The 144,179-nt window shown below is 39.8% G+C and overlaps 2 protein-coding genes across 6 annotated transcripts; one reads left to right on the top strand and one right to left on the bottom strand.

Annotated features, from left to right (window-relative positions):
• Positions 1-53,925: 53,925 nt before the first annotated feature.
• SLC38A6 (solute carrier family 38 member 6) lies at positions 53,926-130,096 on the bottom strand. Of its 4 annotated transcripts, none has more exons than XM_055538249.1 (16): positions 129,851-130,077; positions 128,352-128,482; positions 126,422-126,495; positions 105,544-105,596; positions 101,218-101,257; positions 87,897-87,975; positions 76,523-76,605; positions 75,996-76,054; positions 66,380-66,445; positions 66,088-66,141; positions 63,882-63,961; positions 63,316-63,416; positions 57,196-57,320; positions 55,920-56,064; positions 55,719-55,813; positions 53,926-55,532 (listed from the first exon to the last, which is right to left on the bottom strand). In XM_055538249.1, exons 1-16 carry the CDS (start codon positions 129,953-129,955, stop codon positions 55,452-55,454), a joined length of 1,371 nt encoding a protein of 456 aa, XP_055394224.1. In that variant the 5' UTR covers positions 129,956-130,077; the 3' UTR covers positions 53,926-55,451. The 4 variants fall into 4 exon arrangements, with proteins under 4 accessions (XP_055394224.1, XP_055394227.1, XP_055394228.1 ...); XM_055538252.1 differs by lacking the exon at positions 129,851-130,077 and adding an exon at positions 128,590-129,389; XM_055538253.1 differs by lacking the exon at positions 129,851-130,077 and adding an exon at positions 128,600-128,686.
• Positions 130,049-140,655, top strand: TRMT5 (tRNA methyltransferase 5). 2 transcript variants are annotated; one of them, XM_055538247.1, is made up of 5 exons: positions 130,049-130,201; positions 131,366-132,018; positions 134,524-134,648; positions 138,818-139,472; positions 139,837-140,655. In XM_055538247.1, exons 1-5 carry the CDS (start codon positions 130,197-130,199, stop codon positions 139,887-139,889), a joined length of 1,491 nt encoding a protein of 496 aa, XP_055394222.1. In that variant the 5' UTR covers positions 130,049-130,196; the 3' UTR covers positions 139,890-140,655. The 2 variants fall into 2 exon arrangements, with proteins under 2 accessions (XP_055394222.1, XP_055394223.1); XM_055538248.1 differs by lacking the exon at positions 139,837-140,655 and adding an exon at positions 139,653-139,785.
• Positions 140,656-144,179: the final 3,524 nt, after the last annotated feature.

Genomic DNA, 144,179 nt, shown 5'->3' with positions numbered 1-144,179 from the left:
GGCTTGTTCTAGGGAACTGGAACCTGGAAATTCCAGGTCCAAATGGCCTCAGCCTTTGCGCTCTTCCCAGGTCTGACCTCCAAAGGGTAGCCCATGTGCACACTCCTGGCCCCAGGCAGTGGCCAAGTGGTGGTGTTTTGGTGGGATGGAGAGCCAGAGCTAGGGCTGGGGTGTCTATACAGTGTGTGTATGTGGAGGACCCTCATTGTGTGGACAGAGGTGGGTTTGCCAGAGAAGGACTCTCCATTTCTCCCCCATAAATGCCAGGAACAGACCTGGAGGTGACCTGTGAAGTTGTTTTCCTGTTTGTTTTTTTTAATGTGGATCATTTTTAAAGTCTTTATTGAATCTGTTACAATATTGTTCCTGTTTTAACTTTTGGATTTTTAGGCGTGAGGCATATAGGATCTTAGATCCCCAACCAGGGATCGAACCGGCACTCCCTGCAGTAGAAGGTGAAATCCTAAGAATTAGACCACTTGGGAAGGCCCCTGGGGTTGTTTCCTTACTGTTCTGAAATTTCTTCTCTGCACTTCCCAGGTGGCACTACAGGTGAAGAACCTACCTGCCAATACAGGAGATATGAGATGTGGTTTCGATTCCTGAGTTGGGAAGATCTCCTGGAGGAGGAATGGCAACCCACTCCCAGTATCCTTGCCTGGAGAGAGGAGCCTGGTGGGCTACAGCCCATAGTGTTGCAGAGAGTCAAACATGACTAAAGCAGCTTAACACGCACAACCCCACCTCTAAACAAAGAACAGTGAAGAGGGGATTGCATGAGTTTGTGCAACTCCTGTGTCTCCAGAGAGACAAAGACACACCTAGATGCCCAACAGGTGGCATAAAAGACAAAGAGAGGGTCCCTTCTCCTTCCAGCCTGTGATCCTAACCCAGGCTTCTCTGCAGAGTCTTTTTTTTGTTCGTTTCTTTCACAGAAACCAGTAGGTCCCTCCCAGCCCTCTGCTCCGATTACAGTCCTGCATCTTCTCCTGGGGAGCGGCCGTCTGGATGATCTTCTGTTTTTGGCCACTTCATCAACTCATTGTCTTTTTAATAATCACATGGGAAAGCATATTCTTTCATATTTGCCTCTTCATTTCTCCTTCCTCCAGCAATTTCTTCTCTCTCTCCTTCTGTCTCTGAAACCTTATTATTGGTGCTTTACAGAACACACTGAGCTATAGATTGCCTAAAGAGCATGCACTGGAAACACACATGGCCCTGTTTCTGAATCGTCCAGATCTGGTCCAGCTGTACAACATCACCTGTCCAGCTGTTTACTTGTGCACAGCCCAGCAGCTTCGTGATGTGGGACCCGGCTTCAAAGCTACTCTGTTAGCAGCCAGGAGCTCCGTGGGCACAGTTCACCTTAGATCACCGTGAAGAACCGGAGCAGCCCAGGTCTATGGCCCAGGCCCAGGCCCCTGGCAAGGCGAGCAGAGCCCTGCTGCAGCCTAAGGGAGGGGCAGGGGGTGACTTCAGGCCGTAGGGAGCTGCCTGACATCTGTGTCCCTAGGGTGTTTCATAAGCCCCGCCAGCTCCTCAGCATTGTTTCAGGGGAAGATGGGCTCCTGGCGCTTTATGACCCTATCACTTTCCCTGGAAACAACTCTTGCCCTGGTGGGAACCTTGTTCCACATGAAGGTGTGGAGATGATGCACTTATCAAAAAAAGTCTACTCTGGCCTAAAAGAAAATGGTGCATGGTCTGCCTTCCACAAGAGCCCTTTGCAGTTCCTTTTAATTAGCTGACGCTGTGCTCCCCTCAGGTGCGGAGAGCCTGGATCCCTCTGTCAACAGCTCTATCTATAGCGGCCCAGGGCCGAGCCCAGCCTTCACCCCAGGCCCCTCTGCCTGCACAGCGCTCACTGACCCCGGGGCTCAGCTGTGAGAATCAATCATCTCCTTCCAGAACTCATCATTCAGCAGCTGCAGGGCCTCAGCTATTTTTATCGCCCCGGGAAGCCGGCAGCCAAGGACGTGCCTAGCTACCTTTGCGGGAGGTGCTGCTGCAGAAAGGAGATGCGGGTTGTCAGGGCAGCTGAGCCTCTGCCTCAAGGTTAAATCCAAAGGACCTGACCTGGAACAGAAGAGCACTTGACCCTCCTCTGCTCTGCAACAGCAAGGTGGCGACGGGTCCGAGGACACTGTGGAAGGACTTGGGGCAGGAGGGGGACGAGGGTATGCCTGGGCTCAACAGGGGTATCAGAGATCACAGCATCTCTGGCAGCTGGCCTCCATCACCTGCATGGTCCTAGCCGACAATCAACATTTATGGGGCACTTTCTCTGTGTCAAGCCCTGTACTGAGCCTGGCAATTCAGGGTCTGCCCCCAGGGTTGTCCAGGGTCTAGAGAGGCTGAATCACACAGAGCAGCACAAAACCCAGTCTGCCCATTACCCCCATCCCTTTGCCAGCCTGAGTTTACAACTCTCTTCCTGCTTGGCTCCCAGCAGAGGAACCTGTACGGTGGGCGTTAAGAGAAGGGTGACGCAAAGCATTTTATATTTGTAAAGGTTCATCCGATACCCTAAACAAGTCCCTTCAGCACAGTCCTCTGAGGTAAGTCAGTATTTTTAGTCTGTTTAAAAATAGTCTGGACGGCCAGTGTCTCAGCTGCCTGTGTACACGTGTGCTCTGCTAAGTGGGAAAAGTGCAACTTAACCACTGTCCTAACCGTGAAGGGGGGAAGGGCTCAGATTCCCTGGATCTCTCTCACCTCCAGAAAGGAAAGAAAGGGGTGTGGGAAGGAAAGATGAGCTCCAAGGCTCTGTTTGTTGGCAGCCCTCTGACCTCAGGGGAAGGGAAAGCAGAGCCCTTGAAACTCTCTATGGGAAGGATGGGCAATGAGGGAGCTGATGCTCTTGATCATGTTCTAGTTCCAATGAGGGAGAAAGAAATGAGTTTGGTGGGTCTAGACTTTGTTCCCCACTGAGCCAGGGAGACAGTGGAGTGCCCAATGCCTTCCTTCTCTGTTCAGGAATGGCTGGGAGACCTGGCCAAGGGCAGCATACCCAAGGTGGACAAGAAGCTGCCCAGGAATGTTACCTCTCTAAGGGCAGGGGGCAGGGGCAAGGGCCTGCTTGGGTTACCCGAGGCAGTAGGTGTCCTTGCCTGGGTGAGGCAGTGGCACTAGAGGTCCTGAGAGGTTTGTGGACCCACGTCAGGGTCCTGGAGTCCAGCCAGGCCAAGAACTCCCTTCATGCCTCAGGCTCTCTGAGGCGCTGAGTGACCAGACACTTTGCTACCCTGAAATAGTCTTTAACACAGCCAGTGCCAAATTAGCAAATCATTTAAAGAATCATGTTACTTGACACTCTCCTTTATAGCTGGGGAGTATGCAAATTGACCTAACCTTTCTGGAGGACAATCTGGCAATTAGTATTAGACCTTAAGAATATTCACACCCCTTTGAGCTCATTACTTCTGCTTTATAAATTTCCCCAAAGCAAAGACTGCCCAACTATAGCAGACTAGTGAAATGAATGCAACTATTCAATGAAATACTGTGTCATTAAGGGTTTAGTGACAGAGAAAGTGCTAAAAATGTAATGGTCAATTTTAAAAGGCAGAATAAAGATGTATATAGAGTATGATCTCAAGATTTTTGTTATTCTAACAGTTACTGGAAGAAGAAAGGTCCTTGTTTAAGAAAATTCATTCACAAATCCCTTGTTTGAGGAAAGAGAACTTGAGGGTCTGGTGTTGAAAGGTGCAGACCAACAGGAGGTTTGGGGGGCTATGTTGGCTTGTGGGGGAGAAGGGGGTATGGAACCAAAGGTGGAGGAGAGAGCTGAAGATATGAGTCCCAGATCCCCAGAGTCAGACATTCCCCAAGGGGGGCAGGAGGGTGGTGTTGGGCTGCCTGCAGGGCACAAAGATGCCTGGCCCTCCATCTGTAGGCGCTACTATGGCTGCAAGCTAAACTCTAACTCTGCCCCACCTGCCATTTTCAGTAAAGTCAGTTTTAACAATAAACGCTTTGTGTGAGTGGACATTTGGGATGGAAATCCAAAGAAAGACTTAGTATTCGTCTAGGTTCATGAAATGCAGAACAACGCAATTAAAATGGCTGTAGAAACAGATGCTTGGAGACGGAGGTGATCCAGAGGACATGAGACTCCTGGAATTTCCAGAACACTAGGAAAGACTTCGGGCTTCTGGAGAACATGCGGCAGGCTTGAGCCTCGTCAGAAACAAGAAGGGCTGGGAAGTCCTTGTTGATGTCTGACTGCATGTAGATGTGCATATACACACACACACGCAGGACTGAAAGAAGCAGGACCAGCATGGCAACAGTGGTTCCTCTCGAGCACAGGGATTATGATATTTATTTTCTTTTTTCTATGGTTTAGAATTTTCCAACTCTGGTATAATAAATGTATATTTTGTAACTAAAGAAATGTAGATACAAAGCACTGCCACTGCATATGGCATGTGGAGTGTATTTCTCTGTGGGTGCTCTGCCCTTGGGCTGATGAGAAGCCAGGAGGACCCAGACCCAGATCCTGCCACAGACACCAACTCCCCCTGGAACTCCGTGAAGTGCTGGGGCGGGGGGCAGAGCCCACTAAAGCCCCCATGCTGGAGCTCTGGGATGCGCCGGACGTGTTCCAGTCTCGGCCACAGCTCGCATCATCAGGTCTGTGAAAGGGAACCTATTTCCCTGCAAATTGAGGCACAATTATCACTGTTGGAAGGATATAATCAACCATGTCTCCTGGTGTCTCTGCCTTCCTTTGATCTCTGTTTATATGTATCTTCTAAAAGCTTGCAAGTAAAATATTCCACACTGATTTTTGTCTTTGAATTTTTCTTCTCCTTATAATAGACGAGAAGCCTAAACTGCTGGATTAGTTCTCTTTTCTCTGTTCTTTTATTAAAGGGAAACTGCAGATAGTAAATGGAGATGAAAAGACAACAACCCATATGCTCACTGTACCTCTGGGTGGACAAGGCAACTATTTCTGTCTCAGATGATAACATGTTTACACCGTCACACTTAGAACTTCTCCATCATTTCCTGTGTGGGGATGCAGAAATGCTTCATTGTCCAACCATTAATTCTCAAACCACTCTGAGGAAAAAAGAGAGGAAGCTGGGGGAAATTAATTGCAGTGTCCTTTCTCTGGATGGCACCCTCAAACTTTTTTGACTATGGCCAACTTAGACCTGGCAGAAGTCCCCACAGCCCCTCTGCCTGTTCGCCCTTTTGAAAAGAAAAAATGCAAAGCTCAGTAACAATAAAAAAAAATTAGAGGAATAAACAATAATTTTTCATTCACTTTATAAAAACATTATAAACTTGAACACACGAGTTTATACTATATTTATTATATATAATACCTATTTCTCATGCATCTTTATTTTATAATTTAATATGTAAGTATTTCACATTGCATTATATTTTATACTATGAAGCAATGTAGTTCAGAAGCTTGCTGCTGCTGCTGCTGCTGCTGCTAAGTCTCTTCAGTTGTGTCCGACTCTGTGCAACCCCATAGACAGAAGCCCACCAGGCTCCCCAGTCCCTGGGATTCTCTAGGCAAGAACACTGGAGTGGGTTGCATTTCCTTCTCCAATGCATGAAAGTGAAAAGTGAAAGTGAAGTCACTCAGTCGTGTCTGACTCTTAGTGACCCCATGGACTGCAGCCTACCAGGCTCCTCCATCCATGGGATCTTCCAGGTAAGAGTACTGGAATGGGGTGCCGTCGCCTTCTCCGGTTCAGAAGCTTAGTGGTGCTTAATTGTTCTTAGTAGGCTTCAAGTAAATAATCTTTGGTAGTCTGCAGTAATGCAAGTTTGTAGAACTGGGCACCATTTGCATGAAAGCAATCACATTTTGGATTTCACAGTCTCTTCCTGGCTCTTCCCTCGAGAAGGCCTTGGACCATCTCTCCCTGAGTAATAGCAGTGTAGGCACTTTGTGCATAAACCATTTTTGTTGGAAAATGATGCCTAAGCATAGGGGTGCTCTCATTGGTAGAAAATAGACACTTATTTCTAACCACAATTTTTCTTTTCACTTCCTCTAAGGGCATGGCAACCCACTCCAGTATTCTTGCCTGGAGAATCCCATGGATAGAGAAACCTGGTGGGCTACAGTCCACAGGATTGCAAAGAGTTGGACACGACTGAGCAACTAATACTTAAGGCAATGATCTCTTTACCGACCCCAAAGTGCTTTTTCCCAACCAATGATCTTAGGGTAGTGGAGAGACCTGAGCACCGAAAAGACAGACTTATTTTGCCAACTTCTTCCTCCAAAGCCAAGACACAATCCCTCCCCCCAGGTGGGGGGAGTGCCTTCCAGTTAGGATCTAGAGCGAGGAGTCAGAAGAAAGGCGCAGAGAAACAGAGTTTGAAGAAAGACCAAACCATGTTCACCAGGTGGTCCTGGTGGTAAAGAACACGCCTACCAATGCAGGAGATGTAACAGACGTGGGTTCAATCTCCAGGTCAGGCAGATCCCCTGGAGGAGGGCATGGCAACTCAATCTAGTATTCTTGCCTAGGAAATCCCATGGACAGAGGAGCCTGGTGGGCTATGGTCCATAGGGTCACAAAGAGTCAGACACAACTGAAGTGACTTAGTATGAGGCACAGAGAGAAAAAGACAAGATGAATGAAGGCAACAGATGCAGGCTCAGAGGCCACCTCCCATCATAGTAGAAGCCAGCATCAGGGAACAATCAACCATCATAATCTTTCAATGAGTAAAGCTGATCCCCACAGTCCATCCACAGACACACAGAGCATAGCAAATAGAACTGCATTTAAGCGCTTCCATCCTGAGTGCCTGGCAAACTTCTACTTCCTTTCTGTTCTTTTCCTTCTAGAATTCATTTTGGATGCAGATACATTCTCTTAGATACAACAAAATCTCTAATAAAAAGTTTGGGAGGGCTCCCAACCCTGTTAACTTTAAAAGAAACATCAGTGGAAAGGAATTTGTTTCTTTTAAATTTTCTCTAAAATTGGGGGTCTTTGGAAGGAAAGTTATGACCAACCTAGATAGCATATTAAAAAGCAGAGATACTACTTTGCCAACAAAGGTCCGTCTAGTCAAGGCTAGATTCCAGAGACTGGATGCACTCCTCTGCAGGTGGATGCCCTGAGCTGGTAATCAAGCACAGCTCTTCTTGGGGACATGGAGAGGAGCGTGGGAAAGGTAGATGTGGAGGAGCTAGAGGAAGCATTGGGGTTGGGAGGGCCGTGAGCCACCATAAGGGAGTGTGTTCAAGCAGCATGTGAATGGCAGGCACCCTCGATGGCCCTGTCCCCATGCCAAGCCCTGGGGGAGGGTACCAAGAAGCCAGCAGAGGTGGGCCCTGCCCACATTAGTGAGGCCAGATGAATGAGGTCAGAGGGCACATGAAGGGCTGGATAGGGGAATCTCAGGACTCAGTCCTGCTGGAGGACACGTGACCTGGTGAGGAAACGCATGAGAACGAGGTTAACAGCAGGCACACTGGTCAGTACAGGTCATAGAGAATATGCTGCCATTCACTTAAACAACTTAGACATCCAGGGACCCTTTGCATCAAGGCTGGGCACAGATTTATTTCCTTGAGTGAAAAACATGACCTGCATGTTGACTTCAGGGGCTAGTTTTCTCTGTATTACCAAAGTATAAATATCAGAAAAATTTTAAGTGAGATCATTAAGACAAAGAGCCCGAACCTCTGGTACCACTCAACATGCAAGCATCTCAAGGCCAGGTCTCCTGGGCCTCGGTTGGTCCCTGAAACAGCTCAGTCAGTCTACACCTGGCCCCACCTCCCCCCACCCCCACCACTCCACCTTGGCCCCTGCCCCTTGCACACCCCCCAGGGTTCTCTTTGCTATATACAGTGCTGCCCATCAGCCTGCTCCCCTTCAGGGGATCCCATCATACATCCTCCAGAGGCCTGTCCTGGCTCCTCAGGAAGCACCCTGGCAGAGATCAAGGTATTTCCTAAGCTGGGCATCATTCTGGTTTTTGCTGTCTTCCATGGTAGCTAAACGTCTCTCTGTGTGAAATTAAAAGATTTGATGAATTCTCCCTCACCTTTTATATTCTACAAGGAGTGGGCAATGTCCCTGTGCTCTGGAGACCTCGGTGAACTTGGTCTGGTCTTGCCCACACACAAATGGAAGTGTCTAGATGGAACCAAGGCCAGTGGAAAGGGTTTGGCCAAGCCCCAAAGAAAATAAGACAATTCGACCCCAAGGAGGCAGACAGTCCTGATTCCGGGCACACGAGGTAAACGCCGAATGGAAATCCACTGCTGCAGAGAGTGATTGCTCAGATGGAGCAAATGTGCTGTGAAACCAGCCCTTGGAAAGTCATCTGGAGCTCATCTCGGTGAAATCCAAAAACAATAACTGACTCCCCAGCCGCCCCAGAGGGACCTTCAGGAGCTCCCCTCATCAGAAGCCCGGAAAGCCTCGGCAGGGGCGAAGCCCTGGGTCTCTGACTCTGCCCTTGTTTATTTACAAACCTGCTTTTCTTTCCCACCTCAGTTCAGCCCTCAGCTTTGCCCCCTGGGGAGCCCAGGGCATCTATCATACCTCTCACTGGGCAGGCGCAGATACACTCATTAAAGAGACAGTTAACTCCCTGGCTGCCTCCCCAGCCCCGGCAAAGAGATTCTCATGCGCACCCCTGAAGTATTCCTGCTCGTGATTGATAGAAGGTGGGCAGACCCAAGACCCTCCTGGGGCCACTGCAACAAAAGTCAGAGGGGAGGAGAACCTGAAGGGAGTTGCTCACATTTCCTAGAGAAGAGAACAACCCTTCAGGTTGGGCTTTGCCCATCAAATGCATACCCTAAAATATCAGAGAAGTGGCTCTGGTCCCTGATCCCCATTTCATCCTTGTAAAGTGGCCTGAACTCATCTACATTCCTAGAGGCACCAGGAGTCACCCCAGGAAAGTCTCCCACCTCACCAGCCAGGTCCCCACCAGCCACCCTGCCAGGAGGGCACAGCACAGTGACTGAGACTGCTCCTACAAATGAGGCAGAGCTCTGAGGAATTTAGGGGTTAGTTGCCTTGTGATGGACAGGGTTTTAATATTCACAAAAAACAGAGCAAAATGGGGGACTTTCCTGAGGACCAATAGCTCCTGCCCCCAAAGCTGGCATCTACCCCTGACACCCTCCTAGAGCTCAGAGCCAGTCCCCTCTGGGTCTGTGATCTCACTTGGAAAATTCAGACAGTTGGGCTGAAGCAAAGAAGTTGGAGGGAGTCATGGGAAGGAGCGGGAGAATGTTTGTAAGCTGCTTAGCAGATGAAAGTGACAATGTGTCAAAATTTCCAAGCTGGTTTCCAAACATTCTGTTAATGGGTCTTCCAGAAGCCCGTCTCCGAACAATCTGAAAGACATTTGGTTCCCAACTTTTTCTGCCACAACATACGAGATGATGACATTCATGTGGGCAATACACCCCCTGGACCAACCCAAGGTTGTGCCCAGTTCCCAGAACCTGGCCATCCCCCACCCTCCCCATCCACCCACAAAAACAAACTGGGATAACAATAAGTGTGAGGGGCATTATTATGGGGCAATCAAGAAGCCACTGTAGTTAAAAAGAAGTTAGTGAACAAATCACTTATACGCTTGATACTGCACCAGAAGGGGCAAATGACAGCTGTCCACATGCAGTCTCACCTGGACCATGACTGGAGAAGGGGACCTGGGACCAGCACCCAGTTTCTTGAGGGTTTGTGTTGGACCTTGAGCAGCAGGCCTGGCCACCCTGTTTTCAGGGCCTGGTGTGGGGGACTGGCCATCACTCCAAACCAGCACATCCAGCCTTTCAGAAGCAGTTCCTGGGGCTGGTGTGGCCTGATACATGAGCAACTTAGCTTTCTACAGCCCCACGCTGTGGCCTGAGAACTTCCACGTCTGGCAGAAGTTGGGGTGACTAAAGTCTATTTACACCATCACAATGATCATGCTTATGATCTCACGGCCCAAAAGAAGGCACAAGACCTGGCTCCTGGGTCATTTAAGAGAGTGGGTGAGGCTGAGGGAGATGAGGAAACAACACCCGTGAGAATTCCCAGCAAATGGGGTGGAAGGACTCTCTCAGCATCTAGGATCTGCTTCCTTTGTTCCACATCTTGGGCCTCCAACAAGCTGGTAACTTCTATCCCATTCTGTTCTGCTCCCAACAGAGAATGCAGCTGAAAGTACATGTTTCAGGGCTGTGAACTGAAGCACGAGTTGGTCATACAACACACCACCTGCCTTCACCATCACTCCCCACCAGACGCTGTTCTCAAACAACGGCCAGAGGTTCTGGTGAACTGTCATCTAGAAGGCAGCTGCCCACACCATCAGAAGCCACCACTGGCCTCCAGGCCAGGCCAGCACTCTCTCAAGGACAGAATTGCACATAAGTGCAATTGAAACTGGAATGGATGTTCCTCAGAAAGTCTAAATATGGGTCCTTCCCTCTCTTTTAAACATCTCCTCAGTTGTGACTGCAGCCATGAAATTAAAAGACACTTGCTCCGTGGAAGAAAAACTTTGACATACCTAGACAGCATACTAAAAAGCAGAGACGTCACTTTGCAGACAAAGCTATGGTTTTTTTCAGTAGTCATGTATGGATGTGAGAGTTGGACCATAAAGAAGGCTGAGAGTACAAGAATTGATGCTTTCAAATTGTGGTGCTGGAGAAGACTCTTAAGAATCCCTTGGACAACAAGGAGGTCAAACCAGGCAATCCTAATATTGAAGTCAGCCCTGAATATTCATTGGAAGAACTAATGCTGAAGCTGAGTACTCTGATCACCTGATGAAAAAGCCAACTCACTGGAAAAGACCCTGATGCTGGGAAAGATTGAAGGCAGGAGGAGAAGGGGACAACAGAGGATGAGATGGTTGGATGGCATCACTGAATCAATGGACATGAGTTTGAGCAAGCTCAGGAGATACTCAAGGACGGGGAAAACTGGCGTGCTACAGTCCATGGGGTCACAAAGAGTGGGACCTGCCTCAGCGACCGAACACAACAAGTTCTCTGAGCAGAAATCCTGGCATTTGTGCACTAAATAAAAACCTACATACCTCAGGCATTAACAAGGGCTTGTAAAGAGTCTCACTCCTTTTTGTGGTATAAGTCCCTTGTCGTTTCAGTTTGAGAGGAATTACTGAGTGGACAATAGTGATCCAAAGGCTCAGCCTGTCTGATTTGCAGCATCTGGTTCCTGGCCCTGTCATGCACTGACCTTGGGCAAGGGCATCATCATGGTCATCTTGGTTTAATTCTCATTTATGCCACATTAACCACATTCAGGTGTCCGTAACTCATGGAGCTGACCTTCTTTGAGCAGACGGAAAAGAAACAAATACAGAAACACTGAATGTTGGCTCCAGGACCCTAAGGAATTTTGTCAGTTTTGTCTCCCCAACTCCAGAAGGCAGCTTGGTACATAATATAGGCTCAGTAAATAGATATGTTGATAATCATGGAAAACTGTCAGGACTGTAAGTGTTATGTGTGTGTGTGCTTAATCGCTCAGTCGTGTCCGACTCATTGCAACCCCATGGACTGTAGCCTGCGAGGCTCCTCTGTCCATGGGAATTCTCCAGGCAAGAGTACTGGAATGGGTTGCCATGCCTTCTCCAGCGGTTCTTCCTGACCCAGGGATTGAACCCAGGTCTCCTGCATTGCAAGCAAATTCTACCCTCAGTCACCAGGGAAGCCCAGTTCAAGTGTGCTCAGATAGAGGGGCTGACATGCAAGGACTGTGATATTAATAACTTGTGGTTTGTGCACACAGGACTGCTCACAACAGATCAACACACGATTGCTCCATGGTGAGTGTCATCAGTTTGCTAGGGTTGCTGTAGCAAAGTCCTACAGACTGGGTGGCTTAGGCAGAAGTTGGTTATTTCACAGCTCTGGAGGCTGGAAGTCCAAGATCACAGCGTCGGCAGGGCTACTTCTGTCTGAGGACTCTGAGAGATCTGTCCCAGGCTTACTCCTTGGGTTGCAGACAGCCATGTGCTGCCTGAGTCTCTGCCCACCATCCACTCTCAATGCACGACTCTGTGTCCAAATTTCTCTGTCTTATAAGCACACCAGTCCTATTGGACTAGGGCCCACTTAAAAGACTTCGCTTTGGCTTTATTACCTTTGTAAAGATCCTGTCTCCACATAAACTCATGCTCTGAGGTGCTGCAAGTTAAAACTTTAACATATGAATTTGAGGGTGGGCACAATTCAATCCATAAGTATGTGTTTAATAAATATTAGCTGTTATTAATAATGACTGTAAAATCAACAATAGGAAAAAGTAGAAACCAAAACAAAATCATTAATAATAAAATCAAAACAAAGGGACTTCCCTGGTGGGCCAGGGGCTAAGACTCTGCACTCCCAATGCAGGGGCCCAGGTTCAATCCCTGGTCAGAGAACTAGATCCCACATGTTGCAGCTGAGAGTTCACATACCACAACTAAAGATCCTGCATACTGCAATTAAGACCTGGCACAGCCAAATAAATAATTTTTTTTAAGTCAAAATTGTTGACTCTTTAATTCATAATCTCGACCATGTGGAGATTCCTTAAAAAACTAAGAATAAAACCACCATCAGATCAGATCAGATCAGATCAGTCGCTCAGTCGTGTCCAACTCTTCGAGACCCCATGAATCACAGCACGCCAGGCCTCCCTGTCCATCACCAACTCCCAGAGTTCACTCAGACTCATGTCCATCTAGTCAGTGATGCCATCCAGCCATCTCATCCTCTGTCGTCCCCTTCTCCTTCTGCCCCCAATCCCTCCCAGCATCAGAGTCTTTTCCAATGAGTCAACTCTTCACATGAGGTGGCCAGAGTACTGGAGTTTCAGCTTTAGCATCATTCCTTCCAAAGAAATCCAAGGACTGATCTCCTTCAGAATGGACTGGTTGGATCTCCCTGCAGTCCAAGGGACTCTCAAGAGTCTTCTCCAACACCACAGTTCAAAAGCATCAATTCTTCGGCACTCAGCCTCCTTCACAGTCCAACTCTCACATCCATACATGACCACAGGAAAAACCATAGCCTTGACTAGACGAACCTTTGTTGGCAAAGTAATGTCTCTGCTTTTGAATATGCTATCTAGGTTGGTCATAACTTTCCTTCCAAGGAGTAAGCGTCTTTTAATTTCATGGCTGCAATCACCATCTGCAGTGATTTTGGAGCCCCCAAATATAAAGTCTGACACTGTTTCCACTGTTTCCCCATCTATTTGCCATGAAGCGATGGGACTGGATGCCATGATCTTTGTTTTCTGAATGTTGAGCTTTAAGCCAACTTTTTCACTCTCCACTTTCACTTTCATCAAGAGGCTTTTGAGTTCCTCTTCAATTTCTGCCATAAGGGTGGTGTCATCTGCATATCTGAGGTTCTTGATATTTCTCCCGGCAATCTTGATTCCAGCTTGTGTTTCTTCCAGTCCAGCGTTTCTCATGATGTACTCTGCATATAAGTTAAATAAACAGGGTGACAATATACAGCCTTGACGAAGTCCTTTTCCTATTTGGAACCAGTCTGTTGTTCCATATCCAGTTCTAACTGTTGCTTCCTGACCTGCATACAAATTTCTCAAGAGGCAGATCAGGTGGTCTGGTATTACCATCTCTTTCAGAATTTTCCACAGTTTATTGTGATCCACACAGTCAAAGGCTTTGGCATAGTCAATAAAGCAGAAATAGATGTTTTTCTGGAACTCTCTTGCTTTTTCCATGATCCAGCGGATGTCGGCAATTTGATCTCTGGTTCCTCTGCCTTTTCTAAAACCAGCTTGAACATCAGGAAGTTCACGGTTCACATATTGCTGAAGCCTGGCTTGGAGAATTTTGAGCATTACTTTACTAGCATGTGAGATGAGTGCAATTGTGCGGTAGTTTGAGCATTCTTTGGCATTGCCTTTCTTTGGGATTGGAATGAAAACTGACCTTTTCCAGCCCTGTGGCCACTGCTCAGTTTTCCATATTTGCTGGCATATTGAGTGCAGAACTTTCAAAGCATCATCTTTCAGGATTTAGAATAGCTCAACTGGAATTCTATCACCTCCACTAGCTTTGTTTGTAGTGATGCTTTCTAAGGCCCACTTGACTTCACATTCCAGGATGTCTGGCTCTAGGTCAGTGAAAACCACCATATGACCCAGCAATCCCACTATAGGCATACACCCTGAGGAAATCAAAATTGAAAAAGACGCATGTACCTCAGTGTTCACTGCAGCACTATTCACAATAGCTGCAACATGGAGGCAACCTAGATGTCCATCGACAGATGAACAGATAAAGACACTGTGACACAAATATACAATGGTGTATCGCTCAGCCATAAAAAGGACCACATTTGAGTCAGTTCTAATGAGGTGGATGAACCTAGAGCCTATTGTACAGAGTGAAGTAAGTCAGAAAGTGAAAAACAAATATTGCATATTAATGCATATATATGGAATCTAGAAAGACAGTACTGATGAACCTATTTGCAGGGCAGCAATGGAGACACAGACAGAGAGAACAGACTTATGGACACGGGTGGGCAGGGAGGAGAGGGTTGGATGTACGGGGAGAGTAACATGGAAACATACACATTATTATATGTAAAACAGCCAATGAGAATTCACTGTGTGACTCAGGGAACTTAAAATGGGGCTCTGTAACAACCTAAAGGGGTGGAATGGGAAGGAGGCAGGAAGGAGGTTCAGGAGGGAGGGGACATAGATATACTGATGGCTGATTCATGTTGATATTTGGCAGACACCAACACAATATTGTAGAGCAATTATCTTTCAGTTAAAAATAAATGAATTTAATGATAAATGAATTTAATGATAAAATGAATTTAATGATAAAATGATAAAATTTAATGGATTTAATGATAAAAATTTAATGGGCTCTTTATCGGTCTTGGACTTCCCATGCTAATGCTTTATCTGGTTTTCCAGCCTTCACTCCTTTCCAGGCAGTTTCCCCAACTTCCCCCAGGTTATTGGCACCTCAGCTCAGGCTGTGCTCCTCCTGGAAAGCCCTTTGTTCTCCTATTTACCCGACTTAAACTCGTCCTCAGACTCCCAGCTCTAGGCTCTGCTCAGAGGGTGTTCCCTAAGCTGGTTTGTCAGTCAGTGTCCCAGCGCACTGAAGGGAGCTCTGAAGAATAAAACTATTTTCAGAGGAGTGAGGAGGCTGATGGAAACCAAATAGGGACCACGGGGGCCCATGACAGCAGGAAGCCACACCATCCTGCACCTCCCAGAAGCTACGGCTTTAGAAGAACCAGCCAAACCAGAATCAAAGTCGACAAAACAGGGGTACAAGATGGGGAGGAAACAGGGAGACTAGATCCCAGACCTCACTTTCCTTCTGCCCCCGTCTCCTGTCTGTGGTTCCACCAGCCCAAGTAGAAGAGGAGGGCCAAGACCAGGTAATGCAGGCTCTGGCGGTCAGTCCCAAGCACCCAGTAGGGAAGAGAATGCCTGTGGGCATGAGTAGGGGCAGACAGAACTGCCAGCACACATGCTGGCCCTGTCTATCTTACCCTCCTCTGAACCCACATGGCAGTTTTTATCTGGACCACCTATGTGACCTATAGCCAAACAAAGCCACCCTGGCTGGCGATCTCACTTTCTGAGTGTGTGGCTGTTGCTACGGTTAGAGGACAAGCCCCAAAACAAAGAGCATGTCAGTTGCTTCCTCTGTTCGCTCCCTGCTCCCCGCTCCCTTCCTCACCCACCCTCAACCCACCATGCTGAGTACAGAGCTGGGTTGTAGTACGTGCTTAGTAAATCAAGAGCTGAATAAAAGCTGGGGTTTGGGAGACGAAGCGTGGGTGGGATCCATACAAATACATATTGAAAAATCACCGGCTCTGGAAGAACAATTGTCAGGCCCATTTCCTGCTGCAGATGGAGCCAGGAGACGCTCAGGGCTTGGCAACCTGACAGCTGAGGAGCAGCCAGGGAATTTAGCAGGAGACAGAGAAAATGAGCCCTGCGGGTCTGGCCCAGCCCCATCAAAAGCAGACTCAAGGCAGACTCTCTCTTCCCAGACTTGGGGGCCAAGGTGGGGTGGGAGCCGGCTCTGTTTACTCAGGTCTGCTGTTAGCTACAGCACGGGAGTCCGGGAGGCAGCGGCATTGGTTTGGAAGCTGATGGCTCAGCCTCAGGCCAAGCAGAGCTGGAGGGCATAGAAACTGCCACCTGAAGGGAGAGCCTGGATGTGTCAATTGTGCCCCCTGCCATGCCCCAACCCCTCACCCGGTTGAAACTGCCTGCCCTTGACATAGGCTGGTTTGGGGCTAGGAGTTAGCCATGGAATGAACCAGCAGTGGGCACCTTTCTCGATGACAAGCCCATCCATAGTCTAGTAACTGATGTGTGTCATAGACATTGTGGTTGTCGCCTCCACACATCTTTTCCAGCCCAGAGAACTTCCTGGTCATTTCATTTCCAAGGACTCAGCATGAACAATTTTAGCCAGTGAACTTCATAGGGAAGTCTTACGGGAATCTTGTAGGAAAAGAGAAAATGACAAAGGTAATTTCCCTTATTTCTCTGAACGTGGCGTCTCGACGTTATGCCGTGACACTGTTGCCATCTTGCTCTTACCACAAGGTTAAGCCAACACTGAAGCTGGAGGATAGACTGATGCAAAAAACTTCAATCTTTGATGAGACGATTGAGCCCTCAAAACAAACAATCTTCACACCTCACTATGCCAGTATCTCAGTTATGTAATAAACGTCCTTATCCTTTCAGTCAGCTTCAGTGCGGTTTCTATTACTCGCAGCCAAGAGCACCCTATTTGTTATAACCAGAGAGATGGTCAGCTAAGTCAGGTAGACTATTTTCCTCCAAGTCCTGAGCAGGGCAGGTAGTCCACCAGTGGTTCAGGGAAAGCCTTCATTGTTACGCAAACATTTACTGAGAGTTTCTTATTTGTTTTAATATCTACCCATTTAAACATATAAGTAGAATATCAAACCTATGACACAATTATTAAAATAAATTTCTCCATGTAAAAATGTGATTTATTTCAAAGGAGAACACTAGGTAAATAATAGTATGCATGTCACAAAGTAAAATATGAGACACAGAAAGCAATTCTGCAATATGGGCAAATCAGATCAGAGGCTAATGAAGAACTGGCCAGTAAGGAGTGGGAGGAGAAGAGGTGAATCACCATAAGTGAGACATCTTCAATCAGCTACTACTGATTAAGTCCCTGAAATTGCCAAGGGGACCAGGCACTGGGGACGCAGCAAAGAACAAGGCTGCCATCTGCCCAGCTGCCCGGGGGGCTTCCAGAGTAGCAAGGAGATGGATGTTGACTAGAAAACTTTGCCTCCCATTATTTAATTACATCTGGTAAATTCTATAAGGGAGAAGGAGTGTTAGGAGTATGCATACAAGAAAGACTCAACTTCACCCAGAGGGTCTGAAAAGTCCAGAGAAAGAAAGCGAGAAAGGGAAAACTCTCCAGAGCTGCTTGCACATGGGCCCAGCTCAGCTCAATATCCTTAAAACGAACTTTTATTCTAGGAGGCTGTTGTGGCCTGAACTGTGTCCTTTCAAAAACTCACACTGAAGTCCTAACCCCCAGTACCTCAGAATGTGACTGTATATGGAGATAGGGTCTTTAAGAGATAATTAAATTAAAATGAGGTCATTAGAATGAGCTCTCATCCAGTATGACCAGTGCTCTTATAGAGTTTCCCTGGTAAAGAATCTGTGTGCAGTGTAGGAGACTCAGGCTTGATCCCTGGGTCAGAAAGATCCCCTGGAGAAGGAAATGGTATCCCACTCCAGTATTCTTATCTGGAGAATCCCATGGACAGAGGAGCCTGGCAGGCTACAGTTCATGGGGTCTCAAAGAGTCGGACACAACTGAGTGACTGTAAGAAGGAGAAATTTGGACACAGAGACACACTTGAGAGGGAAGATGGTGTAAAGATATAGGAGAAACTTGTCATCTATTAGCCAGGAGCGAGACTGGAGCAGAATCTGCTCTCAGGGCCCTCAGAAGGAATCAGCATTCCTGCCACCTTGATTGTAGACTTCCAGACTCCTAAACTGTGAGACAATGAAGTTTTGTTGTTGAAGTCACCCTGTCTTTTTTAAGGGAGCCCTTGTAAACAGATACAGAGGCCAAAGTGAGTGCTTGTCCTTTACAAGTGAAAGAGCCCCCACTGCCCTTAGGAGCAAGGAGACTCAAATTCGGAAAGGGAAGATCCTGGTTGGGCTGGGGGACTTTGCAGGACAGCTCCCCCGTGCCCAGTAGGCCCCATGGTCCACCTCCATCCCTCCCACTGCCCCACGTGGGAAGGTGCAGCAGACGCCTGTCTTCCCTCCTGGATGGGGAGTGAGCTGGGAAGGAGAGCCCCACTCCTGCCAGGTTATGGGCTCCCTGATGTTCTGACCACAGATCAGTTATAAAAGTCCTCAGGGACAGCGGGTTTTACTGCCAGGAAGAGAGACCCCAGGAAGCCAGGCTGTCTGTCCTCAGGACAGTTGGGGTGGAGTGAGATTCTCCAGCCATGACTCACACAAGGTTTCATGGGGAAGGGAAGTTAAGAGAGTCATAATGACCATACTGAAAAGCAGTTAAGCCCATTTTCACGGCAGTATTACACAGAATTAAAAACTGCACTATTTGCAGCCACAGCCACCAAGAACTAAAGCACAAGCAAACTGGGCAGGGTGGGCTTGGTGCTCTGACAGTCTGGGCACACGTGGGCACGTGACCGGTATCCAGGGCAGGGAGCCTCTGAACTTGACAAGAAAAGGCCCTCACCCTTCTGTCCCACTGCTCTTCCTCGGACCCCTTGAAATCACCTGGGCGGCTGCCCCGGGGGGGGACACGGTTAGAGCCGGCCTGCTGGCCTGTGCAGTGGGAGCCAATGAGACTCCTGGTGAGAAGAAAACCCCCCAGGCTGCTGGGAAGGCAAAGACTTTGTAGTCATGCCTAGAGCTGACTCGTTTTTCCTTTCCCTGAGTTTCTGGGCCTGAGCGACACCTCCAGCAGCAGAAAGCCTTGGACAGACAGTGCTGAGGAAATCCCGGAGAAGTGGAGGGCCCAGCAGGTTTCGAGAAAAACAGGCTCTTTCATAGAGGACAGGAGATTGACAGGTGCTAAGTAGGGGGGTTGGGGCTTAGCCAGGGGCAGTGCCACACAGCAGCCAAGGCTCAGGGGGTAGGGCAGGTAGTCCTTCCAGGCCAGCTGGTGAGAGCAGTGATTCCGTCTTCTGCTAGCGTTCATTGAGTGCTGACTGTTTACGCTGAGCAACAGCAACAAGAGAAGAGAACTTTAAAAACACGAGCAGACTATATTCCCTGGCATCCCTGTCTTTGAACCTGGCCTGGATGACAGTGCATCTCATCCTCTCCTTCCCCTCTTCCAATGGAGTAAGCCAAAGGCCACCATGGTCATGGAAAAGGGATTTATGTGTCCCGCTGCTTCAGCTGTCCCCAAGTTCACTCAAGTCCTATTTGCGTTGTGCTAACCTGGTTTCCAGAGTCAACAAACCAGCATGTGCTGTGTGCACTGCCAGGGGGACATACAGAGCGGGCAAGGTTGGAGGACAGGCCTGCAACCATGTTTTCAACCTACCTGAAAGAGACATGTGCATTTGAATCGCCACTAAGAACCCAGGTGTTGTGGGTGGAGATGGTGAGGGCCCCGAACTTTAGAGAGCAAGAGGCAGCTGTTTGCTCACTTACTTCCTCAAGGCACCCTCAAGTGATCCCTGTCCTCGCCCATCCATCATGAAGAGGAGAAAACATTTAGAAGCCAGCACAAGGAAACAGACCATACTCTCCTAGCCCTCTCCCACTCCTTCCCCTTGTCGCAGGGTGGTCAGGAAATGCCAAAGGAGCTTTCTTTCCCACTCTAAATAATTCTTGATAATAATGACCCGAACTATTCACTAAGGGTCTGTTATCTGTCCAGCATTGCACAACTTTTTTTTTCAACCTTCACAATGATTCTGCCAAATAAATGGAACCTCCCCATTTTACAGATGTGAAAATACAGTGAAATATTTAAGTTCCTGCCCAAGGCCCACAGCTGAAACCAGGATTTAGTGCAGGAGAGTCTAACGACAAAGGTTTCCTCCCGTCCTGCCTCGAAATTGTTCCGTGTTCCCATAATCAGTGATTACAACTAATTCAATTTCAAGAATAATAAATTTGGAGTGCGTCTGAAAGGGAGTTGAGCAGCTATAAATAAATACTCATGTCTATTTCTCTTGCGCAAGATCCAGTAAATTATTAGGAGCCACAGTTCTACCTGGAATGCATTTTTCATTTAGGACACAAGTCAGCCGTGGGCGGATCTTTCTCCAGGCTTCACAACGCAAGAAGAGCGAGGCCATCAGCGCTGTTTCCTTGAATCCCGCTGTGCAGTGGCAATTTATTCTAGGAACCACGCTGCAGAACATGACCAAAAATAGAAAGGCAGGTTTTGCGTATTTCCATTCCCTAATGCTAGCATCTTGACCCTGTCCATAGCGGTCTGGCTTGGCTACTGGATAAATCAAACTTTATTGACACTTGATGTGTTCTAAGTGGGCTAGAAATGCCAAGTACCTCAAAGGTGACTGTTACCTTCAGAAAAGCACTTACATCAAAGTTATATTTTAAGCATGTCAACCTCACTTGATGTGAAGTTTCTAAACCTCAATAGACACATTGAGGAATAATGTATTCTTCATTAGGACTAATGTATTCTTCCTAATACATTAGGACAATAGGACTAATGTATTCTTCAAGGCTTGGGCCGTGATCAAGCACAGGTTTTTAAACAGTGAGCATGACTGACTGAAGAGATTTGAAATGGCAGGGACCAACAACAGCCACAGGTCCATTTAGGTCAATTCCTGACCCTGATGGTCTGGGCGTGTGTGCGACCTAAGTTGCTTCAGTTGTGTCTGACTCTTTGTGACCCCATGGACTATAGCCCACCAGGCTCCTCAGTCCAAGGGATTCTCCAGGCAAGACTACTGGAGTAGGTTTCCATGCCCTCCTCCAGGGGATCTTCCCAACCCAGGAATCAAACCCATGTCTCCTGCATTGCAGGTGGCACTAGAGCCACCTGGGAAGCCCTGATGGTCTGGGCAGTTGACCCCAAGGAACAAGGCTCAGTTCCCACAATAGTCAGGAGATGGAAGCAGATAAAGCTGAGCTCCTGAAGCAGATAGAAATCCAGTGGTGAAACAGAAGGCAGAGGGGCAGAGAAAACCATGAGGTTCTGTCTGTCCCTACTTAGCCCCTACTGGTGGCTGACTTCCCACCCTTAGGTATTCATCCCTTCTGGTCAATGCAGCCCTTCCCAAATGACCATCACAGGTCAGCAGCAAAATAAAGCTAGTGAACTTTCCTAAACCATTTCTATTTCTTGTAAAAGACTATCCTTTAATCTGAAATTCTACCCTTTCCACTATTTGTTGCTATTAAAAAAAAATGCTTTCTTTTAAGAAATACTGGTGATATTCTTGGGTGGGAATTTGTTTTCTTTTTAATGTTCCCACTTAGCAAAGTAAAAAGTTAGCTCTTTGTTGGGGGTTGCCAAAATTTTTGAAAATTTTACTGGCCAAGGAACCTCTGCATTAAAACATTATTCTCGGAAAGCTCGCCTTCAGGATGCAGACAGTGCGTGGTAAGCCCAGAAGAGGCCGTGAGAATGAGCTTGTGGGTTCCTTTTTCTTGTTCAGTGAATATCAGGCAGTGCTGAATGGGGACAAGACTTCAAACTGGGAAGGGGTCAGTCAAAAGGACATATTGTTCCTTTGATAATTTTGCCAAGGCTCTTGCTAACTGCCTTTCTGCCAAAACAAAAACAAAAACAAAATATGAGAATAAATCCCCCGAGGAAAAAGGAGAACTGAGCAGATTATGGTCTGGAAGGGAAGCTTTATTATGGGTGACTTACCGTCTTTCAGGAAAGACGGGTTATTGTTGGGGCATCTCTAATCAGTGTTCTCTATCTCTCAAAAGTCCTGAACAAAAGGAAATTGCCTCCAAATGAAGCAAGAACGCATCCAGTTAGTACTTGCTGTCACCCCAGACTGGAAAGCTCTTCTCCCACCTTCTCTCTCTTGAGGCTCCAATTCAACTTCTTCCTGATACCCATTCCCACTCCTCCAGGCAGGTCCCACCCTTCCTTTCTCCAGGTTCCCATGGTATTCTGTTCATACTTGTAGTATTACACTTCTCATTGGGTATTTTTAAACAGGCCATTTCCTTCTGATTATAAAAACATAGAAGTTAAAATGTTCAAACTTAAAAATAATAATAGCAAACTTAGGCAAAGCTCACTATGTACCTGGTCTTCTAAGCAGTTCACAGATATCAGTCCCTTTAGTCCTCTCAATAAGCCAATGGCTCAGCATCTCAAGTGTGGCCCTACTCTCACAGCTAGAACAAGGTCCCATCCATCTTCCTGCCTCTGGTGCCTGACATGGTGCTAGCCACAGTCAATGCTTAATAAAAGAACTCTGAAATTAGAAGAAAGACAATGTTTGATTTGCCTATTTCAAATGTTGCCTAATCTAGGAATACAGGGCTGGTCTAGATGATGCTTGAGAGCTTTTTCCAGCTGTTTAACTATGGGACCCTATCATTAATTTGCATACACTATGGTCATACCAAATGCATGAATATATCAATATACTCATAATTTATCAATTTATTGATCACTAACTGGCAGCTCTGGGTATGTAATTCTATCACGACCTTGGATGTTACAAAGTTATGTGAGTGTGTACAAAATTAGTTATATGTGTGTGTGTCCCAAAAGGATTAGCAAATTAGTACATTGTGCCTGTGTCAACACTTCTATTTTTAAACAAAATGATTTACTTACTTGACTAACTTTTGGCTTTACTGACAGCTATTAGTACAGCAGACTGGTATTTAATGAAGCAGAAAAATAATAAACCATGTTGATGTTATTCCTCCAAATAACTGCTTTTTAAAAACATCTCTTTGCTGGGAAGGCAAAATGGAACTGGAGAAGGTCCAGAGAAATGCAATAATATGGTCAAGAAAACGGAATGGTTCCTATAGAGCCAAAAAAACAAGCAGGTCTCTTTCTCCTGGAAAGAAGAGGGATGAAAGAAAATGCAATAAAACATTATAAAAATTGTGAAAGAAACAAAGAAGAAAAAACATAGAGTGTTAGTTCCATAGCCCAAAATTACAGAAGTATGTTTTCTTCCTATCTTGGAGATCAAGGTAAATTTAGGAATGTAAAAGAAAATATGATTGTCTCTGTGTTACGGAAGAGAAAAGTACTATTTGTTACACAGTGACAACTTGGAGCTGGTAAGTGGTTTAGAGGTGTATGGATTAAGGAATCATAACAAATTATTAACGGAGGTAGGATGTGGGGGGAGAGAGGGATTTCCTAAACTGACAGACCTGACACCGCCACCTGGAACCATGCCTGCTACCAATCATGCCTCAAACCAGACAGTGTGCTGAGCGGACCATGAATATAGCATTTGTTTGAATGTATATATCTACATTTCCTATTGTGTTTATGTATCAGTTAGATGATGAATTTGATTTTTCACTAGCATGGGTACCTGAGCAGTTTCACAGCATCACTTTTATATAACAATAATTATCTTCTAATAAGAGGTTTTATTTTCCCAACACATGACAGACCTTCCTAACAGAACTACCAGCAGGACACTAACACATGGGCTCTTTGGCTGGTCTGTTGAACGTTAGCCCAAGTTCTGCCCTCAGCCATAACATATCCCTCTCTCTGTTCTTCCAGTGATTTCAAATCACTGAACTGCTGTGTGTTCCAGATGCAACAGCCACGTAAATGATCCTTCTGTTCATAAACTTGCCTTGGCCTTGGGATGCTGAGTCCTGGCAGCCATGCCATGGAGGTGCCCACGGGGACATGTTCTAATACACGAGAGGGGATGGATGGAAAAGGGTCAGGACCCCTTCCGGGGTTTTGGTTCGACATGCTGTTGCCACTCCTCTGGCTTCTCCTGACAGAGCCTTCACTTAGCAGATAATCACATTTCACCCTTGAGAACATGTGATTTCTATTAACATTGCAGCGTTGCCTGGCAGGGCAGCCAGCTTTTCTGTGGCTGCTGGATGCGTGTGGTGCGTCCACAGAGCAGGGGCAGCGCCAGCCTGCTCAATTCCAAGTAAAATCTTGGAGATCTCTGCCTTAAATAGTAATTATTCTGGCAAAGGTCCTTTATACCTCGCTCTAAATGTTATCCCTCCAATAGCAGAAAATGACTTTGTGGGAAGTCTTTTCTGTTTCAAAAAGTTTTAGTAAAGGCATGGCAGTGTCAGAAAAGGAATATGTGTGTTTTTATAGGCCATTATGAAATGGACTTGCAGTAACTAACAATTATTTCACACACCCACTCACCTTTTCCAGAGACCTTCCAGGATTCAAGATCCCAAACCAAGCACAGCCTGCGTGTTCCTAAACTATTTTTTCTAAGTGCTAAAGAGAAATTCCCATGAAGCCTCATTCTTCCAGGATGGAGCACCCTATCCATGCCAAAGAAAAAATACCCATAAAACTGTTTCTCAGTATTAGGGTACATTATGGATATGATTAGTCCAAATCTCCCTGGTCATATAAAATATGTCACATAATTGTTTTTTTGGTCAGAAAGGAGTGTTACAAAATAAATATTTCCCCATTAGAGCACACTGGGAAATGTTTGCTGACACCTACATTCAAACCCAGCAGGTTTCCTTGGAAGAGTCTGGCAAAGAACAGCCCCCTCCTTAATGAGGTGCTGGACTGGGTTTAAAATTAAATATTAATTTACAAAAAATTTTTGCATCTTAAAAATCAAAACTATGGTGTGCCTCTGGACGTCTATGCCTGTTATGTTCCTCCAGCTTTTGGTCTGTGAAATGACTTGGGTCAACCAAGGATCACCATCTTTTATTGAATTGCATCATTCTTTCTCTTTCTAAAACAGTCTGTGGAAAACATCAAGACGTTTGGGTCTTTTGATTTTTTTTTTTTTCCTTTCCCAGAATTTTTTTCTTTCCCTATTTCCCCTACTGGAAAATTCTTTCTGAAACCATTGATGGATTGTTTCATTTGATTCCAGGAGGGTCACAGTTGTGAGGGCCACGGTAGAACAAATCAATAGGTGTGATAATTACTGGTTCCTCTTGGAGAATTTTTTTTCTCCACCACACCTTCTAGAGAGTTCGTGCCCTCCCCCCACCACCCCCCAGTCATGCCCAGTTGCTCTGAGGAGTCTTGTCTGCCCTGGCTCTGACTGCCAGGTTGAAGCATGATGACCACAGAGCTGCCGGTGGGGCTTTCACTGCCCCTGGCCACCAAGGGGTTTAGTGTCCTCATTTTCAGCTGCTTACGGCTTTCAGGTCCAGATCTAGGAATTTTCCCTCCAGCTCTCATGTTCTTAACAGAATTCCTCTCCTCCTTTCTACACATTCACACACTCAGTCACTCAATTCACACAAAATTTTGTACAGATATGTGGTCTTAATTTGTAAGTGGAGGGATGGTTGCAAATTATACTGATCCTTCCAAGGCAAACTGCATACATTTTAATCCCCTAAGGCTCTGAAAATATTTCTCTTACCTCTAATACTGGAATTTCAGGGCACCAGAGCAGATGAGTAGGATTTAGAGGCAGGCTGGCCTTTGAGGATTCTTCCAATCACAACACTGGCCCTGGCTGTGATCTTCAGATCTTGGGGGTGGGAGTTTCAACACTACCAAGAATGCAAATCAGTCTACATATTTTAACACCCTTTCCCTCTGAAAAGAATTGTTTTTTGGGGGAAAGATGGGAGATGAAGAACTTGACAAAATAATTCTAAAGTGTATTTAAGAGAATAAAGAAACCCTTTGAAAGGAATAAAGAGAGGGTACATGCTTGATTAGATATGAAAACATATGAGTTCCACTCCTACCTAGTATGTAGAAAGGTTGAAAAAGTACCTCTCCCATCCTCCAATCAGCAGAATCACTTTTCTTGAATCCATCGGAAAACTAAGGTCACACAGAATCAAAAAGCCCAAAGGCTATGTATGGACAGACAGCCTCTCCAAGAAGAGATGAAACTAAGCAAGGGCTTCCTTGTGGTTGAGTATAGGAAGAAGAGACATTGGGTACCGTACAAAACTAAGCTAAAATAAAAAGAACTCAGCTAAAAGTTGTAACAAACTGTGAAAGGACAAAAGTGGGCTAGCATGAGAGTACAGCACCCCTGGGAGCTGCAAAGACAAGAGGAATTCACACCCACTTGCAGGCCCTTCTCTGCAGACGTCCACTCATTCCTCCAGAAAGGACAGAAAGCAGGCAGGAGACCAAAGAAGACTCCCTTTCCCCAGTGAGTCTGGAGAAGGGGAGCAACATTGCTGAGGGAAAGCTACAAAGTTACACCTAGACTCCTCCCCTGAAGCCACAGGGCAGTAACTGTTCATTCAGGGCACAGGTGAAGACCCACCATAGCTGGGGGAAGGAAAAAAGACAAACAAAACTAAACAAAACCCAGAAAACCTCTCTATCCACGGGGAATGAGCAAGAAATAGCCCTGGACCAGGGTCCTGTAAGAGGTCTCCTATCAGAGGGAGATCGGCAGGACATTCTCTCTGGCACAAGACAGAAGACAGAGTTCAGCTGTTAGAGAGAGAGATGAGGGACAGAATTTCTGAGAAGCCCTACATCTGAAACCCACACGCACAGGACCTGCTCAAGCCTGGGATGGAACCAGCAGGAAACACATTTTGTGTTCCCCAGAGCCAAGTAACAAGCAACAGCAGCATACTCCACAGCCTAGAAGCAAGAACCTTTCTCAGACACAGATATAGAGTAAAGATTGCAATCTACAAGTAAAGAAATAACACTGAGAAAAACCCTCTGACATCCCAATCTTGACCATAAGGTAATGCTAAAGGAATTTGAATCAGGTAGTGCACTGAACGTCACTATAGCAACAACAAAACCCAAACCCAGCTCAAACCCCATTATAATTCACTCAATTTAGCAGAAGAAAATGAATGCCCATTTCCAGCACAAATACTATTTACCTCAGCCTTCTCTGTTGTATGTCAGACATACAACATCTGACATGCAATCAGAAGTTAGGAGAAAAACAAAAAAGCAAATAAAAAACAATCCACTGTTAAGAGATAAACTAATCAAAAGAACCAGACTCAGAGATGATACAGATAGAATTATCTAAATAGGGAATTTAAAATAATAATGATTAGAGTATTAATATCCTATTGGGAAAGGTGGACAACATGAACAGATCATGAATTTTATCAGAAAAATGAAAACCATAAGAAAAGATTAAGTGGAAGTGTTAGAAATTATAGTAGCAAAGATGAGGAATGCCTCTGATGAGCTCATAATAGATTTGACACAGCTGAGGGGGAAAAAATCAGTATACTTGAAGATACGTCAATAGAAATAACCAAACTGAAACACAGAGAGAAACAAACAATAACAACAACAAAAACAGAGAGTCCAAACATTTAATTGGAATGCTAGAAAGAGAAAAGAGAATGAGACAGAAGAAATATTTGAAGAGATAGTGGTCAAATTTTTCCAAAAAACAATAAAATACATCATGCCATAGACTCAAGAGTCTCAGAGAAACACAGGCAAGATAAATAGAGAATAAAAAAAGCAAGCATAAAGAGAGTAAAAAAGCAAGCATATTAAGACACTTTCAAACTGCTGAAGTCAAATTATACTTACAAACACCTGAAAAATTCAACAAGAAAGAAACAACCTTAAAAAAAAAAAGACCCATTTGATTCCACTGGAAAATTTATATCAAACACTTAAAAAAAAAAGTTGCCAATTATACACCATATATTCTAGAAAATAGAAGAGAAAGTAACATACTTTGATTTTATGAGGCCAGGATTACCCTAATATCAAAATCAGACAAAGGTAGTTTAAAAAACTTATCATTTTTACATATGTAGCTATCCCTTAAATATTAGCGATATACAAAAAGAATAATATGTGTATAAATACCAAGTAAATGATAAACAGATAATTAAAAATGCCTATGTTGATGTTGAAAAATTGACAGAAAAAAAATACATCATTAACAAATGGTGTTTATCCTGGGAAAACAAATTTGATTCAATTTTTTAAATCAATGTCTTCTACCATACCAACAGCCTAAAGAAGGAAAACCATATGATCATATCAATTGATGCAGAAAAAGCATTTATCAAAGGTCAACATCCACTCATGATTAAAACTCTCAGTGGAATAAGAGAAGGAAATTCCTCAAATTGATAAAGGACATCTACAAAATACCTACAGCTAACATCACGACTGATGGTGAAAGATGAATGCTTTCTCCTGGTATCCTCTTACGAGTCTGATTCAACATCTTACTGGAAGTCCTGGCCAGTGCAGTAAAGAATAAAGAGAAATAAAGAACATGGAGTCTGGAAATGAAATGAAGAGAAAGCGGAAAACTTTGTGGGCCTGGCTTGAGGCCCAACACTGTTAGAGTGCTCAGCATCTGACTCTAAGACTTGCACCTGTCTCTAAGTTGGTCATGGAACATGTTAGGTCAACATTAGGTCATGCAGCAACCTTAAGAAAATTTCCATAAACAAGGTACACTGTAAAATACCACAAAATCTCTGACCCAGTGGCACATCCCTCTTAGGTATTAATTTGGCTCCAAGAGACCCAAGGCTTAGCTAAAAAAAAATGGGATTCTCAAGTTTCAAAGAAGTGAGCATGCCATCTTCCAGCAAAACTTATTTCATAAAAGTCTAAGAACTAGTCCTGGAAGCTGTAAATGTCTACAAAAATGGCAAATCTGGCTAAGACAATCCAGAATCACAGTGACTATTATAGTATGGTGAATGTTCCAATCAGGTGGGATCATTCATTTAAGATGTACACATAGGAAGTAAGTGGTCCCAAACCAAACAAACAGAATGGGATCTGTTTTAACTGGAAATATGCAGAAGCCTCCGAGACGTCAAGATTACAAAATAGCTTCACTGAAAGATTCATTGCAAAGGTTGATGAAAAATTAGACACAAGAGGTAACTAAAATGAAAGACTATAAGACTAACATGACTCCTCCCACTCCCCTCTATCCTCCTTTACCTGAGGACTTGGTCTATGAATCCTCTATTGAACTGCCTTTCCACTCCGAAGGGACTACAAAACCATAAGTTGAAGACTACCAAGTTAGTTACCTTATAGCTGCAATAGCTGCAAATAAATAAACCAGAAACCTTAGAACCTCCAGAAACTTTAAATAAATAACACCTGAACCTTCCCTATTGCACCCAACATCAAAACACTGGCCCAGAAATCAATGTCTCATTTGCAGTCAACCAGGGCACTGGAAAAAATTATCCTTGAAGGTTTTGTCAAATCCTTGTATCCAACTTGAATGCTATCATATCTACCCTGGAAGGAGAACCCTCACATGACCACCACCACCCCTCCTCCCCAGGGTTGATGGCACTGTGAGGGACTGTCCAATTAACTGCTATCAGTTTATTCCCTTAAGCAGCCAATAAGTGTTCTAGAAATTGTATGAAATTCCTAGAAATCTGATATATCCTGGTGTAATGCTGTTATTTGGAGGAGGAAATGGCAAGCCACTCCAGTATTCTTGCCTGGAGAATCTAATGGAGGAAGAGCCTGTGGGATACAGTCCATAGGATCACAAAGAATCAGACACAACTGAGGTGACTTAGCACAGCCCAATGCTGCCATTATCTTAACACGTTGTATGTCAAGAAATAATCAAATTTCCTTGTCAATTCCATTATAATGCACTCTCATCAAAACTTTAACCATGAGAATTTATTTACAATTTTGTTACTTATAGACAAGTTATTGTTTTACTCTGATGCTTTTGCAAAAGTGAGATTCAAGAAAAGGACCCTACCAGGTATTCTTGACCCCTGACTCCACTGCCAGATTACAAGGTGCTAAACCTTCGGTGCATATTTCACAACGGAAGAAGGATCCATCTGACATCTGGTTATGTGCAAACACTGACAATGCAGTTGTCAGCTTCCCTGGAAGTATCAATTCATGTGCAGCATGTGGTTTTGGTCATAGTCAATCACACTGACTCAGAAGAGAAGACGCTGACATCAAGGTAGACTGCTTCCTCCTAAGACATCAGATCTACAATGCTTCTTTCTAATCTTTCTTGCCTGTCTTTTTCCTAGTTCTTATTCCATGAATGTCTTTATGATTCTTTTGTCTACCTTTTCCCTTGCTCTGGCCTGAAAAGGTAACGCATATCTGAGAATATGTCAAAGGAGGAAGTAATCCAACCTTGGAACAACAGTTGGAGTTGCCATAATGTTGGTGATCCTGTTGTTCTGCCTATCACAGATTTCTCCCTGATTTTCAATGCCTGTTTTTTTCTGGAATAAACTCAGCCCTGTCTCTGTCACACCAGGCTCTGTACAAAGAAAGGGACACAAGCCAAGTGTAAGTGTTACCAGAATAAAATTTCCCATGCAGTCTACAGACCGTTCAATTTTCCTGATTTTCATGGCTGTCACCTTTCCAGTCTTGAGCCACAGATTCAAATGGGATTTACCAGGAGAAATTCATGACACAGGGGTCTCTTCTGGCAGATCCCTACACCCCTGGCTAGAAGTAATTCCAAACGAAGTTATGATCAGAAACCTCTCCTTAACTCTCAAAGATATTTCAGAATCTGCTGCTAAAGCGATAGCTGCCCAATAAAAATCTCTAGACTCTCTGGCCAAAGTCGTTCTTGATAACAGGACAGCCCTTGATTATCTTTTAGCTGAGCAAGGAGATGTCTGTGCTATGGCCAAAACCACTTGCGGCATGAGAACTGACTCTACTAGGGAAGCTGAAACTCAACTGCACAGGATCAACTGAACAAGCCATTGGCTTAAGAAAGTGACTCTTTCAACAGGGTCTTTCTTTGACTTATTTGATTCTGCTTGGTCTGGGTCTTGGGGACCCTAGCACCAAAGTGCCCTCCAGACACTGGGAATTCCTCTGCTTGTAATAATCACGGCAGTCTCCCTGGTGCGCTGTAGTCTCTCAAAAGCTTTAAATACATGTTCACAGCTGCTAACCACCAACCAAATGATCTCCTTATGTACAGAACATCAGAAAAGGAACAAAGAGAATGGCCCACTAAAAAACTGTGAACACGACATCATGACCCATAAATACCACACAGAGATTCATCAAAACTGGAGGAAATCCAGAGTGGTCGCTGGGAGGAGCACTCAAGCCTTAAAATTTTCATTGTGTCTCTCAGACAGAAAGTCTAATCGATAGGTGAGAATTGTTAAAAACCAGACAACTCCAAATGGAGTCACACTAAGCCCCAAGTCACCAAACTGAGACTCGATTAGGTTTTGGCCTCGCCCAGAAATGGACTCTTAAACCAATCAATCGTGAAGCACGTGCTCAGCCCCAGTCAGGTCGTCTACCTGATAGATCCCCACCATCCTCTAAAGCAACCTCTGTGATCAATGCCTGATAATCTGAGGTGGAGCTGATATAATAGTAACAGAGACAAAGCACGTAATAAATGTAAAGTGCTTGAATCATCCTGAAACCATCTCCCCTGCCCGTCTCTGGAAAAACTGCCTTCCACCAAACCAGTCCCTGCTGCCACAAAGGTTGGGGATGGTCGCTGTAAAGGAAAGTGTCCTTGCAATAATCAGCCTGCTTTCTTGCCTGATACAACTTCCTTGTTCCTGCTTCCGCCTGCCTATAGCTCCTCAGAGTCCCTTTTTACCTGCTAGATTGGTTGTTGCCCAATTTATGAATCACTGAATAAAGCCAATAGGACCTTTAAAATTCACTCAGTTGAATTCTGGTTTCTTAACATGTATAACATAGGACCTCACAACAGGATATTGCCAAACCTGATCCAACATGTGTACTCTTATTATACATTTTATAATACTTTTACATTTCATACGCACATAATACACTGCTACTATTTTTTTTTTTACTCTTGACCATCATTTATCTTTTAGAACAATCAAAAATTTTAAGTGTATTTTACCTGCGTTTACTCAAATTCCAGGGCGCCTCCATCTTGCTTCACGTTCCTCCTGAAGAAATTCAACATTTCTTGTAGAGAGCATCTGCCAGCAATAGTCTGAGTCTTCCTTTTCTGAATTCTTACCCCTTCGTTAGGGTGGAGGGTTTTTGATTTTGCTTCCCTCAGTTTTGCCAGCGCTCTAAGGGAAACAGTGTTTTGCCCTTTCTCCAGCAGATAAGGGTTTTTTGCTCCAGAAAGGAGATGGGGGAGGGTCCAGCAGGGCTTTCCAACCCTCCTGCAGAGGATGTTTTCCCCTCCTCCAGACCCTATCGAGGGGATTCTCAGGACTTTGAGCAGTCTTTTCGGTGAGAGCTCCATGGAAAAAAGCCTGTGAGAAGACGCAAACCCCCTCTATATCCATAGTCCCTCGGGGCTCCGTGCTCCCTCTCCAGCCCATGCTCACTCTCCACCAGTTCTTTACCGACTCCAGGTGGATTCTATTGGTGGCATCTGCACCCCGGGTCAGCCCGGGCTCATGTCCCACGCTTCCCCACAGGCCCGCATGGATCCTTGATTTCAGGAGAGGTGATCCCCCCTGTGACCTCAGCTTTTGTGATGGATACCCAAAAAGTAGTAAACTTGCAGTTTGGAATTTTTAAAATAACAGCGGGGGTGACACCCCTTCTAGATTGCTACTTGGTGAGCTTTTTCATTCTCTTTTCACTTGGCTAAGGCGGTCCTGTCTCTCTGCAGGTAGCAGCCTTCCAGGGGTCAGCTCTATCTCCTGGAGAGCCAGGGATCCAGCCGAGTCCTGCCCCATGCTGGGAGGGAACAGTGGAGAGTCCAGCTTGCAGAGAAGGCAAGTGGGATGCCAGAGGCTACCTGGGGTCCTTGACTTTCCAGGCCCTGCCTCAGTGTCCACAGCCTGTCCTCCCCTCACTGAGACCATCTTGGAGGTGGGCACCTGCCCCCACTCTCACAGCATCCCCCCGTGTGATATCAGGATCTCCCTCTTCAGAGCTCTGGGGGGCAGTGAAGATTGTTTCAGCTTTTGCAGGTGAGGAGAACATGTTTGAGGGGCTTCCCTGGAGGTTCAGTGGTAAAGAATCTGCCTGCAATGCAGGAGACGCAGGTTTGATCCATGGGTTGGGAAGATCCCCTGAAGAAGGAAATGACAACCCACTCCAGTATTCTTGTCTGAAAAATCCTATGAACAGAAGCCTGGTGGGCTGCAGTCCATGGGGTTTCAAAGAGTTGGACATGAGTTAGTGACTGCATAACAACAATAACATGGTCAAGGTCCTCATTTACTGGAAAAAGCAAACAAGACTCTGAAGGCACTCTGCTCCTGGTCCACACTGCACACCTGTTGCGTTGTCTGAGCTGTTCTGGCCTCTGGCTGGTTCATTTGACTTCATTTCCTCCAAAGCGCAGGGACACGGTGAAGAGATGTGTGCATTGTGCCTGTTGTCCATATGGGGCCTGTATCCATGTGAAACTAAAGTTGATTTCTTTCTTTTTAATGAAGAGCTAATGGGAAACTGCTGAACATAGAGCAGAGCCTCCCACTAGACTACACTCAGGGCTGCCTTTCATAGCAGAATCCATCATTCTCTTGCCTTCAAAGATGGCAACACTCGTGCACATTCATCAGTGGCACTGCTTACAGACATACTGTGGAAGAGCACTGCGGTTCTTCGTAGGGTTCTTTCACATTTTCACCCAACGCTCACCTCAAAATACCCCTAGAGTGGGAGCTTTTGTCATCTGTTCTTTACAGATAGTAAAATTGAAGCTCTTAGGGAATGACTAACCTGAAGTCATTTAGCCCCAGAGCAGAGGAAATGTCTTGGAGTAGTACTGGTGTATCCCCAGGTGGGGAGAGTGGGGGACTTCTAAGTGGTAGCTGTGTTCAGTGGTACACTTTCTTGCCTTTGTCACTAAATCCTCCTGTTGGTCTAAGCTTGTGTGTCACTCAGTCCCAGCAAGAAACAGATGACACACTCAAAAGGAAACTTTAGTAAAGGGGACTCGTACAATGTAATAAGCAAAGCTCAAGGAAATCAGCAAGGGATAGTGAAGCACCCTCAGGGCTGCATACAGTGCATTAGTCTGCTAAGGCCGCTATAACAAAACAACACAGCCTGGGTGTCTTTAACAGAAATTTATTTGCTCACGGTTCTGGAGGCTAGAAGTCCAAGATCAAGGTGTTACAGGTTTGGTTTCTTCTGAGGTCTCTCTCTTTGGCTTGCAGGCTATCTTCTCACTGTGACCTTGCATAGTCTTTCCTCTGTACATGTACCTCCTTGGTGTCTCTTTGTGTGCCCACATTTTCTCATAAAGACAGCAGTCAGGTTGTATCAGGGCCCAGTCCAATGGTCCCATTTTAACTTAATCACCCTCTAAAGGCCCTACCTCCAAATACAGTTGCATTCTGAGGTCGTGGGGGTTAGGACTTCAACATGTGAATCTGATGGGACAAAATTCAGCCTGTGAGAGCTAGTAACAATGGAGGAGGCAGCTATTAGTGCCCTGTGACTGAAGGGGCAAGAGGGGAGGTTGACAGAACCCGGACGCTGGCACAGTTGGCTGTGTGGAGAGGCCCCCTGACAGGAGTTGTGTGTTTGGTAGGGAGGTGCAGCCAACAGTCGCCTGGCAGGGAGGGAGTGGCAGAGGGGATAAATACCCTGACGTCACTGTCTTCCCCTTTCTGAGCTCTCGCTGAATCCAATGGGAAGCCAGAGGCAAGGGAACCTACTGACACAGCCCCAGGGGGTCAGCCTCTGAGGCTTAGAGTGGGGTGGGAAAGAGACAGGGGCAGGCACAAGACACTCAGAACGACTCGCAAACTGCCCACTACATCCTGCTCTGAAGCCATGGTGATTTATGACAGGAGTGTTCAACTGCCTGAGTTTCTAGTTAACGTGGGTTATGTTCAAGAACCCTGAAAAACAACTGTAGGTCATTCTGAGGACACATTTCCTAAGAAAACAGTCTTCAGAGACGTCTTCCCTGGGGTCCAGGTTAGGAGGTCAGGAGAATCATTCGCATTGCTCAAGTGTCAGCAGAGAAGGGTCAGGTATGACTGGGTTTCCACCCCCAACTCCGAGCCCCTTCCAGTCAGAGTCCAGGTGTGTTCCTGGAAACACACTATCATGCTTCTAAGCCTTTGTGCATGCTGCCCCCTCTGCCTGGAGTTCCTTCACACTCCTTCACTCCTTTTCACTGTTCAGTCTCTCAGTCATGTCCAACTCCTTGGGACCGCATAGACTGCAGCATGCCAGGCTTGCCTGTCCTTCACTATCTTCCGGAGTTTGCCCAAACTCATGTCCACTGAGTCGATGATGCCATGCAACCATCTCATCCTCTGTCGCCCCCTTTTCCTCCTGCCCTCCCTCAATCTTTCCCAGCATTAGGGTCTTTTCTAATGAGTCCTTTTCACTGACTGACCCTTACTTACCCTTCAAGAGCAGGACTAAAGGACATTCTCTGAACTTCCTATAAGGTAAGGAGACTCTTACTGGAAATGTAACAGGCAGATCAGTTTTCTGTTAGAGGACAATAGCAAGTGATAGGGGTGATTATCCAAAGATTGCAACACTTTAATATGTTTTAGGTAGGAAACTATCTCATGTGAGGGTGAAGGAAGGCTGGTGGTATCCATCCATCCTATCTGAGTATATCCCCCGGGGAGCTAGGAGGTAAGGGGATTTGGGAAAACAGAAGTGAAAGCTTTTGCCCTGCAGTTACTTCCAGGCAGACAACAGACAACACATACACACATGAGGCCTTCGACCTCATGTGTACTACTGTGTACTCCTCTGCGGCATTTCCCTGAGGCGAAGACTGTGTCTCCCATGTTACTGCACTAAGGATTATAGGCAGTGTAGCACTGCTACGCCGTACGTGACCTACTCCCGTGGTGCAAAAGCTGGACTTTGGAATCAGTCTTCCATCCGGGCTCTTATCAGCTCTGACATGGGACATGTTATTTAATCTCTCTGAAGCTACTTCATCATCTGAACAATGGAAATAATAGTGTCTTCTGCATAGGATTGATGTGAGGGTGAAATAAGCTAGTAGCACAAATTAAGGACTGTCTTATTTTATTAACGAAAGTACTCAGGCCTTCAGGAGAGAGATCACTATGGGCCAGGGGAGCCGGGAAAGGTTTCACGGGACAGGAGAGACTTGAAGCCCGGGAAGGTGGGCCTAGAATTTCTATGGATGATGAACAAAAGGATAGGTAATGTAACAACCCCAAATAGGGAATTCCCTGGTGGTCCAGTGGCTAAGACTCCACACTCCCAATGGGGTTCTGGGGGAGCCTGGGTTCGATCAGGGAAATAAATCCCACACACCACAACGAAGAGTTGGCATGCTGCAACTTAAAAAAAGATCCTGCATGCCGCAACTAAGATCCGGTGCAGATAAATAAATAAGTAAATATTTTTTAAATTATTAAAAAATATATATGGCCAAAGGAGAGGAATTCCTGTTGCCTCTGGGCTTAATTTCTTCTCCTCAGTCTAGCCTCCTGCCTCAGGCAAACACCCCCTCCCCAGCCCCTGTTGCAGGTCTGGCTCAGTCTCCTCCTGCTCAAAACCTCCATGATTTGCTACACGCCATGTGGCCCTCTAATTCCATCCCAAGGCTCCAGAGGTGCAGACCTGCAAACCGGCATGATCAGCCACCACTGCTAGCTCCCCATTCAGCATATAAATCTAGTGCCTGGGATTACCTCATGCCAGAAAACCGAAATCCAAGTCAGATGGTTAAGGCATTAATAGCAGTGAGTGTTGTAAAGACTCAACAATGTGAACCTTCCCAAAATGAACCATCCTGACCTCCCTCGCGCTGACAATGCGTGTGTGACATCATGTGTAAATGAGCCTTAAATTTGAACCAGGTGCCGAGAGCTGTCTGGCGTCTCCTGGCTGCTGTATTAACCACTAACATGCACTGGGGGATTCCGAGGCTGTAAAATGGAGCGAAACGGATGGCAGTGACCAGCGCTGGGCGCAGCAGCCGTGGCAGTGAACAGTCAAATCCCGCCCACCCTGTTGGGCCCAGGCCCCCCGGGGCCTGTAAGGCTGATTTCCGGAGGCTGGGAAGCCCAGGGAATTTGGCTGGCTTCACTCAGCGACAAGAGCTCCTCCATGCAAATCAAACCACTTGGACTTACTTCCTAGACTTGATGCTGAGCTCTGTCATGATTTGCATCCATGAAGTGGGACTCTCAAGCTCAGTCTGAAGTGGTGGTTGGTCACAGTCAAAGCCAACGCATGCAGGGTCAAGTGATCTAAGACATATTTTTGCCAAGGAAGAGAGCCAGCTTCAAATCCTTAAGTGCTATGGTTTTCACCAGGCTGGCATCTGGAGATAAAAATATACCTTTGTCCCTCTGGCAGCACAGATTCCCTCAGCTGGGTCTCTCCCCACAAGAGATCAAATGACAAACAGGCCCTAGAGACACTAAAGAAAATGTGGAGGGATGGAATGAGGTGTGTATGTTGTGGCGGGGTGGGGGGGGGGTGTCCCTTAGCATTGCTACTCACAGAGAAAATAGATGAAGGATAGAAGGAAACAGCAACCCACTCCAGTATTCTTGCCTGGAGAATTCCATCGACAGAGGAGCCTGGCAGGTACAGTCCATGGAGTCACAGAGTCAGACATGACTCAGCGACTTTCACACACACACATACACGAGTTAGGAAGAAATTAAGCCTGAATAAAAATGAGTTTTCCTTTTTTCTCTTTAAATGCTTACTGTTCATGGTGCCCAATCCCGGGTTATTAACAGCATGGCACATTAATAGCCTGTATTCTGATCATCACTAGCAGACCCATAGAAACTGGGGCTAGGATAGGAAGGAGGCAGTGATTCTCTCTTGGTAGGAACTGTTCTAGAAGCTCTACACATGCTGGTGAAAAGGAGTTGGAGCCAGAGAGAGGTGGAAAACCCAGAGTTCATGGAGTCCATAGGACTTCAGCTCCAAAGAAACCCTCCGTGGTTCAGGGCAAGCTCTTAATCCACCAGTACTCACCAAGGATACCCACACTGTCCTATGAAGTTCGGGGCGCTGGGGTAGGCGTGGGAGGGAGGTCCTAGATGAAAGATGTAATGGGGCATGTAGATGGAAGGATCTTTCCTAATGGCTATGACAACGTGCTTAGACATAAATATACAATAATGTGTATATTTTGTAATTTAAAGAAATTAAATGTGGCATGATGATGTTGGGGATGGATTTTCTGAATAATGAAACAAAGAGAGTCACATAAAGTCATACTCTCAGAAGTCCTTCCAGAGGAGGTTAGGTTTTGAGGAAGAGGACGAGCTTGGGGGACAAAAAAGGATATATAATTTGTGTAAAAATGTGGAGGCGGGAACTCGTGGGGAGTCCCTTGAGATGCCAGAGGTCTTAATAGGATCTGAGGGCATGAGGAATTTGCCAAACTCCAGGGCAATTCTTCAGGCTCCCTGGAGCCAAGACTTTGGAACAAATGAAGTGTAGGCTTTTACGTGACTAGCACTTAAAGGGTGAAAGTACCTCTTCTCATAACATTTTTGGAAGATGATGTTGGGAGTCAATGCAGAGACACAATTAATGTTTTTCTATTACCATTTTGGATCACGTCTTGCTCTCTGATGGAAAATCCCAAATCAGCCTAACTTTTTGCATTCTCTACAACCAGGCTCCTACTCGTCAGCTTTATTTTTCAAACTGCCATTACCTTTGCTCCTGGCAAAATTCTTACCTATCATTCTCAAAATATTTTTACCTTCTCATTTTTTTGTATGTTTGTTAGCATTTTCTAGTGGGAATGCCTCCATCCCATTCTCCATTCTACTTTGGTTATACTGTAATTTTACTCAGCTGTTACTTCCTCCACACAGTTTCCCCCACTCACCCAGGGGCAGTGAGCCCCATCCCTATGACATCCAGCAGAGCTTTTCCTGTTAATATTCCTCACCAAGCTACGTCACTCTTTTAACAAGCACTGCTGATGCTCCAGTGTGCCCATAGCAGGTACTATGGCCAATTCTTGTCCTTCAGGACATTACAGTCCTAGCTAGGGGATTATAACCTCCAGAAGTGATTCATCAACTAAAGAACAAATATTATATATGAGTATATACAATGCCATATAGCTATGTGATAGGCAAAATCATTTACTCACAAATTAGGTTGGAAATGGAGTTCAAGGGATTTCTCTCACCAGAATAAAGTTCTAAATGGCTAGAGTATGGCTCTGTGATTTCCTCAAAGCAAGTATTGTTTTTTGGTTTACTATATAGAAATGACAACACTGTGAAATGTTGGAGTAACTGAACCTAGGAGTGATTAGACATCTTTTGGAGGAATTGATTGAAAAGAATAAAATCTGGGAAAACCATTTGTACATTGACATTAAAATGCATGAATGCAACTTATTTAGTCTGGTTAACTATTCTGGGGATGAATGAAAACAAATAATTTATCTGAATGCAAATAAATAGCAGATCTCTAGACAGAGACACGGCGAGTCTGCAAGTATTTTGCTTCCCTGTGAAATGTAAATATTATCATGGTATAATCATTACTGATTGACTTTCAATATGAAATATAAACCTATGAAGTCTTATAGTAGAAATACTGTTTTTTCCCCCTAAATCCTGAAAACTTGGCAAAATTTTGTAAATTTGTAAGTTGGGAATCAGTTAGATATTTTTCCCTTCCAAAGTTTAGGATCAGCAATTTTGGAAGAGAAAGCCAATTAAGTCATTAATCTATTTTCGTAACCAAGATCTTTTATATATATATACACACACACATATATATATCCTTTTGAATATAAGATAATTGAATTCAGTAAGCATTAGAGGTACCAAAATCTCTACTGAATTTTTTAATATAGACTTTGGTTATCTAGACCAATAGTTTTCAAATATTGAAAGTGAGGAAGTTTTCATGGTCCTTGATGAAAAAAAAAAAAAGGAATATAATAGCAAGCATTTAAGAAATCTAGATCTATTGAATTTAAAGGACTGTACTTTATTATAACATGACCTTAACTGAGCGAATTCACTTTCACTTTACTTTTTTATATTAAAGGATGGTGATGAATGGTGGCAAGTTTTTTTTAATGACCTTGGCCAATTTGCAAAATAATGTTGGCAATCTTATGAATGTCCCCAAATTTGTTTTGAAGTTCTAAGAAGAAAGAAGAAATTCAGTTTTATTCTTCTTCAGTTCAAAAGAAATTCAGTTTTGAAAACAATGAATTAGAGTGTTGATGGTCTGAGCTATATCTGTATTTTTAAAAATTGTATTTATAGAGAGTCATAGAACACAGAAGTGGATTTCTGTTTTTCAAAGGAGCCAAGATTTCTCTAAGTTTGACTGACAAATATTGGAACACATAACTTTTCTTTGCCTAGAATTTCCTCTGAAATATTTCACAACAATGCTTTGGCAACAGACCATGACTCAGAGGACACATAATGGGCCCAAATGCTGTCTGGTTGGTGTGCAAAACAGACTTAGGCTTATATGCAACATTTAAAATGAATAAAGCAGCCTTCAACACAGTCAGTATTGACTATATATCTACTATGAGCAAAACCTTTTTATGGGAAAAACCCCAACAGTTGCTTATACTTAACTATTAGCATGACATTTATGCCCACAGATTTTACAGTCAAACTTATTTATATTCTGGATGTGTGACTTTGGACAAGTCACTTAAATTCATAACCTTTCTAAACTTTAATGTTTAACCTATTAAATGGTGGGGGGGAGGGGGGGGGGCGCAGATTTAACTACACCTGTCTCCGATCACATGAGATTTGGCATGGTGCCTGGTCCATATATATATATAAGGGCTTGCTCATCATTATCACTTTATTTTATGAAGAGAGACTGACAGAGACTGACAACCTTCATTTAACACACAAATCTCTCTCAGATTTGAATGGAGAACTAAGAGAACTAGAGAATTCTATAAGAGAACTAGGGAATGCTACAAAACGGTCTTCCCTCTTTCCCCATAGGAGTGCCCTTCCCAAGGGGCTCCACCACTTCCTACTATCACCATCCAATTAGAAGTCAAGTTAAGGGGTTGGGTTTTTCAAATGAAAAACACCTCAGGTTTATATAAGGCAGCCTCTGGGAACCCAGCCTCTGAAGCACCAGGCTTGGTTCTAGACAATCTGGGAAGATGACTCCAAGGGGAAGTGTTAGAAGTGCAGCCCTGACAACCCGTGAGATCCACTTCTTTGAAGGTCTGGTCTTCTGGCTGTTAGAAAGAGGCATTTCCTTACAAGTATGATGGATGACTAATCAAGAATGAACCCCTAAGTCAATGAAACGATACTTTATTGCCACTGAGATGTCAACCAAAGGTGCCTCCTCTTTGAGAGTCAGGCTAAGTTGGTTCAACCACCTCTTCCTATGAGGACAGTCTCACAGACCCTCTGACTCCCCAAGGACTCTGGGAGGAAGCAGTGGTGACTTGTTTGTGTTCTGCTCATCTCTGGCTCTGAAGTGCCCCTTTTCAGAGGTTTCTGGACCATCTCGCTGGCACACGTGCTACACTGTTCTGCCCTGTGTGGCTCCAGAGAAGGGTTTACACACACACACTCCTGCTCACACAAGGCATTTTTGTGTATCACTGACTTTTATTGGTTTCAGGAGATGGAGGCCAGCAAATTAAAACTGAATATTAGACATGTATGCTCTTAAAATTCTTAGCTGCTTTTCCTCAGTCTCTAGACTCCCACCATGGCTCAGTACCCACTGCAGGTCTCCTTCTGCTCCACCTCAACTTCTTGGTCCATGCTCTTTTCATGCAAATTATATTAGCTATATCTCACTTTCACTTCCTCTTCTCCTGTCAACTCATTCTCATAGGGGCTCACTTTTTTTTTAATTAAGTGAAATTCACATAATATAAAATTAACCATTTTAAAGTACAATATTCACAGACCTTTAGTACTCTCACACTGTGAAACTGTATAAGGTCTCTCACTTGTCATTCTCAAATGACTTATCAAGATATTTTCCTAAACAAAGACACTAAAGATATTTCCCTTACTAAGAGAAATTCTGGTGTCACCTGGTCACCCCCTACTTCCTTTGAACCTTGTTCTTCCATGGATATGTCTTTTGACATTTAAGGAGAAGATATCAGATGCCATCAAACACTTCTTATCCTTTTGGAGAAAGGGATATAATTTGTAAAAAAAAGAAAAATGTGAAACATTTTTCACAATAGTGTATAGATTTGTTTATAAAAGGTGATTTATACTACATAAAATGAATTTTCAGCTTTATTTAATACTCAATGGAATATCAGCAACTTACCTGTAAACCATTCAATATATATATATGTACAAAAAATGAACAAACATTAAATTTTCATGGTGAGTACATGGACATGTTCCAACTTATACATATGTTTGAAATTTTTCATAATAAAAAGTTGAATTGGGTAAAACTTGATAGAGTAGAGCTTTTTTTTTTAAAGATACTTTATAGTATGTGGAATAAAAATTTGTTATCTACTAAGTTCTAGGACATGTTTAATCTGCCTGCAATGTGGGAGACCTGGATTCAATCTCTGGGTTGGTAAGATCCACTGGAGAAGAGAACGGCTACCCACTCCAGTATTCTGGCCTGGAGAATTCCATGGACTATACTGTCACTTTGACTTGGTGTCAGCTACAGTCCTTATGCTGAATATTCAAATTAACCAAACCTGTTAACAGATCTAAAGACTGGTTGATCTTTCTGAGATGATTATAGAGAATCCTGGAAAAGCAACAGAAATGGACAGCTATCCTCCTAAAAATATCACACAGGTCACCTCTCTCCTGGGAATGGTACACATGAGAAATTACTACATAGTTGGTGTGGATATCAATCAGTAAAACTTTTAAAGGAGGACAATTTAGTAATATCTATCAAAATTAGAAATGCATACACATACCCTTTGACTCAGAATTCCAGTTAAATGTTTACAAGTTTATCCTACAGACATATTCATATATGTGCTAAATTATGAAAAAGATGGGAATACCAGACCACCTGACCTGCCTCTTGAGAAACCTGTATGCAGGTCAGGAAGCAACAGTTAGAAATGGACATGGAACAACAGACTGGTTCCAAATAGGAAAAGGAGTACGTCAAGGCTGTATATTGTCACCCTGCTTATTTAACTTCTATGCAGAGTACATCATGAGAAACGCTGGGCTGGAAGAAGCACCAGCTGGAATCAAGATTGCCTGGAGAAATATCAAGAACCTCAGATATGCAGATGACACCACCCTTATGGCAGAAAGTGAAGAGGAAATAAAAAGCCTCTTGATGAAAGTGAAAGAGGGGAGTGAAAAAGTTGGCTTAAAGCTCAACATTCAGAAAACGAAGATCATGGCATCCAATCCCATCACTTCATGGGAAATAGATGGGGAAACAGTGGAAACAGTGGCTGACTTTATTTTTCTGGGCTCCAAAATCACTGCAGATGGTGACTGCAGCCGTGAAATTAAAAGACGCTTACTCCTTGGAAGGAAAGTTATGAGCAACCTAGATAGCATATTCAAAAGCAGAGACATTACTTTGCCAACAAAGGTCTGTCTAGTCAAGGCTATGGTTTTCCTGTGGTCATGTATGGATGTGAGAGTTGGACTGTGAAGAAAGCTGAGCGGCGAAGTATTGATGCTTTTGAACTGTGGTGTTGGAGAAGACTGTTGAGAGTCCCTTGGACTGCAAGGAGATCCAACCAGTCCATTCTAAAGGAAATCAGTCCTGGGTGTTCTTTGGAAGGACTGATGCTAAAGCTGAAACTCCAGTACTTTGGCCACCTCATGAGAAGAGTTGACTCACTGGAAAAGACCTGATGCTGGGAGGGATTAGGGGCAGGAGGAGAAGGGGACGACAGAGGATGAGATGGCTGGATGGCATCACCGACTCGATAGACATGTGTTTGAGTAAACTCCAGGAGTTGGTGATGGACAGGGAGGCCTGGCGTGCTGTGATTCATGGGGTTGCAAAGAGTCGGACACAAGTGAGCGACTGAACTGAACTGAGAGCCTGGACACTGTCATTTTTTAAAACTCCCCAAGTGATTCTAAAAAGCGAACAACTTGGGTGGAGAATCACTGCAACAAACCAGGCACAAAGAGATGAGGCTCAGATGCAAGTGCTGGCAGGAGGGTGCGGATAGGATAAAAGCAAATCTAGGAGACATTTCCAAGGAAGAACTAATATGATGACAAACTGGAGGTAAAGAGTAAAGAGATATATAGTTAGTAAGAGTCCTTTATGTATTCATTCAACACATTTATTAAGCTACTCCCAATTGCTAGGTACCCTTCAAGGGTCTAAGTATTTGGTGATAAACAAGACAGATGATTCCCAGTTCTTATGAAACTCGCAGTCCAATGGACACAGGCAACAAAAAAATATGCTGATCTAATAGGGTAAAGTTATAAATCATGACTGTATGCTAGGAGCCACTTGCTTACATTAGATGGTCAGAGAAGACCTCTCTGAGAGGGTGATGTTTGAGCTGAGGCTTGATGATGAGGAGCCAAGCTTGCAAAGGTCTTTGAAGAGAATGGTCTAACAAGGGAAAAGAGTAAGCCCACAGTAACAACCTTGGTGTGTTCAAGAGACAGACAAGCCTGTGTGCTAGAGAAGAGTGAAAGATAGATATTAGGTGAGGTCAGAGAAATGAGTAGGTACCAATGAAACTGAGCCTTGTAGGCCATGGCATTGTGAGATGGGAAACCATGGGAGAAAATCAAGTAGGGTAGTGAAGTGATCTGACTTACATGTTTAAACAATAACTCTGCCTGTACCGTGAACATGGACTGCAGGTGGCAGGGATGGAAACAAGAAAACCAGCTGAGAGGTTAGATTACAACAGTGGGGCCACTGACAGCCATGGGAAAACTGTGGAGGGGGACAGATTTGAACACACTGAGTCTGAGGTCACTGTGTGGCACCCAAGAGCAAATGGCCAAGAACAACTAGAAACACGAAGAATAGGTGAGAATTTAGGTTGTGCCTACTAACTTGGGAGATTCTTCCAGGGGACCTGAAGAAAAGCAAGTTAGATGACACTGCAGGAATATAATAACTGCACCCAGAGATGAGGTTAATGATGACTTGGAAGAAAGGTTTCTAGTGGTGGGCTGGGGGCTTGGTAGTTAGCCTTGTGTCATTGAACATTTTCATCTGTGAACATTTTCATCCTCTTTCATGGGATGAAGAAAGGGCAAGATAACGAAGAATGTCAAAAAGCAGGAAACAACCCTAATGCTCTAGAATCAAGATTCATGATCACACACTTTGTAAGTCTAAAGTGTAATGATATTGTGAAAAAACTGATGTAAAAACAGAGTATGTATTACAAAACTACAAAAATTATTTTTTTCTGGGACAGAATACATCAGTAGTGAAAACAAACTGCATGGGTCAGGATTATTTCTAGAACACTATTTTCTGATCAGGCTGCTGACGATTGGTTGAAAGCAGAGAATGGAGAAGAGATACATGGTTTTGGAAACTATGTGATTTGAGGAAACATCAAGTAACGAAATTGTAGTTATATTCAATTCAGGGCTTAACAGAGAATGTTTCCCTCGTTCAGTTCAGTCACTTAGTCATCTCCAACTCTTTGTGATCCCATGGACTGCAGCATGCCAGGCTTCCCTGTCCATCACCAACTCCCAGAGCTTACTCAAACTCATGTCCATTGCGTCGGTGATGCCATCCAACAACCTCATCTTCTGTTGTCCGTTTTCTTCCTGCCTTCAATCTCTCCCAGCATCAGGGTCTTTTCTAATGAGTCCATTCTTCATTTCAGGTGGCCAAAGTATTGGAATTTCAGCTTTAGCACCACTCCTTCCAATGAAAGGTCAAGACTGATTTCCTTTAACATGGACTGACTGGTTGACTCTCCTTGCACTGCAAGGGACTCTCAAGAGTCTTCTCCAACACCACAGTTTAAAAGCATCAATTCTTCAGCGATCAGCTTTCTTTATAGTCCAACTCTCACATCTATACATGACTACTGGAAAAATCATAGCTTTGACTCAGTTCAGTTCACTTCAGTCACTCAGTTGTGTCCGACTCTTTGCGACCCCATGAACTGCAGCATGCCAGGCCTCCCTGTCCATCAACTACTCCCGAAGTTCACCAAAACCCATGCTCATTGAGTCAGTGATGCCATCCAACCATCTCATCCTCTGTTGTCCCCTTCTCCTCCTGCCCTCAATCTTTCCCAGCATCAGGGTCTTTTCAAGTGAGTCAGCTCTTCACATCAGGTGGCCAAGTATTGGAGTTTCAGCTTCAACATCAGTCCTTCCAATGAACACCCAGGACTGATCTCCTTTAGGGTGGACTGACTGGATCTCCTTGCAGTCCAAGGGACTCTCAACAGTCTTCTCCAATACCACAGTTCGAAAGCATCATTACTTCGGTGCTCAGCTTTCTTTATAGTCCAACTCTCACATCAGTACATGACCACTAGAAAAACCATAGCCTTGACTAGATGGACCTTTGTTGGCAAACTGATGTCTCTGCTTTTGAATATGCTGTCTAGGTTGGTCATAACTTTCCTTCCAAGGAGTAAGCGTCTTTTAATTTCATGGCTGCAATCACCATCTGCAGTGATTTTGGAGCCCAGAAAAATAAAGTCAGCCACTGTTTCCACTGTTTCCCCATCTATTTCCCATGAAGTGATGGGATTGGATGCCATGATCTTCGTTTTCTGAATGTTGAGCTTTAAGCCAACTTTTTCACTCCCCTCTTTCACTTTCATCAAGAGGCTTTTTATTTCCTCTTCATTTTCTGCCATAAGGGTGGTGTCATCTGCATATCTGAGGTTCTTGATATTTCTCCAGGCAATCTTGATTCCAGCTTGTGCTTCTTCCAGCCCAGCGTTTCTCATGATGTACTCTGCATAGAAGTTAAATAAGCAGGGTGACAATATACAGCCTTGACATACTCCTTTTCCTATTTGGAACCAGTCTGTTTTCAATGTCCATTTCTAACTGTTGCTTCCTGACCTGCATACAGGTTTCTCAAGAGGCAGGTCAGGTGGTCTGGTATTCCCATCTCTTTCAGAATTTTCCACAGTTTATTGTGATCCACACAGTCAAAGGCTTTGGCATAGTCAATAAAGCAGAAATAGATGTTTTTCTGGAACTCTCTTGCTTTTTCGATGATCCAGCAGATGTTGGCAATTTGATCTCTGGTTCCTCTGCCTTTTCTAAATCCAGCTTGAACATCTGGAAATTCACGGTTCATGTATTGCTGAAGCCTGACTTGGAGAATTTTGAGCATTACTTTACTAGCGTGTGAGATGAGTGCAATTGTGCGGTAGTTTGAGCATTCCTTGGCATTGCCTTTCTTTGGGATTGGAATGAAAACTGACCTGTTCCAGTCCTGTGGCCACTGCTGAGTTTTCCAAATTTGCTGGCATATTGAGTGCAGCACTTTCACAGCATCATCTTTCAGGATTTGAAATAGCTCAACTGGAATTCCATCACCTCCACTAGCTTTGTTCGTAGTGATGTTTCCTAAGGCCCACTTGACTTCACATTCCAGGATGTCTGGCTCTAGATGAGTGATCACACCATCATGATTATGTGGGTCGTGAAGATCTCTTTTGTACAGTTCTTCTGTGTATTCTTGCCACCTCTTCTTAGTATCTTCTGCTTCTGTTAGGTCCATACCATGTCTGTCCTTTATCAAGCCCATCTTTGCATGAAATGGTCCCTTGGAATCTAATTTTCTTGAAGAGATCTCTAGTCTTTCCCATTCTATTGTTTTCCTCTATTTCTTTGCATTGATCGCTGAGGAAGGCTTTCTTATCTCTCCTTGCTATTCTTTGGAACTCGGTGTTCAAATGGGTATATCTTTCCTTTGCTCCTTTGCTTTTTGCTTCTCTTCTTTTCACAGCTATTTGTAAGGCCTCCTCAGACAGCCATTTTGCTTTTTTGCATTTCTTTTTCTTGGGGATGGTCTTGATCCCTGTCTCCTGTACAAATGTCATGGGCCTCCATCCACAGTTCATCAGGCACTCTGTCTGTCAGATCTAGTCCCTTAAATCTATTTCTCACTTCTACTGTATAGTCATAAGGGATTTGATTCATACCTGAATGGTCTAGTGGTTTTCTCCACTTTCTTCAATTTACGTCTGATTTTGTCAATAAGGAGTTCATGAACTGAGCCACAGTCAGCTCCCTATCTTGTTTTTGCTGACTGTATAAAGCATCTCCATCTTTGGCTGCAAAGAATATAATCAATTTGATTTCGGTGTTGACCATCTGGTGATGTCCATGTGTAGAGTCTTTTCTTGTGTTGTTGTGCTGTTGCTATGACCAGTGCATTCCCTTGGCAGAACTCTATTACCCTTTGCCCTGCTTTATTCTGTACTCCAAGGCCAAATTTGCCTGTTACTCCAGGTATTTCTTGACTTCCTACTTTGCATTCCAGTCCCCTATAATGAAAAGGACATCTTTTTTAGGTGTTAGTTCTAAAAGGTCTTGTAGGTCTTCATTGAACTATTCACCTTCAGCTTCTTCAGCATTACTGGTTGGGGCATAGGCTTGGATTACTGTGATATTGAATGGTTTGCCTTGGAAACGAACAGAGATCATTCTGTCGTTTTTGAGATTGCACCCGAGTACTGCATTTCGGACTCCTTTGTTGACTATGATGGCCACTCCATTTCTTCTGAGGGATTCCTGCCCACAGTAGTAGATATAATGGTCATCTGAGTTAAATTCACCCATTCCAGTCCATCTTAGTTCGCTGATTCCTAGAATGTCAACGTTCACTCTTGCCATCTCCTGTTTGACCACTTCCAATTTGCCTTGATTCATGGACCTAATATTCCAGGTTCCTATGCAATATTGCTCTTTACAGCATCTGACCTTGCTTCTATCACCAGTCACATCCACAACTGGGTATTGTTTTTGCTTTGGCTCCATCCCTTCATTCTTTCTGGAGTTATTTCTCCACTGATCACCAGATTTATATTGGGCACCTACCGACCTGGGGAGTTCATCCTTCAGGGTCCTATCTTTTTGCCTTTTCATACTGTTCATGGGGTTCTCAAGGCATGAATACTGAAATGGTTTGCCATTCCCTTCTCCAGTGGACCACATTCTTTCAGACCTCTCCACCATGACCCGTCCGTCTTGGGTGGCCCCACATGGCATGGCTTAGTTTCACTGAGTTAGACAAGGCGGTAGTCCATGTGATCAGATTGGCTAGTTGTCTGTGATTGTGGTTTCCATCTGTCTGCCCTCTGATGCCCTCTGTCAGAACCTACCATCTTACTTGGGTTTCTCTTACCTTGGACGTGAGGTATCTCTTCACAGCTGCTTCAGCAAAGCACAGCCACTGCTCCTCACTTTGGACGTGGGGTAGCTCCTCTTGGCCGCTGCCCCTGACCTTTGATGTGGGTCTAGCTTTGACTAGATATACCTTTGTTGGCAAAATAATGTCTCTGCTTTTTAATATGCTAACTTGGTCATAACTTTTCTTCCACGGAGCAAGCGTCTTTTAATTTCATGGCTACAGTCACCATCTGCAGTGATTTTGGAGACCCCCAAAATTAAAGTCTGTCACTGTTTCCATTGTTTCCCCATCTATTTGCCATGAAGTGATGGGACCAGATGCCATGATCATAGTTTTTTGAATGTTGAGTTTTAAGCCAACTTTTTCACTCTCCTCTTTCACTTTCTTCAAGAGGCTCTTTAGTTCTTCCTCACTTTCTACCATAAGTGTGGGGTCATCGGCATATCTGAGGTTATTGATATTTCTCCCAGCAATCTTGATTCCAGCTTGTGCTAGCTCAGTCGGTAAAGTATCTGCCTGCAATGCAGGAGCACTGGGTTTAATTCCTGGTTTGCGAAGATCCCTTGGAGAAGGAAATGGCAACCTACTCTAGTATTCTTGCTTGGAGAATCCCTTGGACAGAGGAGCCTGGCAGACTACTGTCTATGCGGTCGCAAGAGCTGGACATGACTGAGTGACTAAGCACGCACACAACAAAAATACAAGGTATATTTCCCCTGGTTAAGAGAAAACTCAGTATCCAAACATAGAAGGTCTTCAAAGAATTAAAGTAACTTTTCCTAAATTAGACAAAAAGAGGTAAAGCTGGGATTTGGACACAAGTAAGTTTGACTCCAAAATCCTTAATATATATGTATATATGTGTGTGTGTATATATACATACACACATATATATCTGTGTATTAAAAAAATTAGTCGCCCAGTAGTGTCTGACTCTTTGCAATCCATGGACTATAGCCCACCAGGCTCCTCTGTCCATGGAATTCTTCAGGCAAGAATACTGGAATGGATAGCCGTTCCCCTCTCCAGGAGATCTTCCCGACCCAGGGATTGAACCCAGGTCTCCTGCACTGCAGGCAGATTTTTTACCATCAACAGACATGAGCCACCAGGGAAGCCCATATCTGTGTATACAGAGATACATACATGAAATATATAGAGATATAATTTCTCCTTTGGGTTAAGCAGTTTCACTTAACAAGTCCACCTGAAAATGTTCAGTCAGAAAAATCCGAGTTGTATCTAAGCTTTTTTTTTTTTTCCAGGAAAAAATGTGCTTTATTTACCTTCACACCTTTAGCTCCAGTGAGACTGCCAGTACACAATATGTGCTCTGTAACTGTTTGCTTGGTGGAATTAGCCTGCTCCCTTCCTGGTGGTGTGCATCAGTGCACTGATCAACATAAGATAAAACACATATACATTCAAACAAGTGGGAAACATTTCTCTGCAAGTTTTTTTTCTTTATAACGTTTCATATTATAATGCCTTTTAATTCATCTGTTTTTCTTTTTTCCCCTGGCAACTCCATTTCCCTCTCCACCATTTACTTTGTCCCATAGGTGAAAAAACCTCTCACTCCCATCTGTCCACCTGGCCATCAGCCAAGATGAGTCTTCCTGCTCCTCATAATTGCTCATCCTGATTGACAGGCTGGCAAGCCAGGACACTGGATCACGATGATAGCAAAAGCATACATCAGGTTGTTTAGGAAGGGTGAGAAGCAAAGAATTCTGATGGCACTGGGGAAACCACCTCCACAACAACTTTACTCATCCTTTGTCAAAATTTTGCTTTCCCATTTTGCCTGCTTCATTATAAAAAGACTATATTTAGGAGGATTATGGTAGAAAGATGAATAAATTATGTGTTTAAATTAGAAAAGCTAATTTCTTATTCTATAGAAGGTTCTGAGAAGTTCTTAGATCAAAAATTATGACACCTAAAATGCAGGCAAAGTGGCAGGAAACAAAGTATGTTTCCAATAGGGTTAATTCTAACACAGCCACAGAGTACTGTCAACATGCCAAGAAGGAAAACAGGTTAAAATGGATGGTTTGAGTCCCTTTGTTTCTAGCATCTACTCTGCATCTCCATATACTAAAGTGGCAGTGTCAGCACTGAAGATAGCCCAAATGGAAACACTCTCCACACCCAGCTCCCCACAAATTGCCTAGGAACCTGATCCTGCAAATACATAGGGCCGAAAACGCAGAAGAGAAAAATCTGATCTTCCACATTCATTAACATCTTATACAATGCTCACCATTTCATTTGTGCTCACATACTCTTATTCCTAAAACAAATAATTTCAGGGTCAAATGGCTATAGCCCTTCCACCAAGGGATCAAATCTGTACCTCCTGCATTGGCAAGCAGATTCTTTACCAATGAGCCACCTGGGAAGCCACCTTGGTCCCAGAGTACCAAGCTTAAATTTAAAGGGTGCCATGATGGGAAGAAACATGAGGGTACAGAAGCAAACAAAGCCAGAGAGGTAGGGCTGACCTGGTAACTAGCTACCCATCAAATGCCAGTTAGGAATTTCCAGAGAGTACAGAACCTATGCTATTTTACTTTCAAGACTTCAATTCTAAACCTAAATTGTGCTGTATTTCAGATTCTCTTTCTAGATGGAAAAGAAAAAAACAACAAAGATTTCCAGACCTGGGTGTTTAAAGGGCCTTCACACAGTAAATCAACCTATTCCTGTCTTGTTTTCTCCACAGCCAGACTGAAATAATACCGCGCCAGCAGAGGTGTGAACTACCCCCATTCATCTTAATGGAGTGTTAACTTCAAAGGCTTGTTTTAACCATTTAAATGCTAAGCTCATGAGTAAACATTCTCTGAAAAAAAGGTACAATTTAAACATTCACCTTCAACATATGAAAGTAATTTATATTCTCAGCACTTCGTCTTTTAATTTAGCAAACAAGTCTCCAAGTGTTAGAAAAATATAGATTTTGTGCTTTACTTAGTTTTATTTTAAATAGTTATTACCTAATAAATTATGAACATTAAGCCCAAAATGAGAAGGCCTATATTTCCCAGGGAAAATGCTGAGGAGAACTTGAGTAAGGTTTTATGTGAAATCCTGATGAACGGGGCACTGCTTTTTACCAGCCATCTTACTAGCTTCCTCCAAACTCAGGGAAAAGTTGCAACTCCAAACAGGCAACTAGATAAGGCAGAACAGTAAAGTAAAATAAAAATAAACACCTCTAGAAATAATTTCTCTTGATAGTAACTAAGTTTTGGGCAGTGTTAAATAGGTTACTTGTCCCTTTGCCAAACCTCCCATGATCCCATCTTGCGAGCAGGTGACAAATGTATTAATTGATGCCCACCTGTCATCACGCTTAACATCTGCCCCTGGGGACATCCTTGCATCTGCTGCAGATTTAGGGTTATTTTGGTATTATTGGAGTTAGATTTATTTTAGCAGCTGAACACCTATTTGTATTTGGATCTATAATTTCCCATAGAAATGTGGGAAAGCACTAAAAGGAAGGCACATGGGGCCAGTTCTCCTGTGAGTGATGGTTAGAAAGATTCTAAACATAATAGCTGTGCAAGATGGAAGAGGAAGAAATTCCACGTCCTTGTCCGAAAGCAAATTCATTTTACAGGTCAAGGTGAAGGGATGGAAAAAAAAGGGGATAAATATCCAATCTATTAAGAGAGCCTGTTTTGGTCTGCACCTAATTTATACAAGGCCATTTAATCCTCTCAACACAACCCTGTATAATTGGTATTAACTCCATTTAATACCAATGTGAAAGTAGAGGTTGAGAGAGGTTAAGTAGTTTGTCTAAACTCACTGAGATTTTCATCTATGTCTTTCTAACCCCCAAACTTGGAGTTTTTCCATTACACTGTGCTGATCGTAAGTTGCCAAAGAGATATTTTAACTCAAAAGAACAGCTCAGTTATCAATTTTTTAGCCCATTTCCTAAGCGGGAAGCAAGGGGGCACCTGCAAAAGTGTGTGTTTTCATACATGCAAATTGGCAGTTTGCATGCAATTCTCTACTTTACATGTGCTCCGGGGCAGGATTACATTTTACTGATACACCCTGGCTTTGGCAGGCTGCTAACAAGGCGCCTTTACACAGAACACGCCCCGGGGCGGTGGGGGTGGGGGGGACCTAACTGCTGGTTTCCAACCAGGAATAAGCCACAGCAATGGGAAGGTGGAAATGATCTATAACTTCCAAACAAAATATGATATAAATCATCAATATTTGTCTCTGTTTGTCAAGTAGAAAATCACACGTTTTAGTGACAAATGAGAAGGCTCAGAGAACTTTCAAATTCACAGCCAGTCATCACAGCTGTATCTCATACTGTATACCAGAGGAAAATCATTAAGTTTCTTAGTCAGGATTTGGAATCAGGGCAAAATACGAAGTGAAATAATCCCACAGTTTTGTTATGAGTGACTGATGTTGATATTAACGCATGAACTAAGATTTAATTTCGTATATCAACAAGTACTGATTGGTTAAAAAAAAAAACAAAGAAACAAAAAATTATCTCAATACATTTAATAACATTAAAAAACTTGGTGAAAGATGCTGCTAAGAGAATGAAAAGACAACCCACAGACTGGGAGAAAATCTTTGCAAAAGACATATCTGATAAAGGATTGGTATCTAAAATATATAAAGAATGCTCGACTCAACAGTGAAAAACAACCCAATTTTAAAAATCAGAACCTCACCAAAGAAAATATACAGATGGTAAATAAGCATGTTCAACATCATATGTCATTAGGGAAATGCAAATTAAAGCAAAAATGAGATATTACTACAACTGCACACCCATTATTAGAATGGTGAAAATCCAAAATACTGACAACACCTGATGCTGGGGAGGATATGCAACAACAGGAACTCTGACACACTGCTGGCAGGACTGCAAACTGTTACAGCCCACTCTGGAAGGCTGTTAGGCAGTTTCTTACAAGACTAAATATTCTACCATACCATGCAGCAACTGCTAAGAAGCAAAGTCTCTGGTAGTGGTATGAACCCAAACAAGCTAAAAATCTCTATCCACACAAAAATTTGCCTACAAATGTTTATAACAGCTGTATTCACAAATGCCAAAATTTGAAAGCAAACAAGAGGCCATTCAACAGGTGAAAGGAAAAACAAACTGGTGTACGTGTGCTAAATTGCTTCAGTCATGTCCGACTCATTGCGACTCTGTGGACTGTAGCCCACCAGGCTCCTCTGTCCATGGGATTCTTCAGGCAAGAACACTGGCGTGGGTTGCCATGCCCTCCTTCAGGGGATCTTCCTGACCCAGGGATGGAACCTGCAGTCTCTTAGTCTCCTGCATTGGCAGGCGGGTTCTTTACCACTAGCGCCACTTGGGAAGCCCCAAACTGTGGTACATCCATACAATGGAACACTATCAGTGATTCTAAAAAGAAGAGCTATCAAGTTATGAAGAGACATAGAGGAAACTTAAACACATATTGCTAAGTGAAAGAAGCCAGTCTGAAAGGTTAGATACTGCATGATTGCACCAAACAATGTTTTAGGAAAGGCTCATGGTTTTTATGGAGACAGTAAAAAGGTTCGTGGTTGCCAATGCTTGCATCTAAAGTGAGCCCTAATGTAAACCATGAACTTCAGTTAATAATAATACATCAACATTGGCTCATCAAGTATAACAAATGTACCTCACTAATGCAAGATGTCAGTAACACGGGAAACTATGGGTGTGCTAGAATGAGGGAATATATGAGAACTCTCTGTACTTTCTGCTCAGTTATCTCTGTAAACATTAAAATTACCCTATTAATTCAAAAAAATAAACTCACAAAGATGCTCAACACATTTAAGAGCATTTTGAGTTTGTTTCTTATTTTGATTAAAACTGCTACATCTACTTTCTCCTACCCACTCTTGTTTTGTTCTGCTTTTCTGTTATGTTTGCAAAAATGTTAACCCATATAAAGAGGATTCATCCAAGGTGCTTTCCATAATCATTCCTTTTTGCAAAAGGAGGTAAAATATGCTTCATACGAAGTGGGAAAATAATTTCTTCATTTATTAATCCAATTAAAAATAATGAGTGCTAAACTAAAATTACCAACCAAAATACCAAAGATGAGCAAAACAAATGCCTGTAGAAATAAGGAAAAAGATAAAGAAAAATTAGAATTATTTTTTAAAACCTTCATCCTCTCCAATAATGTATATAGTTCAAAATATATTAATTTTTTTTGATGTAGGTAAAAGACTTAGATAAAAAATGATAAATTATTTCTTAAAATAAGATTCTTAGAAGAAACAAACAAAACCCAACCTACCCCCAACTTTTTCCATGAGAGAAAATCCTCTCTGCTCATTTTAAGATAAAACAGTCCTGGGAACACAAAAATCAAACACGTTGATGTACTGGAACCTTAAAGTGGGGAGAAAAAAAAAAGAAGAATGCCAGATTCAGATGTGAGACTGGATGATAATTTTACCTATTTTAGAAAACGGAATTTTTGAAATAGAAAACTTACCAACTATACCAAATACATTCCTAATGTCAGGAACATATATTGCAAGTAAAACAATGACAATATTGAGAGCTAGAGTGATCAAAGAATGGCGAATCCATGAGAACGGAAAATTGGAAAAAAACATCATCATTAAAGCTTTCCTTGCCTGTAAAACAGAAAAAGAAACAGATTTAAGCAAAGAGGAAGTGTCAAAGCCACACTACTTGCTTAGGGAAACCCATGTATGGCACGGGTACTATGATATTCCAAACCATTTAGATGCCCAAAATATAGCCTAAACTGTTACTGTAAAGTATTTGTTGCACATAAACTAAGAAATGTACCTATCTGTGTGAGCTTCATAAAAGTTGTCTTGGTTTAATTCTTGAAAAAATCATCACATGCAATTTCTTTAGGTTGCATAATTTTCAAAATTACTAACCATAACACTGTGTGAAGAAATCTCAGGGTATCATTTTCATGAAATTCAACAGATAAAAGAACAAATGGCTCAAAACAGAAACAGAAGTCATGCCATGGTAAAGAAATTCCATTTACTGTTTTATATTATTGTTTCACGGCATGTAAATAAGAAAACTAGTCCATGATGTTTCCCACTGCCAAGGCAGGCAACAGGCGGTCACAGCCCACAAACTTCTACCCAGCCCCCACCACACTCCTGGCACTGCAGTTCACACAGGAAGGGGGCAAAAATCGGGAAGGCTCAGGTTTTCAGGAACTCACTGTTTAGGGATTCAAGATATTCATGTAGAAGCATTTGTACCCAAAGTTTATGTTTCTATTTTCCCAGAAATTCTTAAGATTCTTATGTATCACAACTAATGCAGTATGAAGATCCATTCTGCCCCTTAACTATAATTCTAGAACAAATAAAATTTGTGACTAAGATTAAATAAATTTCCAATAAACCTGAAGGAGCTTACTTTTGCTGACTTGACTTTTTCTTCTTCATACACATTCTTTTGAATACAGAATTAAAGGGGGAAAAAAAACCCCAAAAACTTTAGAACAACTATAGTCTCTAAATTGGAAACAATGCTGTGGGAAAGCGTAAATCTAAACTAAATCTGAAAAAGCACAAATTAGTTTAGTGGTTCACTGTTATTTTTGTGCTTTCATGGGGCCATATGCAAGTATGAGTCTTTGATCAATTCCTTGACAAATGAATAAGATATACGAGACTAGATGTGATTCAAACATTCTAGTCTGTAAAGAATTAGTGTTGCCATATTAGGGAGCTGCAACATTGAGGAACAAAACCTTGAAGAGTACTTACAGGGAAGTGGATTAGAGGGACTGTCAAAAGCACAGAAAATAGTATGCATAACTTCACAGTCATGATGACAACATCATGTGGCAAGTATTTACTGTAACCTTGCAGTAATTCTGACGCCACACTGTCTGCAAATTCAAAAAAATAAGGATCACATTATAAACTACTGAGATGTTAATAATAGCAATGCTATTTTCCTTCACACAAATAGATCTTAACAGATTTTGGAGTCCTGGTACCAAATCCATCTCTGGCCTTTTTCCTATCCTATGAAACACAGACACAGTAGTCAAACATCTTCTTGGAACTTGCTGTCTTTTCTTTTAATGAAACTAGAAATTAGCCCAGGCAGATTCTCTAAAATTATGACAATGAATATATATATATATATATATTTTTTTTTAATCTCAAAAAAAAAATCTCTTTAGAACTTTTCCATAATCTGAAAGTTTTAAGCAACATCTATGTTATTTTGTAAAGTGCTTTCATGTGTACTGCTGAATTTGGTCCCTGTGATAACAATATAAGATAGTAGCTAAGGGCAACCCGCTCCAGTATTCTTGCCTGGAGAATACCATGGACAGAGGAGCCTGGCGAGCTACAGTCCATGGGGTCACAAGAGTCACACATGACTGGTGACTAAACCACCAGGTTAAAAATATTAACTGACTTGCTCAAGATCATACAAGACAAAGGGGAAGGACTGTACATCCAAATTTTTTGATGCCAAAGCCTTTCCTTAATATCATGATGTTTTCTAGGACCTTATAGGCTCGTGCATGTTACCTGCTTCATCAACATTTCATCTATGGATGTGTGTTTCATAAAAGAGAGTGCAGTGCTAGGGCAATGGCTCCCTCAGCAAGCGGGCGTGGTGGTCAGCGACAGAAGCAGAGCGAGCAGACCATGCTCTGCTCCCTGGTGTTGCTTCTACCCTTGTGTCATCCTCACCCCAGGCTAGACGAGGACTGTGAAGAGTGGGTACTCAAGAGAACTTCATATCACTGCCATGCAGGGAAGGATGAGTTTCTACTTACAATACAGTGGTGGATTTCTTTAATTTGAGACTGAATGCTTTGGGAAAGTCACTTTGGAGAAAGTTAAAAAACAAATCAAACACAACTCTGTTTTCAAAAACCTTAAAATTTAAAGGGTGATAAGATGAAAGACACACACATATAATAGAAGGTGTATAAACACAGATACACACTTAAGTGGCAGAAGGTCTAAACAAAGAGCTATGCTGATTTTGAACAGGGAAAGATAACTACGGCTTTGGGATGAACATGAAAGAAATTCAGGAAAACCTGAAGAGAGTCATCCTGAGATAGTGAGCAGCGAGATAGTAGAGGCGGGACTTGAACTCTGGGGTTGAACAGACCAAGATTCAAAATCTACTACTTAGTAGCAACTCAACTTCTTTGAGTCTCCTGGTTTTTACATCTGTAAAATGGGGACAATAATATGTTGACCTATAGGGTTGCTGAGAGCATTACATTAATTAACCTATGTGTGCTCACACTCAAAGATGTTGAGCGAGAAGTTCTGGAACCAAGAACCAGCACAAACAGAAGCCACCAAGCAACAAAGGGAATTTGCATCTGAGAAAACGAGCAGCCCAGGAGCACTAGAGAGGCTGAAAGACTGCTCTATAGAGCCAACAGCGACGGGTGATAAGGCTGGAAATGCATGAATGACCAAGCAACAGAGCTATTTGTACAGTCAGGACTCAATCTGGTAGGCCACAGAGATGCAATGGCTTCTGAAGAACAGCATGTTATGATTTAAACTAAGTAGGAAGACAGACTGTAAGAAAAAGAGATCCAAAACAGGACTAACAGAAGGCTACTGTCATAATCACTGAGAAGTAATGAGAATCTGAACTAGATTAGTAACGATGGAAATGGGATAGAAACCAATTGTGGAAAGTATCAAAGACACACTTGACATAATGCAGGACTAATGGACCAGGCAAGAAATTAAGAAGAGCCAGGAAAGCTGAATTCTAGTCCCAAATATGAGAGATTCTTGTGAGTCTTTGGAGAAACATGGCAAACTATTTTCACTTTCTGAATCATAAAAATGAATTATTAACACATTGCTTAACAACTTTGTAGACTTTTAAAATGGTCTGGTTATTACACAACATTTGGGTATTGGCCTGCTCACCAGAGGAACACTTTATTCCTCATCTTATAATGCTTCAACATCTGTAATCAGAACCAATATCATTAATCTAGGTACATACTTATTGGTCCCTTAAACCTGACAAAATTTAGATATTAACTGAGTCTTAAGAACACTGAATAAAAGGACCCCAAGCAGCTCCAGAAGCCTGAGGAACTAGATTTATTACAAATTCAAAATACCTGTCACATATCTACTTTCCCGAGATAAAAGGCTTTTTCCTGAGCTAGCAGTTCTGTGTTCTTAGCTGAGCCTTAACATGTGCAAGGGATAGAGGACAGCACACTTCTCCAGATTCAGACAAATCTCTACAAATCTCAGGACCCAACAGTGATTTCTGCAAGATATATATTCTACTGAAGCCAGGTGGCTGTCCTGTTTAATATACACTGTCAAACAGGGGATGATTTTATAAAGATTCCTGAAGAATAACTGAAAGATCACTGGACTAATATTCAGGAGACACAAGAGACACGCCACTATTGCTGGACAGGTCACTCCACCCAGGCCTTAATCTGTGACAAGCCCTTCTGATAAGGCCTCAGGTTCAATCAGCAATTTCTTTCTGAAAGACTGAAAGCTACTGCTATTCCAACAAAAATACTGTAAAAGATTTATACTTTTATACTGCAAAAAAGAAAACACTGTGAACAGCAAACCAATTCCTGAATCTTCTTCTGTCTTTGGAGAAGGAACTACTTTTATATCATCCTTTCTTTCCTTCTATCTATCACCTACCTACCAACCTACCGTGTGATTTTTCTTAGCTGCACAGTTCTCCATTACATAAAATGTGGATATTCTGAAGAATCTGAATCAGTGGAGAAGGGTTAAGTTAGAGACAACAACTCTTACTTGATAACCAAGAAAATCCCTGTGTAGGAAACATTTCACGTACATGATGAAAATATTTAGTCTCTGTGTTCAAGCAAAGACAGATACGTAGATAGGTAGGTAGGTAGGTAGGTAGGTAGGTAGAGATATACCTGGAACTTAAGTAAGCCAGGTTTTTCCAAAGGTTCACTCTGAGAATGACGGGAAAATGGACTCTATGGCATAATTCCTGAGGAGGTACTAGCACAGAAATACAGGCATTGATTCTGGAGAGAGTCAGAACTGGATTCAAACCTCAACTCATTCTTCATTAACTGCAGGTACTAGCCAAGGTGGCCAATCTATCTGAACCTGTATCTTGCAGAGTTGTAAGGTATGAGTTAGGCAATGTATATAAAACACCTTGCATCTTACATCATAAATGTTACTTCAACAGATGTATTAAAATCCATCCTTCCTCCACTTCCCCTTTAATATAAACTTTCGTACAATTTAACACGGCTCCTAACATCTCATAGGAATTTTTACATAACTACTTTTCGGCTATCCTGGAAATTGGCAGGCATTTAAGGTTTCCTACAGATAGTTCAGTTTATCCATAGGGAATAAAAGGAGGCACATTTTTTGGACCTTTTCTCAGTTTTGAAGATCCCTAACTAGAACATTCAGAAATCTAAGATCATGGCATCTGGTCCCATCACTTCATGGCAAATAGATGGGGAAGCAGTGGAAACAGCATCAGACTTTATTTTTTGGGGCTCCAAAATCACTGCAGATGGTGATTGCAGCCATGAAATTAAAAGACGCTTACTGCTTGGAAGGAAAGTTATGACCAACCTAGATAGCATATTCAAAAGCAGAGACATTACTTTGCCGACAAAGGTCCTTCTAGTCAAGGCTATGGTTTTTCCAGTGGTCATGTATGGATGTGAGAGTTGGACTATAAAGAAAGCTGAGCACTGAAGTATTGATGTTTTTGAACTGTGGTGTTGGAGAAGACTCTTGAGAGTCCCTTGGACTGCAAGGAGATCCAACCAGTCCAGCCTAAAGGAGATCAGTCCTGGGTGTTCATTGGAAGGACTGATATTGAAGCTGAAACTCCAATACTTTGGCCACCTCATGCGAAGAGCTAATTCATTTGAAAAGATCCTGATGCTGGGAAAGATTGAGGGCAGGAGAAGAAGGGGATGACAGAGGATGAGATGGTTGGATGGCATCACCAACTCAATGGACATGGGTTTGGGTGGACTCCGGCAGTTGGTGATGGAGAGGGAGGCCTGGTGTGCTGTGGTTCATGGGGTCGCAAAGAGTCAGACATGACTGAGTGACTGAGCCGAACTGAACAGTATTTGTGCCAGGTGACAATTTCAATTTATAAAAACATACAGCTATTCTACAAAGTTTTTGCTGAATTCCCAACAAAGACCCTGCTGGAGTATCTCATTGCTACAGAAAGGTCTTACTGTGCTCAACTCTGTACAAAAACAAACCTAACAACCAAAAATAGTTCATGTATTTTAAAAATGCTGTTTCCCTAATAATGATCAAAAAACATTAAACCATCTATCTTAGCTTTCCTTGTAGTGTATCCAGGATCATGTTGGAGTAGGAAGTACGCTCTTCCTGATGCTGTGCAGAGCTCTACCTCTCTTAGCTGACACAGCACTAAAATGCAAGAGCAGATTTCGATTCATCAGTTGCTTTTATTACTGTTGAAATGATGTAGAGTTAGCCAGAAAAGCACTATAGAGAACAATTATAACTTTCTCACACATTGAAAACTCCAAGATAATACACTAATAATAATATACAGAAGCTACCATATTTAAATTAGACTTTATTAATGAGAGTAAGAAGAGAAGTATAGTGCTGAAAAAAGAGCACCTGAAATTATGAAATTATTGCAATAATGCTGTGTGCCAGATACTGTAATAGGCATTTTACATACAACTTGTTTCCTCTTCAATACAACGCTATACAATTATCTCTGTGTTACAGATGAGGAGATGAAGGTGGGGTAAGGTGAAGTACCCTGTTCAAGGTCACATAGCTAGTTAGAGCAGAGTGGTTTTTTCAACCATATTTGTTGGGTTTCAAAATCCAGACCCTTTCTACTGGGCTTAGGAAAGGTGGCTATGCAAGTAAATGTCCAAAAACTTGTCAGAGCTGAAAAATATCTGAGAGGCAGGCAAAACCATTACATCTCGTTGTGAATGTTTAAAACCTGAAACACATATACACAAGGCCACTCACCATGAAATCAGTGTCAAAAGAGCTAAACATCACAAGAATAATAATAGCCACCTATCTGGAGTGTTGTTATAAGAACATTCATAGACTGAAAAGTGCATTCAAGAATTTGACAAATTGTAATTTATTATGTGTTTGTTTACAAATTAAACAAGTGTGTCTGCAAATTAAACAAGAGAGCTTACAAGTTTTTCTCTTGTTCTAGACTTTAAAGTTTTTCTTGAGGTTCTTATCAGAAGGGAGAAAAACACACTAAGCATGTAACCTTTCAAAAATAAAAGAAAATTTCACTTTTATGAATTTAAAAGTATCTTTTAAGAATTTAGGGAGAAAGGTCATGCCAAAGCACAGAATACACACCACAGAACTGTGTGAATTAAGTCTGAAGGCAGAGGTCTCTGATCCAAGTGTACAACTACAGTCCAGTATGAAACTCTTTCCTTCCTTGATTTGTTCTTTTGCCATTAAGATGACTGATGCTCTTAATCTCCCAAACTGCTGAACTAGAGGCTAATATATTGAAATCTCAACTTAAAAAAATAAAATCATTATTGTACTTTTTTTTTCCTTCACAGAAAGACTTCAATGTTTCTCAGCCCAATATTTTATTTTTAGGTGTTTATTTTAAGAAAATTTTCATATAAAGTTATCAATCTTGAACTTGATCCACTCTTTTAAAAGAAAGAAAAGTAGTTCTTTAAGACCTGTAGAGCTACCACAGGAGTGCACTGAATTCTGGCAGCCTGAACAGATTAACTTGCTAATGAAAGGCAGAAACAAAGTCCATATTCAGGTGTGAGATCAACTACAGAACAACTTATATTGTCATCTATAATGAAATAATATGCTTACCATAAAAAGTGAGGTACCCAAAGAGTGCAGATATAAAATAAATGAGAAAACTTAAAGCAATTGCTGTATTGGTTACATTCTGCATCCTTTTCTTAGAAGGGCTAAAAGACAAAAATGGCAAAATTAGAATCAGAGAGAGACACGGGTTCGATCCCTAGGTTGGGAAGACCCCTGGAGGAGGGCATGGCAACCCACTTGAGTATTCTTGCCTAGAGAATTCCATGGACAGAGGAGCCTGGCAGGCTACAGTCAGTCCATAGGGTCACAAAGAGTTGGACACGACTGAAGTGACTTAGCACCATCTGAATTAATCTAAATAAATAGATATAAGGATTCCTTAATCACTCAAGCCCTGATTCATTAATAACTACACAACAGAATTCCTGATTTTAAATTACTGTGCAAAGGATTATGCTTCCAAGAAATATTCTCAACTTAGAACTAACACCTAGAATCAAGTGATAGGAGGGAAGGGATTCATGGAGGCAAATATCATTCAGTCTGAAAGTCCTAGAAGTCAAAAGAAGCAATGAATACATTTAATATATTCCAGGATTCTATAGTACCTTTGAAGTTCACAGTATATGGGCAGTATTGAGGTGTGGCATAGAAATGAAAAAGCCATGGTTGGTATGGCATAAGCACTCTGGAAAAAAAAAAAAACTTAAGATTAAATTACTAAATTGTACTCTGTTGAAACTACTATTTCATTTGAAAATAAACTCAGTTTTTTAAAAAATAAATTTAGCTATATTTAATTTTTCATAAATCATCTGTTTATAAAACACGTTGTTGTTGTTAGTGTTAAATGAGACACACAGTTATGGTCACCAGCAAGTATTTTACTTGATAGGTGGATTGTCTGTACTAGCTGAAATATTTCTTGGCTGCTTCTATCCATGTTGTTTTTACTACAGTCACTACTGCTTCTATATTATTTTGGTAAGATAAAAATAATTTAGGTAAGATAAATAACATTTAGGTAAAATCAAATATAATAAAATTTTAGAAATGATCTTATTATAATTCTCAGTCTTTCCTAATGTAAGTATTAGGAAATCTTAAATATATCTTACTACCCTAAGCAGCATTAATACTTAATGCTTTTGAACCAGCTTTCACCAAGTCAACCTAAGTACCCACTTATTTTAAGAGAATACTGAATGTATTAATACATTTTAGCATTTTTGGAGAAGGAAATGGCAACCCACTCCAGTGTTCTTGCCTGGAGAATCCCAGGGATGGGGAGCCTGGTGGTCTGCTGTCTATGGGGTCGCACAGAGTCAGACACGACTGAAGTGACTTAGCAGCAGCATCTTTAGGGTCTCTTTCAATGGGATTGAACATGATTTAGTCTAGACCAACAAATTCTTGGTGATCCACTGGAATATATGATCACAAATTGTTGCTGTTTTTAAATTTAGAATAATTAAGAACCAGAGAAAGTTACAAAGCAAACAAAAGTTACCATCTAAGTGAAAATACTGTCTTTACAAGTGGATGGTAATGATTTACTTTCTCTTTTCTACTCCAAAAAATTTCTCCTTAACTAATTTAAGGCTCTTTAGCACAAGAAGTTCCAAACGACTGAGACCTGTCTTCAGACACAAGACCTCCTCCTAAAATATCTGAAGACAGCTGGGAAGAAGGAAAGCTGGAATATTTCCCAAGGCTAAATTAGGGGAATGAGTGTTCAATTCACAAACTTTCTTTCATATATTTCTCAGTTTCCTGACTTATTAATTACCCTACCTAAATCTTAAAGGCACACGGAAGCCATTACTATGCAAAAGATGTGGTAATGTCCCTTGTGGGGCCAGACAGACATTTCTCATTTTAAAACTGGGGAGTAAGGGAGTTCCCTGATGGCCTAGTGGTTAGGATTCTGGGCTTTTACAGCCATGGCCTGGGTTCAATCCATGGTCAGGGAACTGAGATTCCGCAGGCCATGAAGCACAGCCCTCCAAAAAAACAAAAACAAAAACCTGGGGAATAAAAAGAAGAATTTTGCATGGAGGAGTTATCACACTAAAATGCTATACTAATAGAGCTGCACATGAGTGGAGGGTATTCTAGCGTCTAGGACCTCCACTTTAGAGAATCAAAAACTGTACATGAAGAAGCCTACAGCAACAAGGAAGACATGGAGCTCTTCTAGAACGGTTAAAGTAGAGATCATCCAGATCACAGTTTCCTGTCTCCTCTGCTGATGCTTAGGGGCTCCTGCAGGCATTTCCAGTATCTAAGGGCTCTCAGAGAAGGCAAGGGGGACTTGGTGTTTCAGCTTCTGCTATAGGCATCACAAATTTTAACTTTGGAATGTCAGCCAGGAGACACATTGTCAGTGCTCAATTGTTGGTCCAATCATGAGGCTGTTTAGCCACAGACCAAGGTTCTATTCACAGGGGAGGAGTTTTTGATATAATTGGCTATTTAGCTTTACAAGTCCAGAGGGCAACAGGAAGTCTGTATCCACAGAGGACCTTATTGGCCAGACCAGACATTCAGTAAATCTGTTCTTTTAGGCAGTGGCCCATTTAAAACAGGCTCCATTTAAAGGCATGCCAAAAAAAAAAAAAAAAGGTGGCTGTTTCATAATGGGCCACCCTGTGTTAAATAATATTATTCTTCTGGTAAGCAACCCTATCCTTAGCACTTTCATGAAAATTAATTAGTTACAGGTACAAAGACCTAAGAGACTCTGTTACACAAATCTCTTAAAACTTGAAATGTGAAAAATCAACCGAAAGTATCTGTTAATAACTTACACACCTCTTTGGAGAAATGAAAGAGCTTTGGTTTACAATCATCTGTAGCACTTGAAATCTGTTTAAGAGGATTGAGGGGAAAGAGAGAAACCAACAGTTATTAAAAGTTAGAACACTTAGGGAAAAAAAAAGAGAGAGAGATGAATTTATTATTACTGGGCTCTCAAATAAAAATATTTCAAAACAAAGTTCCAAAATGCAATATAGCCATACTTTTTTATTAATTAGGCAAAAACCATTATTAGTCAAAAAATTTTAGCTTAAAATAAAACAAAAAGCTAGAAACAAACTATTACCTGGAAATACTGTTCTACATAATTTAATGTCAGAGGACAAGGGATGGACCATTTTTTAATTATTACCTGTAAAAATAAGTAGAATCAGATTATTTCTTACAAATCTCATGACAAGAAATTGATTTCAAATAGGTCAGCATTTTTTCAATTAATCTTAACACTATAACAAATAATATGCAAACAGAAGATATTTTATTTATGGGATTTTCCCTGGTTAGAATGGGGTCATCATTTGACATGTGCCCTATAGTGGGGGAGGGTGGGGGCATTGTGTATCTATTTAGTGGAGATCTCCCCCACTGAACACTGAGAATACTCCCATGACAGCTTTCAAAACTCCAATAGTATCAAGGCATTAAAAGAAAATGCAACTCAGAATGGGAACATGATGTTCCCCTATAAGGCTATTTGTGGACCTGGCATCAGTAGCAGATAGAGAAATATTAATAGCAGTTTTAGCCGTGACCACAGGCAGATGCAAAGGGGGAGGGATGGCTGATGCATGAGCACTGTTTTTCCTCGTTGTTCTCAGACTTATATTATTTTGTTGTATGTGGATGAATCTGGCAAAGAATAAGAGCACAAAGCTAAGGAACTAGAGATAATAAAATGAATTTTTTTTTTAAATTGAAAGAAATCCAGGAGAATGCTACTTCCCAGAAACAGTGAAAATGGTCAGGATTTTCCTCTTAACCGTGGGCATCCTGTTCCTAGACCTACAGTCTAGTTGTGCCAGCATCACCATGGTTGTAGTTGTTTCAGGGCACGTAATTATTCCGTAAATCCTTGCTCTGGGCTGAAACCCAGCAAACAAAAGGGCAAGGGGGAATAAAGGAAGCATCTGTCTTTTGTAGCAGACAAGTAAGTAAACACTACTCCTATTTGCTATCTATCTAGTTTTGTTAACTAATTCCATCAAAATGTTATATAGTGATAAACTGAAAAAAATATACTTTCAGGATTAAGTTAATGAGTGAACTGAAAAATTACTCTTATTTAAAACTCACCAAGGGAAAAAAAAAAGAACTATAATGATAATTGAGCAAGTTGCTTTGACATTTCTAGGTAAGTTTTTAATATGAAATAAAACTAAATAGACAAGTTATTAGGAGGAAAAAAATCAAAAGCAATAATTTCACCATTTTTTTCTGATATGTTTCCCCAAAGTGGGTGAGGATGGGGTGGGGTAGAAGGTTGTTGCTGGTCTCTCTCTTCAGCCTTGCTCCAAACCCAGCATCTCACATTTCCTCCTCACTGCTAGTGGAGGCAGTAGCAAGGACCATTTACTGATCATGTACCAGATACATTGATAAAGGTCGGTATGTGAGCCACCTCATTTTATCAGCTGTTGTCACCAGACTTAAAAATCCAAATACTTCAAAACAATGCTCCAAAATGCAATGTAATTATTATTTTTTGTTAATAAGAAAATACCACTTCTCAGCCTTCTGGCTAAGATCAAGTGTAGAAAATATCATTAGCAGCCTGAATTTATATTAACATAAAATTCAGTTACTAGAGCTTATTTCTCTGCAGAGACCCACCTCAAGCCCAAGCCCGGGGGGAGACAGAAGTGATGTCCTAGAAAGCAGAAGTACAGGACAGGCATGGAAGATACCCCATAACAAAGGGTAACAGGAGGTCCTCGCTCAGGCTGAAGGCAGAACACAGTAAGAAGATCCACCCAGGGGTTAGAAAGAAAAACAAAGAAAAAAAAGATTAAGCATCAGAAACACTTGCTCACTTGCACAGAAGGCCTTTCCTTCTTCTCTCTGCTCCAAGACCTTCCCAGCTTTCAAGGCTCAGCTCAAATTTTATTTCCCTCCACATCCTTCTTTATTCTAGCTGTTGGTGATCATTTTCTCTTCTCAACTCTTATAACTCCTATACTGAAGCAGATATATCAACATTTAACTATGTATTAACTATGTTATTCTCTATTTTTTTTTCTAATAAATTTACCTTATTTTCCCAACGAGATGGACAGATCCTTACAGGTCGTATCCTAGTTAAACTACCACAACTCTGATGACTAACATAGTACACGGAAGAAGGAAAGCCAAATCTAACCAAAATCCATTCAGATGGCTCTCTATTTTCATTATTGACTTACTAAAATGTTAGTTCTAATATTAGTATTAGAATACCAATCTGTTATTATTCTGTCTCAAGACAGAACTTTTATTTATTTATTTATTTGCGTTTTCTATTCTTTGTGCTTTTTATTTATATTTTATTTTTTTGAATTTTATTTTATTTTTTAACTTTACAATATTGTAAGAACTTTTAGAAACACTGTAAATTTGTGTTCAAAAACAAAGCAAAAAAGAAAAACAAAACAAACAAAACAAAAAAGATACCATCATGCTGAGCCACTGTTACAACAAACTTTATTTTTAAATTTTTAGATATTTCAGCTGGAGCAAAAATTTATGTCAGAAAATTTTAAGCAAAATAAATATCTGGGCTTCCCTGGTGGCTCAGACAGTAAAGAATTTGCCTGCAATGCAGGAGACCTGGGTTTGATCCTTGGGTTGGGAAGATGAATGGCTACTCATTCCAATATTCTTGCCTGGAGAATTTCATGGACCAAGGGGTCCGGCAGGCTATAGTCCACAGGGTAGTAAAAAGTTGGACACCACTGAGTGACTAAAACTTTCAATTTTTTTTCAAGGATGTGGGACAATAGATGAGAGTGTAGGTTTTGATTTGTATTGTTGGAGAGCATAATTTAAGCAAATAATAGTTTTATGGGCCAATTTTTTAAAATTTAATAATAAATGCTCCATAGATTTACAAACACATATTGATACTTTCTTGGGCTCCAAAATCACTGCAGATGGTGACTGCAGCCATGAAATTAAAAGATGCTTGCTTCTTGGAAGAAAAGCTATGATGAACCTAGGCAGCATATTAAAAAGCAGAGACATTACTGACAAAGGTCAATATAGTCAAAGTTATGGTTTTCCCAGTAGTCATGTATGGATGTGAGAGTTGGACCACAAAGAAAGCTGAGTGCTGAAGAATTGATGCTTTTGAACTGTGGTGTTGGCAAAGACTCTTGGAGTCCCTTGGACTGCAAGGAGATCAAACCAGTCAATCCTAAAGGAAATCAGTCCTGAATATTCATTGGAAGGACTGATGCTGAAGCTCCAATAGTTTGGCCCCCTGATGCAAAGAAGTGACTCACTGGAAAAGACCTTGATGCTGGAAAAGATTGAAGGCAGGAGGAGAAGGGGATGACAGAGGAGGAGATGGTTGAATGGCATCACCGACTCAATGGACATAAGTTTGAGCAAGCTGTGGGAGTTGGTGATGGACAGGGAAGCCTGGCGTGCTGCAGTCCGTGGGGTCGCAAAGAGTCAGACATGACTGAGTGACTAATCTGAATTGATTGATAAAAATGGGGCTTCCTTGATAGCTCAGGTGGTAAAGAATCTGCCTGTAATACAGGAAACCCTGGTTCGATTTCTGGGTCAGGAAGATCCCCTGGAGAAGGGATAGGCTACCCACTCCAGTATTCTTGGGCTTCCTTGGTGGCTCAGATGGTAAAGAATCTGCCTGAAAAGTAGGAAACCTGGGTTCAATCTCTGGGTTGGGAAGATCCCCTGGAGGAAGGCATGGAAATCCACTCCAGTATTCTTGCCTGGAGAATCCTCATGGACAGAGAAGCCCAGCAGGCTTCTCTAGGACTGAGCAACTAAGCACAGCATAGCGATAAAAATAATTAATGAAAAAAGGTACAATGGAAAAAAAAAATCCTAATATTATCAGGATTAATATTATTATTAAACATTAATAACATTTAATGTTTATTAATGTTTAATATTAATAATATTAAAATAATAATAAAAATTGGAATCCTTAAAAAAAATTGGGGTTAATATATACGTGTTTCCTTTCCTTAATCACTATGTATTTTAAAACTAACAAAAGAGTCTATAATAAATTCAAGCATACGTCATTTGATTGTGCTTTAGTTTACTGAACTTCACAGATACTGTGTTTCTTTATGGATTAAATGTTCATGGCAACCCAGTGTCAAACAAGACCATTGGCACCATTTTTCCAAGAGCATTTGCTCACATCATGTTTCTGTCTCACATTTTGGTAATTCTCACAATATTTCAAACTTTTTCATTACAATCATATTTGTGATAGTGATCAATCATCTGTGCTCAGTGATCTTTGATGTAACTATTGTAACTGTTTTGGGGTTGCATGAACTATGCCCATGTAAGATGGCAAACAATCCATAAATGTTGTGTATGTTCTGACTGCTCCATTGACTGGCAGTTCCCATCTCTCTCCCTCTCCTTGGGTCTCCCTATTCTGTGAGACACAAAAATATTGAAATTAGGCCAATTTATAAGCCTACAATGGCCTCTGTTTAAGTGAAAGGAAGGGTTGCACATCCCTCACTTTAAATCAAAAGCTAGAAATGATTACGCGCAGTGAGGAAGGCATGTGCAAAACTGAGATAGGCCGAAAGCACTCTTGTACCAAACTGTTAGCCAAGTGGTGGATGCAAAGAAAAAGTTTCTGAAGGAAATGAAAAGTGTTACTCCAGTGACTACACGAATGATTAAAAAAAAAAAAGGTGAAACAGTGTTATTGCTGATATGGAGAAAGTTTTAATAATCTGGATAGAGATCAAAACAGCCACAACATTTCCTTAAGTCAAAGCCAAATCCAGAGCAAGGGCCCCAACTCTCTTCAATTCTATGAAGGGAGAGAAGTGAGGAAGCTGCAGAAGAAAAGTCTGAAGCCAGTGGAGGCTGGTTCATAAAGTTTAAGGAAAGAGGCCATCTCCATGACATTGAAGTGCAAAGTGAAGCAGCAAGTGCTGATGTAGAAGCTGCAGCAAGTTATCCAGAAGTTCTAGCTAAGATCATTAACGAAGGTGATTACTAAACAATAGATTTTCAGTGTAGACCAAAGAGCCTTCTATTGGAAGATGTGATCTAGGACTTTCATAGTTGGAGAGAAGTCAGTGCTTGGTTTCAAAGCTTCAAAGGACAGGCTGACTCTCTTGTTAGGGGTTAATGCAGCTGGTGATTTTAAGTAGAATAGCACAATGCTATTTTACCATTTCACAAAACCTAGGGCCCTTAAGAATTATGCTAAATCTATACTCTGCCTGTGCTCTATAGATGGAACAACAAAGCATGGATGACAATACATCTGTTTATTATTTTAAGCCCATTGTTGAGACCTACTGCTCAGGAAAAAAGACCCCTTTCAAAATACTACTGCTCATTGACAATGCACCTGGTCATCCAAGGGCTCTGATGGAGATGTGCAACAGGATTCATGTTGTTTTTATGCCAGCTAATATAATATCCATTTTGTAGTCCATGATTTCAGGAGGAATACTGACTTTCAAGTCTCATTCTTTAAGAAACAATTACATGAGGCTGTAGGTGCCAGAGATGTGATTCCTCTGATGTATATGAGCAAAATAAATTGAAAATCTTCTGGAAAGGATTCACCATTCTAGATGAAATCAAATCCTATGTGATTCATAGGAAGAGGTCAAAATATCAACATTAACAGAAGTTTGGAACAAGCTGATTCCAGCCTTCATGGATGACTCTGATTTCAGCAGAGGAAGTCACTACAGACATGGTGGAAAGAGCAAAAGAACTAGAATTAGAAGTGGAGACTGAAGAAGTGACTGAATTGCTGCAATCTCACAACGCAACTGAATGGATTCAGAGTGCTTTTTATGGATGAGAAAAGAAAGTGGTTTCTTGAGATGGAATCTACTCCTGGTGAAGAGGCTATGAAGATTGCTGAAATGAATACAAAGGATTTAGAATATTACATAAACTTAATTGATAAAGCTATGGCAGAATTTGAAAGGACTGACTACAACTTTGAAAGAAGTCCTACTGCAGATAAAATGCTATCAAACAGAAAAATCATCACATGCTACAGAGAAATCATTTATGAAAACAAGAGTCAATGTATGCACCAAACTTCATTGTTATCTTAAATAATCGCCACAGCCACTCCAACCTTCAGCAACCACCACCCTGATCAAGGGAAGACTTTTCACTAACTAAAACAGATTACAACTTGCTGAAGACTCAGGTGATAGTGATTTTTAGTAATATTTTTTTCTTTTCCATCATGTTATTGCAAGATATTGAATATAGCTCCCTGTGCTATACAGTAGGTCCTTGTCATTTATCCATTTTATATATAGCAGTGTGTATATGCTAATCCCAAACTCATAATTTGTCCCCACCTTCTTTCCCTTTTGGTAATCCTAAATTTGCTTTCTGTATCTGTGAGTCTGTTTCTGTTTTGTAAATAAGTTCATGTGTATCATTTTTTAAGATTTCACATGTAAGTGACAGCATATGATCTTTGTCTTTTTCTTTCTGTCTTCACTTAGTGTGATAATCTCTAGATTCATCCATGTTGGGGTAAATGGCATTATTTCATTCCTTTTTAAGGCTGAGTACTTAAAACATCTACTTCTGCTTTATTGACTACACCAAAGTCTTTGACTGTGTGGATCACAACAAAATGTGAAAAAGTCTGAAAGAGATACCAGACCACTGTACCTGCCTCCTGAGAAATCTGTATGCAGGCCAAGAAGCAACAGTTAGAACTGGACATGGAACAACAGACTGGTTCCAAATCGGAAAAGGAGTACATCAAGGCTGTAAATTGTTACCCTGCTTATTTAACTTATATGCAGAGTGTAACATAAGAAATCCCAGGCTGGATGAAGCACAAGCTGGAATCAAGATTGCCGGGAGAAATATCAATAAGCTCAGACATTCAGATGACACCACCCTTACGGCAGAAAGAGAAGAACTAAAGAGCCTCTTGATGAAAGTGAAAGAGGAGAGTGAAAAAGTTGGCTTAAAGCTCAACATTCAGAAAACTAAGATTATGGCATCTGGTCCCATTACTTCATGGCAAATAGATGGGGAAACAATGGAACAGCGAGAGACTTTATTTTCTTGGGCTCTAAAATCACTGCAGATGGTGACTGCAGCCATGAAATTAAAAGACGCTTACTCCTTGGAAGAAAAGCTATGACCAACCTAGACAGCATATTAAAAAGCAGAGACATTACTTTGCTAACAAAGGTCCGTTGAGTCAAAGCTATGGTTTTCCAGTAGTCACGTATGGATATGAGAGTTGGAATATAAAAGAAAGCTGAGTGCCAAAGAATTGATGCTTTTAAACTGTGGTGTTGGAGAAAACTCTTGAGTCCCTTGGACTGCAAAGAGATCCAACCAGTCCATCCTAAAGGAAATCAGTCCTGAATATTCATTGGAAGGACTGATGTTGAAGCTGAAACTCCAATACTTTGGCCCCCTGATGCGAAGAATGGACTCACTGGAAAAGACCCTGATGCTGGGAAAGATTGAAGGCAGGAGGAGAAGGGGACAACAGAAGATGAGATGGTTGGATGGCATCACTGACTCAATGGACATGAGTTTGAGTAAGCTCCGGAAGCTGGTAATGGACAGGGAAGCCTGACAAACTGCAGTCCATGGGGTTGCAAAGAGTCAGACACAAAAGAGCGACTTAACTGACTAAGGCTGAATAAGCAATAAAGTATTTTTAAATTAATGTATGTACATTGTTTTCTTAGACATAATGCTACTGTACATTTAATAGACTACAGTACAGTGTAAACATAACTTCTGTACATACTCTGAAATGATATGTGTGACTCGGTTTATTGCAATGGTCCAGAACTGAACCTGCAATATCTCTGAGGTATGCCTGCATGCCAATTAAAAGAGAAGTAAGAAGGAAGGATATAGCGTGTCTTCACTGCCTCATAGTAGACCAAATTTAAATTGTGCTCAAAGGTAAAAATCTGAGCAGATGGTTTGTAAAGTAGGATAATAAATGCAGAATAAGGGTATTATTTCTATATGACAGCTACAGGAGAAATCTGCATCGAATTAAAGAGTATCTGCCATGACAGAAATGAATACTGTGAAAACTACAATAGATGTGTTGTATCAATATATTTTACCTGCTTCAAACTGTTGGCTATAAAAACCAAATTACTCCTACCTATGCAGCACTTGTGTGGTCAATTATCTGTGAAGAAAATATTCAATGTTATGTATACTGATTATCTTTAATATCTGTATGTTCATTTGCAAATACAGGCCACTCTTAACCACGTAGATGCTTTTCAACAATCAAATTATGATGGAAATATTTTTTGTTCCCCTCTTAATGTGACACCTAAGAAGTGTGCTTATCATTTCACAATATATGTAAGTTAAGTCATTATGCTGCACACCTTAAACTTACACAGCACTGTATGTCAATTATATCTCAATAAGACAGAAAGAAAAAGGTCTTTTAAATAAGTGTATGTTCAATTCACTTATAAGATACAAGTCAGACAGTTTGTGGAGGGAGGGCAATCAATGATTCTAATGTTGGTAAGTTCAACAAATGGTTAAATGGAAACACTGTCAAGTATTTTTAGTTTTAAGAGCATTCATTAAATAAATATTGCTGTACACTGAAACCAGGGTCACTTTCACTTCATTTAAATAATCTAAAGTTATTTTATTCTTGTATCCCAGAAGATAGTTCAGCCTAAGTTGTATGCACCCTAGATTGTTTTGACAGCTTGGAAATCTGGTTCTATCATATGGTTTAACTAATGATGTGTTGTCTTGCTCTTTTGGATGGCATGTTTCTTTCATTCATTTCTCAATAACCCAGGAGAGTTTAAATAAGCTTATGATTTTAAGAGTTTAATCAAGCCATTTAGGCATGTATTTTGGAAAGTTTAAAATGTTTAATCCTACTTAAGGTTGGACAGATACTGACTGTGGAATAAGCTGCTAAGCAAATAGAAAAGGATCTTCCCCCCCAGAATTTCACACAAAGATAGTCTTTGGAATATTACAATCTGTTTTAGAAGAATTAAAAGGAAATCAGAAATTTAAATTCTCTTTTATCTTCATATTAAATTATTTTATAAAAAGTTTACCATCTGAGAGATATTTTTCCTATAATTAAAATGAGCTAATTTAAAGAAATATTCCACATGTGAAAAACAGTATTTCTGTGCAGTCAACTTTACAAGAGCTTAACCAATGCTTAATAAATCAGATGGGAGAGAATTCAGGCACTCCAATTCTTACTAGATCTCTTCAGTGGGTAAACCCCTGAAGCTCTGGTTTCATCAATGGAACTAAGTTTTAAAATTAAGATGATTAGGATTCAAATTGATTTTACAGCTTAGAACCAGCCTTATTCTTATGCTTGAGAACCCCCAAAACATAAACATACATACACAATCTTGTACAGAAATAAGTGAATACTTAGACTTACTCAAAGAATTATACTCCAAGGTTTTAACAAAACTGGTGTGCTCTTCTCTCTAGTTAAGCACAGAGAAACTGAACCTGAAATGCTATTCTTGCTAAGCTTCTTCAAAATAGATACTATGAAGGAAACAGTTTTGCAGAATAAAAGTGCTTTTAATAACACGTTGAAATAAAATGGGATACCTTTTCAATAAAAAACAGAGTAAAGAGAAAAAAAGACATTAACACAATGATTTCAATTTTAGTGAGGAGATAAGTAATATAGTATATTTTAAACTTACCACAAGAGCAAAGAACACCATAAAGAAAAATGATAAACTACTTGTGTAGCCAAGAAAGCCTGTAAAATAACAGTAAAATAAAAAGCAATTTATAAGGAAAGTGATCCTAACATGCAGCTAGAGCTATACATCTCGGGCATGTTTTTTATTACACTGCTTGGTATCTGGGGCTTAGGGCTGAGAATAACAACATTCCAACTATCTGTCACAGATCATTTATGTAGCTCTGTACAGCAGAATTGGAACTGGCTTACCACTAATGGCACACTGTAAGGAAAGGCTGCTCTTTAATGTTCCGCTGTAAAGATTTTATTTTAGTGGGGCAGACAAAATACTACTGCAAACCAAGTAATAGGTTAACTAGGCAGGGCTGAAGGCTGAACAACCTAAAATAAATCCAAGTTCAAAATTATTCACAATCACCTTCTGATAAAACTGTGGAACTGTGAAATTTAAAAGCCCCTTAACGTTATTTCTTTTTTCTCTTTTCTTATAAACAAATAACATCCTCTTCTATAGAGACTTACCTATTTTAGGAAGAAGTGCAAGAGGGAACACAATGCCAACACAAACGATTATTAGTAGTGTGTCTCCATCAAGATACCAAGACCTATTAGGGGAAAAAGTTCTACTTTAGGTACAGAGCAACTAAAACCACCTTGACATATTTTATAATAAAATAATATATTGAATATATCATAAATATATTTAATATGATAACAAGTTTGAGGGACTATAAAGATTTATTAAAAATGGAAAGGAGCTATATTTATAGCCATTATACCTGCATGGTAGAATGATGGATAATTTTTCTTCTTATACAGTGGTTTTACATATTTTTAAATTTTTCAGGAAAGGGTATGAATTAGTAGGAGAAAACACATTACATTTTTCATATAAAGGTAATAGAATACTGAATGAGAAAAGGTAGGTAAATGTGTGATTTGATTATTTTTTTAAAAAAATGGATGCACAGTTATAAAAAAGTCAGAAAGATATACTTAAAATACCATAAGCAGATATTTCTATGTAGCAGCACTGAGAAATCTTTATTTTGTGTACTGGTGGCATATACAAGGTTTTAAAGTTTCAATATAAAAATACATGTGTTGAAGTTTTTAAAAATCAGACTTAATTCCCTAAGAATTTAATAGTAAAGACTTCTCTTTGGTATATAATAATTAAGCAATTCATAAAAGAAGTGCAACTAGTAAATACACATGAGGAAAAATCCAATCTCTGATGTTAAAGAAATAACTAATAAGGCTATTGAGATTGAGTACAAATATTTAAAAAATAATATTCAAGGATGTGAATAATTGGTCCTTCACACAACGTTAGTGATCTTGTCAATTCGCACTATCTTCTGGAAAAATACTGATAATGTGTGGTAATCTACTCTGAGAGAATAATCTAAGATATAAAGAATTCTATGTGCATGAAGCTGTGAGTATAACATTATCATAATATTAAAAAGTTGAGGAAAATCTTATATAACCAACAATAAAAAATGTTTGTCAAAAACAGCATACTCAATGGAATGTTAAACAGCTTTTATTTTTTTTTAAAAAGACAGTTTACTAAAACAGAAAATACTGATGATAAAAATACAAAATAATGATTATTAACTATGTTTTTAAAATGTTTTGGTGGAAAAATTCAAAGAAATAAATAGCAGGGATTATCCTGCTTAATTCCCTAAGAATTTAATAGTAAAGACTTCTCTTTGGTATATAATAATTAAGCAATTCATAAAAGAAGTGCAACTAGTAAATACACATGAGAAAAAATCCAATCTCTGATGTTAAAGAAATAACTAATAAGGCTATTGAGATTGAGTACAAATATATGCAAAAAATAATATTCAAGGATGTGAATAATTGGTCCTTCATGGTCCTAATCCCTGATAACAGGGATTAGGTAAGAGATGGTATTATGTATAATTTTTATTTGCTTTGTCTTCTAAATTGTCTGTAAAGTAGCTATTATTTTTACTCTGAAATATATGCAAGTGCACATCAAAATGGTAACAAAGTAAAATTCATGCTAATATGAGAGCTGGGAGCATCAAAGATAATAGGTATTACTCTTTCAAGTCATTTGTTAGATGTTCTCTGAATTTTCAGTTGACTATAATGTATCCTTTCACTACCAGCCAAAGTCTCCCACTGCCATGTTAAATTAAGAAAATGGACAAACTCCTAGAAACATACAGTGTACCAAGACTGAATCATGAAGAACTAAAAAAATATAAACAGACCAATAATGAATAAGGTCACTGCACCAGTAATAAAAAACTACCAACAAAGAAAAGCCCAGGACCAGATGGTTTCACCAGTGAATTCCACCAAACATTTAAAGAAAAACTAACGCCAGTGCTTCTCAAACTCTTCCCAAACACTGGACAGTAGAGAACAGTTCCAAACTCACTTTATAAGGTGAGCATGCCCTACTATCAAAGCCACATAAGAACATTACAAAAAACAAAACTTACAGACCAATATCCCTGGTGAATATATTATTAAAATTCTCAACAAAATATTAGTAAACCAAATCCAACAGCACATTAAACACATCATATATTATGATCAAGTGGGATTTATCCATAGGATGCAAGGATGGATCAACATATGAAAATCAGTCAACATGATATAGCACATTAACAGAATGTAAGATAAAAAACACATGGTCAAATAGATTAAAACATATAATAAAAATGTTAAAAAATATGTTTTATAAAAATGTTAAAAACATATGATTAAAAAATAGATGCCAAAAAAGCATGTGACAAAACACAATATTCATTTATGATTAAAAAAAAGAAAACTTCAACAAATTTAGTACAGAGGGAAGAAATCTCAACATAAGGGCCATATACAACAAGCTCACAGCTAATATCATACTCAACAGTGAAAGGCTTAAAGTTTTTCCTCTAAGGTCAGGAATGAGACCAGGATGCCTACCCTCACCACTCTTATTAAACATAGTACTGGAAGTCCTAGCTAAAACAATCAGGCAAGATAAAGAAATAAATGGCATCCAAATTGGATAAGAAGTAAATCTGTCTTTATTTGCAGATATGATCTTATATATAGGAAATTCTAAAGACTTCAACCAAAAAAACTGTTAGAGCTAATCAAAAAATATTATAAAGCTGAATGATACATAAACAACACACAGAAATCAGCTGTATTTTTATAAACTAAGAAGTATCTGAAAAAGAAATAAACAATTAGTTCGGTCGTGTCCGACTCTTTGCGATCCTGTGGACTGCAGCATGCCAGGCTTCCCTGTCCATCACCAACTTCCGGAGCTTACTTAAACTCATGTCCATCGAGTTGGTGATGCCATCCAACCATCTCATATTCTGTTGTCCCCTTCTCCTCCCGCCTTCAATCTTTCCCAGCATCAAGGTCTTTTCCAATGAGTCAGTTCTTCGCATCAGATGGTTAAAGTATTGGAGTTTCAGCTTCAGCATCAATCCTTCCAATGAATAATCAGGACTGATTTCCTTTAGGATGCACTGGTTTGATCTCCTTGCAGTCCAAGGGACTCCCAAGAGTCTTCTCCAACACCACAGTTCAGAAACACTAATTCTTCAGCACTCAGCTTTCTTTACAGTCCAGCTCTCAGATCCATACATGACTACTGGAAAAACCATAGCCTTGACTCGACGGACCTTTGTTGGCAAAGGAATGTCTCTGCTTTTTAATATGCTGTCTAGCTTGGTCATAACTTTTATTCCAAGGAGCAAACGACTTTTACTTTCATGACTGCAATCACCATCTGCAGTGATTTTGGAGCCCAAGAAAATAAAGGCTCTTGCTGTTTCCATTATTTCCCTATCTATTTGCCATGAAGTGATGGGACCAGATGGCATGATCTTAGTTTTCTGAATGTTGAGCTTTAAGCCAACTTTTTCACTCTCCTCTTTCACTTTCATCAAGAGGCTCTTTAGTTCTTCTTCGCTTTCTGCCATAAGGGTGGTGTCATCTGCATATCTGAGCTTATTGATATTTCTCCTGGCAATCTTGATTCCTGCTTGTGCTTCCTCCAGCCCAGTGTTTCTCATGATGTACTCTGCATAGAAGTTAAATAAGCAGGGTGACAATATACAGCCTTGATGTACTCCTTTCCCAATTTGGAACCAGTCTGTTGTTCTATGTCCAGTTCTAACTGTTGCTTCTTGGTTTGCATACAAAGTTCTCAGGAGGTAGGTTAGGTGGTCTGGAATTCCCATCTCTTTCAGAATTTTCCACAGTTTGTTGTGATCCACACAGTCAAAGGTTTGGCATAGTCAATAAAGCAGAAATAGATGTGTTTCTAGAACTCTCTTGCTTTTTCAATGATCCAGCAAATGTTGGCAATTTGATCTCTGGTTCCTCTGCCTTTTCTAAAACCAGCTTGAACATCTGGAATTTCATGGTTCATGTACTGCTGAAGCCTGGCTTGGAGAATTTTGAGCATGACTTTGCTTGTGTGTGAGATAACTGCAATTGTGTGGTAGTTTGAACATTCTCTGAGATTGCCTTTCTTTGGGATTGGAATAAAAACTGACCTTTTTCAGTCCTGTGGCCACTGCTCAGTTTTCCACATTTGCTGGCATATTGAGTGCAGCACTTTCACAGCATCATCTTTCAGGATTTGAAATAGCTCCACTGAATTCCATTACCTCCACTAGCTTTGTTTGTAGTGATGCTTCCTAAGGCCCACATGACTTCAAGACTCCAGAATGTCTGGTTCTAGGTGAGTGATCACACCATCGTGGTTATCTGGGTCATGAAGATCTTTTTTGTACAGTTCTTCTGTATATTCTTGCCACCTCTTCTTAATATCTTCTACTTCTGTTAGGTCCATACCATTTCTGTCCTTTATTGAGCCCATCTTTGCATGAATGTTCCTATGTATGTCTAATTTTCTTGAAGAGATCTCTGGTCTTTCCCATTCTATTATTTTCCTCTATTTCTTTGTATTGATCACTGAGGAAGGCTTTCTTATCTCTCCTTGCTATTCTTTGGAGCTCTACATTCAGATGTGTATATCTTTCCTTTTCTCCTTTGCTTTTCACTCCTCTTCTTTTCACAGCTATTTGTAAGGCCTCCTCAGACAGCCATTTTGCTTTTTTGCATTTCTTTTTCTTGGGGATGGTCTTGATTCCTGTCTCCTGCAAAATGTCACGAACCTCCATCCATAGTTCTCAGGCACTCTGTCTATCAGATCTAGTCCCTTAAATCTATTTCTCACTTCCACTGTATAATCATAAGGGATTTCACTCAGGTCATACCTGAATGATCTAGTGGTTTTCCCTACTTTCTTCAATTTCAGTCTGAATTTGGCAATAAGGAGTTCATGATCTGAGCCACAGTCAGCTCCTGGTCTGTATTCCACTCACAATAGCATGAAAGCAATAAAATACTTATAAATATTTAACCAAAGAAGTGAAAGACAGTCAAACTTAAATGAAAGAAATTGAAGACACAAACAACTGTGTTCATGGATCAAAATAATCAATTTTGTTAAAATGTCCAAACTATCCAAAGCTATCTATAGTCAATGCAATCCCTATCAAGTCCTAATGACAGTTTTTTTCTCAAAATAGAACAAAAATTCTAAAATTTGTATGGAACTACAAAAGGCTCCAAATAGCCAAAGCAATCCTGAGAAAGAAAACCAAGTTGACTTCAAAGTATACTGCAAAGCTTTAGTAATCAAAACAATATAGTACTGGCATAAAACAGACACATAGTTCAAAGGAACAGACTATGGAGCCTCGGCATACTCTCCCACCCCATATACTGTCAACGAATATTTGAGAAAGGACTCAAGAATATTCAGTGGGAGTCTTTTCAAAAAATTAGACCGAGGAAATTGGATAGCCATATACAGAAAAATGAAATCTATCTTATACCACTCACAAAAATTAACTTGAAATAAATACTCAAATGTAAAACCTGAAACTATATAATTTATAGAAGAAAACATAAAGAAAATGCTCCTTGACATCGGTCTTGGCAACAATTTTTTTTTTTTTTAATATGACACCAAAAGCACAAGCAACAAAAGCAAAAATAAATGGAACTATATCAAAATGAAAAGTTCTGTACAATAAAAGAAACAATTACCAGAATGAAAAGGCAGTCTACAGAACGAGAGAAAATATTTCCAAATCACATATCTGATGAAGGGCTAATATTCAAAATATATAGAGAACTCTTACAATTCAATAGCAAAAAATCAAACAAATCCAATTTCTAAATGGGCAAAGTAAATAAATAGATATTTTTTCCCAAAGAAGATATATGAATGGTTAACAGGTACATGAAAAGATGACCAACATCACTTATCAGGGAAATACAAATCAAAATCACAAGGAAATATCATCTCACACCTGTTAGTATGGATATCATCAAAAAGACAAGAGACAACAAGTATTGGCAGGGATGTGGAGAAAAAGAAAGATTTGTGCACTTTTGGTGGGAATGTGAATTGGTTCAACCACTATGGAAAACAGTTCCTCAAAAAATTAAATGAAGAACTACCACATGATTGATCCAACAATCCCATATCTGGGCATATATTTAAAGAAAATGAAAACAGGATATCAAAAAGATATCTGCACTCCCATGTTTATAGGCTATTATTCACAGTAGCCGAGATAAGGAAACAATATAAGTGTCTGTCAATGGATGAAGGGATAAAGAAAATGTGGGATAAAACACACACACACACACACACTGGAATATTATTCAGCCATGAGAAAGATATTTTGCCATTTGTGACAACACTGATGGACACTGAGGACATTATGCTAAGAGAGATCAGTCAGACAGAAAAAGACAAATACTGTATATCATGTATATGTGGAATTTAAGAAACAATAGAATGGTGGTTAGCAGGGGCTGGTAGGTAAGGGAATGGAGGAGATGTTGGTCAAACGCTACAAATTTGCAGTTAGAGGATGAATAAGTTCTGGGACTCTAATGCAAAACAATGTGATTATAGTTAACAGAATTATTTTATATACTTGGAAGTTGCTAAGAGGCAGAATCTTAAATATTCTCACCACAAAAAAGAAAGGATAATTATATGAGGTAATGGAGGTATCAGCTAAACACTACAGTGGTAATCATACCACAATATATGTGTATCAAATTTATACATTGGATACCTTAAACCTACACAATATATAGTTGACAATGTCATATGTTAACTTCAGTGACTCAGCAGTAAAGAATCCGCCTGCAATGTAGGAGACATGGGTTCAATCCCTGGGTCAGGAAGATCCCCTGGAGGAGGGCACGGCCACCCACTCCAGTATTCTTGTCAGGAGAATCCCCATGGACAGAGGGGCCTGGCAGGCTGTGGTCCATGGGGTCGCAAAGAGTCGGACACGACTGAAGCAACTAAGCACCAACACAAGCATCAATATCTCAATTTTTAAAAAAAAGAAAGAAAAGGTTTTCCTTTAAATCGGTTTCAACCCATGGGTTTTAACACAAACGTTATGTTTCACTGTGTCTCTTTTACACCTTAGTTTATGAAGAAGTCCTCTCTAATGTATCTTGAAAAGGTACTGCTGGGTGCTGACAACTTCCTCTTTAACAGAACAAGAGAAGGAGCAGCAGCTGAAGAGACACCATGATCATAGCTTGCCCTTCTCCACCCTAACTCATGTCTTTAGGAAATGCACGTGCCAGACACTAAATCCTGCACACAAGTATTTCTAGCTAATGGGCCTGAAGCTGTGCTCTCTACATCTGCACATGCCCCTCAAGTCCTGGTATGCAGGAGGTTCTAAGAGAGCATGGAGATTACAAATACAACATGACACTTCCGGGCATATTCGTCGTCTACTCACTCTTGAATACGCATGAAAATGAGAACTTCAAAATATCCCTCACCGAGGAACACCTGGCAACTAAATTTCTAAAGCTGGCAAAAAGCCCAGGGCTCCATGCCTGAAATCTCTTTCCTTCTGTGACCCAAAACAGACTCAGACAGTTGCAGCGCCAGGAGAAAAAAAGGCCCAGAGGCACACCAAAGAAGATTCCATCTGTTAGTTCTGCTGTCCCTCCTGTCACAAAGCAAGAATTGGGCAAAGGGAGCACATTAATCCTATGGACCAAAGATTCTTTTCTCCTGCATTAAGAATCTTAGGAACACTTGGAAACCCTGCACTCTATAACATTTACTATTATGTATTATACTTTATAACTTTACATTATTTCAGATCATAATTCATTCATGTCCACGGAAGTCACACGATTGCCCAAAGCTTTGGGTCTGAAGATAAGTTTACCTCCTCCCAGTGGTAATTCAGAATCTCAGAGTTATGGAATGTTAGAACTAGAAGGGACCTCAGAGATCATCTGGTTCAACAACTTCATTGTATATGTCTACAAAATCAGCAAAAGGACAATGACGATCTTAGTAACAGAAGCAATGGAAATACTCTCTATTCTTGAATAGTCACTCTGAATTTATGGCCTCATTTTTCTCAAGACTGTGATTTCTTTACGCTCTCCTCTTCACAAGACTACACTTGTAATTTCTGATATTAAAAAGAACTTTTAAAAAAAATTTCTCTATCCCTAGTTTGGCTACTGATTAATATTAGTCATTTCTTATCTTTATTAAGTTATGTTAACACAGCCAATTATAAATACAATGCTTTTCTTTACCATTTGTCAACAAGCAAGGCAATACAGTAATGCACAGTAAAATCAGCTCAAATTTCATGTGCATGTCACAGTCAACTGAATTGTATTTGGCAATGGATATTTTCCAAGGAGCAGAAATGACTAAACTTTACAAAATAAAACTCCAGCCTGAGAAATACAATTGAAAAATCAAGATTTTAGAAGAATATGCTAACCTTAACATTTTTCCTAAGTAGGGGAAGAAAAGAGTTATCTAACAGAACCCCTGTTTCCTACTGTGATCTAAATATACATTCTCTTCAAGCCAAAAGATTTAGAGTAAAAAGTTTTACGCTTCCTAGAAAACTCGTGTGATCTGTGGACTAATCCTATATGATAAAATTGTTCCAAGTATGAAATATATGGTATAGATCCCTAGCTGCATTGCAAATGCTTTGGCATGCAGATTTTTCCCCATATTTTAATGAAAACCAGATTTATTTATAAGTTGCTTTAATTTCATTCTTGAACGGAATGGAACAAGAGTATCATATGTTCTGAATTAGGATCTTACTCACATCCCATATCAATTATGTAACTCAAATGCAAGACAACTTAATTGTGTCAATCATATTCTGCTGACAAGATCATTAAATGTTAACATAGAGCTTCCAAGTTGTAACAGCCATAGATTTTTTTTAAATGTTACTCTATGAAAAATATAGATGCCTCATAAAAGTTTGGTATAAGTATTAAATAGCTTCTGACTTCTAATAATAATTTTTGAAATTAGAATATTATAAAAGTAGTTTCTTTTTGATAACATCTTTATAAAGGTTTATTTTTCACAAAGGTACATCAAATCTCACATATAACACAGAACATAAGCACAACTGAAAATTCTTAACTGCAATTTATTGTAACTCGAAACCTAAAAGTATACCAATATTATATTGATCTCACAGAAGAAATACTGCTCTGTAACTCTACCTGGAAATAAACTGTGCTAGGTAGTCAAATCAATTACCATAACATTTATTTCTTAATTATTTCATAGTATTAAACTTTTTTCATAGTATTAAAATTTAAAGACATGATTTATCTGCATTCTAACCAATTAATATAATTAGTCACTTACTAATGCTTTTCAAAACTTTGAAATCCAAAATATGTGAATATATATTACATTTAAAACAAGATGAGCAATTTTAAAACATCGTAACAGATGTTGCAAACTGTTCACAGTATTTTGAAGTATATACAGCTTTAAAAATTCATTTCTGATGCAAAAATAACTGATCAATTTTCTACTAATATGAATAAGATGGGAGTTACTTTTTATTTCCTTCTTTAAACAAATTAGAGAAAATAAGAAAATGACAACTTAAAATGACACTATGGTAAAAGTATCACTTTTAAAGAAAGAAGACCTAAGTTTTAATAGCAATTCTGTCACATACTACCTTAATTATTTCCAAAACTTTATATGTATTTTTGTCCCTCTTCTTTCCGCAAAGACATATGACATAAAAAAAGTAAATAGAAGTAACCAAATTCAGGATCAAGAAAAAGGAGAACACATGTGACAACTATTAAGATTAACACAGTTAATGCAATACATTCAAATTTGACTTTGACCTTTCTGGCAGTTAGAGCAAATAGGGAAAAGCCACCTTTATACAGTCATTATTATTGCAATTTCTTTTTAAAAATTGAGTTGTAACTGACATACAACATTATGGAGTTGCTTGATTTCCCACACTTACATTATGCTATCGGCTTACAAAAGCATGTATATGTATAATATCTTATTCGGTCATCCCAACAACTTCGTGAAGAAGGCAATACCAGTGCCACCATTACACCAGATAAAGAAACCTCAGGCTCAAAATTAAGTTATACGGCCAAAGAAGTTAAATTAATTTCCTGAGATTACTGAATATGAAATGAATAGAACACATGTTTCCTTACTCTTAGCCTAACATTCTTCATTTTACCTCTTATTGCCTTGAGTTTCTTAGCCCTAAATTATAATGGAAATTTATGGCATAGAATTTTTTGAGTAATAGAAGTTGTCCTCATTATTTTTTACAGCAAATGTAAAAGCAAATTCTACATAGGTGTGTCATTTAGCAACTGTTTATCAAAATAAGAGCATAAAACTTACAACTAGATAAAGCTACAGATAAAACAAGGTAGCGCTAAGTATCAAATGTGACAATGAATATGGAAACTTTGTAAACTGTAAAGTACTACACAAAAGCACATCTTCCAATGATGAAAAAACAGTAAGGACTTCTCCTTACCTTTTTATCAATCACAGTTCCTATTCAGACCTAAACTATATCATATTTTTCTTATAAATATGTATTTGTAGTTGTCTAAGTAGAATTCTTTCATGGAAGTCAACTTGTAAAAGCTAAAACTCAATTTTGAAAACTTGCCCTGCAATCCAGAAGAAGTTGGAACAAAATATTGGAGCAAAACAACCAAATATTTAAATCAAAAAGTCTGATGGGTTTTGGTGTTGTGATTTAGAAATTATATGAATTAATTTGATGACAATTAAAAGGATTCATTTAGCCCTTTCAAGTTTGTTTTTCTCAAAATTTCATGTTATATATAGTAAGAGGAAAAGTATAATTAATTTGGACTTTTTTCCTCATAATAAAAGATGAATTAATAGTCTTTAGAACCCAGTGTTTTTATTAAAAAAAAGAAGGGCAGTATAACATGGTTTAGTATTATATATAATATTGTTAAAAACAGGAAATGAAACAATTTTTTTCCAGTAATGCTTTATAACAGGATTTTACACAAAGTCCGCTGTAACTTTATCAGTCTGATTTCTCTTTATCACTGTGGTTTGCTGAAAAGTGACAGCAGGATTATCCGCTCCCTCCTTTAAGACCTTTACCGTCAGTGCTTTCAGCCTCCCTGCTCCTCCAGCCAACCTTTCATATCCAGAAATTTCTCCCCCACTCTTCTCTAAGAGTTGGCTCATACTTGCGCTGCTCTTTCGTGCCCCCATGGAAAGCAGGGATTGCCACTGGCCTGTCCGAGGGATCACATACCACTGTTCTGCACATGATGGTTACCACCCACGGTCTGCAGGGCTTCCTTCTCTAGGACCACTGTCTCCGCAGAACTTTGTAAGTGTCTTGAGGGCAGGAACTACATTTACCTTATTTCCCACAAGGGCTTAATAGATATTTATTGACTTAATAAATAAATGAATACAATGTGAAATACTTTTTCTTACCCACTGTAGTCTCCAGATAAAAATTCTGATATAGTAGCAGGAAGTTCTGTTTTAATGATTAAAAGATAGGATGACATAGCTGCAGACAGAATAAAAAGAGTTCCTATTAGAATCCTATAACTTTTAACCATTTACAGAATAATCTTATTTAGAAACACGGATACCAATTTGGGCTATGACAGCATGTGGAAGATTAATTCATACTGCACTGTCCTCAAAGAAAGATACATACCAGGAACGGAGATAAATAAAGATAAATAATTAATATTCTTTGTAGAGAAGAATAATTGGTAAGCTCATTAGGTATCTTTTGTTTACATTTCAAGTTCAAGGCAAAAGATTTAGGTAAGAGAAAGGTTCTTGATTACAACCCACTTAGAAACAAAATTTTGCTTGTGTGTGTGCATGCGTACATGTGTGCTCAGTCATATCTGACTCTTTGGGACCCCATGGACTTTGTAGCCCACCAAACTCTTCTGTCCATGGAAACTTTCCAGGCAAGAATACTGGAGTGGGTTGTTATTTCCTAGTCCAGGGGATCTTCCTGTGAAGCTAGACAAAAACTCTTAATGCTATCTCCCAGTACAAGGCATTAGAGTTTAGTTTAGCAACAATTGATAGAGAAATAAGAGATAAATAAGTATAGCTAATAAATCTGATTATTTGTTCTTATTAGAGAGAGATCTCCCCCCAGTAGTCTCACTTCTTCTCTTTCTCTGCTACTGTCCTTCCACACACACTGTGGACTCATGCTATTATAAAACAAAAGCAAAATGCAGAATGAGTTACATTTTAAATTGCTCTCCAAAACAGATTAGAAAAGATTCAATTGAAATTATTAAGCACATTAAAGGGACAAAACTTACAATTATTATTCTGTTTTATTAACAGGGCTCCTTTATATTATGTAAACAAAACCCAAAGTTAGCATTACTTCTCACATTCTATCAGACAGGATCCAAGAAATAACCTGCTTTTACAGCATTTTAATAATGATCCTATTTCTGGTGTAGCTATTAAAAAAAAAAAAAAAAAACCTCACATCTTATAAACCTTCCATCCCACACTGGGAAATGTTTTCATATGGTTACAGAATAGAGAACTCATTTATATGTAAATACTTGAGCTTAAACTTAAATGCTTAAGTAACGTACAGAAACCCAGATGATTTGGAGTCAGTTTAACAGAGTAATAATCTCTGTTTCCCCTAGAGATTAAGTATATATTTAAAAAGAGCCAACAAGAATATGTCCATGAAGAATATAGAGAGCACTCTGTGTGCATGTTAATTTTATTACTTATTTATATTTCAGGAAACATTTCACTTTCTCCTTGGACCTACAAAAACCAAGAACATAAATGAATGCCAAGTCTGAATGGCAAAAATCTGAAGAAAAACTGATTGAAAAGCTCAAAGAGTTTTAAAAAAAGAATGTATGTTTTTCAACCAACAAATTTAAAAGTAGCTGAGCTTCACAATTATTACAGTGCTGCGTGACTGCTCAACCCTGGGGGAAAAAGGTTATATACTAGTTTGTGTATAAGTTTATATGAAGATAGGCAATACTTACACATATAAACACATACACTCTTTCTCATTTTTTTTAAAAAATAAAACAACATGTACCTATGGCAAAGTAAAATTTAGAACACTTAATGGTCACTTCTCTTCAGTGAAAATACACATATTCACACCTCCCAGTTTATGACTATTTCTTTTTTTCCCAGCGGAAGTACAGCTGTTGAAATAAAGTCTTTTAGTCAGCAGAAGTACAGCTCGTTTCTTCAAATGCTTTGTTAGTTATGGGACATCACAATTAATTGTATGTGGAAAGATATTCTAAGTCATTCATATTCTCATATGGAAAAATGCTACCAGTTTGGTACAGAACAGAAGGAAGGTTTAGATTAACCTTCTCCACTCAAGAATTTGGGGGTCTTTGTTTGTAATACTTTATCTATTCCAAAGAATCATACACATATGGTGTGATGATGAAAATCATGAACTGAATTTTCTGAAACTGGCCTAGGGCTACTTAAATATATCTTGCAAGGAAAAAAAAAAAAAAAAAAGACAAAAGTACCTTTAAAACAAGGAATGCAGACTTCCTACACAATGTAATTTATTATCTGTCCATCAGTCTTTCTTGCTTGGATTAATCCAATACCACATGCTTTACTAAGGTTTCAGACATTCATCTCTTTCAGTAATTTTCTATTATTTCTTTTAGATCTTTAGTTGTAAAAAGCTGCAATGAATATGAGATCCTATTTCTTCCTAATATACAATCTGTCATTCTTCCCAGAATTTCTATTAGCCCCTGGCTAATCATTTGATCATGTTTATCCTCTGATGTAGCCTTAACTCTTTCATTTTCAAATGGGAGTCCTATTTCATTAGTTTCCAGTCTGGAGAATCATGTATATTTCAAGAAATATGAACTCATAAAACATACGTTTCTCTCTCAAAAAGAGTCTCAGCATACAAGATATAAATATAACAAAACATGTAAAATATTGCTCCTTTCTTAGAGAATGCGGGTGTTTGTTTTAAGAGCTACAAAACCACTCATGTGGGGGAGAAACTCCACTGACGAAACAAAGAAAGATACCACTCTTTCTACTGTATATATTATTTTTCCCTAACCACAAGTAAACTTTCATGCAAGAATTGGCACCTTAACATATTATAAATGTACGTTAAGTTAGGAATACATCTTAATTAGATTTACATAAAAAGAATAATCAGCTCAATAAAATAAAGTGGAAAAGCTTCAAAAATATAAAATCAATAGGAATGCTTATGTATCCATTGTTTTTTCCAGTGGCTTCCCTGATAGCTCAGTTGGTAAAGAATCTGCCTGCAATGCTCCAAAAGTTGCCTGCCATACCTTTCATCTCATGTGTTCTATTAATAGCATAAGGAAGTGTTTAAAGACTTATCTTACAGGCAGGTCATAAGCAAGAATTTGTAAATGATTTTTGCTGACATAGATACACAGCATGGACTCCTAATACGACACACACCATGTTGTCCTCTAAATAATAGCTGGAGCGGGGTCATCCACAAAAGCCATGGTTGTAGTTAAGTGGTTCTGGCCTCCATACCACCAAAGCCAGAATTAGGGCTAGAAGACATACCTTAGTGACAGGTATTCAGCCATTATAAATCATTTAGTTTCACCACATTATCTAAATAGCTATTCTTTTCTCCCTCATTTTAAACCTAACTAATTGAACTCATTTAATAGAAACTGCCCTAGGAAGGAAATAAAAAATCTGTCAACTTAATCAAAACACAGGAGTTGAAAGTATTTTATACAAACCATGAGGAGAAGCAACTGTACATTAAGAAAAGACTAAAATAGGGTAAATTTTGATTAGGCAATAGCAAGTGGTAAGGTATTAATATTGTTTGATCTAATCATAAAGAGAAACACATGAGTTGGGAGCATAGAGGCTGAGGGGAGAGATGTAAAAAACACAAAAGGGGAAAGTGGTCCGGAAGAGGAGAACTAACAAGAAGAGCAACACTGGGGCGGGGGCTTAGGATGCCTATTCCAAGTGATTTACAGGTTACTTTCTCCTTTACATGTATTTCTTCACCACAAACCTGTGAGACAGATATTCTTTATTTCACAGATGAGGAAATGGAGACTCAGAAAGTTAACTTGCCCAAGATAGTGATGGTGGAAACAGCCCGTCTGGCTTGAGAAATCTACTCTATGAACTGTTACACTATGGGAAAGTGCAGAGAAGAAAAGTGAAGAAGAAATCCACCACAGCAAAGATAAATAAGAAAGGTCTACCAAAAGGAGCACTCCCCAGAATTATTCTTTTTTCATCACCATTTAAACAATAAATTGTTTCTGAAAGCTGAGTTTCACAGTTGCATTCAAAGAAAACAAAAGAATTTCTGTAACATAGAACCTAAGTTAGAAGTGCTAAAAAACACTTAAAATGTTCGTTTCACTTTGACCTGTATTTTCATTTCAGTTTTATAGCTGGTTTGTTAAAGTGATTAGTCAACATGCCTCAGACAAGCTAAAGGATCTCATGATAGGACTCGACTGGATTTACCATGATGATTCTATTTTATCTACAGCTATTATTGTAGTTCAGAAGAGAAGGTTTCCTATTCTCACATATCTGAGATATTAACACTACCCTGCAATTGAAAAAAATATATAACAAAAATCAATCCCTCTTCCCACAAATCCTTGTTCTCTCATAGGCTACTCTTCCCAGCACTCCTCAAAAAAAAGCAAAAGAGAAGACAAATTGGAGTTTGGAGACTTCAACTGGAGTTTGGACCTAAGAAACCCTAAGTTTACAAAAATAATTATCCTTTTTGTTAAACATTTAAAATACATGTATGAAGGTTTAGATTGCACAGCTCTATTTTTAAGACAGAATTAGCTTTTTCAGCACTTGGGAAAAGTTCAGCAACTTCTTCAAGGATTAGTCAGTCAGTTCTACACAGATGAACTGCGGGAGGAAATAACAAGTTTGTCTTTCCTTCTAAAAGAGATTCAATTTTACTTCAAACATGTTTTCAGTCATGGATAGCAACTCGTTTATTCTATTCAATGTGTCTTATTAACCTGGCGTTCCTACTAAATGTCCAAATGCCACTGAAAGGCTATTCCCGCTCAACACAGGGCACAACAGAACCTCTCGTTTTTAAAAAGGATTTAAAAAAAAATTTGAAAACAGGGTCATTTTCCTACTTTGTGTACAAATGGAAATAAAAAATATATGGAGGAACTTTTCCCTTCCAAAACCCTAGGAAAATATACATATTTGTTTTATCATCTATCAAGATCTTAAACTTGAATAAAAACTGACCAGAATATTTACTGTTCTGAAAACCCTATAATTAAACTTCAATAAAACTTTTTATTAAGAAATCCATTATTTTCAAAAACATTTTTAAAATGACATGTATGGAGAAGGAAATGGCAACCCACTCCAGTGTTCTTGCCTGGAGAATCCCAGGGACGGAGGAGCCCAGTGGGCTTCCATCTATGGGGTCGCACAGAGTCGGACACGACTGAAGCGACTTAGCAGCAGCAGCAGCATTTTGTTCCATCTGTGGCTCCTACTTTGTCTTCCCTGTTCTGAGTATGGGCAGTGAGTGTTTCTCTCTTCCTAATAGTAGCCTTGTAACAATTTGTGGCAATATCTTTGTATCCTTATGAGCTTTGTACCAACTAGATTCTTCATATATACTTGTGATTAACAGGTCAAATTGAAAAGCACACTATTGTAAGTCTAACTTGAAGAGACAGAAAATACATTACATCTGACACAAGTATGTTAGGTAACCTAAATCTCAGTGATCCCTTTTTTCATGTCCTAGTCAGGTAGAGTTGCTTCAGTTACTCTAGCCAGTTTGGGTTAGTAAACTCGTTAATTTAGCTGCTAGCAAGTTCAGAAAATGTATTCTGTATCTTAGAAGAACCAAAAGGTTACTTTTCTGCTCTGTCCCCTCTCCTTCACAATTTAAGTTCCTCAAGAGCTGTGATCACTTGATACATTTTATCAGTGTCTTTTTACTACTTACAATGGCCCAGTCTTCAGGAAACATCTTTAGGAATACATAATGCTCCTTGGTCTTTATCAACTTACTGAATGTGTTCTATAATCTGTCATCAGAAAGAACCTATGGATAGGCTTCAGGGGTCTGTAACTAGGTCTCTTAACAGAACCGCTGACCTGGATCATCTGTCAGGCTTCATTTTCACCTTTAAAAGCTTTGCTTAAAATGCAAATTTCCTCTCTGACTCCATCAAAAAAATAAATAAATAAAATAAAATGACATGTAACCAGTAAATTTTGTCGAAGGACTTTTGAGAAAGATTCCCCCTCCAAATTTCCTCTATTTCTCCTACTCTAAGACAGAGCTTTCCAGAATTTCCAGACAATACTATTCAGGCCTCAAAAAAGACTACAGATGAGCTGACCAGCAGATGGCATTGTAACAGCATGCCCAACCCCTGTTTCCCAGGTGACAGTACAAACTAGTACTTCTAAGGCTTCCCTGTCTTACCAAAACAAAATAGCAACAACAACTTTTTTTTCAGGAATAAAGTAAAGCCAAAAAGTTTCTAATTTAATATTACATCACAATTTTGAAAAACACTGAGAATTTGGCATTTTTATAATTCTCAACTAAGAATGATCTAATTTATCCCTTTCTGTTTATGAGACTTAGAAACTGTGCAACTTGACCACATAAAAGGGCTCTGAGTTTCTCTTAAAGTTTAGATTCCCAAACTGAGGTGTGAATCAAGGCTGCCAGAGTAGATCTGTGGGTTCTCTGTCAGTCTGGAAAATCTGGGTCATTATGGCAATTTCAGGAGGTTTCAGTAAATCTAATATTTAGGGTTCTCCTTTCACAATATGCAGCAGTGATTCAGTGTTTATTCTCTTTTAAAGAACTAAGGAAAGAATATGCTATCAACAGTGGACCTTCATATTTCAGAAGAGCAAAATAAGAATTTAACATACTCCTAGAAGCCACTCTACTTGCGTTTTGAGTTGGGCAAGAGACGAGATCAGAAACACCAATTACCTTCACTTCTACCACGTACTCCTCAGAGTTAATAGGACTTTCTCTTAGCTTAAGTAAAGATGATTTGAGTTTCCTGCTTGATTTCTAGGATATTTTAGCTAACTGAGTGGTCTATCGCAAACCTAACGCAAATGCGAACACATATGGAACTAACTACTTCCCTTGGTTTTTAGGAAAGGACTCTCATAATCCAGCAAAATTAGAGGAACTATATGGAAACCTGTACTTATTTGCTATTACAGTTCTTAATCCTTTTGCTTATAGTCCACTAAATTCAAGCCCTCAGCCAGAGTTCTCTTCCCTGTAACAGCATTAAATATTAAAACTTCCAGATGCTTCTTTTCTGACTTTGTGTCTAAGCAACGACTCTCAGCAAATGTCCCTCTGGTGCCTGAGGCACTAAGCAGCTGGGGGCTCTCTCTGGCTCTGGTCTGTTTTGGGACCCCAATTCATCAGTGTTGGGAATCTATCAGGAATTGCTTCTAAGAAGTGTTTTACCATGTGGTTCTCCATTTTCTAAAGGTAACAGTTTCCATAATCCTAAGAATAAGAGTACTAAATTTAATGAGTCATATTTTTTTTTCTATGATAAAGTTCAGAGATTTTTCAAAGACAGTAGACTTTTCCAATCTATTTGTTAGACCACACTAGTTCCCTGTGACTAATACTTGGTACGTGACTGATATTAGGGAAAAAAAGATTTTCTGTGAAGTTCTGACAGTAGATTCTTCCCTAAAGAAACCATATGCTCACTTATGCATTCTGTGTGGTCTTCTCTTCCCAGTTGATCTTCCTTTTAAAGGAGTTCCAAGCCAGGTTGCTGGCTTTTCCTTCTCTTCCTCCTTCTCTTATTCCTTACTTTCTTCCTATAATAAATAAGACTTCAGCTCAGTTCAGTTCAGTCGCCCAGTCGGGTCCGACTCTTTGCGACCCCATGAATCGCAGCACCCCAGGCCTCCCTGTCCATCACCAACTCCCAGAGTTCACTCAGACTCATGTCCATCGAGTCAGTGATGCCATCCAGCCATCCCATCCTCTGTCGTCCCCTTCTCCTCCTGCCCCCAATCCCTCCATCAAGTCTTTTCCAATGAGTCAACTCTTCACATCAGGTGGCCAAAGTATTGGAGTTTCAGCTTTAGCATCAGTCCTTCCAAAGAACACCCAGGACTGATCTCCTTTAGAATGGACTGGATGGATCTCCTTGCAGTCCAAGGGACTCTCAACAGTCTTCTCCAACACCACAGTTCAAAAGCATCAGTTCTTCGGTACTCAGCTTTCTTCACAGTCCAACTCTCACATCCATACACAACCACTGGAAAAACCATAGCCTTGACTAGATGGACCTTTGGTGGCAAAGTAATGTCTCTGCTTTTGAATATGCTATCTAGGTTGCTCATAACTTTCCTTCCAAGGAGTAAGCGTCTTTAAATTTCATGGCTGCAATCACCAACTACAGTGATTTTGGAGCTCAGAAAAATAGTCTGCCACTGTTTCCACTGTTTCCCCATCTATTTCCCATGAAGTGATGGGACCAGATGCCATGATCTTCATTTTCTGAATGTTGAGCTTTAAGCCAACTTTTTCACTCTCCTCTTTCACTTTCATCAAGAGGCTTTTTAGTTCCTCTTCACTTTCTGCTATAAGGGTGGTGTCATCTGCGTATCTGAGGTTATTGATATTTCTCTCGGCAATCTTGATTCCAGCTTGTGCTTCTTCCAGCACATAAGACTTACACACAAATAAGACTTACTAAATACCAAGTGCTAGGTACTTAAAAACCTAAATGAATGAACAAGTTACTTATAGACATGGAATACAAAGAAGTAGGGAATAAACTGAGTCTTACTGAAAGATTCATGGAACAAATATTGATTAAGGAAAATTTTGCTTGATCCATGATCATCTTGCTTCTAAAGGCCCTGTTTCCTTTTCTCATAGATTCATCAGGGACATAGAATCTCAAGAAAACTGAGAAATGTTTAAATGTTACAAAGAATAAAAGAGCCAGGAAGCATTAATCTGAGATATGATTACCTAACGCAAAAGTAGAAGATTTTAAAATACTTTATTTTCTATTTTACATAAATAAGATCTAACTTTCCTCAATATTTTCAACCTTTTATTTTTCATATAATTCTAAACACTATGGACATTCAGTTTCTCTCTATCATTTATATGGTATATAAAATTGTCTCTTTAAGGCAAAATCTTAGGTTTTTAAATAGAATTTTTTTTAATATTTTAATTTTATTTTATTTTTAAACTTTACAATATTGTATTAGTTCTGGTGCACTGGGACAACCCAGAGGGATGGTATGGGGAGGGAGGAGGGAGGAGGGTTCAGGATGGGGAACACATGTATACCTGTGGCAGATTCATTTTGATATTTGGCAAAACTAAATAAAATTTTTTAAATTGTCTCATTCATTCAACAAATATTATTTATTGAGTTCCTCTACCAGAAACTAGGTCAAGTTAGGAAAACAAATGAAAACACATAGTTCCTGTCCCCAAGGAGCTTTTAAAATCCTCAACATTTAATCTTTTCATAGCTTTTCAACATTTACTAAATCAGAGCAGAAAAAACAAAGCCTTTAGAAGTAGACAAAGTGAGATTTGAATCTTGGCTTTATTAAGGGGTAAAGGTAAGCAAGTCACTTATCCCCTCTGAGCACTGATCTCATCCTCTGTAAAATGAGGATAATATCCACCCTGAAGTGTTGCTGTTAAGTATAAAGTGTCAAGTATAGACCTGGCCTAAAGATAATTTATTATATTATTTCTCATTTCTAAACAATCACTGAAAAACTCTGACCACTTATATGAATAATGAATATCCCATCTTTCCAAAAATGCTATCTGAACTACATTACATATGCAGGTAGGCATGCAAGATATGCAAACATTTAATCTGATTCTATACACTTTGTATCATCTTATAAATATCTAATGTATCTCCAATTAGTAAAAAGTCAAAATCCATTTGGAAGAAATAACATCAAATAAGTTATATGTACAACGTTAAAGAGCCTCCCAAATAAATATGCCGTTTCTTCTCAAGCATACATGGCTTAGTAACTGTTAAGGGCTTCCACAGACCCAACTTAGGTTAATCAAGAAACTACTTAAGGCTGGAGTTCCTAGACTTTAACCTCAGAGGCTCAGCAGCTGCCCTAAAGGGTAGTTCTAAGAACTGAGACTCCCCTTTCTGAAAAAGAACAGCATCCATGAAAGTTTTTAGAGCAATAGTGGCTGACTTGTTAAAAATACCTAAGAAAAGAGCAAATCATCTTTTGAACCAAGTATAACCCTTCCATGAAACTTTCCTGTAATAAATAGGCACCTGACTTCCAACCCAGTGTTCTGTTCACAACAGCAAGCTTCCATTTCTATTCTAATAAAGGAATGGTTTATGCATGCTAAGACAAAAGAAAAATAGCTTTGAAAATATGTTTCAGTTATTACTTAGTAGGCTCTCAATAAATAAAATTTTAGAAAATGTTAAGAAAATCACAAGGATATTATTCTAAAAACTAAACAAGCATTACCAGCTTTTCTGAATTGGAGGAACATTAAAAATTTTTGTGACTGCTTTTAAGTGACTTAAAAAAAAAGTTTCTAAAACAAAGCAAGCAAATCAACAAACTTAGAGCTGAAAGAACTGATGATTTATCTGCCACCAAATGTCAGAATCCAATCCCATTCCCAATCTAATCCCAAAGAAAGGCAATGCCAAAGAATGTTCAAACTACTGCACAATTGCACTCATCTCACATGCTAGCTAAGTAATGCTCAAAATCCTCCAAGCCAGGCTTCAGCAATACATGAACCGTGAACTTTCAGATGTTCAAGCTGGATTTAGAAAAGGCAGAAGAACCAGAGATCAAATTTCCAACATCCGTTGGATCATAGAAAAAGCAAGAGGTACAGAAAAATATCTACTTCTGCTTTATTGACCATGCCAAAGCCTTTGACTATGTGGATCACAACAAAATGTGGAAAAGTCTTAAAGAGACGGGAATACCAGACCACCTGACCTGCCTCCTGAGAAGGAACAGTTAGAAATGGACATGGAACAACAGACTGGTTCCAAATCAGGAAAGGAGAACGTCAAGGCTGTATGTTGTCACCCTGTTTATTTAACTTCTATACAGAGTACATTATGCAAAATGCCGGGCTGGCTTAAGCACAAGCTGAAATCAAGATTGCCAGGAGAAATATCAATAACCTCAGAAATGCAGATGACACCACCCTTATGGCAGAAGGTGAAGAAGAACTAAAAAGCCTCTTGATGAAAGTGAAGAGGAGAGTGAAAAAGTTGGCTTTAAACTCAAGTCAGAAAACTAAGATCATGGCATCCGGTCCCATCACTTCATGGGAAATAGATGGGGAAACAATGGAAACAGCAAGAGATTTTATTTTGCGGGGCTCCAAAATCACTGCAGATGGTGATTGCAGCCATGAAATTAAAAGACACTTGCTCCTCGGAAGACAAGCTATGACCAACCTGCTGCTGCTGCTGCTAAGTCGCTTCAGGCGTGTCCGACTCTGTGCGACCCCATAGACGGCAGCCCACCAGGCTCCCCTGTCCCTGGGATTCTCCAGGCAAGAACACGGGAGTGGGTTGCCATTTCCTTCTCCAATGCATGAAAGTGAAAAGTGAAAGTGAAGTCGCTCAGTCGTGTCCGACTCTTAGCGATCCCATGGACTGCAGCCTACCAGGCTCCTCCATCCATGGGATTTTCCAGGCAAGAGTACTGCAGTGGGGTGCCATTGCCTTCTCCGATGACCAACCTAGACAGCATATTAAAAAGCAGAGACATTACTTTACCAACAAAGGTCCATCTAGTCATAGCTATGGCTTTTCCAGTAGTCATGTATGGATGTGAAAGTTGGACTCTAAAGAAAGCTGAACGCCGAAGAATTGATGCTTTTGAACTGTGGTGTTGGAGAAGATTCTTGGACTGCAAGGAGATCCAACCAGTCAATCCTAAAAGAAATCAGTCTTGAATATTCATTGAAAGGACTGATGCTGAAGCTGAAACTCCAATACTTTGACCACCTGATGTGAAGAACTGACTCATTGGAAAAGAGCTGGATGCTGGGAAAGATTGAAGGTGGGAGGAGAAGGGGACAACAGAGGATGAGATGGTTGGATGGCATCACCGACGTGAAGGACATGAGTTTGAGTAGGCTCCGGTGTAGGCAAGCCTGGTGTGCTGCAGTCCATGGGGTCACAAAGAATCAGACACGACTGAGTGACTGAACTGAACTGAAATGCAGAAATTCTTTCTAGAACATTCTGACAACTGACCAAACACCTCTGTTTGAATTTTTTCAGGAATACCAGAGCTTTTTCAAAGGAGTGTAGGACATCTCCATTATCACAAAGCTTAGTATTTCAAATGAAACCAAACCAGAATTACTGTAGATTTCTACCCATTAGAGCCAGTTCTGCCCTTCAGAATAATACTAAATTACTCTAATATCTTTCCATGTTTCATGTTCAGCTTTTCAAATATTTAAAGCTAATGATCAGTCTAGAAGTCCCTTTTGGTCTTCTTGATAAATACAGCTAGAATATTACAAAGTACTTGCAAATAGCACATACAAATTACATTCAGCTAATATTTAGTTGAAAAAAAGGTTTATCAAGTCCCAAATATTGTGCTAGATTCTGGAAATACAAAAAAAAAAAAAAAATGAGACTAATACTTGACTTGGAGGAGCTGATAATAATAGTGGGGGAAGAATGCATATACAGAGGTAACTTTGACCTAATAACAGTAAGTGCTAAAAGAGTCAGGAACAATAACAGTTGCATACCAGCTCAGAGGACAAGGAAGTGATCTGGGTGAAGGATACTGAGAATACAGCAGCAGGCATTTGCCATAGCCACAAATTCAGATCAAAATTCCTGAGTTGAAAATTCTACATAAAATACAAACTGTGATTGATGGTTCTTAGTAATCATATTAACTCTGTGTATTTAACTTTACATTACAAACATCTATTTAGCACTCAAGTAAATGGTAAAAGAAAATTAAGACATTGTTCAGCATGATGTAACTTCTTTACAACATATACAAATATGATTCCCATAGGATTTTGGATTTAAATGTTTAATACATTTAGTCAATAATGATCAATAATTAACAGTACTTTTTGTTTCTGTAGTTCTTGATACCAGATCATTTTTTTTTTTAATGGGAAAATAGGGAATTCCAAAAAATGTGAGAATACTTACTTGTCTCAAGCGTGTTTATTTTGTACACCACATGGTCATTTTCGATTTTGTGCTTACAAAAGGAGATTGCCTTTCTACACATGACTGTTCACAGCCATGGAACATCCCTCCTTCTAAAGCAGTATACATCACAGCAGGTGATCAGGACAAAAATAGAGGGGAACTACCCCAGAATCACCTGGAGAGTTTTTCCAAGCTGTACTTCTCCACTACCACAACTACAGAAAACTAGTGCTTCAGAGGTGTGTTACAGACCTAATAACAAGATTGAAAGCAAGGGTTTAGCTGCAGCTGAATTTAGAAGCTATTGTCCTACAAGGGCTGCTAAAAAGGATCTTTTAAAAAAGAAAGACTAATAGGTCAACACACAGGGCTTCTGAGATACCTATGTCTACAGAGGTTTAGGTTCCCTGCTGGACCAGTAGCAAGCAAGAAACCAAAGGAGGAAATCATTTCCACCATGTCTAGGCATAAGCTGTGCACTTTCAATTGCTTACCTCCAATGTTCTGAATTATTATGGTGCTCGCCACCATCACCTATAAAAGAACAAATGTATTCAGAAGATGAAAGGGGAAATAATATAAAAGGATTGGTATTTTATTAAAATTCAATAACTATTACTTGAAAACAGATGCAGAAATTGAGTGAAGAGAAACTGAAAAGAACACACTCTGCCAGCCATTTGTAATATATAAAACTAATAATCATCACATAAAAAGCCTTTCTTTAATAGTTCCATGGTTACTATAAAGCACACTTTTGTAAGTTTCCTTGGCAGCCATTTTTAAAACAGTTAAAAGTGTTAAAAAGCTAGGGAATCAATGGTTATCAAAGTACCAAAGAATTGAAGTTGAATTTATTTGGTCTCATTTTTTTTTATTTGGTCTTTTTTTTTTTTAACTGGTTATATCACATCGCTTTGCTAGGCACACTGAGACAGCTTGAGGCGTGTTGTGCCAATGCTGTATTGTATAAAGGGAAATATAATCTTCAGAGTGTATCAGCTTGGCAAACACCAAGCCTTGAACATGGGAGCCTTGTTGCAGGGATAAATTAATTCTAGAGCCGAAAACTCTAGAGCCCACATATCTGAAAACCAAAGCATTTCAAACTCAGTAACACACAGTGGGCTGAGTATAAGACAATAAGAGGTAGTGAAGACCTTAATACATTGGAGAATTTCTCCTCTTTCACAATGTGGCAGCTGTTATACAGCTCTGGCCAGTTGCTGACATGTGAGAATGTGAAACCAATGTAGCTAGATCTTCTGATTGTTCAAGGAAAGTCAGAAACTGAATTCCTTCAAAATGTCATAACTCTTAGTTGGCAATCAGCTAAAAATAAAAAAAAAAGATTTGAGCCAAACAAAATACGCCTGAGCCTAGCTAACTTGTGATCTTTGATGAGATTCCTGGGAAATACAAGACGGCACTTTATCCATTCTTGGTCATCAGATGCACTCAGAAGAAATGATTAAATATTCTGCTTCCACTTGGGCCTTTCAATCACTTAAATCTTGGTGAATCTATACTTCCAATGTATGTCTGGAGCTGACTAGCTATCTAAGATCATTCAGTCGTGCATGGACTGGAAAGAGATCAACCCTTCTTCTCCTAGGAATTCCATTTGCCTTCCTGATGTTCAAGCTGGTTTTAGAAAAGGCAGAGGAACCAGAGATCAAATTGCCAACATCCACTGGATCATCGAAAAAGCAAGAGAGTTCCAGAAAAACATCTATTTCTGCTTTACTGACTATGCCAAAGCCTTTGACTGTGTGGATCACAATCAACTGTGGAAAATTCTGAAAGAGATGGGAATACCAGACCACTTGATCTGCCTCTTGAGAAATTTGTATGCAGGTCAGGAAGCAACAGTTAGAACTGGACATGGAACAACAGACTGGTTCCAAATAGGAAAAGGAGTTTGTCAAGGCTGTATATTGTCACCCTGTTTATTTAACTTATATGCAGAGAACATCATGAGAAATGCTGGACTGGAAGAAACACAAACTGGAATCAAGATTGCCGGGAGAAATATCAATAACCTCAGATATGCAGATGACACCACCCTTATGGCAGAAAGTGGAGAGGAACTAAAAAGCCTCTTGATGAAAGTGAAAGTGGAGAGTGAAAAAGTTAGCTTAAAGCTCAACATTCAGAAAACGAAGATCATGGCATCCGGTCCCACCACTTCATGGGAAATAGATGGGGAAACAGTGTCAGACTTTATTTTTCTGGGCTCCAAAATCACTGCAGATGGTGACTGCAGCCATGAAATTAAAAGATGCTTAGATAGCATATTCAAAAGCAGAGACATTACTTTGCCAACAAAGGTTCGTCTAGTCAAGGCTATGGTTTTTCCTGTGGTCATGTATGGATGTGAGAGTTGGACTGTGAATAAGGCTGAGCGCTGAAGAATTGATGGTTTTGAACTGTGGTGTTGGAGAAGACTCTTGAGAGTCCCTTGGACTGCAAGGAGATCCAATCAGTCCATTCTGAAGGAGATCAGCCCTGGGATTTCTTTGGAAGGAATGATGCTAAAGCTGAAACTCCAGTACTTTGGCCACCTCATGCGATAGTTGACTCATTGGAAAAGACTCTGATGCTGGAAGGGATTGGGGGCAGGAGGAGAAGGGGACGACAGAGGATGAGATGGCTGGATGGCATCACTGACTTGATGGACGTGAGTCTGAGTGAACTCCGGGAGTTGGTGATGGACAGGGAGGCCTGGCGTGCTGCGATTCATGGGGTCGCAAAGAGTCGGACACGACTGAGCAACTGATCTGATCTGATCCTGGGAACAAACTAAGTTATAAAGACATGGAGGTCTTGGAAAGCAGGGCTAATGATAGAAACATCTGGCAAGATGTCTTTGAAGATATGATAATTATCATTCTAATATTTTCCAGAAAAACCTTTACATGCCATCCCATTTAAAAATTAGTTCCAAAATGTCACAGTTATTTGTGAAAAGACTTTTCTGAAATTTCTGTACACCGTCTTTCATATGTAATTGATATCTGTTGTCAGTCACACACGAAATTTGGATTTTTCTATGAATTTACTGCAAAAAGCAATAATATCAATGTATTGATGAGTATTTTCCCATTTTCTGGCTCAATTGAAGCACTTTTGATCTAGAAAGTCAATATATCTACCCATCTATCCATCTTTCTCGTGCCTGGTACAGTGCATGGCCACATGGTATTTGCTCAATAAATGTTTGCCAAGTACATAAACCATTTATAGACAATTAAAACATTTTCCTTAAAAGGTTCAAATCACTTCAAAAATATTTAATTTCAGAATAATGTGACCCTATCATATGTTATATCTATATTCATATAACATCTGGGAAGAAGGAAATAGGAAAGTTTCAACCTAACTCTGGAAGTTGAGAGAAAATATTAAACAAACAAATAGCTCTTCATTTATAGAATTCTCTGTCTGTGTATCTGCCTACTAAAAACTGTGTGCACATACTAAGATGATAATACAGCTACTCTAGAGTATAGGAAAAGGGGACTCTCAGTAATCCATGTTCTTCTTGCTAGACTGCTGCTATCCAAGGAATGAAGGAAATACTAATGTGAAATAACAGTGATGATGCTCAGTCATGTTCATAGATTATATTAAATTAATTAGAGAGTTTTCTTATATAAATAATATTTTCTTCTTCTCCCTTGATTAAACTGGATGCAGGAAATTGATCTTAATTATAACAAACATCCTGATCTTCAAGAAAAATTGTTACCAAGGATGATTAACAAAAACCTTTACCCTCAAAAGTAACATAGTCTCCATTTAGTTCAAATTTCAGGCTATAAGGATCCAAACCATGAGACTATATAACATGATTTAAATATTCTCTTTTGTACTTTAAATACAAAGTTAATTTGAATGCAAATACACATCTCCCGTCCCTCATTACATAGCTGTATCTTTTTCCTCTCAGACTTAATTCTTAAAGGTTAGTTCAGCCAACAACAAAATAGCATCCTTTTAGATTAAAAACAAACAAAAAACACAAACAACAGATTTACAAAATGCAAAGAAAAAGCTCTGTTTGCAATAAACATACAAATGGGTTTTAGAAGTATGATAGCTCTTCAGAAACAAAAATAATTATTAAAACACTAACAATAATATTTAACTCCAGATTATCTGTGGAAAAAGACAGGTAATTAGTTTAACTAAACTAGTTTAGCATGCCTACTGCAAATGAATGCCCCATAAATACTGTTGTTATTTCTCTTATTCTGGGGAGGAAAAGTAATAGATTTTGAGTCTGGAGTCCTATGGTTCCATACTGGCTTGAGTAATTATAGACAAATAGGCCCTTTCCCTTTTCTGGGCCTTAATTTCCTCACTTATAAATGAAGGATCATCTTTTAGCACTATTCAGCTCTTAAATGACATGATCTTCTAATTATCAATTTTATAAACATGCTATAAGGTTAATTCCATGCATCTGTCTTGTTCAGTCTTCATGAGAATTCAAACATAATCTAATCAACATTAATCACAAAATGTTAAAACAGGCCATTGTATTGATTTAAAATTATAAGTCACTGCTCCCCTTCATTAGAATAAAAAACACTAAAAAATTTAAGTGTTGAATTATATTTATCAATGCATTTTTAGGAAGGTCATAGAGATTTCTTCTTTCTCTTCCTGCTCCCATCATTCCTTTTCTTCACTTTAGTTTCCTTTTATTCCCTTAATTTCCTCCTCCTATATATACTTGTCTTTTCTAACTGGAAATGGAAGGGAAAAACTGCCTTTCAGGATTTTGAATACAACAAGGAGAAAAAAAAAATTACCTTTCCAGGTAATCCAAATGCGAAGAGTCCAAGATCCTCATAAGATGTCACAGCTGTTGAGAGAAATCATAATTGTTATTTGTACACAATTCCATCTGTGTACCAAGTCTTACATGGAAGAAAGCTATTCCACTACTACCTACAGCTATTCGATGTGCTGTGTGCTAAGCTTAGTCACTCAGAAATGTTCGACTCTTTGCAACCCCATGGACTGTAGCCCGCCATGGGGATTCTCCAGGGAAGAATACTACAGTAGGTTGCCATGCCCTCCTCCAGGGGATCTTCCCAACCCAGGGATCAAACCCAGGTGTCCTGCATTGCAAGTGGATTCTTTACCGTCTGAGCCACTAGGGAAGCCCAGCTATTCGACAATCACATTAAATTTAAAGCTGAAGTATTGACTTGGGGGAAAGTTGAAAACTTATGATCCATAAAGATAATGTCCTCTTACAGAGTTTAGCAATTCCTAAGGTTGTCTAACTACCCAGGTTGCAATAATTCAAATAATAATTACTCAAGAACAACCCACTTCTCACTAAACAGTACTCACAGACTACATTGTCCAAATATTAATTTTCATTGACAACAGTTTCTAAAAACTGTCTATGTAAATAAATCTTAATAAAGTATAAAAGCTAAATCATACTTTCAGAGACATTCACTTTTCCAGGCTACCTAGGATATAATATATTCAGATGGAAACAATACCTTCATCCTTCGATAAGGGAATATATTTTCTTTCTCATCATAGAGAGTATGAAATTACATTTTCATTCCACATGTTCTAGAAGTGTGATCACAGAAAAGATGAAAATTAAAAGGCTCATAAAAGAACCAAATTTGTCCTTAAATGGGAGTTTCATGTTAAAATTAATGATACCATAGGTAAAAATAAGAGAATTAAAAATGTTTATATAATCCTAAATCAAAGCTATGGTTTTTCCAGTAGTCATGTATGGATGTGAGGTGGACCATCAAGAAGGCTGAGTGCCAAAAATTGATGCTTCCAAATTGCAGTGCTGGAGAAGACTCTAGAGAGTCCCTTGGACTGCAAGGAGATCAAACCAGTGAATCCCAAAGGAAATCAACCCTGAATATTCATTGAAAGGACTGAAGCTGAAGCTCCAATACTTTGGCCACCTGATGCAAAGAGCCGACTTATTGGAAAAGACCCTGATGCTGAGACAGATTGAGGGCAAGAGGAGAAGCGAGTGGCAGAGGATGAGATGATTAGATAGCATCACTAACTCAATGCACATGAATGTGAGCAAACTCTGTGAGATAGTGAAGGACAGGGAAGCCTGGCGTGCTACGGTTAGTTCATGGGGTTGAGGGAGTCAGACACAACTTACTGGCTGAACAACAACAAAGTTTGAGAAGTCCTTAACTTTACAGTGCTTATGCCATAAAAAAGGCAGGTTAGCAGATAATAAGACTTAATAATAGCATCACACATTTCCTATTGAATCAAAGATATGGATCATCATTTCTTAAATCAAGTTTTTAACATATCCTCTCAAGATATACATGGGTTTCTTTAAGCTATCACTATATTAACAAAAAACTGTATACTTTCATCTTTTAGCACTGTTTAGCTCTTAAGTGACATGATCTTCTAATTATCAGTTTTTTAAACATGCTATAAGGTGAACAAAGTTCATCAAGTATGCAAACATAAGCATTTTGAAAACCCTATGTGGTCTTTACATGTTATAACTATAAAGTTAGAAAGAACACAGTGAAATGCTTAAAAAAATAAGTTTTACTTAAGAACAAAAATTTTTTTAACATTTTAAAATTATAATCTATTATCAGGCTTGATCAAAGAATTTAGAACTTTTTGCATGACATACTTATTTTTAATTTTTAAAATTTTTTATTTAATATTTTAATTTTTTTTAGCTGGGTCATGTGGCATAAAGGATCTTAGCTCCCTGACCAGGGATCAAAGCTGTGCCCCCTGCATAGGGAGCATGGAGTATTAAGCACTGGACCACAGGGGAAGTCCCAGACACAGCTATTTTTTAAAATGTATTTACACACTACTCAACAGTGGGCAAGGACAATTTAATTTGGAATTTGGAATATATAATTTAATTACAAGTAGGAAACTTCATGCTTTAACAGTGAAAAATTTCCTAGAATAATTTCCTAGAATAATCCTAAGGGGGGCAAATTGTAGACATATTTTAAACATAAAATTTTTTAAAAAAGGGTTAAAAAACTGAGATCTGTAATTTTTCCTCTACTTGAAATGCCCAAATTCTATTTTTTCCAAATACATATGTTCTAAAGTGAATGTCATCACAAAAATTATTAATTATTTCAACCAATAAATCTTTATTAGTTTGTTTCAAAGTTCCTAAACATAATTAAGTAATAATGTTATTTATAGGGACACAATTTTTTATATTTAACATTCCAAAGGCTTGGTTTTATATATTCAACCAAAAAAAGCTCTAAATATTAGCTTCTGATTTGACATTGGGAAGGGAATTTTGTTACACACTGTGTGTATGTGAACCAAGTCTTCAGAAGGTCTCTGATTTGTCGCTATGAAGCATGAGATTAAAGGAACATCAGTGTTCATTTTCAGCATCCCTCTTCCATATATAGTTGAAAGTGTTGTTTAAAAAAAAACTTTCCTTCCAAGGGCTTAAAGCAAGGAGGCTTTCAATGTTATACATGGAAATACATCATATAACTTGCTTTAAAAATTACATATTTTGCATTAGTTTCTTTGTCAGGGAGCAAGTTATCAAGATAATAATCTTCAAAAAATATAGCTAGGATTTGTTTCACTTTTATATAGGAGAAAACAAGTATGGCAAGACTACTGAAGCAGGTTGCCATTTGCTACTCCAGGGGATCTTCTCAACTCAGGGATAGAACCCACTTCTCTTTGCATCTATTGCATTGGCAGGTGGATTCTTTACCACTGCGTCACTTAGTTCAGTTCAGTTCAGTCGCTCAGTCGCGTCCGACTCTTTGCGACCCCATGAATCGCAGCACGCCAGGCCTCCCTGTCCATCACCAACTCCCGGAGTTCACTCAGACTCACGTCCATCGAGTCAGTGATGCCATCCAGCCATCTCATCCTCTGTTGTCCCCCTCTCCTCCTGCCCCCAATCCCTCCCAGCATCAGAGTCTTTTCCAATGAGTCAATTCTTCGCATGAGGTGGCCAAAGTACTGGAGTTTCAGCTTTAGCATATTAGTAAATATGAAAAGCAAGTAACTTTTCATGAGAAGAAAAGGAGGAGAAGATGGGAGGTACAGAGAGAGTAATATGGAAACATCCATTACCATATGTAAAATAGATAGCCAGTGGGAATTTGCTGTACTACTCAGGAAACTCAAACGGGGCTGGATAACAACCTAGAGGGGTGGGATGGGGCGGGAGGTGGGAGGGATGTTCAAGTGGAAGGGAAAATGGGTAAACCTATGGCTGATTCACATTGATGTTTGGTAGAAACCAATGCAATACAGTAAAGCAATTATCTTTCTATTAAAAATAAATAAATAAAAAAAATTTTTTTAAAGCAAGTAACTTTGCTTTAGGCAAAAATAATACTGAAATAATCCCCAAAGAATTGATATTTCAATTACCTAAATTTAAATAAATCAATTGAAAAATAATAACCATATGATTATCTCAATAGATGCAGAGAAAGCCTTTGACAAAATTCAACATCCATTTATGATAAAAACTCTCCAGAAAGCAGGAATAGAAGGAACATACCTCAACATAATAAAAGCTATATATGACAAACCCACAGCAAACATTATCCTCAATGGTGAAAAGTTGAAAGCATTTCCTCTAAAGTCAGGAACAAGACAAGGGTGCCCACTTTCACCATTACTATTCAACATAGTTTTGGAAGTTTTGGCCACAGCAAACAGAGCAGAAAAAGAAATAAAAGGAATCCAAATTGGAAAAGAAGAAGTAAAACTCACACTATTTGCAGATGACATGATCCTCTACATAGAAAACCCTAAAGACTCCACCAGAAAATTACTAGAACTAATCAATGATTATAGTAAAGTTGCAGGATATAAAATCAACACACAGAAATCTCTTGCATTCCTATACACTAATAATGAGAAAACAGAAAGAGAAATTAAGGAAACAATTCCATTCACCATTGCAACAGAAAGAATAAAATACTTAGGAATATATCTACCTAAAGAAACTAAAGACCTGTATATAGAAAACTATAAAACACTGGTGAAAGAAATCAAAGAGGACACTAATAGATGGAGAAATATACCATGTTCATGGATTGGAAGAATCAATATAGTGAAAATGAGTATACTACCCAAAGCAATTTATAGATTCAATGCAATCCCTATCAAGCTACCAATGGTATTCTTCACAGAGCTAGAACAAATAATTTCCCAATTTGTATGGAAATACAAAAAACCTCGAATAGCCAAAGCGATCTTGAGAAAGAGGAATGGAACTGGAGGAATCAACCTGCCTGACTTCAGGCTCTACTACAAAGCCACAGTTATCAAGACAGTATGGTACTGGCACAAAGACAGAAATATAGATCAATGGAACAAAATAGAAAGCCCAGAGATAAATCCACACACATATGGACACCTTATCTTTGACAAAGGAGGCAAGAATATACAATGGATTAAAGACAATCTCTTTAACAAGTGGTGCTGGGAAATCTGGTCAACCACTTGTAAAAGAAGGAAACTAGAACACTTTCTAACACCATACACAAAAATAAACTCAAAATGGATTAAAGATCTAAACGTAAGACCAGAAACTATAAAACTCCTAGAGGAGAACATAGGCAAAACACTCTCTGACATACATCACAGCAGGATCCTCTATGACCCACCTCCCAGAATATTGGAAATAAAAGCAAAAATAAACAAATGGGACCTAATTAACCTTAAAAGCTTCTGCACATCAAAGGAAACTATTAGCAAGGTGAAAAGACAGCCTTCAGAATGGGAGAAGATAATAGCAAATGAAGCAACTGACAAACAACTAATCTCGAGAATATACAAGCAACTCCTACAGCTCAACTCCAGAAAAATAAATGACCCAATCAAAAAATGGGCCAAAGAACTAAATAGACATTTCTCCAAAGAAGACATAAAGATGGCTAACAAACACATGAAAAGATGCTCAACATCACTCATTATCAGAGAAATGCAAATCAAAACCACTATGAGGTACCATTTCACACCAGTCAGAATGGCTGCAATCCAAAAGTCTACAAGTAATAAATGCTGGAGAGGGTGTGGAGAAAAGGGAACCCTCTTACACTGTTGGTGGGAATGCAAACTAGTGCAGCCACTATGGAGAACAGTGTGGAGATTCCTTAAAAAACTGGAAATAGACATGCCTTATGATCCAGCAATCCCACTGCTGGGCATACACACTGAGGAAACCAGAAGGGAAAGAGACACGAGTACCCCAATGTTCATCGCAGCACTGTTTATAATAGCCAGGACATGGAAGCAACCTAGATGTCCATCAGCAGATGAATGGATAAGAAAGCTGTGGTACATATACACAATGGAGTATTATTCAGCCATTAAAAAGAATACATTTGAATCAGTTCTAATGAGGTGGATGAAACTGGAGCCTATTATACAGAGTGAAGTAAGCCAGAAAGAAAAACACCAATACAGTATACTAACGCATATATATGGAATTTAGAAAGATGGTAACAATAACCCTGTGTACGAGACAGCAAAAGAGACACTGATGTATAGAACAGTCTTATGGACTCTGTGGGAGAGGGAGAGGGTGGGAAGATTTGGGAGAATGGCATTGAAACATGTGTAACATCATGTATGAAACGAGTTGCCAGTCCAGGTTCGATGCACGATACTGGATGCTTGGGGCTGGTGCACTGGGACGACCCAGAGGGATGGAATGGGGAGGGAGGAGGGAGGAGGGTTCAGGATGGGGAACACATGTATACCTGTGGCGGATTCATTTTGATATTTGGCAAATCTAATACAGTTATGTAAAGTTTAAAAATAAAATAAAATTAAAAAAAAAAAAAAAAAGAAATATAGATCAATGGAACAAAATAGAAAGCCCAGAGATAAATCCACACACATATGGACACCTTATCTTTGACAAAGGAGGCAAGAATATACAATGGATTAAAGACAATCTCTTTAACAAGTGGTGCTGGGAAATCTGGTCAACCACTTGTAAAAGAAGGAAACTAGAACACTTTCTAACACCATACACAAAAATAAACTCAAAATGGATTAAAGATCTAAACGTAAGACCAGAAACTATAAAACTCCTAGAGGAGAACATAGGCAAAATACTCTCTGACATACATCACAGCAGGATCCTCTATGACCCACTTCCCAGAATATTGGAAATAAAAGCAAAAATAAACAAATGGGACCTAATTAAACTTAAAAGCTTCTGCACAACAAAGGAAACTATAAGCAAGGTGAAAAGACAGCCTTCAGAATGGGAGAAAATAATAGCAAATGAAGCAACTGACAAACAACTAATCTCAAAAATATACAAGCAACTCCTACAGCTCAACTCCAGAAAAATAAATGACCCAATCAAAAATGGGCCAAAGAACTAAATAGACATTTCTCCAAAGAAGACATACAGATGGCTAACAAACACATGAAAAGATGCTCAACATCACTCATTATCAGAGAAATGCAAATCAAAACCACTATCAGGTACCATTGCACGCCAGTCAGAATGGCTGCAATCCAAAAGTCTACAAGCAATAAATGCTGGAGAGGGTGTGGAGAAAAGGGAACCCTCTTACACTGTTGGTGGGAATGCAAACTAGTACAGCCACTATGGAGAACAGTGTGGAGATTGCTTAAAAAACTGGAAATAGAACTGCCTTATGACCCACCAATCCCACTGCTGGGCATACACACTGAGGAAACCAGAAGGGAAAGAGACACGAGTACCCCAATGTTCATCGCAGCACTGTTTATAATAGCCAGGACATGGAAGCAACCTAGATGTCCATCAGCAGATGAATGGATAAGAAAGCTGTGGTACATATACACAATGGAGTATTACTCAGCCATTAAAAAGAATACATTTGAATCAGTTCTAATGAGGTGGATGAAACTGGAGCCTATTATACAGAGTGAAGTAAGCCAGAAAGAAAAACACCAATACAGTATACTAACGCATATATATGGAATTTAGAAAGATGGTAACAATAACCCTGTGTACGAGCCAGCAAAAGAGACACTGATGTATAGATCAGTCTTATGGACTCTGTGGGAGAGGGAGAGGGTGGGAAGATTTGGGAGAATGGCATTGAAACATGTATAATAACATGTATGAAATGAGTCGCCAGTCCAGGTTCGATGCACGATACTGGATGCTTGGGGCTGGTGCACTGGGACGACCCAGAGGGATGGTATGGGGAGGGAGGAGGAAGGAGGGTTCAGGATGGGGAACACATGTATACCTGTGGCGGATTCATTTTGATATTTGGCAAAACTAATACAGTTATGTAAAGTTTAAAAATAAAATAAAAATTTTTTAAATAAATAAATAACAAAAAACAAACAAAAAAAATAAACACTTAGCACTTGGTCTTAATCTTTAAATTAGAACATTACTCCAGAAAATATAACCACACTAACAGCTTAATGAAGATAGCTGTAACTGCAACTTCAGACAACAGTGGCATACATCTTAGCAACCTCAAATTAATTCTCTATTATTTTCTAGTTTTTTTTAAATATCTCTAAATATAGCAGAGCCCCAAATTCAGAGTGAAAAAAGGTTTAGACTTTTAAATGGAGACTGACTATTATGTTCAAATCCTAATTCTATTTTTCAAGTCAGCAGATCTGGCTAGTCATTCAGTTCCGTAACTGTCATCTTACTTCTTTTATGTTGCAAAAATCAGAAGTACTTTTCCATGTCTGAGACATCATGAGTATGAATAATGGCTTCTGGCCTAATATTGAGGCATTGCTAAAATAAAATATGTAAATAGTCAGCCAAATGCTTTATCTCCACATATTTACTTTTTAACAGTTTTTTGGATGATTTTGACACATAAACCAAAAATTGTGAAATACTTTTAAAATTCTGTTCCATCATTTGGACAATTACGTGTAAATTGGAACTGACTTCAGAATGTAATCTCAACAACGAACCTTGAAAACATTTATAATATTTGACCCCTGGGAGTGTGCAACTTAGGAAATAAGGCTAATATCAGAGAAATCACTGTATGCAAAAATACTCATTATGTATGAGCATGCATACATGTATACAAATGTAACTCATTATGCATTATTACATTGAAAACAAAGAATACCTAAATGCTCAATGATGGTAAACTGGTTAAGTAAATTATGGTAGGTATATCTAGTAGAATAATATGTAGCCATTAAAAGCTATGTTTAGAATAAAATGAGAAATGTCAATATTAAGTGAAAAACAAAAGGTTTTATCAAATATGATCTATAAAGCAAAACATACGATCAGTGTTGTAATACCTTATTTATAATGTTAAAAATGCTTTGAGAGCTATCAAAACAAGATATGGTAATGACCAGTCACACTAATAGCAAATTCTTACAGAAGAGAAATAACATTAATTATGAAAATTATGAAATTAATTCAGCCTTTTACAGGAATTCAAACAAGCAATACTTGGCACAATCCTCTCTAAATAAATAACTGAAAGCAGTTACTAGCAATCTATTTTAGGAAATTAGTTTTTTATATTAAAGAAATCAATGCTATGTCTTTGAGGGGGCAGAAAGGCTGTAAATCTGAATCAAGTAAATTGGGAAAAATTTTCTTCTTTAATGTACCATCAAGGCACACTTTAGTGCTATTTTGGCTAGACCAAGAGTTTGGCCTCCACAGGAATCATTTGGAAAGCTGCTTCCCATGTAGCAGTGGAATATTTCCAGCTACTTACTCCAGTGTTCTGTCTGCTTTGCATTTTTTCCTCAATGAAATAGGACAATTAATAAACTCTGGTTACAGTACAAAGCCCAAGTTTCAGCAGCAGCAATATTATCTTTGGAACTGGAGTGAGGGACGTGAGTTATTCAAATACAGTTCAACCCTCAGAAAGCAGGCCATTTGGAATGCACTCTTATTTTTAAATTCTTTTCTTTCTTGAGCTTTCCTTCATTTTCCTCTTGTCTTTTTTCTCCCTAATAGTGTCACACAGGCCATTCATTTATTGAATATCCCCTATGCAACTGTGCCACCACTTCTGATCTTTCTTAATGTGTACTTAAAAGTCAGTTTACGAACTAGATGTGGCGTGATTTTAGAGCACTCGTAGTAAAAGAAAATAGAGTGTGAGAGTACAAAGAACATACTCCTTTCAGTGTCACAGAAGTGAGATACCTGCAGGCATAGAGAAAGTTCTAGGGTCCCAACACACCGCATGGTTCTTCAGTGAACTGGATTTACATGGTTATATCCTATAAATGCTATTCATTGGTTTTCCAACTTTAGACTCAACTTATTCATAAAACATTAATGACTTAAGATAGACTATAAAACAGAAAGTAAATATTGTCAACCTTGACAATATCAGAGTACAGTAGAAGGATGACAGGAAATAGACAACAGGGGAAAGCAAGCACAGTATATATACAAGTATATACATACATGCAACGTAGCAGAGTAAAACACCATCTAAGAAACAAAAACAAAACTTTAAATGTATTGTTTAGAGTCACAAATAATCAGAAAAATTATGGAATATAAACTAACAACAATTAGAAGAAGGACTAGTGTATTCGAGCTAAATCCTCACCTTACATAATGAGGTGTCAACAAATAATATCTTAAATCAATAAATAACAGTAGAAGAATATAATTTACACTTAGAGAGGTAACTCCCCAAGAGAAGTCAAAGCAAAACTCTAAATGCTGTGAACTCTGGGAAATGGAACTAGAGGTGGGGAAGAATGGGCAGGAAAGTGTTCCAAGTCCTCCTGCATAAGTGCACACACACATATACACATGGCATGTACATCCACATATGTGTGACTGTTATTACCTTGATAAAATTAAGAGAGGAGGTTCATTTAAAAATATGTTTAATCCTGCAAAGACTTATACCCATCCTTCCCTGCAGCCCAGTAACAAAAGTTCAGTTCTGCTACAGGAAACATTCTGGCATCAAGGAAGACAATACAAAGGGGTCATGACAAAAGCAGAGTACATACACAGTCTAGCTCAGGTTTTCTCATCCAGCCCTGCAGATACTTTGGACCTGGATAAGTGTTTGCAGAGGGGGCTGTTGTGCGCACTGTAGCAGGTTTAGCAGCGTCCCTGGCCTCACGAGATGCCAGCAGCACCTCACCCTGCCCACCAATTCTCAGCCTTGACAACCAGAAATGTCTTTGTGCTTAGTCGTTCAGTCATGTCTGACTCTTTGCGACCCCATGGACTGTAGCCCACCAGGCTCCTCTGTCCATGGGGATTCTCCAGGCTAGAATACTAGAGTGGTTTGCCATGCCCTCCTCCAAGGCATCTTCCCAACCCAGGGATCGAACCCAGGTCTCCTGCCTTGCATGCGGATTCTTTACTGTCTGAGCCACCAGGGTCTTTAGACACTGCTACATGCCCCTGGGGGAGAAAAATCTAGGCAAGATGAGAACTACTTACCAGAAGAAAGGATGAGACAAGACCACCATTCACTGAAGATGGAGTCCCATAATCAGCCCACTTAATTAATTGTGGGAATACTGAACTATGCTCATTAATCCCAAGAAAAAGATACAAAATTATAGATAGTGTGGGCAGCTATCATACCAAACAATAAATAAATACTGTGAGCACTGAGATAGGAAATAGGAATCTACTGTCTTTCAATCAGTTTCAGTCTCATTTGCTCTCACAATGAGAGCATCTCAGTGCTGAATGGGACCCTAAAGAGATCCAAAGCCTTCACACAGTACCCAGACTAATGTGGGGGGAAAATAAAAGGCTCTCAGCTTTATTGAGAAATGGTATCTTGGTGTCCAACAGGTAAATTTGTACACTTTATTTTATAAACTATACAATAAATTTTCAAAGATACTTCTGACATACGTAATTTCTGCCTGTGTGTTAAATTTGGAACTTTTAAAACAGAATCCCTCTGTAGCTCTAATCCATCCATCCATCATCACCCACATACCCAGCTTTTATTAAACACCCTCTGTTTGGTAGATGCTGAGGAAACAATGGCTAATGCTTTCAATACACACTAAAATTTCCAGGAACATAATTACTATGTTTGGTTTTGTTTGGAACTTTGCCAAAAACTGTTTCCCATTTAGAAAAATCATATCACTAACAGCGTTTATTTTGTTTTTGCTTCTCCTTTACTTTGCTATACGGCATTATATTAATTTTAAGTACTGTATTGGTTTCCTATGGCTGCGTAACAAAGTATCACAAATTTGGTGACTTAAAAGAGCAGAAATTTATTCTCCCATAATTCTGGAGGTCAGAAGGCCAGAATCAGTCTCACTGGGTCAGTATCAAGGTAGCAGCAAGGCTACAGTTTCTGTAGAGGCCCTAGAGGAAATCTATTCCCTGCTTCTTTCAGCTTCCAGTGACAGCTGGCCTGACTTGATTTGTGGCCAGAGCACTCCCATCTCTGCCTCTGTGGTCATAATTGCCTTCTCTGCTGCTGTCTGAGCTCTCTCTCTGTGACTAGGTAACTGCACTGAGTCCACAGAATAGTCGCCCTCGAAAAGTCCCTTTTTTGCCATCAGTGGTAACATTCACAGGGATTAGAATCTGGATGTTTTGGGGGCACCTTTACTTAGCAATGGACATGAGTTTGAGTAGGCTCTGGGAGTTGGTGATGGACAGTGAAGCCTGGCATGCTGCAGTCCATGGGGTCGCAAGGAGTCGGACATGACTGAGCGACTGAACCGAACTGAACTAACTTAGCCCACCACAAGTGGCTTATAATACCTATAGGAATTCACTTTAGGTAATAAAAGAAGCATTTTGAATTTTTTTTTTTTTAACAAAAAGAGGGTGCTGTGATGGATTTCAAATCACCACTCTAGCATGTTTCATTAAAAAAAAAATGGGGAGGGCAAAGGGGTCATTGTACTCTTTATTTCCTCATTATTGCTAAAAAATAAAATCCTCATAAAAGAATTGTAACCGTTAGAAAGAAGAAGATAGGGGACTATGTTCTGTTTCTCAGTGGGCTCTCAGAAGGATCAAAATTCTCTTTGGAAGCAACAACTGGTGAATCCTAGTATCTACTTTGACTCTTTTCCAACAACCTCAGTGACTTCTCACGGCCTCAGCAAAAGCTCCAAATTCCTTAAGATCTGACACTTGTCTATTTATTCAGTTTCACTTTCTTCTTTGTGTCTTATGCATAAATAATAGTAAACTAGTTTTAGTATGGTGGGTAAAATATTCAGTATGTACCTTTGTATGTGCGGGAATAGTCTCTCTTGCCTTGTCTATTGGTCAAATTCCTTTTTAGCTCGGTCCTCCCAATACTGGGCGACCCTCACCAGCCCCCTCACCCCCCACTGAGACAAGGCAAAACATTCTCTCCTCTGAGCTATCATTATACCTTGCTCATATTTAAATGATCACACTACATTATAAATCATTTGCTTATGTATGTCTCCCCTTCTAGATTATGAGCTTTTTTAAGGGAAGGAAGGAAGTCATTTATCTCTGTAATCCTCACAGATAAATGAGTATAGGATGAATGAATGAGCCTCTATCCTGGGCTTCACTTCTAGGACTGGTCCATCTAATTTTACTTCAGAGTACACATATCCAAAACTGAACTCATTTTTATTTTGAACTAGCATCTCCTGCTGTGTTCTTATGACCATTAATGACACTATCATTAATCCAGTGGCCTGTGTCAGAAATCTGGGAGATATCCTCAGACAGGCCCCCCTCCACATTCAGTCTAACTTCCCCAAGTTTCTTAACTTGCTTTTTTTCCCCTTTTATTCTCTTTGTTAATACCTTGCTTCAATCTTCCACTATTTGATTCTTAGACTTCTGTAACAGCCAGGTCTGACTGCTAATCTACTGCTAATCTAATAGGTACTGTTAGTACAAATCAGAGCTAGACAGGCAAATGAGAAAGGCACTCTCTTCAGGAAGAAGAAAAAGAAAAGGATTTCCAAATCCTGAAGGCAAGCATGACCTGGAAAGCCGACTTCGCCTTTGTAAAAAGAACTACTTCAACCTGCAGGTGGCTCTCAGACCTGCTGTTTGGCTGTTGTCCTGGGAATTCCCTCCACTTCTCCCCTGTGCTGTGTGTGTAAGTTGTTCAGTCATGTTCAACTCTTTGCAACCCCATGGACTGCAGCCTACCAGGCTCCTCGGTTCATGGGATTCTCCAAGCAAGAATACTGGAGTGGGTCGCCATTCCCTTCTCCGGGGGATCTTCCCAACCCAGGGATTGAACAGGAGGGTTCTTTACTGTCTGAGCCACCAAGGAGCCTCTCCCTTGTGCTGGATCCCTAATTTTTTTGGTACCACCTAATTTTGGTAAGCTGAGCACCGAAGCTGAGCACTGAATTGATGCTTTTGAACTGTGGTGTTAGAGAGGACTCCTGAGAGTCCTTTGGACAGCAAGGAGATCCAACCAGTGAATCCTAAAGGAAATCAATCCTGAATATTCATTGGAAGGACTGATACTGAAGCTGAAACTCCACTACTTTGGCCACCTGATGCAAAGAACTGACGCATTGGAAAAGACCCTGATGCTGGGAAAGATTGAAGGCAGGAGGAGAAGGTGACAGCAGAGGATGAGATGGTTGGATGGCATCACCAACCTAATAGACATGAGTTTGAGTAGGCTCTGGAAGTTGGTGATGGACAGGGAAGCCTGGCATGCCGCAGTCCACGGGGTTTCAAAGAGTTGGACACAACTGAGTGACTGAACTGAACTGAACTTTGGTAAGTGGCATCCTCCATTGCTCATTACATAAGAGTGTATAGGAGATAATTTTTTGAGTCTTTTATGTCATTATTCTACCTGTACACTTAAATAATAGTTTGGCAGGATGTAGCATTCGATATTGAGATCATTTTCCTCAAGAATTCTGAAGGTATTGCTTTATAGTCTTATTTATAGTTCTTCCTGGGAAGTCTTGTCATTATAGTTTTCGACTCTTTGCATGAGAATTGTTTGTTTCTCCTCTCTGAAGCTTTCAGTATAGTCTCTTTACAACTGTATTTCTAATTTTTCATGAAGATACATCTTGATATGAATTCTTTTATAATTATTACACTGGTTACCAGGAAAAATTCTCTCAATCTGGAAACTAATTTCTTTCAGTTACAAACTTTGCTTGTATTGTTTTGTTGATAATTTTCTATCATCTAATTTTTCTGTTTTCATGGAATTCTTATTATTTGCATGCTGAACCTCCTGGACTGATCCTCTCATTTTCTTATATTTTTTCTCCCATTTTCAAGCTCCTTGTCTTTTTATTTCCCCTCAGGAAATTTCCTTAACTCTTTTCAACCCAGCTACTAAATTAATTTTAAATTTCATTTCTAACATCTAGGACTCTTATACTCTTACTATACGTTTGAAATAATTTCTTGTTCTTATTTCAATGATGTACTATCTTCTTTTGTTTCTCTGAAGCTATTAAATATAGTTTTTAAAGTTTTCATCTGGTCTGTGAATTATCTCTGTATCCTCTTTCCCTCTGAGTTTGTTTCTTAAGTTTTTAAATTATTTTTACAGCAGTTTTAGGTTCAGAGCAAAATTGAACAGAAAGTATAGTTTTCACATTCTATCCCCACACATGCACAGCCCCACTCACTATCAAAATCCCCCACCAGAGGGGTATATTTGTCACATCAGTGAATCTACACTGACACATCATTATCACCACAAATCCATAGATTAGAGTTCATCCTTGGTGCTGTACATTCTATGGTTTTGATAAATGAATAATGACGTGTATTTACCAGTATAGTATCATACAGGACAGTCTCACTGCCTTAAATTGCATGTATGCTTCCATCTAGTCATTCCTCCTTCCTTCTTAAGCCCTGGCAACTACTGATCTTCTCATTGTCTCCATAGTTTTGTCCTTCCTAGAGTGTCATATAGTTGGAACCATACAGAATGCAGCCTTTTTACACTGGCTTTTTCAGTTAGCAAGATGCCTTTATAAGATTCCTCCCTGTCTTTCAAGGCTTCACAGTTCATTTCTCTGAAGTGCTGTTAATATATTCTATTAACTGAATGGACCACAGTTTATCCATTCACTCACTGAAGGGCATCTTCGTTGCTTCTAAATTCTAACAATTATAAATAAAGCTGCTATAAACATCCATGCTCATAAATTTTCAACTCATGTAGGTAAATACTAATACAAATGTTGGATCGAGGGTTAGCCTCTATACCTTTTCATCACGGTCTTCACATTTGTTTTGTCAGTATTTTCCTTTCACAATTATAGGACAGATACTTTCTCACATTTGGAAATTGCATTTGGAGTATGAGAAGAAGAGTCCAGAATAATTCTAAGGTCTTTGGCCTGAGCAACTAGAAGGAAGATTTATCATTTACTTAGGAAAACAGTGGAAAGTGTAGACTGGCAGTGTAAAGAGGCAAATTTGACATTAGCATATTAAATATCCAAGTGGCAATATCATGGAGGAAGTTGGATGTGAGTCTGAAATTCAAGGGAAGAGATCCAGGCTAGGGGTATCAATTTTAGGGCTGGCTGTAAGAGCCCAAGAGTGTAAAAGAAATGAGATCAGGGGAACAGTACCAGGGATACTCCAATGTTTAGAAGATGGGGAGATAAAAAGGATTTAGCAGAGGAAAAGCATATTCTGTGAAACAGGAAGGAAACTAGGAGAGTGTGAATAAGCTTTTTATAGAGGAAGGTGTGACCAACTGTGTTCAATGGTGCTGACTAGTCAACTAAGATGAAGACAGAGCTGACCACTGGATCAGCAAAGCGGAAGATGCTGGTACAATAATTTCTGTGTAGTAATGGGGAAAGGCTGACTGAAGAATGTTCAAGAGAGAATAAGAGGAAGGGGAAGTATCTGGTATAGATAACTATTTTCACAAGAGCTTTACTACGACAGTGTGCATGTGTGCTAAGTTGCTTTAGTTGTGTCTGACTCTTCACAGCCCTGTGGACTGGGGCCCTCCAGGCTCCTCTGTCCATGGGATTCTCCAGGCAAGAATACTAGAGTGGGTTGCCATGAACTCTTCGAGGGGATCATCTTCCTGATCCAGGGATTGAATTTGAGTCTCTTGCACTGGCAGGCAGGTTCTTTACCACTAGCGCCACCTGATAGTCATCCCCTATGAAGGCATGGAGCACAGTGAATGAATGCAGGGTCATTTTTTAAGTGGAAGAAATTATGATCTATTTGTAAACTCATAGAAAGAAAAGTACAAAGATGATGAAAAAGAAGATAGAAGGGAGAAAATGGCTGAATACTGAAGGTGAGAGCAGACGGGGTCACAGCAGAAGTGGAGGGGCTAGCCTCAGACAGGAACACAGAGAGTTCATCCAAAGTAAGAGAATATAAGGTACAGGTGAAGACAAGTGGGTGGAAGTGGTAGTAAGAGCTTATAAAGTTCTTTTACGATGGTTTCTGTTTTCTCAGTGAAAAAGAAAGTGAGGATATCAGCTAAGAATGAAATCAAGGAGAATGTGTTGAAGGTCTGAGAGAAAGAAGAAATGAAAGCCATCTCCTAGACAGCAGAGTAAGCAAGTGAATGAACTGAAGAAGTTAATAAGGATTAGATGATAGCATCACAGATCCACTAGACACTGAATTACAGTGACATTAATCTGCATGGCTTTATGTTCTTCTTCAGGAGTAGTCAACTGCGCAGGTGCATATGTGAGGTAGGCTGTTACATTTAACTATGATTGGAGTTTTGCCAGGAAAGTAGCATGGTGAAAGGGAGGAGCAAGGGTGTGATTGTAACAACAAGAAACTTCAACTGGATGCAGAGAGGAAATATGAACAAGAGAGGGAAGGAGAGAGCAAAAAGTAGTAGATCAATGAACTCAAATCCAGGTGGGGGGCAAAGAATTGCAGGAGTTGGAGTACTTGAGGGAATGAATTTTTAACAAATTAAAAAGATGGTAGTTTTTGGAGGGTGGATTCTTGAAAATGAGATTTTGGAGGGGATGAAATTTTGGTAAAGACAAGATCTATAGTATGACCAGGGAAATAAGTAGCTGAGGTAGGAAGAGAATATAATCATTAGAAGAGAAAAAGTTACGGAAGTGAAAGTGTTAGACTATCTACATGGGTACTGAAATCGTCCAGTACCCATCCAGATGGGGTGATACTGATGAAACTGAAAGGAAAGCAGAAGCTAAAATGTTCACAAAATGACAGAACATGGATGAGGAGTCTGTATATGATATCCATAAGGTAGACTTTATGAGATTCAAAGCTGGGGTTTAGGGAGAGGAAGTAGAAATGAGATGTCAGTAGGACATCTATCCTATCTTTAGACCAGAATGAGGGACCTGGAAGAGAAAAGAGAGGCCACTTGAGAGAACTGTAGGGAAAGCAGTGTTCACAGAGAAGTCTTAGGTTCTAGAGTAAGAAAGGTAAGGAAATATTCAGAAGAGTTAAGGGGAACTATATTCAATATCCTGTGATAAACCATAATGGAATAGAATATGAAAAAATGCACATATGTGTATAGCTGAATCACTCTGTTGTATAGCAGAAATTAACACAACATTGTAAATCAACTATATTTCAATAAAATTAAAAAAAGAAAATGACAGAACTATATTGGGTGAGTCTGGGAAATGAAGGATAACATAGGATTCTTGAACTGATTGACATAAACTGAGTGACATAAATTAAGTGGTATAAGATTATTCATCCAAATGATCTCAAGGCAAATATGATGACAATGCAGTGAGTGGTAGGGAGCAAGGACTAGGAAGTAGGGACCTGACCAGGTACAGGCTAGGTTCTAAGACTCTGATTCTCTTCTGTTGACACTGATGTGGGAACCAGAGGCGGGGAGCTCTTCCTTTATTCCCAGAGCATGAACATTTCCCCAGAGAATCATAATGAGCCAACTGTTTCTGGGACAGCAGTACAGTATGTACAGCACCCTGGGGGAACTCCCTGGTGGTCCAGTGGTTAAGACTCTGCTACTGCAGGGAGCATGGGTTCAGTTTCTGGTTGGGGAACTAAGATCCCACATGCCATGCAGCCAATATATGTATGTGTATGTATATATATATATATATATATATATATATATATATATATATACACTTTGCAATCCTTATGGGTTCTGGCCCAATGAGAACTCATCTAGCATTTTACCAAGGACTTGACATTTTACGTATGTCATTATATTTCATTCTCACAATAATCCCAAGAGAAAAGTATTATCACTATCATTTTAGAACTGGCAAACTAGGGTTTCCTGGATCTGGAAGATCCTCTGGAGACGGGAATGGCTCCCCAGTCCAGTATTCTTGCCTGGAGAATTCCATGGACAAAGGAGCCTGGCAGGCTACAGTCCATGGGGATTCAGAGTTGGACATGATTGAATGACTAAGCACAAACTAAGGCTAGAGAGATTAAGGTACCTTATATGCCTCAGCCCTCAAGAAAAGTCCAGACATATCCCAAATCCTATATAAAATCAAAAATACCAGAATTTCATTAAAAGAAATCCTGTTCTTTGGAAGGAATGATGCTAAAGCTGAAACTCCAGTACTTTGACCACCTCATGCGAAGAGTTGACTCATTGGAAAAAACTCTGATGCTGGGAGGGATTGGGGGCAGGAGGAGAAGGGGATGACAGAGGATGAGATGGCTGGATGGCATCACCGACTCGATGGACATAAGTTTGAGTGAACTCCGGGAGTTGGTGATGGACAGGGAGGCCTGGCGTGCTGCGATTCATGGGGTCGCAAAGAGTCAGACACGACTGAGTGACTGAACTGAACTGAACTTTTATAAAGGTAGAATTTCTCTTGTGCTCTAGGCAAATAATGAAGCTATTCTGTAAAGACTTGTGATAATCCTTTCTCCAACCAATGAATCCAGTCTGAATACTCTTTTATGACAGTCCAACAAACTAGAGAGAAATTTAGCTGTGTATTATTCTCTAGCATATATGTATAGCATATGCAAAATATATATATACATATATATATATGTGATTTGTTATTATTTTTAAAGCCTACCTGCACAGAGAACTTAACAGTGACTGAAGGAATTCAATCAACAGCAGACAGGTGCAGCAGTGTGTATGAAGAATCATGAAGAAGTTAGTTCATGGACCAAGTAAGCTACAAAAAAATCAAAGAAAAAGAAAAAAGAAAGAGAAACAGAGCTTTTCACTTTAGATGCCCCAAAGTTATAGAAAAGAATAACAGATGTCAGAATTTTAAAGTTAAATACATATGATCTGAAGGAAAGCAAAAAAAAAAAAAAAATGGCATTATCTGGAAATCTTCATAAATTGAATACTACTTCCAAATAATTTAAATTAATAAAGCAAAACACTTCAGGTAATGAAGATATAATTGCCACATGACTGACTACCATATTAATCTTTTAGTAGAAACCATGATAAAATAACCTATGAAGATGTTAGATAGACTATCACCATTAAGTAAAAATAACTTTTTTAAACAAAGAAGCAAAATTTCAAAACATGCATTAAAATTCAGTCCCCTTTCAGCATACACTTCTTTAATGCTCTTACTCCTGAATTTGGGATGTTGTATGAACAACTTGTTACTTTGCGATTAATACTGCATCATTTCCTGGTATTTCTATCTGTCTACACAGTCACCCAAGCCCCCTGCAAGCAAAGGAATGTATTCGTTGGTTGAATGACCAAAAGCAATGACACAACTTACAGCTATGAACTATAGATCCTAAGTCTGTGCTGTGTAAGAGTCCCCTGGAGGACTTTTAAAAAGAGATTCCTGAATCCTACCTCAGATTCTTAGAATTAGAATCCCTGAGGCCTAGAAACCTCTGTTTACAGAACAATCTGCAGATGCGTCTGATACATAGACAGATTAAACAGCCTAGAGCTGTGGATTTAGAACTCTGTTCTGAAGAGTCTTAAAATACTCAAGAAACACCTGTTTCAACGAGAACAATCCCATTTTTATCTATTTTATGTATCTGTTCTGTTTCTTAAAAACCTGAAAACAACAGGGCAAAGTGAACCCATCCACATAAGACTTAAACTCATGATTCTGGCATCATAACTGTCCCAATCCAAAGAGAGATCAGCCTAGGCAGATAGAAAGACCAGGATTAGTGGGCACAGAGTATTTGTTAATGCCAAAAGAAAAATTTTAAGAAAGCAGTTCCACGATTCATACGCTTTTATTTATTGCAACTTAAAAGAACTTATTCAATCCATGACTGAACTGCATAAGTGGAAAAAACATATATATATATATACATATACACACACACACACACACACACACACACACACACATCTATATATGGGGGGCAGAGACAGCAGTAGTAGATCTGGGAAGGTGTTCTCCAGAAAGTGATCACCCTAGGAGAAAGACGATCAGCATGAACACCTGGGTACTGCTTCTCCCTAACACAAGGTCTGGATACGTTAAACATCTTTCAGGTGCTTTCCCTAATCTACTCTAACCTAGAAATCTATGTCACATGTTGTGGAGAAAGGCAGGGGAAGAATGCCGGTTTCCTCCTCCTCGTCTGTCCTCAGATATTCCCCTGAAGGACTGGGTCCATATATTCTGACCTTCTGAAATTCTCCATTTCAACCACCCTACGTAATATTCCCACTGGAAATTAGATTTGAGACACCCAACCTGGCTGACATGATCTCAATAGGCTATTTTATCAAATGAATAAGCACACATTTTACTTACCTGTCTGAATACACAAGCTAAGCAGGAGATGAACTGAGTAAGAAGCCAGGAGAGCGACTATCAGCAGCAAGAAACTAAAACATAAAAGAGTACATGGTCAAATTTGTCCCCTAAAAGTTTCCTTTTTATGGTATTTCATTCAAAAAACATTTTTTTTTTCACATTCAAACGGTCACGTGTATGAGTGCTAAGTTGCTTCGGTCACGTTTGATTCTTTGTGACCCTATGGACTGTAGCCCTCTAGGCTCCTCTGTCTTCTCTCCAACTTAAGAGAAGTAAGTTTCAGTTTTGAAATCCCATTGTCTTTTTTCTTTACTCTATCCCTCCCCTTTTAATGATGTGTTGCTGTTGTTTAGTCATTTAAGTCGTGTCCAACTCTTGCAACCCTAGGACTGTAGCCCTCCAGGCTCCCCTGTCCATGAGATTCTCCAGGCAAGAATACTGGAGTGGGTTGCCATTCCCTCTTCCAGGGGATCTTCCCAACCCAGGGATCGAATCCACATCTCTTACATCTCCTGCATTGGCAGGTGGGTTCTTTACTGCTGAGCCATCTGGGAAGCCCCCAGTGATGAGTACCTCCCTATAATTTTGAATAAACACTGCATTTCAGCATCTATTAAACATACTCAACAAAGCAAACCAAAAAAATACAGTTAACACACTTTTAATGACATGATTTGAAAAATGTGTTATGTAATAATTGGGGTCCTCTCACCAAAAGTATGAAAAGAAACAGCATACATAATCCTTTACTTATTCTCAGGAAGATACTGGCAAGACAAGTTTCCAGAGGAGTGCTCCTGAAGTTGAAGAAATTCTATCATTGCAGTCCACTTAATACTTGTTAATAAGTAGCAAAATGGAGAGGTGAAAGTACACTTGTCAATTGATGTCAGAGACCTCACAAAATAAGGTTGGCATCACCAGATGGAAACTGTGATATGATTCAGCAAGCCCCCATTCAGTGGTATATACCTGCATGTGAGATCCTGCAGTAAAAAATGTGATTTTTCAAATGGAACTAGGAAATAAGTCCTATGATTATGTCTTGCCTGAGGTGTCATACATAGCTTTTAAGTTTTAAAACTATGAAAGTTTGTAAATACATCCCATAATAAAAGCAAGTTCGGTTACTTAAAAGTTGGTTAGCTAACCAAGAAATTCAAAGTAAAAGCAAAAATGATCCTACATGAGACTGTATTTTAAATTTCATAGAAAAAATAGGTCTGCTTGTACTGACAAAACAAACTTGTTCATTCATTCTATTAAGCATGATGCTCCATGCTAAGGACAAGATCTAGTCCTAAAGGATTTCAGAGTTCAGTGGGGAAAATAACTTGCAAACAGATAATTACATTATAATAAAAGAATGAATATAAAAGTACTATGGAAACACAGAAAAGACAGCAATGCCTTCTGTCTTGGGCAAACTGGCCATGAGCTGTCTTAAAAGATGTAAAGGAATAAATACAGGGTACATGTCTAGCCTCAGAAAGTGAAACAAAAACAAAAAAAAAAAAAGAAAGTGAAACAAGTCTACTTAACAGGAGGAGAGAAAGAGATGGAGAGAAACCAAAGGATTATATGTTTTATTTACAGTCACAAAATTGCTATTTATAAATAATCTGCATGACTGATAAACTCTGATCTACTTTGGCCCACTGAACACAACAAATAAGCCACTTGTTAAGGTTATTAAGGAATGTGGATCAAGTTTCTCTTTTTTTTAAAATTAGCCACACTTCGGATAAAAAAACCAAATTATATAGCATCCTTCCAAGCTACAGACTAGCAACAATATAAGAATAAGAGGAACCCCAGAAATAACTAGAAATTGTATAATACCAAGTTCTACAGCCTATCTCTTTGCTTCTCAATGTACTATCAAAATGAAAAAAAGAAAAAATAGTAAAATAAGAAAAAAACTCACCTAAATCCAAGGATACCAGTATGAGCCATAACATAAGCTAAGCCAAGGATGCCACTTCCCATGATGGCATTCATCAAATTAAACACTGAGAAACCAAATGAAGCACCTCGGGATCTCTGTGTGTGAACTTCCTGTAAGCACACGAATTAATAGAGTTTAGTGTTTGAATGGTGAAGTCCAACTCTGGTCAAGAAATGACTGACAGGTTATGGAGAGTCTCCTAAAACCACAGACATACTGTGACATACTAGTTGCTCAACAAGCAACCAGGACCTCGTTTCCTTTCCTTTCCTTCTCACTTCCCACTAGTGCAGCTCCAGGAATCCAGTTTCCTAGGAAAATCGTCTCCACCTGCGCAGAGACCCAGTAGGCTTCAGGAAGAAGGCATGACTAACCTTGTGACTGCAAAAGATGAAGACAGGGTAAACTGGGGTGGGGACAGGGAGCAGGCAGATGGCCTCAAGCTCACGTGATAACTGAAGAATCCCTGAGTCAGCTTGACGTTGCTGTAGACAACTGTTGCTCCCCAATTACTAGGACTACACAACTAATCTCTATTTATACACGTAATGAATTAAGTCTGCCCAACTGAAAGGATGGGCAGGAATGCCATGCAATGACGATATTGTAAATAGAAGCAATTCACGTTGCTCTGGCGAGGATAAGCCTTGGAAACACTCTCCTCTAAAACAGCATTTGGGAATAAAGTCCTAGAAACTGTTACTGCCCTGGGACTTGAGTTAAAGGGCCGAAGTGCCCACTGCACAGGTTTTAGGGTCAGGGAAGTGCTATGTATTTATTACCAGGCCTCTCACGCTCCTTCACGGTTAAGTATCTCTGTATTAAGACGTTTACAGGTCCCCAGTGGCAACCCACTCCAGTACTCTTGCCTGGAAAATCCCATGGATGGAGGAGCCTGGTAGGCTGCAATCCCTGGGGTCGCTAAGAGTCGGACACGACTGAGCGACTTCACTTTCAATTTTCACTTTCATGCGTTGGAGAGGGAAATGGCAACCCACTCCAGTGTTCTTGCCTGGAGAATCCCAGGGACGGGGGAGCCTGGTGGGCTGCCGTCTATGGGGTCGCACAGAGTCGGACACGACTGAAGTGACTTAGCAGCAGCAGCAATGACTAAGCTGAGAAAAGCCAAATCTTGTGACTCTTGCAAAAAGCTCACAAGACTGGTGAAAAAAACGAGAAGCCGACAAGGATACCGAGAGCAGTGAGTTACATAACCGTGGGGCTGCTCCCCTAGTAGGGTCCCCTGCCTCCACCTGCTGCTGCGTCTCTTCCACCTGAGCCTGCAGCTTCAACTTTTCTTTCTAGGGCAGGTTAGGCTCCTATCTCATTGATGAACTTCGCCAGATCTCCTCGAAATCTCGGCTGCTGCCTTTGGGCCCCAGGTCCTAAGCTTCTCCCCGCTCCCCTTGCCATCCCTTTTCTTTCCCGGTCTTATTTGGCAGTCACTTCAGAACGGGGAGCCAGCGGAGCAAACTTACGTTGCTAAGCAACGGGCTAGACTCTTCCGCCTCCGCCTCTTCAGCCTCCTGAGTAGAGACAAACCAGCCGGACTCGGCGCTGATGACCCCCGCTGGGACCTCCATGCGGCTCGCTGGTCGACTACCCAGTCCATCCACTAGCTGCTACCCCTGCCCTCCCGCCTGTAGTCGCGCTGGAGGCGGGCCTACGTTCCCGGCCCTTCCGGGTTCCCGTACTTCACCGGGGCCGGGACGAAAAGAGGGATCGACGTGATCTGATGACGCTCGCCTCTCGGCGGCGAACCTTGATGGTGTCATCGAGGGCCCGCCCACCCGCCGAAGACACGCTTCCGAGTTGTACCAGAGCATGAGGTGAGGGTCTGGTCTTGGAGCCAGCGATGGGGCGACGCCGGGAATTGGGATGGTGACGTTGGTGAAGTGGCGGCCGTGGTGCCCTTGATAGATAGTTCGAAGGGGCTGAGGGTCCGGTGGCGGAACCGGTCGGCTCGGCGGCTCTCCGCCTCGCGTTGTCTGGGCGTTAAAACGTCGGGAAGTCCCCCACCGCCCGGTGCAGAGCCTAGGCCTGAGGACGGGGAAGTGAGGGGTGTTCCATCGCTTCAGAACTTTCCGATAGAACCTTTAGCCACATCTTACTTGTGGAAAGCAGAGATTCACGTTAAGTAATTTACCCAAGATCACACATCTGGTTAACTGCTAAACCCAGTTTGAACCCTGTCAACTTTTTGACAGTTGCTTTACAGGGTTCCTAGGCAGGGCCATTTCTTAACAGTTACTTCTTTGGTATTCCGGAAGGCAAAATGAAAAACGGATACTAATGGGATGTGCATGTAACACTCAGCAAATTTCCCATCCTAGAAATACTGAAACCTCTACTTATAGGTAGGACTTGTGGCAGTAAAACATCAAAGACAGCATAGAAATAGATTAAGAACGCAGGCCCTGGATTTTAATCCTTGCTCAACGATTTACAGCAACAAGATTTTGGGTCAATTAACCTATTTCTGAGCTTTAGTTTACACCTTTGCAGAAATGAGAATGCAACACCACACACCTCCCAAGATTATTACTGTAAAGCGTTCAGCACAATATCTGACCCAATAAGCTTCCATAAGAATATCCTTTTAAATATTGACATTGGTAAAATTATCAATATAGTGACCATTTCGTTTAGAGATGATCCTTTACCTTAAATTTCGGCCTTCCATTCCCAAAATGTTCTGTAGAAAATCGTGGGCGGGGAGGTTTGTTGACTATAGCGAGAGTGATGGATCACTAAACCCTAGTCCAGGCCACAGGTGGGCTGGAAGTATACAGATTTATTATTTACTACTAATAAAACTCATCCTATCCTGGAAAAATTATTAATATTACACTTCTCACATACCACTAAAAGTTTTAATCTTTGGCATTTAGCAGGTTATTTGAAACAATTAAAAGTTTTATTAAGACTTGTGAATATGTTAAGCTAGTTTGTAGCTTTATGGTAGTTCTTTTTATTGAATGCTTTATTTTTAGGAGCTTATTGAAACAATTTGGATTCTCAAGACTTCTCAAAGTGGAAAGCTGTAGAATAACTGAGTCAGCATCACTGATTCTACTACCTTGGGCATCGTTGATACAGAAGCTTAGCAGAGTACCTGTTATTTTCTTGCTGGATCAAAGAAAAAGATTCTCAACCATGCCTGAAATAGAAACAAATCACAGAGACTCTGAATTGTTTTCCCCACCCTCTGAAGTTCGAGGAATGACAGAACTTGATAGAACAGCTTTTAAAAAGACAGTCACCATCCCAGTGCTTAAAGTGAGGAAAGAAGTAGTCAATAAACTGATGCGATCCCTTAAAAGAGCAGCACTGCAGCGCCCAGGCATAAAACGTGTGATTGAAGATCCAGAAGATGGAGAAGGTAGACTAATTATGTTGGATCCCTATAAAATGTTTACTGTTGACTCCTTTGAGAAAGAAGAACTCAGTATTTTAAAGCAGCTGAATGTTAATCCACAGATATCGAAATATAATTTGGACTTAACTTACGAAAACTTTAAGTCAGAAGAAATCTTGAGAGCTGTGCTTCCTGAAGGTCAAGATGTGACCTCAGGGTTTAGCAGAGTTGGACACATTGTTCACCTGAACCTTCGAGATCATCAACTACCTTACAAGCATTTAATTGGTAGGTGTGTCTTAGTAATAGTCACATATTAGAAACCAATTAGCAAGTTCTAATTTTAGTTTAAAAAAAATGTAAATGCCTAATTATAGAAACGGGACATTTTATCATTTTAATTTTAAGCAGGATCTTGAGCTCCATACTCTCCTTTAAGGGCCACTTTGGAATAGCCTTCCCAGAGTCATTTGTTGTTGCTGTTTAGTTGCTAAGTCGTGTTCGACTCTTAGAGACACCATTGACTGTGGCCCACCAGGCTCCCCAGTCCATGGGGTTTCCCAGGCAAAAGTACTGGAATGGATTGCCATTTCCTTCTCCAGGGGATCTTCCTGACCCAGGGATCGAACCCACATTTCCTGCGTTGGCAGGTGAACTCTTTACCACTGAGCCACCAGGGAAGCCCTCCCAGAGTCAAGCAAGCTGTAAAAATCAGTTCAAGCTTTTGTGTTTACAATACATAAGCATTAACTTCAATCATTTGCTTTGGCACAATTCTTTGGCAACTTATCATTTTGGTATCCAGAACTTATTAGTCCTTCAGGACTGTGTTGAATGCTAGGTTTCATAAATTTGAGTGTTTCATAGTCAAAAGGGAAAGACTGTGTTTACGCATGCTTTCATCAATTCAGGTAATTGAGCCTCTTCTATATGGTAGGCACCATACTTTGTTTTTTTAGTACTCCTAGCTTTTTAGAAACAACTCTGTAGCCCAGAGTTAAAGCATGGGTCTTTTATTCTTTGGGCTAAGAAAGAAGTAGAAGACTAATCAAAATCGCTCTTGTCCTTATATGAATATTTAATGTCCATGCATTCTCCAGATTAATATTTTTAATAGAGTAATTGTCAGAACTTCTGGGAATTATTTTCAGCTTTAAAATGTAGTGTTCAGTGTTTTGCATGGGTAGAATTTCAGAGATATGCTGTTATGCGTTTACTTTGTTTTTATTGATGAAAGGGACTAATAATGCATAGTGATAACATAATAAATACTTAAGTAGAGCCTTATAATTATGATCTGGTACAAATGTCAAGTCTAGGCTTTCCGTTGAATCATTGCCTGTCCTAACTCAACATTCTTTTAGCACTCTTATAAACTCACTCTCATAAAAGGGTACTCACAGATTGAAAATGAAACATTTTCATACAGAAGTAATTTTAAAGTTTTTACTATAGACCTTTAGAATGTTTTTTTTAATTCTTCATTTCAAACTAACTTCTGTACCTTAAAAATTGAGTTCTGATACCTGAAGCAGAACAAGATAAAACAACGATTGACAATAGTTTGACATTATCATATTCAAAATCAGGTATCTAATTAATCAGAGAGAAATTAGACAAATTCCAGTTGGTATTTAAGCATGTTTGTATTATCAGTTCAGTTCAGTCGCTCAGTCATGTCCAACTCTTTGCAACCCCATGGACTGCAGCACACCAGGCTTCCCTGTCCATCACCAGCTCCTGGAGCTTGCTCAAACTCATTTCCATTGAGTTGGTGATGCCTTCCAACCGTTATCTCACCCTCTGTCGTCCTCTGTTGTATTTGTATTATGGAGTACTTTATACTTACTTACAAATCAACGTATCTTTCTTTATACAATGAGATAGCATATAGATTCTTGTAAATTTTTTTAAGTGCTGACAAAAATGCAGACTTTGATTATAGGGCATCAATATACCATTGCTAGTGTCCTTTAACCTTTGTAGCTTTTTGTGCTCTGGAAACTATTTGACATAAAGAACAATTTAAATAAATAAACATTTTATTTAGAGAAAAGTAAATAATCTATGTTTCTTTTATTTGAAAACATTATTTTGCTAGTATGCATTCCAAAGTGGAAGTATCTATTTTAAATACACAATAAAGCAAACATTTGGTTTGAGGCCAGTGGGGACAGGCTAGTGTTTTCTGAAACCATTTGTTTCCATAGTCCTTAACATCTCTTCTATTTTTTAACCAGTTCCCTGGGCCTACCTGTTTGCTTACTGTTGTATTGATACATTTGAAAAGACTAAGTAAAAGACATGGAAAAATATTAGAACAAGCTCTTCAAAATTTTTTCTTTATAAATGTACCCACACATTTTCTGTGTGTTTGCATAGGGGCTGTCAGACACTAACTTTAGTAATCTGTTGAATTTTTAGAATTGCATTCCTCTACACACATCAGCTTCCCAGGTGGTGCTAGTGAAGAACCCATCTGTCAATGCAGAAGACATAAAAGACCTGGGTTCTATCCCTGGGTCGGAAAAGATCCCCTGGAGGAGGGCATGGCAACCCACTCCAATATTCTTGCCTGGAGAATCCCATGGACAGAGGAGCCTGGTGGGCTACATTCCATACAGTTGCCAAGAGTCGAACACGACTGAAGCCACTTAGAATGCATGCATACAAAATAGGTGCAATTTTTGACTATAAACCAGAAAATATAGTTCACATCCATTTCATATTTGCAATTTTAGCTTTTATTTTGCAACCAGAAGGCAGTATTTATCATGATTTCTGTGCTTTTAGGCCAAGTTATGATTGACAAAAATCCAGGAATCACCTCAGCAGTAAATAAAATCAATACCATTGATAATACCTACCGAAATTTTGAAATGGAAGTACTATCTGGAGAGGAGAATATGATGACAAAGGTATGGAATATTTTATTGTCTCCTAATACAGTGTATATCAAGATTAACTTTTGAAATCAGGATAACAGATTAAGAAAATAGCCAGTATTGATGAGTATGTGAGAATGTAAGCATTTACATATATTATTGATGGGAGAGCGAATTTGATATAGTCAGGAAGAGTGGAAGAGTGTATGGTAATATATTGCAATTTTGAATAGATACATCCTTTGACCTAGCACTCCATGTATAGGAAGTTATCTCAAGAATATAACTGCACAAGATTGTAATGATGTACCCAACCAGGGATTGAACCCATGTCCCCCCAGCAGTGGAAGTATGGAATTTTAACCACTAGACACCTACATCATTTTTATAATAATAAATAAACATGATGGAATGAAAACAATCTAAATATCATCAGTAGATAACTGGTTAAATTTTAGATTAATAATACAATGGAATACTCCATCATTGAAGATTATTAGCTCCATCAGTTCAGTTGCTCAGTCGTGTCCGACTCTTTGTGACCCCACGGACTGCAGTATACCAGGCTTCCCTGTCCATCACAAACTCCCGGAGCTTACTCAAACTCATGTCCATTGAGTTGGTAATGCCATCCAACCACCTCATCCTCTGTTGTCCCCTTCTCCTACTGCCTTCAATCGTTTCCAGCATCAGGGTCTTTTCAAATGAGTCAGTTCTTTGCATGTGGCTCTAGGTGAGAGATCACACCATCATGGTTATCTAGGTCATGCAGATCTTTTTTGTATAGTTCTTCTGTGTATTCTTGCCACCTCTTCTTAATATCTCCTGCTTCTGTTAGGTCCATCCCACTTCTGTCCTTTATTGTGCCCATCTTTGCATGAAATGTTCCCTTGGTATCTCTAATTTTATTGATGAGATCTCTAGTCTTTCCCATTCTATTGTTTTCCTCTCTTTCTCTGCATTGATCACTGAGGAAGGCTTTCTTATCTCTCCTTGCTATTCTTTGGAACTCTGCATTCAAAGGGGTATATCTTTCCTTTTTTACTTTGCCTTTCGCTTCTGTTCTTTTCACAGCTATTTGTAAGGCCTCCTCAGACAGCCATTTTGCCTTTTTGCATTTCTTTTTGGGGGATGGTCTTGATCACTGCCTCCTGTACAATGTCACGAACCTCCATCCATAGTTCTTTAGGCACTCTTATCTATCAGATCTAAACCCTTGAATCTATTTGTCACTTTAATTGTATAATTGTAAGGAATTTGATTTAGGTCATACCTGAATGGTCTAGTGGTTTTCCCTACTTCAATTTAAATCTGAATTTGGCAATAAGGAGCTCATGATCTGAGCCACAGTTAGCTCCTGGTCTTGGTTTTGCTGACCGTATAGAGCTTCTCCATCTTTGGCTGCAAAGAATATAATGAGTCTGATTTTGGTGTTGACCATCTGGTGATGTCCATGTGTACAGTCTTCTCTTGGGTTGTTGGAAGAGGGTGTTTGGAAGAGGTGCTATGACCAGTGCATTCTCTTGGCAGAACTCTATTAGCCTTTGCCCTGCTTCATTCTGTACTCCACAGCCAAATTTGCCTGTTACTCCAGGTATCTCTTGACTTCCTGCTTTTGCATTCCAGTCCCCTATAATGGAAAGGACATCTCTTTTGGGTGTTAGTTCTAGAAGGTCTTGTAGGGCTTCATAGAACTGTTCAACTTCTTCAGCATTACTGGTTAGGGCATAGACTTGGATTACCATGATATTGAATGGTTTGCCTTGGAAACGAACAGAAATCATTGTGTCATTTTTGAGATTGCATCCAAGTACTGCATTTCAGACTTTTGTTGACTATGATGGCTACTCCAATTCTTCTAAGGGATTCTTGCCCACAGTAGTAGATATAATAGTCATCTGAGTTAAATTCACCCATTCCAGTCCATTTTAGTTTGCTGATTCCTAAAATGTTGACATTCACTCTTGGCATCTCCTGTTTGACCACTTCCAATTTGCCTTGATTCATGGACCTAACATTCAAGGTTCCTATGCAGTATTGCTCCATACTGAAAGTAAACTGTCTACTGACAAGCCAAGTGACAAAAAATAAACTGTAGAACAGTATACATAACTGAGTTCCATTTTAGGTATGATGATTTTGAGTATGTAAATATGCATAATATCAGAATGTTAACAGTGAGCATGTTTTCATTTGGTATAGTTTCTGGTGACCTTTGTTATCTTTATACTTTTCTAAAGTGTGAGCACATACTTCTATAAGAAAAACAAAACCTATTTCAAAGAAAAAATAACTTAAAATATATAGGAATAGATTCCTGATATAAACCATTTTCTCATCTTCCACCCCCAAAACCCTCTGTAGTGTTGGATATAATAAACTGTTTTTAAGTTAAAGCCTTAGATAATTACATGTTAACATTATGTGAAATTTTGTACTCAAGCTAAGAAACAGGCTAAACAAATCCTGAGAGACCCCCAGATAATGGTTGTTGTTATTAATATTCTCTTGATGCACATGAACTAAGAAGGACTGACTGAGCAGAGGGTTTTTGAGTCAGGCTTCTGACTCGAGTCCATGCTTAGTCCTGCCCTGTATACCAAACCTCCACTACCTACTGCTTGTGTACAATGAATGAGGTCTGTTATGGCAAGCAAGATTTGGATGTGAATCCTTTGATAATAACTGTGCTCAACTCAGCTGACACTAAGACACACTGAACTTTAGGCACCCAGACTGAACACTGTGCATGTGCTTTACTGGGTAGTGACCCTTAGGGTGTCGGGTAGTATCATTCTTCTTAGAAAGAAGATGTAAACTTCTATAAACTGAGAAACTTCTGTAATTTTATAAATGCCTTGTGATTGACTTCCCAAGTCAACTAAAGTTTGTTCTTAGGACATACTTTATGCCTAGTATATATACTATCAAATAAATATGAAAACTCAATATAATTTCTTTGCTCCAAACACAATCACATTTAAATTTAAGAGCTCATGCAACATTTAAGTAGTATTTAAAAACATTGCTAAAGTGGATCTCCTGAAAGCAATGCTTAACTAAGGGAACAAGATATCAAAGACAGCATGAGTAAAACCAGAGGGGTACTTAGCATCATTTAATCTAGATCTAGATCTGTGACTCACACTAAAGAGCTTAAAGACAAGTAGAAAGGAGATTTCAGGAAAAGCATCCCAAGACACATTTAAGCCTTCCAGGTTATATTATACACCTAGATTGACTCTTAGTTGGCAGAATCATGAAGAAATATTTCAAACTCTTGAAACTTAATAATATGATTAGAGCATTTGATGTGGTCAAGAGGAAAAAATAAGTACAAATTTGGAATTAAGGTCCATGAAGAGAGAATATAGAAGATGTCTCTATTAGATTTATAGAACTTAGGAACTTTCTGGCCTTTGATTCTTCATCTGTTAAAATAAGGGGTTTAAGATGATAGGTGAGGTCACATTTCACAATTGTAGTTTTAATTTTGTTTTCTGTTTTCTATCATGTTTATAATAGTCCCCAAAGAAATGCTATAAAGTTTTAATTTTGTTCAAGACTTAGCTTCACTGTACTTAGTTTGTCCATGAAAACTCAGATTTGGGAAAGGCAAAAACATGGGAATAATTTATTCTATACACTGGCTCTATTTATAGACATGAAACCTGCAGAGTCCAGGAAACTGTCTAAAAACATAACGAAGTACCTTGAAATTCACTGACACATGATGCATCTATCTTGCCAAACTGAAAACTAAGGAAGCAAAGCATGTTTGCTGTGTGGAAGACTGTCTGCAATTTAGCTACCCACCATGAAGACAGATGTAGTGTGTTGTTTCACCCTAAAGGCTTTCTTCTATCAGGTGACAGGAGATAATATAATTAAGCCAGTCAATTGGCCTATCTGAAAAATTCCTAGTGTGATCGGGGAGCCACTTTATGGTCCTTTAGGATGAGATGGAGAGCTGTTTGGTTTTGAAGAGATGACTCCTCTCATGAAAACATCTAATGCAAGATAGTAACTACCCTCAAGTTTAGCATAAACACCAGATTTCTAATTTAAATGCCTTTAAACTCACTGTAATTTGCTCTTAATAGTAGTATTTTAATGTGTGTATGTGTGAATGCATCTATCCAATATCAGTGGCTGGAATTTAAGACTAAACAGTTTAACCAAAAGCATAATACTTTTTTCAGGTTCGAGAAAACAATTATACCTATGAATTTGATTTTTCAAAAGTCTATTGGAATCCTCGTCTCTCCACAGAACACAGCCGTATCACAGAACTTCTCAAACCTGGGGATGTCCTATTTGATGTTTTTGCTGGGGTTGGGCCCTTTGCCATTCCAGCAGCAAAGAAAAACTGCACTGTGTTTGCTAATGATCTCAATCCTGAATCCCATAAATGGCTACTGCACAATTGTAAATTAAATAAAGTGGACCAAAAAGTAAAAGTCTTTAACTTGGATGGGAAAGACTTCCTGCAAGGACCAGTCAGAGAAGAGTTAATGCAGCAGCTAGGACCACTGTCTAAAGAAAGAAAACACTCTGTGCACATTGTCATGAATTTGCCAGCAAAGGCTATTGAGTTTCTCAGCGCTCTCAAAGCGCTCTTAGACGGACAGCCATGTGGCAGTGAACTCCTTCCCACCGTGCACTGCTACAGCTTTTCCAAAGATGCTAATCCAGCTAAGGATGTTCAGCAACGAGCTGCAACTGTGTTGGGCATCTCCTTGGAGGCATGTAGTTCAGTTCACCTAGTAAGAAATGTGGCGCCTAACAAGGAAATGTTATGCATCACTTTTCGGATTCCTGCTGCTATACTTTACAAGAACCAGACCGTAAATCAAGGTGAGCGATTTCTGGGAAATTAAATGTAAGCTGTAATACAAAATTTAACATAACTTTCTTGGGCAACATATATATTTTATATTCTTTTTTAAACTTAGAAATAGATTAAACTAATTCTAGTTTAATTCAGTTCAAGACCCCTTGCCATTCAACTGTGACTAATTTCTCACACTTTTACAGACTTTACGATGACACACTGTCAAGTCTGGTAGAAGGCTATTTCATTAAATCCACGGCAATGTTGCTATTTCATGCATGAGTTGAGTACATTGAAATGTTTAAAATGCCTATATTATTTGCTTTTTAAAAGTTATTTTAAATGTTAAGTATCTTACATAATATAGGTTTTCTGGATTTGTTACAGACAATCATGAAGATCCACCTCTTAAACGCCAGAGGACAGATAAAGACTTTTAAGAAGAAAATATGCAAATTGCTTCAGTCACTTAATTGGAAATATTTTCTCCATCTCCCCACTAGACCTTTGTGATAGTGAACTATCATTTGTATGATTTTATTTTAGCAGTTACTTTAGTATTGAACCCTTTTATTTTACCCTTGAGGCTTCCCTGGTGGCTCAGATGGTAAAGAATCTGCCTGCAATGCAGGAGACCTAGATTCGATCCCTGCATCTGCAAGAGCCCCTGGAGAAGGGAATGGCAACCCACTCCAATATTCTTGCCTGGAGAATCCCATGGGCAGAGAGGTGCCTAGCAGGCTGTAGTCCACGGGTTCGCAAAGAGTCAGATATGACTGAGAGACTAACACAGTCGTATAAATCGGGAATTATCAAATTAAAATTTAAATAAGCCTACTAAATATATTTTGTTTTATAATTTTATCATCATATATATCTAACATTAGATAAATATGTTTAAATATTGTCGGGAAAATAGTTTTTGAAAGTATGATAACTGCATGCTAACTAGGAAAGCACTAATATTTTACAGTTATCCTTAGTTGAAGAGTGTAGCTAAGTTATATGTAAATACTCCTATACTTACTGTTAATATAGAAGTATTAATAATAACAAATGAGATTATTTAGATCAGAGACGGGCAAACTACATCCAGCAGACCAAATCTGGTCCACCACCTGTTGTATGGCAAGTAAGCTGAGAATGGGCATGAAAATTATATGAAATTTGAATTTCAGTGTCCATAAATAAAGTTTTATTGGAACTTATTTTTTATGCTTATTTGTTTACATACTGGCTTATGGCTGCCCTCATTGTATAACACCAGAGCTGAGTAGTTAGCTGCAATACACATGGGATATGATTTTTATCACTTCACATTGCTGCTCTGCTGCTGCTGCTGCTGCCAAGTCGCTTCAGTCGTGTCCAACTCTGTGCAACCCCATAGATGGCAGCCCACCAGGCCCCACCGTCCCTGGGATTCTCCAGGCAAGAACACTGGAGTGGGTTGCCATTTTCTTCTCCAATGCATGAAAGTGAAAAGTGAAAGTGAAGTTGCTCAGTTGTGTCCGACTCTTAGTGACCCCATGGACTGCAGCCTACAAGGCTCCTCCGTCCATGGGATTTTCCAGGCAAGAGTACTGGAGTGGGGTGCCATTGCTGCTCAGCACACTACAAATCAGTGACATGGTTATAACACAACAGCATTTGAAGTGCAACATATATTGTCAGGCTATAACATTTTATTTTACTATTATGAGTGTATATCCATCATTCCAAAACAACAAAAGTGGACATCCATGTTGAGCTTTTAAAGTATGGTAGAGTATGAACATTTTTGATACTGAATTAGATGATAAAGCATCCATAACTGAGCTAAAGTAAAATATACTTTGACATTTCCTAAAGAACTACTCATCAGTATTTCCAAGTCACAGACAAGCAACTGTCAGAAAAATTACATATTTAAACTGGAAATTCACAGTAGAATTTCCTTATAAAAAATGAAAGTGGGGCTACAACCAAAAAGTCTCCAAGTGACTTTTTTAAGTCAAGAAAGGAAAATTGTTTACTGACGGAGAGTTAATTGTGTTTGTTTGAAAGCAGGAGTCTTAAGAAATATGTCCAGAGAAAGCAAGTTTTGTTTAGGACTGTTAGCCTTTTGGCAAGGACAGTTGCCCAAAGAGTTGTGAACACTGGAAATATCAATAGTCAAAATGGTAAATGAGTCCAAGTAGTTGTTTACTCTTGATGAGTTGATCAGATCAGATCAGATCAGTCGCTCAGTCGTGTCGGACTCTGCGACCCCATGAATCACAGCACGCCAGGCCTCCCTGTCCATCACCAACTCCCGGAGTTCACTCAGACTCACGTCCATCGAGTTGGTGATGCCATCCAGCCATCTCATCCTTTGTCGTCCCCTTCTCCTCCTGCCCCCAATCCCTCCCAGCATCAGAGTCTTTTCCAATGAGTCAACTCTTCGCATGAGGTGGCCAAAAGTATTGGAGTTTCAGCTTCAGTATCATTCCTTCCAAAGAAATCCCAGGGCTGATGTCCTTCAGAATGGACTGGTTGGATCTCCTTGCAGTCCAAGGGACTCTCAACAGTCTTCTCCAACACCACAGTTCAAAAGCATCAATTCTTCGGCGCTCAGCCTTCTTCACAGTCCAACTCTCACATCCAAACATGACCACAGGAAAAACCATAGCCTTGACTAGACAAACCTTTGTTGGCAAAGTAATGTCTCTGCTTTTGAATATACTATCTAGGTTGGTCATAACTTTCCTTCCAAGGAGTAAGCGTCTTTTAATTTCATGGCTGCAGTCACCATCTGTAGTGATTTTGGAGCCCAGAAAAATAGTCTGACACTGTTTCCACTGTTTCCCCATCTACTTCCCAGAAGTAATGGGACCAGATGCCATGATCTTTGTTTTCTGAATGTTGAGCTTTAAGCCAACTTTTTCATTCATCACTTTCACTTTCATCAAGAGGCTTTTTAGTTCCTCTTCACTTTCTGCCATAAGGGTGGTGTCATCTGCATATCTGAGGTTATTGATATTTCTCCCGGCAATTTTGATTCCAGCTTGTATTTCTTCCAGTCCAGCGTTTCTCATGATGTACTCTGCATATAAGTTAAATAAACAGGGTGACAATATACAGACTTGACAAACTCCTTTTCCTATTTGGAACCAGTCTGTTGTTCCTTGTCCAGTTCTAACTCTTGCTTCCTGACCTGCATACAAATTTCTCAAGAGGCAGATCAGGTGGTCTGGTATTCCCATCTCTTTCAGAATTTTCCACAGTTTATAGATGTTTCTAATATAGCTCAGTTCTCGCTTATTTGAAGTGTCAATTCTGAGTTTGAAGTTACTTAAGAATTAGCCTCCATGAATACTCTGCATGGAACTATTGGTGAATACTTTCAAAGACGTTGAAATGAATTCGGTAAAACCTGAAGCAGAATCTGATCTGTTATAACTAATGATGGTAAAAGAAAGTGTGAGGTTAAAAAATAGATCTAGTGGAGAAACTTAAAAGCTTATGAAAATGTAAGGTGTTTAAAACCTATAGTTATTCACTATATTATTCACCAGCAAGTACCTTGCAGCAATATTTGAATCTATCACTTGTTAATGAACCAGTAATGTCAATGATAAACTTCATTTGCTTTCATGGACTTTAATCATCCTCAGAGTCCTTCAATTTTGTCTGAAATTGAAGCCAAATTTCCTGACACTCTTAACCTAAGCTTGATTTGCTTAGCGACTGTAAAGTCTGACTGCAATTTTTTGGGTTCATGGCCAAGACTGAAATTTTTCTTAACCAACCTTAAACACTTCTAAATACTGAATGTCTTTGGAAGTTAGTTGCTAAAGGCTTGATAATATTTCTCAAATATATCAACCACAATTACAGGACAAAAGTAACTAATGTGAAACATACCGCAAGAGTATGAAATGACTACATTTCTCATCTATCAAAAATTAAGGAACAAGGTTTCCATTCTCACACATATTAGTGGATATATTTTTCTGAGTTTAGCATTTTTGGAACCTTGGTGCAAATGTAAAGAAATTTCCATGTTTCAGAACCCATTTAACTATAGCTGAACTTCTTCAACTGGAAGTGATAAATGTATTACTGTAATGACATGCAAAAAGCTAAATACCAAGGGGGGATAAGAAAAGCCTTCCAAATGATGTACATGCTCAGTTAAAATCACATGTTCCAATATCTGGCAGTAAGTGTCTGAAAAGACTTTTTTAAAGATGAAATATGTAAAATCTCATTACATATAACCATTAGCAGGTGACCAATTACAATTCATTTTGATGATGGAACACTTAGAACCCCAACTAAATCTAATCACCCCCCCCAAAGCACTATTAAAAATTTGTTGATGCTGTTTAGTCATTAAGTCGTGTCTGACTCTTTTCGACCCCGTGGACTGTAGTCCACCAAGCTTCTCTGTCCATGGAATTCCCCAGGCAAGAATACTGGAGTTAACTGCCATTTCCTTCTCCAGAGGCTCTTCCAGACCCAGGGATCGAACCCAAGTCTCCTGCTTGGCACGCAGATTCTTTACCACGGAGCCACCTGGAAAGCCCACAAAAAAATGTACTCAGTTATATTTTGAATTTTGTTAATTTAAAAAACTGTGCCAATTTATTTTATCTCATTTATCTACATAATGGCCTCAATTTTGCCTCTTGGCCCAAAAAGCCTAAAACACATTTACTCTCTGGTTCTACAGAAAAAGTTTGCAGACCCCTGATCTAAATCATTAACTA

Source organism: Bubalus kerabau, chromosome 10, assembly GCF_029407905.1.
Source record: "Bubalus kerabau isolate K-KA32 ecotype Philippines breed swamp buffalo chromosome 10, PCC_UOA_SB_1v2, whole genome shotgun sequence".
Lineage (NCBI taxonomy): Eukaryota > Metazoa > Chordata > Mammalia > Artiodactyla > Bovidae > Bubalus > Bubalus kerabau.
Note: the sequence above shows the minus strand (reverse complement) of the source record. Positions and strands in the feature narration are given on the sequence as shown.

Coding starts and splice junctions, on each gene's coding strand:
- SLC38A6 (XM_055538249.1), bottom strand. CDS start 129,955: ATGGAGGTCCCAGCGGGGGTCATCAGCGCCGAGTCCGGCTGGTTTGTC. Junction 101,258..105,543: donor CATTTGGATTACCTGGAAAG/GTAATTTTTTTT, acceptor GTTCTTTTATAG/GTGATGGTGGCGAGCACCAT. Junction 55,533..55,718: donor TCTCATGGAAAAAGTTGGGG/GTAGGTTGGGTT, acceptor TTATTTCTACAG/GCATTTGTTTTGCTCATCTT.
- TRMT5 (XM_055538247.1), top strand. Junction 132,019..134,523: donor ACCTTACAAGCATTTAATTG/GTAGGTGTGTCT, acceptor CTGTGCTTTTAG/GCCAAGTTATGATTGACAAA. Junction 134,649..138,817: donor AGGAGAATATGATGACAAAG/GTATGGAATATT, acceptor TACTTTTTTCAG/GTTCGAGAAAACAATTATAC.